The 109,832-nt window shown below is 47.1% G+C and overlaps 2 protein-coding genes, 1 non-coding gene and 1 pseudogene across 7 annotated transcripts; 1 reads left to right on the forward strand and 3 right to left on the reverse strand.

Moving 5' to 3' along the window:
* Positions 1-1,637: 1,637 nt before the first annotated feature.
* On the reverse strand, positions 1,638-40,899 carry TUFT1 (tuftelin 1). Of its 5 annotated transcripts, XM_033195802.1 has the most exons (13): positions 40,782-40,899; positions 23,562-23,636; positions 23,049-23,150; positions 21,441-21,527; positions 20,809-20,898; positions 18,871-18,936; positions 15,849-15,962; positions 11,119-11,247; positions 10,512-10,606; positions 6,386-6,491; positions 5,471-5,554; positions 4,172-4,272; positions 1,638-3,562 (listed from the first exon to the last, which is right to left on the reverse strand). In XM_033195802.1, the coding sequence occupies exons 1-13, from the start codon at positions 40,839-40,841 to the stop codon at positions 3,499-3,501; spliced, it is 1,173 nt and encodes a 390-aa protein (XP_033051693.1). In that variant the 5' UTR covers positions 40,842-40,899; the 3' UTR covers positions 1,638-3,498. The 5 variants fall into 5 exon arrangements, with proteins under 5 accessions (XP_033051693.1, XP_033051694.1, XP_033051695.1 ...); XM_033195803.1 differs by lacking the exon at positions 23,562-23,636; XM_033195804.1 differs by lacking the exon at positions 5,471-5,554.
* Positions 28,044-40,892, reverse strand: LOC117074403 (annotated as a pseudogene).
* Positions 40,900-42,522: 1,623 nt separating the features above from the next.
* CGN (cingulin) lies at positions 42,523-71,320 on the reverse strand. Its single transcript, XM_033195801.1, has 21 exons — positions 71,165-71,320; positions 62,309-63,195; positions 61,454-61,554; positions 61,235-61,304; positions 61,026-61,121; positions 57,818-57,945; positions 57,012-57,144; positions 56,484-56,696; positions 55,580-55,728; positions 54,279-54,411; positions 51,546-51,755; positions 51,012-51,218; positions 50,386-50,643; positions 48,642-48,812; positions 47,088-47,249; positions 46,096-46,185; positions 45,542-45,625; positions 45,327-45,445; positions 44,876-44,984; positions 44,328-44,491; positions 42,523-44,011 (listed from the first exon to the last, which is right to left on the reverse strand). Exons 2-21 carry the CDS (start codon positions 63,179-63,181, stop codon positions 43,870-43,872), a joined length of 3,612 nt encoding a protein of 1,203 aa, XP_033051692.1. The 5' UTR covers positions 63,182-63,195; positions 71,165-71,320; the 3' UTR covers positions 42,523-43,869.
* LOC117077050 lies at positions 53,461-53,566 on the forward strand. Its single transcript, XR_004434640.1, has one exon. It is a non-coding gene; the product is annotated as a small nucleolar RNA SNORA44 (small nucleolar RNA).
* Positions 71,321-109,832: the final 38,512 nt, after the last annotated feature.

Here is a 109,832-nt window from a genome sequence, read left to right on the forward strand (position 1 = left end):
AATCAATTCTTGGCCTTAGAAACAGTTTGAAAAAAGTTCCAGTGCACCATTTGCTTGAAACAAGAGTCACTGCCAGGCTTTTTTCTGTGCAGGGGAAGGAACAGACGACGATGGGGAAGACAGGGGCAGTTGTTCGGCAGACAGGGTGCTGCTGCTGCTTTTCCCATGCTGGGCTGATGCTCCAGGTTTATAGGACGCTGTTGATGACGGCTGCATGTCTGAGCAGCTCTCAACATCCAGCTCAAAGAAACAGGCTTTCATGGCAGAGGTCCCAGGGAATCAGACTATCCTCCCTCCACAAAATATTAAGGCAGCACAGAGGAGCTGGCTTACAAATGACAAAACATAGGCAATAAACAGGCCACTGAAGCCAGGAGCACCTTACTCGCCACACCCTTTCTTCAGGCCCTGAACACTATCTCATTCTCCTTCAGTCCCCCATTCTCCATCTCTAATTGACAAGATAGCCAAGATACAAACTGTATTTCCCAGACTACATTTCCTTTCCAAACCCCCACCCCCGCTCCCCTGCGGCATGCCCCTGTTCTCTTTGGCTGTAGTGTAACTAAACTCTAGGAAATATACACCAGTGGCATGTTTTTGTCCAAGGACTCTCTTAGACCCCTGGTTCGAGTCTCTGGAATGCCTCCAGACCTCTCCATTATCTGCAACACAAATCTCAGTTCCTCCCACTGAGCCCAGGATGCCCGGCGGGAGCCTCCGTTTCGTGTAGGGCAGCAAGCTTACTCCAGTATTCCTCCAGCTCTGAGTCTTCTTGGCACCTTGGTCAACCCCGCCCTGCTTCCATCCTGTTAATATTCTGAGAGCAAGTACAGTCTAGATCTATCCATGCCAAACAAGACTGCCAGAGAAAGAAGAGAGCCACGGGTGTCAGAAGACAAATCCAGGTTTGGAAAGGAAAGAGGTTTCCAATGCGTTTGAAGCCTGCGGTGTGAATTGGCTGAGAAGCAGGAGAAGGGGGAAGAAAAGAAATCAGAGAAAAATATACACTCTTTCAATTGAAGAAGAGAAATGGGAGCTAGAAAGGAAATAAGCCAGGGATGAGGGGGTGTTGTGTTTCTGGTTTCTTTGGCCCAGAGAAGATTCGCGTAAATTCAGCTATGTCCCCATTTGGCCCTGCAGTCAACTGCCTCCTTGGCAGAAAGAAAAAAAAAAATCATGAGACTAATTGAATGGTGCCCAGAGACAGCCAGAAACGAACCCCCTTGAACAGCTGCAGTCAGCATTTCCAGGGTGCTTTTCATTTCTGCAAAGGGCATGCAGTTACTCATCTACCTCCAGTGCTGCTGGGTCTATCTCTATGTAATCACAGGACTCTACCTCTGTCTCTTCCAAATGAGACACAATGCGGCCAAGCTTAGGGATCCTACAAGGTCACTGCTCCAGAGAGGGTCAAAGCTAAAGTTAGGGGCTGCCTCCTAAAATCACGACTCAGACCACAGAGCTGAGCTGCTTCTAATACCTCTATAAATGCCACGAAGTCCTCCTATCATGGCATTTGGGATGTTTGGACCACACCTCCCACATGTGGATAACAGGGTGCCCATCTTCCAAGAAGCACTACAATTTTGTTCTTTCATCCCCCCTAAAAAGTGAAAGGAAACCAGACCAGGAGGTCAAAAGAGACACATTAACATAATTTATTAAATTCGCCATACAAAGAATATGCCACAGACAACAATATCAGAATGGGAAGCAGCATGGAGTTTACTTGCTCTGACCCCCTCATTTTACAAATGAGGGAACTCCCTGAAGTCCCAGGGCATTGTTATGGACAAAGCCAGAATGTGAGCCCAGTCTTGAGACACAGAAACACACAGACTTAAGGCTTCTGGTTGTGAGCCACATAAAGCCTAAACACTTAATCCACATTTGTTTTGAATTTTTCTGATTCCTATAGTACCACACTCTGATGCCTATCTACTTCTCAAGGCTGTAGGAAGAGCCCTAAAGAAAAACACCATGGGCTGGGCGCAGTGGCTCAAGCCTGTAATCTCAGCACTTTGGGAGGCCGAGGCGGGTGGATCACCTGAGGTCAGGAGTTCAAGACCAGCCTGGCCAACATGGTGAAACCCCGTCTCTACCAAAAATACAAAAATCAGCCAGGCGTGGTGGCATGCCTATAGTCCCAGCTACTCGGGAGGCTAAGGCAGGAGAATCGCTTAAATCTGGGAGGCAGAGGTTGCAGTGAGCCGAGATCGTGCCACTGCATTTCAGCCTGGGTGACAGAGTGAGACTCTGTCTCAAAAAAAAAAAAAGACAAGAAAAAAAGAAAAACAATAAAAAAAGAAAACCATGATGACCTGCAGGGTCATTCAGAGCCAGAATAAAAGACCAATTATGGAGTAAGGAGTTCGGAAGGGCTAGTGAAGAACTCATCTGGGCTCCAGAAGAGTCCTGATTGCCCTTTTTCTCCAAACAACATATACTCTGACCCCAAAGCCTCAGGGAAAGTATACTCACCTTCCTGAGCTGCAGATCAAGTTTGAAAGAGAAAGGGAGAAGAAACGGGCAGACGAAAGAGAAAGATTTATAATAGTGTCACTCTGACAGCTTTCCCAGTTTCAAGCAAATCCAAACATTGCAAGAGAAGGCTATAGAACTCTGGTATTGTATCAGTCATGAGATGTAAGCAAAACCACCAATAACTTAGCAAAATAAATACAAAGAGGATTTTGCTGGGACTGGTGGAATCCAGTGAAAACAGTTTTTAGGCTCTGGGTCAAGAAGACTGAGGTGTGCCTGGTGGTGCACCTTAGGGAAAATCCCTAAAGAGACTCTGGGAGTTTTCACAGTAGAGAGAAGTCACACATAACTGTCTGTAGCCCTAGAGATTTTTTCTGCAAAAGGCTACTCCCTGAATGTACATTCCCTACTCCCCAGAAAGACACCACCACCCAAAGCTTAGGTTCACTGGCTCTCACCAGGCCTCGCCAGGTAACCCCACTATCTGTCTGCAGGAGGCCAGGTCAGCGTAGGCTGCAGGTGGAGCAAGTAGAAAAACAAACAGTTTGTTGCTAAGAACTGAGCTGTGTTTGTGGAAGGAACTTCATTCCCCCAGGACACTCTCCAATCACTCTGGACATCTGTGTCTCCAGCTTTTAGGGCTGAGGCAAATCTTGTCAACTCTCCAATCTGATGAAGGCCTGGCTTATGGGGCAGCCAGAGTCCAGTCTACAACAGAAGGGAGGCTCTCTACAGAGAAAAATAGTCGCTGTAGGAATATAGATACTGCCCTGTCCTGCTCGCAGGACAATGTCTTCCAAAGGGCTGCAGTTGCCTTGAATAGGTGCTCATGCTCTGTCTGCCCAGCATAGAGTGGCCAGGAGCTTGGGAATGGTGAGACACAGGAGCCCTAAGTCCTGGGTGCAGCCAGGGGACAGCCAGAAAGTCAAAGTCAGCGCTAACAGCCAACAGGGGCGGTGGGCTTCTCCGAGGCAGAGGCAGCAGCAATGGCAGCATCCATCTCCAGGCAGCTCAGGTTTCCACCACTCGGATGACAGGCATGGGCTTCGGGCTGGGGGGCTTGGATATCCTAATACTGAAAAGAAGGTTGGAAACACTGAGTTGTGCTGGGAACAGCTGTGTTGTGGCCCACCCTTCACAGAGCCTGTGGAATCTTCACATTTGCCTCTGGAATCTTACACTGCAGTGCCGGCTGATCACTTGGGTTCCAAGTGCTTTAAAATGGTAATCATTCAGTGACATCTAAGAGAAGATTTGGGGCATGATACATGTGTCTTGTAGCAAGGGTGAAGAAAAGAGAGGGGCAGTTAAACAACTGAGAAGTGGATATAGCTGTGATTCTCGATTTTGTCAAGATCACGGGTCCTTTTCTGAATCTCTTAGAGGCAAAATACCCTCTCCCTAGAAATATGCAAACATTATAAATAAATTTTGCATACCATTTCAGGTGGTTCATACACCTCTAGAAGCCATTCATGGACCTCCTTGGGCTTGTGGTAACAGGTTCTACCCTAATTGGGTTAGAAAATGGTTCTGGCAAACAATGGGTCAGATTAGAGACTGAGGGAGGAAAGCTGGATCTAAAGGGGCCTTTTTCTTGCCTGAGCACTAAATGTTCCACATAGCTCTGTCCCTCCTTCCCTCCTCCTCCCTGGCCCCATTCTATCTACACGCGCTCACTCACCTGCCCTGGTTCTCTGTCTTGGCCCGGGCCTGGGTGCTGAAGTTGCCGTGACTGATTTGTTTTTCTATCAGGTGTTCCATCCGGTCGTGCATCTCTAAATTCTGTAACACAAGCTTAGGGGTTAGAGTTGGCCTTTTTCTGGTTTCCCAGGTGTCACATTCACCTAGTGCATTCTGGTCTCTCTGCCTGTGTTTGTGCTGCTGTTGCCTCTACCCCCACGTGAGCCACCACCTGGATACAGTCTTGTCTCGTCTTCGTTACTATAGATTGCACTTGTCCTCCAATACCTGCTCCTCTGTAACTCTGTACAACACTGACAGACTGATGGTTTCCTATATATCCTCTACATACAGTTCTTTTTTTTTTTTTTTTTTTGAGATAGGGTCCCACGCTGTTGCCCAGGCTGGAGTGCAGTGGCGTGATTATAGCTCACTGCAGCCTCGGCCTCCTGGGTTCAAGTGATCCTCTCCCTTAAATCTCCCAAGTAACTGGGCTACAGATGCATGCCACCGCATTTGGCTAATTAAAACAAATTTTCTTTTTCAGAGACAACGTCTCACTATGTTGCCTAGGTCTTGAACTCCTGGCCTCGAGCTATCCTCCCGCCTCAACCTCCCTAAGTGCTGGCATTACAGGCATGAGCCACTGCACCTGGCCCCTATATATAATTTTTTGTTCTCAGTTGAGATACTCACTTGCCTTTGTTGATATGCTATTCTATAAAGCATTCTTTGGTCTTTTTAAAAATATACATTTTATCTCTGACTATAGACTGCAAACTCCCTAAAGATAACCCTTTCTCCCATTTATCTCCCTCACTACAAGGGTCTTCACAGAGTGTTTGCAAAGTGATCTTCGGGTAGTCAACAGATAGGTAGGGCCCTGTGGCAAAGTGGAAATTAGACTAGGAGGGCAACTCGTTAGGTAATCTAGCCCTGGAAAAGACTCCATCTATATGAATGCCTCCTCCTCCTTCACAGCCCAGCACCACTGCCAGCTCCTTTGCAAAGCCTGGAGGGTCAGAATTAGCCAGCGTACAGCCATGGCATGTGGCTTGCACCCGGATGACATGTCAATTGAAGGTGGGGTGGAGGGGGTCATCTCATCATTGTTAGCAGCTTCCTGAAGGTTCTCAGAAAATGTTTACTCAACTGAACTGAAAGTCAACCAACCACCCTAGGTATTCACTTCAGAGCAGCAGCGAGACATGACAAAGACCCCTCCATAACCTCTGTCTCCCTTATGACCACCTTCTCTTCAAGAGCCCCGTTCCCCTGCTGGGCTGCCCAGCACACACACCTCCGCCTCCAGATAGGCAATTTTCTCCTTGAGCTCCTGGATGGTGGCGTCCTTTGACTGGATCACAGCTTTTGAATTCTGTAGCTGCAAAGGTGTGGGAGACACTGGAGCTCATTTTGCAATGACTCATTACACACTCACCAGACTTTTCACCCCAGCTGCTGGGGAAGCCAGCAGAGCCCTGCAACTCCATATGACTTCATTAGCTTTTCTACAAAGGCTTCCTTTCAGTCAATATTAAACTCTTGATTATCCCAGGGGCGGGAGTGAGGAGTGTGTGAGGGGAATACCACCCTGAGAATCCAAAATAATGAATGACTCAAAACCCATTCCATTTGGTTTTGGAAAATACAAATTATTTTTTCATTCGAAACATATTTATTGAGTACTTACTACATGACAGACTCTGTTCTAGATAATGGAAAATAGCAGTAAATAAAACAGACACTAATGGAGCTGACATGAAGCACATAGGACCTCCCAACCTCCCAGTTACGGAGCTTTAGGCTCCCAAAACAATTCTGCAAATCGACAAATCCTTAGTATGCTACCCTCAAGCTCAGGTGGGGTAAGGCAGGAAAGCAGCCATGAGGCTCAAAGACTGATAATCTGTACAGATAACAGAGTTTATTATGACTCAACTACTCATTTACCCACACTCTTCACAAAGTATATGAGAAATTAACCTTTTCCTTCCTTTCCTATTGGAAAGCAGAGGCCAAATGGCAAACAAACAAAATAGTAGGGGAAAGATGGGAGAAAAGCAAATCCTAATAACCGAACCCTGGTAATTGGTAGCTATAAATGTTTGACATGGGAAATGCATGAATATAAGTCAAGCTCCCTAGGAAACAAATAAGAGCATAGACTTGGGGTGACCTCCCCGAGGGCAGGTTATAAACCAACCCAGCTTACCTGCTCTATCATTTGCCGGACTTTCCGCTGCTGGCTCTTGAGCATGTCATCCAAGTGGTGGATCTTCTCCCGCAACCCAGCCACTTCCTTTTCCAGGGTAGCAGCCCTGGGGATAAAGACCAGAAGGCTGAAGCAAGGGAACAAGATGACTTCTTTACCCAGTCACAGGAAGAGCCTTGAGCTTGGGAGGTTCCCATTAATATGATTCCCTTTGCCTGATTCGCCAGTAGGCTGCCCTGAAACGTAGGTGGTGGGTACCTTAGAACATCACATTGGAAGCACTGAGGTCAGGAGTTCAAGATCAGCCTGGCCAACATGGTGAAACTCCATCTCCACTAAAAATATTAAAATTAGCCAAGTGTGGTGGCGTGTGCCTGTAGTCTCAGCTACTCAGGAGGCTGAGGCACGAGAATTGCTTGAACCCAGGAGGCAGAGGTTGCAGTGAGCCAAGATGGTACCACTGCACTCCAGCCTGGCCACAGAACAAGACTTTGTCCCGCAAAAAAAAAGAACATCACATTGGAAGCATCATCAGGGATCACCTAGTCCAAGTGAGGAAACTGAGGCTCAGAAGGTTAGAAGGGATAAGTCATTCTGGAAAACTCTGGAGGGTAAATCTAGAAGCAACAGGTAGATGGTTCCAGGGAAGCCATTTTTATATTAACACAGGAAAGACTTTCTCAGTATTAAAGCTGTCAGAAAGTGGGCAGTCTCATGTGTAATAAACTCTTCATTACTGGAAAGATTCAAGTAGAAGCTAATATCTTCCCCACCCCACCTTTCTTTTTTTTTTTGGAGACAGGGTCTCACTCTGTAGCCCAGGCTGGAGTGCAGTAATGCAAACATGGCTCACTGCCAGGTTGACCTCCTGGGCTCAAGCAATCCTCCTACCTCAGTCTCCCATGTAGCTGGGACTACAGGCACATGCCACCACACCTGGCTAATTAAAATTTTTTTTGGTAGCGACAGAGCCTCACCATGTTGGCCAGGCTGATCTCGAACATTTTTTTTTTCTTTTTTTTGAGACGGAGTCTCACTCTGTCACCCAGGCTGGAGTGCAGTAGCGTGATCTAGGCTCACTGCAACCTCCACCTACCGGGTTCACGCCATTATCCTGCCTCAGCCTCCTGAGTAGCTGGGACGACAGGCGCCAGCCACCACACCTGGCTAATTTTTTTTTTTTTTTTTGGATTTTTAGTAGAGACGGGGTTTCACTATGTTAGCCAGGATGGTCTTGATCTCCTGACCTTGTGATCCACCCACCTTGGCCTCCCAAAGTGCTGGGATTACAGGTGTGAGCCACCGCGCCCAGCCTCGAACTCTTAAACTCAAGCAATCCTCCTGTCTCTGCCTCCCAATGTGCTAGGATTACAGGTGTGAGCCACCATGCCCAGCTGGAGCTGGGATTATTACACTCAACACCATCAAGCTGTTGGCAGGGATTTGGAGGAGGGAGACAGGATTGCTCCTTAAAGCCTCTTCACACAATTTTGTTTCTAGGTCTCCTGATTCCCAAACCACTGTTGCTTCCTTTGCATCTTCTAAGCAGACTGAGCCAAGATCCCCCAAAGGGCAGTGTAAAATAATAAGAAATATATAATGGGTCTCTGTCCCGGTTCCTGACATACAGCTCCTATGTTTTGTTATAATATTTGGTCACATTCCCTGATTCTTGAGCCTTGGAATCTCCAAGACTGATGAGTGTCTTTCTGTATGCAAATAATGACTGGTGGCTGGGGTCCCTGGATAGCTTCAGGACGGGTCTAGTCAAAAGACCAAGGCAGGATTAAAGGGTTGAAACTTTCAGCCCCATAACTCCCACTAACGCCTGGGAAAGGGACAGGGATAGGAGCTAGAGACTAAACTAATCACCAGTGGCCAATAATTTAATCAATCATGCCTATGTGATGAACCTCTGTAAGAACCCAAAACAAAGGGGTTCAGAGCTTCCAGCTTGGTTAATGCATCCACATGCTGACCTTGCCCTATGTACCTCATCTGTCTGTTCATTTGAATCCTTTATCATAACCCAGTAATAATAAGTGAAATGTTGGCCAGGTGCAGTGGCTCACGAATATAATCCCAGCTCTCTGGAAAGGTGAGGTGGGAAGACTGCTTCAGCCCAGGAGTTCGAGACCAGCCTGGGCAACATGGCAAGACCCTGTCTCAATGAAAAAAAATTTAAATTAAAAAATAAGTAGGCCCGGCATGGTGGCTCACACTTGTAATCCCATGACTTTGGGAGGCCAAGGCAGACAGACTGCCTGAGGTCAGGAGTTCAAGACCAGCCTGGCCAACATGGTGAAACTCCATCTCTACTAAAAATACAAAAAATTAGCCAGGCGTGGTGGCACACACCTGTAGTCCTAGCTACTCAGGAGGCTGAGGCAGGAGAATCACCTGAATCTGGGAGGCGGAGGTTGCAGTGAGCCGAGATTGCACCACTGCACTCCAGCCTGGGCAACAGAGTGAGACTCAGTCTCGAAAAAATAAATAAATAAATAAGGAAAATGTTTCCCTGAGTTCTATGACAGCAAACCCATTACAGCAAGTTATCAAACCCGAAAAGAGGATATGGGAACCTCCAATTTATAGCCAAGTTGGACAGAAGTGTAGGTACCCTAGACCCCACTACTTGTGACTGGCATCTGAAGTAGGGGCAGTCTTGCAGGACTGGCCCTTAACCTGTGGCTGTGCACTAACTCTGGGTTATCTCAGAATTGAATTAAAGTGTAGGGTACCCAGCTGGTATCAACTGAGAATTGGAGAAGTGCTTGATATGGAAAACCCATATATTTGGTGTAAGAAGCATTATGAGTAGAGGAACAGTCTTCTTTTAGTCAGGTTACTTGGGAGAGTATCCTGGGGTTTGGGCCCCTGAAGAATCCATCACTCCCCAGTTCTGCCTGAGGAAGCTGACAAGTGCATGCTGCTTGGGGTACCACGCAACCTGAGCTACCCCTTATCCTTCCTAAACTCCAAGCATTCTAAATTTCCACTTTCAGCTCTCCAATGCCCTACTTCTCAGACTCCTTTTATGTAGAAATCAGCACGTACTTGACACAGCTGTCACTGCCATTCCCAAGCCCTGGCTTCCGATTATCTAGCCCTTTGGTCTCTCTTGCTCTGCCCATGCGCACCTACCCACCGAGGAAGGAGTGCTGATTAATTCTGATATTAATTCTGACACAAAGTCCAGTCAGAAAGGAGGCTACAATATGACATGTGTATGACATGCCAGGAAGGTCAAATCTAGGTTATCCTAAAGGAGAGAAAATGCCTCCAGAAGACTGAGGGGCCCTAAAGGGCAAGAATTGTGTCTGTTCTTCTTGGAACTCCTTAAAAGGCCCTTTAGAAAATGTCTTGTTGAACTAAAAAAGGTCCACCTTATACAATGAAGATCAAACCAAATATGCTGATGTTAAATGTGATTTACCATTTGAGGTCTTATTTATTAATTGCCAACAGCATAATTTCCAAATTCCTGAAGATCTAGAAGGCACACTCTTTGCTCTGTAGGTTTCATTGGTTGTCCAGGGCCTCTGATTTCCTGTGATCAGAGGGAATTTGCAAAACCCTCTCACCTTGGAAGTAGAAAGGATCTAGTGATCACCTATGGGACTCTGCTGACACGTGGTTCTCAGTTTCTATCTGCATTGCTTCAAGTAACAGGAAGTTCAGTATCTCCTCATGAAGCTGCTCATTCCATTTTTCATCAGCATGACTGTTAATCAATTCTACCCTCAAACAGTTTACAGTCAGTTTTTGTTTCAGCGGGGAGGAAACAAAGGCATAACATATCCACTGCACTAATCTGGGGAATGACACACAGCAACAGTAGATGCTCCACCAGCTCTTGCTTGCCCTTGGCTCTAAAACTGTGAAAGCCTTTTCTTTAGGTTATTACCCCATGGAAAATGAACTCCCTGGAGATGGCGGCCTCCCAAATGGTATCTGTTGGGTGGGGCTCCACCCTGAGCAAGCTCATGGTGAGTCAGAGCTGGAAGATCTGACATCAGCACCAGCTTCCTCCCCAGACCAGGCCACCACAGGAGCGACAGGCTGCATGGCCCACCCTCCCCTCCCTGCAACCCAACTTCACCGTGAACAAGAGCCAAGCCCTTACTTTTCTCGTTCTGCTTGGCAGTCAGCATTGTTGCTCCGAAGTTCCTCTAGGGCCACCTCCCCTTCCCTGACTTTCGCCAGTAAGGCCTGATGCTCCTGGGTGGGCCACAAAAGAAAATCTAGGATGAGAAGATGGCAACAGTTTCTGTGTTTGGGGTGAGATGGGTGCCAGGCTGGGACTTAGACCCTGCTGGGCCTGGACAGCTGCCAAAGAGCAGCAAGATGAGCTGGTTTGATGGGGCACCCTCCCTTGACGAGGAGAACCCTTCCCACTCTCACTCAGCCTCACCCAGCTGCCCTGAGGCAGAACCCAGCTCTGCATCATGCAGGCCCACTCGCCAGCTATGGCTGCCAGTCCCTGAGAAACCAGGACTTCAAAAGGGGCATCTGTACAGGAAACTAATGTGGAAATAGGATCAACGCTAGTTACGGGGAGGTTAATTCCTTGAAGGCTAAAATATATTTGAAGGGATCTGCCAAAGGAAGCTGTGAAGTGTGCTTTTCTGGAGACGCTTGGAAAAGAAGGGTCTCGGCAACCGTTTCAATCCACCCACAGGCCCCTTCCAGCCCAGGAGTCCAGGCAATGACAAGCAAGATCCCCCAATTACCGTCTCCATCCCTAGTAAGCGCCTCTGCAGCTCTCCAACTTCTGCCTCTTTCTGCTCCACTCTGTCCTCCTCTCTCTGAAGGGCTGCATTATTCTGTTCTGCTTCTCTCTGGTACCGGCTGAGTGTGACCTAAAACACGGAACAGGAATATGTTAAATGGTGTGGAAAAAAGAGCAAACATGAAAAAAACCTTAGAAAAGAACCCAGGAAGCTGGGTGGCTCTGGAGCCATGACAGGAGAAAGCTGGTGACACTAATGGGCACACCACCACCTCCCCTTCGCTGTGCAGGACCACCTCAGCACTCCAGCAGTGTAAGTCTATTTCCAGGGTTAACTGGCTCACAGTTGACTGAGGTCCACTTTAAAGTGACACCTGGAACCCACAAGCACCACTTTTCAGATAGGTGACTCCTTCAACATCCCCATGAACCCTCCACCACCACCCAAGCTTAACCCAATGTTGTGGCTTTCCTACAAATTCAAAAGCAAATAATCCCAGGGAGGGTACCTCCAGCTCCTTCCTTCTGTCTCCTCAACACTCCCACCCTCACTTCCAGCAATAGAGCCCACACACAACAGCCAAAATGGCACCTGGAAGGGCTACTAAGCATCAGGAAGAATTTGTCTTATTTATTTATTTATTTATTTTTTGAGACAGAGTTTCACTCTTGTTGCCCAGGCTGGGGTACAATGGCGTGATCTCGGCTCACTACAAACTCTGCCTCCCGGGTTCAAGTGATTCTCCTGCCTCAGCCTCCCAAGTAGCTGGGATTATAGGCATGTGCCACCACGCCCAGCTAATTTTGTATTTTTAGTAGAGACGAGGTTTCTCCATGTTGGTCAGGCTGGTCTCGAATTCCTGACCTCAGGTGATCCACCCGTTTTGGCCTCCCAAAGTGATGGGATTACAGGCATGAGCCACCGTGACCAGACGAATTTGTCTTTTATCAGAGATGAGAAACCAATTTAGAGAGGACAGAAGCAGAATATTAGAATGAGAAAGCAAAGAACTTGCCTCCTTTCTTCCACCTTACGTCTTTCCAACTCCTACTCATCCTCCAGGTCTCACTTAGATGACCCTTCTTCCAGAGAGCCTGGGGGAGGAGCCCTTCCTTCGTGTGCCCAGGGAGAGGACACACAAGGAACACATGGCCTTCCCTCTCATAGCATTGAACAGATTTTGCCCAGTCACTGTGTGCACCCTGAAGTAGACTGTCAGTGTCCTGATGGCACAGACTGAGCACCATTACACTTCTAGAGCTCCCACAGTACCTCATATGCAGTAACTACTCAATAAAATCATGAGTGGAACTGATGTTCATCTAATCCAACCCTCTCCTTTAACAAGTAAAGGTCAACTGACCTATTCAAGGTTACCCAGCTAGTGAATGACAGCCAGTGCTAGGACCCAGATACTTCACCATCCATTTCAGTGCTTCCCAGGTACCTCACACTGACTGCTCATCATTTATTTAAAAAGAATCCAGGTAACTTCTGGAAAGCCTAGCAGCCAGCCCTGGGAAAACAGAACATCAGCAGCCAGTTTATCCGGCCCTTCCCAAGGTCAGAACTGGGAAGGCGAAAGTACAGCACAGAGTGATGTGTGATGGGATGTGTCTATGCTACACACCAGCCCTGTCCAGAGCAAACTCACTCTTACTGCAAATCCTTCTTGACAGCAAGCAGTCAGTAGAACAGGAAACCCGTGCTTAATGGCAAGTTATTTTCATGGTAATTGATCATCTTGCCCTTCCTACCCCGAGGTTCAGAAAACTAGACCAGGGAGTCCAATTCACTAGGAGAGACTGAGACAAGCCTTCAAATGACCCATATTAACCTGAAACAGGCCATCCCCATAGGCAGGAACTTAAAAGTAAGGCCTTTCATTTCTGTATATAAATAAACACTGCACTGAGGCTGATGTGAGCTCAAGCACAGTGTTAACAAGGCCATGATCTGATTCTTGCACCCCACTGTCGGAGCAAAAGGTTAAAAAAAAATATGGACTCCCCTTCCACATTTGACTCCGTAGCTCCAGCCAACCCTGCCCCCGAGGGAACCTCTTAATTATAAAAAGGTTGCCAACCTAGCCCAACAGTGGGAATGACCCAAGGAGCACCTCCTTTTTCAAAAAAAAAATTACTCATATATTATATTATTTTTTAGACAAGGTCTCAATCTGTTGCCCACCGAGACTGCAGTGGCGCAATCATAGCTCACCGCAGCCTTCACCTCCTGGGCTCCAAAGATCCTCCCAAATCAGCCTTCCAAGTAGCTGGAGCCACAGGCTTGCTCCACCACACCGGGCTAATTTTTTTATTTTTGTAGAGATGAGATCTATGTTGGCCAGACTGGTCTCAAACTCCTGGGCTCAAGGATCCTCCTGCCTCAGCCTCCTGAGGGATTACAGGTGTGAGCCACAGCACCCAGCAAGAAGCATCTCCTACTGCAGGTGGTGCTGCATACTATGGGGTTAAGAAAAATAAACCCTTCTACATTCTGGACAGTGGGTTACAGCTGTCAGGGTACTTTTGCTCAGGCTCTGAAATCCAGAGCAGCAGACTCCTCCATGTGTGATTAAAACCAACAAGTATTTCTGTTAATTTCCACAACTTCATAATGCCTCTCAATGCAGAATTTTTTTTTCCCAAAATTCACAACCTGGTCAGTGCTAGAGCCTCAACCTTACTTTCCTCCTGTTTTGTTTGGAAAAGGTAGGAAACAGCTGGTCACCAACTGATACATCACCAACTAAATTATACAAATTGTGGAATCTGAAATAGATGCAACATACCCCTTCACCACACAGCTCCTTTGTTCTGAGATGACAAACTAATTTTAATATTACCCTAAGTCCAAGCTATTTACAATAGGAAAATCTCCTTGTTAAACTGATTGCTAAGAAAAATATAGACAATTTTATATTTCTAAAACCCTTCAGAATAATCAAGTGCCCTCACATATATCACCTCACTCCACCTACACAGCAAACTCGTAAAGTGTATTTCAGTAACCCTTTTCCCAAAAGTTGAAACAGATGCTCAGAGAGGTTAAACTACTTATTCTAATAAGACTTCGGCTAACACAGTTTATCATCCTTGGTGCCCTTCCTCCTCACCCCCAAGCCTCCTCTCAAAAATTCTCCTTCTCAGTTCCATGAAAATGAAGAGTTCAGGCTGGCGTTTCTCTTTTTACCAGCCCCCAGCATGCCTAGGCAGGATATAACCCTATCATAACATATTTATGACACAAAGAATATGTTACTTGTGGAAGAACAAAAGCAAGTAACAAATGGTTAACCTCACACAGAGCAGTTGGAAAACCGCCCACAGGCCAGGTGTGGTGGCTCATGTCGGTAATCCCCACACTTTGGGAGGCCGAGGCATGCAGACTGCTTGAGCCTAGGAGTTTGAGACCAGCCTGGACAACATGACAAGACCCTGTCTCTACAAAAAACACAAAAATTAGACAAGCATGGTGGTGTGCACCTGTTGTCCCAGCTACTCAGGAGGCTGAGGTGGGACATGGCTTGAGTCCGGGAGGTGGAGGTTGCATTGAGCCGAGATTGTGCCACTGCACTCAAGCCTGGCAACAGAGTGGGACCCTGCCAAGAAAGGAAAGAGGGGAGGGGAGGGGAGGGGAGGGGAGGGGAGGGAAGGGAAGGGAAGAAGGGAAGGGAAGAAGGGAAGGGAAGAAGAGAAGGGAAGAAGGGAAGGGAAGAAGAGAAGGGAAGAAGGGAAGGGGGGAAGGGAAGGGAAGGAGGGAGGAAGGAAGGAAGGAAGGAAGGAAGGAAGGAAACTGCACATGTACCTTGTTTTATACTCAAAGGATTTTCTAGAAAACATGGAAGACCTCACATATAGTAGGGGGCTTTACTCTCCATTTATAGACTTCTGTACTATAACAGTAATTAATATACTCATTCCAGGCCGGGCGTGGTGGCTCATACCTGTAATCCCAGCACTTTGGGAGGCTGAGGCAGGCGGATCACAAGGTTAGGAGATCGAGACCAGCCTGGCTAACATGGTGAAACCCAGTCTCTAATAAAAGCACAAAAATTAGCTGGGCATGGCGGCGCGTGCCTATAATCCCAGCTACTCGGGAGGCTGAGGCAGGAGAATCGCTTGAACCTGGGAGGCGAAAGTTGCAGTGAGCCAAGATTGCACCACTGCACTCCAGCTTGGTGGCAGAGTGAAAAAAAGATACTCATCCTAGACCACAAAGCTCTGCAAAGCTGAGTCTAGAGCCCAAATCCTCCAACTTGATGGGTGCAGTTCTTTCTACAACAACACAGATTTAGTCACTCATCCAGTCCACGTTTATGAAGCACCTATCTAATACCAGGTATTGCGCCAGACACTAGGGATGCGGGGGTGACATGCCAACAGCAGTCCTTGCCTGCACAGAGTCTCAAGCGCCCAGGGATTCTTACCACGACACAGACAGAAATGACTTCTGAATCACTGGCTGCCCCAGATGGGCACCACCCTCAAATTCATCAGAGCAGAGAATCCCAAGCTGACCTTTGAACTATGGGCCGGCCTTGGACAGTAAACAGTATAAACGTCCAAGAGAGGGAGAAGCAGACAAGTGTTCCAGGCCTCACAGTCTTGCTTTCCAGTTTGTGGCACTCAGCCAGAGAGACAGGAAGTCCAAGCTGAGACATCACTGGCACCTGTGTTCACTAGTCCATCCCTTAGGGCACCTTCTCCCCAAATCCCAAATCTCACCTCAAAAGCGACACGGTCTGACTGGTGTTGCCGCTCGGCCTCCTGAAGCTTAGCCAGTAAGTTCTGCACAGTCTTCCTCAAGCTGTCAACATCCTCATTTATACAGGTGTCCACCTACAGCCAGAGCAAGGAAGGGAAGAGGAAGCCATCAAGTTTCTGACTCAGTAAGAAAAGGTCCCCTCCCAGGCACACACTGGTTTGGACCATCTCATCCAGACCACCCTCACAAAAGAACTGTCATCACACAAGGAGAGAGTCACCTTAGGCAGCCAGGAATTCTGAGTTATTCAATGAAACATTGTCCTTTCATACCGTAAAGAACTCTGCTAGCCTCAAAACACCCAACTATTTTAGGACATGCTCAGTAGTATTTCACTTATGTATCCACTGATTGATTTCTTGGCGAATATGTGGATGCTGTCTCTAGGTGTGTGTCCTGTTTCCCTCTATCCGCCTACAACTCTCTGAGAGCAGAGACCATGTTCCCCTTGGACCACAGTTCCCATCGGACAGGGACTATGTCACACCCATCACAAAGGGAGTGGTCCAAAAGCACATCCTTTACCATTCTCAGCTTTTGGCACTGAGAGCAGCATATAAAGGGTTACTGATGGAGGGCCAGGTTTATGGCAAAAGCATGCAATGAGTCCAGGAATCTGATTCCATGTGGAAAACGGTGTCTCATCGAGGTAACTGCTCAGTCTCTCCCAGACACACCCAACCGTGGGCTGGTGGTTAGGGATGAGCTAACACGTAGGGTCTCGCCCCCGTCTCTGCTGCACAGGCACCAGACACTTCGATTACAAACTCCCTGTGAGTCTGACAGAAAAATCTCTCCCAATCTTGCACAGTGGGAAGCAGCAACGCCTTCAAACCAGAGCTCAGAGCTCTCGGCTGGGAGGAGGAAGACAGGGTCCCAGTCTGTGCATTATCATCCTGTGGGTGACAATGAAGAAATGAAGTCCTGTGGGCCTTCATTTCTTTATCTGTGAGGCAGTAAGTACACTCCCTACCACACCCTGCCTTACAGGTTGCCTCAAAACTAGGTAAGATAACATCCGGTACAGCTTTGAGCTTGTGAGAAGAGGCCAAACAGATATTACCAGGTATTATTGTAATTTGTTGCCAACAATGTATTTGCCAAATATGGTGATTCAAAAGAAGGAGAAAATCCAAGCTGCACATCTAAAGCAAGTGGTTAGAATCACAGCATTCCAAATCTAGATGTCGTAAGTTATCCAGTCAGTTTCCCTAAATCCTCACCTGAGCCAATGGGCAGGTGAAAATGTTTTAAAAGGCTCCTGGAACACAACTATTATGCACTTATTTCAAAGAGTGTTCTCATAAGGCTGTTTAATAACATGGAAAACTTTCATGAAAATATTATTTCATCATGTGATATGAAGCAAAAAAGTAAGTTATAAAACTACATGTAGAGGCAGAAGCAATGAACTAGATTTTAATACAGCAATTTAGATAGATCCTAAAAAACATGGTACCAGGGAAAACAAGAACAAGCTACTGGGTAGGCTGAGGTGGGAGGACTGCTTGAAGAAGATATAGCACAAGTTCATCACGTATATTGAAACATTTTACAGGCATATTTAAAGCCATATATTGAATTCATTAGAGTGAGTGCCTCTTGCAGGAAGTGGAGAGGCAAAAAAACCAAAAAACAAGAACTAAAACCAGTGAGAGGTCTTGACAGGACCCACGAGGATGATGTGCCATGAACTAATGGGTGGGTCTGATTCAACCTATACCTGAGGGCCAAAAACACCGAATGCCAAAACATACCCAACTAAAGAAACAAAAAAAAAACAATTATAAAGACATGCTACATACTGTACAATGTGAATATTATAAATATATATTTGCATTCAGGGAAAGATGAAATTTCACTGTGGTTTTTCCCTGAGTAGATTACAAGTGACATTTTTTTCTTCTTTCACTTTCCTGTGTTTCTGAATTTTCCAAATTTTCTAAAGTATGAAAGTTTTGTATTATATAATCACAAAAAAACACAATAACACACTTTTTAAAAATACAGTCATGGTGGCCGGGTGCAGTGGCCCATGCCTGTAATCCTAACACTTTGGGAGGCTGAGGTGGGTGGATCACCTGAGGTCAGGAGTTCGAGACCAGCTTGGCCAACATGGTGAAACTCCATCTATACTAAAAATACAAACATTAGCCAGGCGTGGTGGCTCATGCCTGTAGTTCTAGCTACTCAGGAGGCTAAGGCACGAGAATTGCTAGAACCCAGGAGGCGGAGGTTGCAGTGAGCCGAGATCACACCACTGCACTGCATCCTGGGTGACAGAGTGAGACTCTGTCAGTCAATCAGTCAATCGATCAAGTACAGCCATGGAAGGAAATACTACGTAGTTATTCAAAAGAATGAGGTAGATCTATTATGTACTGACATGGAAAGAAGGTTATAATATACTCTTTAGTTAAAAAAAAAAGCAAGCAAAGAAAAATGTATTTACCATCCTATAGTTGAGAAAAGCACATATATATTATATACATATATTATGTATATATGGTATGTATATAACATATACATGATATTTAAATATGGTTGTCTATGCATATAAAAATATTCTAGAAGACTGGCACTCAACTTTAGCTAAACATTAGTATGACCTGAAGAGCTCTTAAAAGTCCTGATGCCCAGGCCACTTATTGGAACAATGAAATGACAAGCTCTAGGAATGGGACCCAGGCATCATATCCTTTAAAGCTTGCAAAGTCATTCCAGTGAGCAGCTGAGGCTGGGAAGCACTGCCCTAGAAAGATCCACCCACTTCAATCTGTTAACAGTGGATACTTGTAAGGAATGAGATTGGGGAAGGAGAATTTCCACTCTTTATATTTCTCTGTTGTTTGAATTTTTATGTCAACTACTACTCTTGTATTTAATGAGAGAGAGAGAGAGAAAGCAATAAACAATAGGATGGGGAGGAGGCAATCCTGCCCCTGGCTAAGCAGAGCCACCGTTGTGTCCTCTGTTACCCACCTCAGGTGGGCTGCTGTACAGGGCCGTGGGACTCTGACTAAAGCCATTTGGCTTTTCTAGCACCACCTGTTCAAAGAAAAATAAAATTGGTAGTTAAAACAGATGAAAGCAACCAACTTTGAACATTATTCTCCTAACACTCAAATCTTAGAGAAGGACAGGGAGAGAGAGAGGAAGGTGAAAGGGAGGCAGGGAGAGAGAAAAAGACAGGGAGGGAGAAAAAGGAAGGAATTAAGAAAGGAAAAGAGGAAGAGGGAAGGAAGGGAAAGAAAAAAAGATTCCTAGTGTTCCCTGAGAAAATAGAAACAAGAGGGGGTGGAGAAATGTGTGTGGCCTTGAAAGGGAACACCCTAGCCTTGTAGGGAGGATGAAAAAAAACCTCAGGCTAAAACCTTTCAGCAGATAGAAAAGTATGTGTAGTTCATTCTTCTTAGCCAGGGAATAAGTGCAGCTGCCTGCCACAAACAAAGAGTTTCCCTTGCCCCCAGGGATCCTGGCAAAGTTTGACCAAGCAAAAATTACAAAGGGAAGCCCTTTTAAAATTATTTCTGACCCAAAGCCTGATTATTCATCATATGACAGCTGGTTTGTGCAAACAAGGGGGCTGGACTTTGGGCCAGTCTCTGTGCACATTAGGTTCTTCTGCCACCTGACAAAGGAGCTCCCACCAGCCAGATGTGAGCTCAGGCACTGAAAGGCCTACCTTCAGCCAAAGCAAAAATTAGGAAATGTTCCACCACACAAGTGCATGTGCAAGACAAAGAACTTTCCTTGCACCAGCTGCTGGGCTGCTGTTCCCCTCAAGGGAACGCAGGCAGGGGCTGCTGCTGGAGCAAGACACCCTGCCCGAACCAAAATGCAAATTAAAGATACAACTCAGAATCTAAAGGATGAGGGCAAAGTCACAAAGAGACAGCTCTGTTCTCCTGAGGGCATTTCTATCCTCGAGTTTTGGAAAAACTGAAAAGCAGGATCCCAGGATTATCCATCCCAGGAAAGACTTATCCAATCTGTTCAGTCTAACAAACATTTACTGATGCCTTCTACATCCCAGACCTGGGGAGAGAGGGAGGGTGAGGATACAGACACGGGATGGGGGTGGGGTGAACTCCTAACCTTGAGGAGCTTCCCATCCCAGGTGAGACATAACTATATACAAGATTAATAACAGGCTAGGGCACGGACTTCAATTCACACTACAGGTGCCACCCAAACTAAGCAAGATCAGCTTATGAGAAGTGTGGATTTACAGGTGACTGTCTGCTTTATAAAATTCCATTATTGGCCGGGCGCGGTGGCTCAAGCCTGTAATCCCAGCACTCTGGGAGGCCGAGACGGGCGGATCACGAGGTCAGGAGATCGAGACCATCCTGGCTAACAGTGAAACCCCGTCTCTACTAAAAAAATACAAAAAACTAGCCGGGCGTAGTGGCGGGCGCCTGTAGTCCCAGCTACTCGGGAGGCTGAGGCAGGAGAATGGCGTAAACTCGGGAGGCGGAGCTTGCAGTGAGCTGAGATCTGGCCACTGCACTCCAGCCTGGGCGACAGAGCGAGACTCCGTCTCAAAAAAAAAATAAAAAATAAAAAATAAAATAAAATAAAATTCCATTATTATAGGAAGCTTGATCACAGAATCCTTATAGATAAGAGGCTTTGCTAACAACTGATGATATTTAATTTGTATAAGTTCGATTTCTGTACAGTGTTTCAGGAGCAGGTGTACTTATGCTTAAGCTGACATGTGTAAATGTAAGTGCTCATCGGCTGGAGAGTCCTAACCAGATTGTGAGTGCTCCAGGGAAGCCAGCATCACCTCTATTTTCTCCATTCCTGGCAGAGATGCTAGATTCAGCACACACTGGGTAACTGGTAAATGAGACTGCCTGGCACAACCCCACCTCCTCGGTGGGGACCCAACCATGGACCATTTCCTATTACCTGTATCTCCTGTCGATGGAGAGAATCTCCTAGGTCCCTGTCAAGCTTGCTACTTATATCCTCCCGGAGCTTCTGTAGGCAGTTTCTGGCCTGGGAGGGGAGGGGAAGAAACTTGAGCTTTAGGGTAGAGAAAGAGAGCACGCCAACTCACCCAACTCTGTGCACCATCCCCGGCCTGTACTACGAGTCAGGCACTGTCCTAACTACTGGCCGTAGGATGGAGAGAGATGCCCTGGTCAAGTGGGGCTACAGCTGACATTCTTGTTGGGGAGACACACACAACACAAAAGACAAATAAGTAAAATGTGTAATATGTTATATGGGCATAAGTGCCAATGAGAAACATGAGCCAGGAAGGGAGTGAAGAAATTATGTGAAAAGTTGGCTGGTAATTTTCGATAGGTGGCTGGGGACAGTGCTAGGCACATAGTACTTAAGTATCCGTGGATTAATGGATCAGGTATGAAGGGTCAAAAGTTATATATTTGACACACAGGAGGGCATGGCAGCATTTCAGAGGCATAAAGGAAAAAGAAGCGGAAAAACCAGAATCCACAAAAGAAGACAGCCAAAAAAAATGTGAGATTTAGAGAAATGACCTAGGCACTGCGTGAGAGGGAAGGGGTGCCCACCTCCTGGATGTACTGGACCTCACTCTTCAGCTGGTTAATATTCTTCTCATGAATCATCTTGTCTCCAGACCTCCCCTTCAAGTACACCTGAAATAAGAACACTATTTAGTTAAGAAACCTCAAATTAAATTAACGATACAAAAATAGGCAGCTTCATATAGTGCTGGTGGGAGGATAAATTGTTACCGCCAATTTACTGGTGGAATGTGGTGATTCGGATTAGAAGACCTAAAAATATATTTACCTTTTGGTCTATCAATTCTACTTCTGGAAATTTACCCTAATGCAGTAAATTTAGCTAAATGCTCTATAGCTATATTGGCATAAACACTCACATATACAAAGTCATGCATCACTTAATCATAGCAACGCATTCTGAGGGATGCATCATTAGGCGATTTCATCCTTGTACAAACATCACAGAGTGTACACACACAAACATAGATGGCATGGCCTCCTACAGCCCTAGGTTGTACGGTGTACCCTATTGCTCCCAGGCTACAGACAAACCTGCACAGCATGTTAGTGTAGTGAATACTGTAGGTGATTATCACACAATGGTAATGTATCTAAACCTAGAAAAAATACAGTGAAAATGGAGTATAATAATCTCATGGGACCACTGTTGTCTATGCAGTCCATCACTGACCGAAATGTTGTTATGCAGCACATAACTGTACTGTAACTGAGTCAATCATATGGTATGGAATTTATATCTCAAAAAGCTGTTTTATTTAAAAAAAAAGAGAGAAATAACAAAAATCATTTTAGTTTTAAAAAAATAAGTTCCATCAGCCAGGTGGGGTGGTGCACACCTATAATACCAGCATTTTGGGAGGTTGAGGCAGGACGATTGCTTGAGCCCAGGAGTTGGAGACCAGCTCAGGCAACAAGGTGAGATTGTCTCTACAAAACTAAAAACATATAAATAAATAAATAAATAAGTTCCATCAGGATGGGCCAGGCGCGGTGGCTCAAACCTGTAATCCCAGCACTTTGGGAGGCTGAGACGGGCGGATCACGAGGTCAGGAGATCGAGACCATCCTGGCTAACACGGTGAAACCCCGTCTCTACTAAAAAATACAAAAAACTAGCTGGGCGAGGTGGCGGGCGCCTGTAGTCCCAGCTACTCGGAGGCTGAGGCAGGAGAATGGCATAAACCCGGGAGGCGGAGCTTGCAGTGAGCTGAGAACCGGCCACTGCACTCCAGCCCGGGCGACAGAGCGAGACTCCGTCTCAAAAAAAAAAAAAAAAAGTTCCATCAGGATGAACCCATCATAGGAAAATAGTAAGTTCCATAAACATACCTCCTACCTGTCTCCACAACCTCCAGCAGCAAAACATGGTCAGTGGATAGGCCCCTAGTAAGGTCATCCAGTACAGCCCCTTGCCTGGGGCCAGGCCGCACCAAAGTTGCTAACAGGCAGACTGTAGTCTCCTGGTATTAATTAAGATGTTTCTAGGAGATTGCCAGGAACTAGCAGCTCAGGTCTGGTTCCTTCCATCAAACCACAAGCTCCCTTTGGCAACAACATCAACTGCTCCCTCTCACATACGTGCAGGGAGGAAGAGGACAAGGAGAAAAGTTGGAGGTGAACTAAGCTTACCTTAATGATCTCCTCATGTCCATCATGGGACTCCACCAGTTCTGAAGCCAGAGAATGACCAGTGGAGTGGCCGGACACCATAGCATAGGTCTTCCTTCCCGCCTGGTCGAAGAGAGACAAGACAGAGAAAGAGATGGCTCAGAAATCACATGGCAAGCCCAGAACTCCTGCCCCTCAACTAATGCAGAAAACCTGTTTCTCAAAAGACTTGAAGGGTTAGTCTGACTTTCCTCTCCAAAAACTCATTTCAGAACCTCTAACACAAGCCACACAGCAGCAAGAACACCGGCCAGGGAAAACTGGCAGAAATAGCAGCTTAGTTTTAATTTTAGTGGGGGACTCCTCCTGCCCCAAAGCAGTGCACAAGGCTGAGGCAAGCTGGATGTTGCTGAAAGGAGGGGCTCCCACGCTCGCGTCACCAGAGTCGGCTCCAGGCAGTACTAGGGTAAGAGGCCAGCAGCAAGGAAGCACTGGTGTGGGGAGGGGGCCTTGCCCACCAGAATTCCGCAGTACCTTCTGGGCTATGTGTTCAAGTTCATCTCCTGTCAGTTCACCCTGAAGAGTCAGCCTGAGAATGTCCACGCTGCCCTAATAATGACAATGACAGCAACAATAACCCCTCACCTTTACAGTCTACAGGTACAAAGTGCTACCAGTACAGGGTGCTTCTGCCAGCCCTGTGGAGCCGGCCTTGTCATCACCACTTCACAGACTAGGAAAAGAAGTCCAGGGAGGCAGCATTACCTTGCCCAAAATCAGGTGTTTGGGGCGGTGACTCTGGGACCATCTGACAGTCCTTTCTTTCACAACAAGGACTACATGGCACACTGCTCTGTACGGCCTCAGCAGGGCTACCCTGGTTCTTGGACAACAGGGAACACATTGCATGCACTCTTCTTTCTCTAGTTGTGGAGAGGTCATTCCTGGACTGCTCATCCTTAATCCAGAATTTCTGCTCCTGACAAGCCAGCCAGCAAGTTATTGATGCACTTTACAAGACTAGCACATTCTTCCTGAACTAAACTATAAGAAAATACCTGAATTCAAACTCCCATTTCTATAAGCCACATGGAAATTATCCAAGTGAAAGCAGACAAGATAACAGGTATTCATCTAGAGATCAGCCTAATTCAAAGAATGAAGCAGGTTTTCTTTCATAAGTCAAATAAGTGTGTGTGTGTGTGTGTGTGTGTGTGTGTGTGTGTGTCTGCAGCCTCGACCTCCCAGGCTTAAGTGATCCACCCTCCCAAGTAGCTGGGACTATAGGTGCACCAATATGCCCATCTAATTTTTGTATTTTTTGTAGAGATGAGGTTTTGCCATGTTGCCCGGGCTTCAAAGAAGGTTTTTTAAAAAAAAGGCTGGGCACGGTGGCTCAAGCCTATAATCCCAGCACTTTGGGCAGGTGGATCACGAGGTCAGGTGGATCACGAGGTCAGGAGATCGAGACTATCCTGGCTAACACAGAGAAATCCCGTCTCTTCTAAAAAATACAAAAACAAAATTAGCCGGGCTTGGTGGCAGGCACCTGTAGTCCCAGCTACTCAGGAGGCTGAGGCAGGAGAGTGGCGTGAACCCGGGAGGCAGAGCTTGCAGTGAGCTGAGATCGCGCCACTGCATTCCAGCCCGGGCGACACAGTAAGACTCCGTCTCAAAAACAAAACAAAACAAAAACAAACAAACAAACAAACACACACAACACTTTGTGGGGAAAATTAAAAACCTGAAAGGAAAAAACGTGGTAGGAGGGAAAACTAGGGGCCTGTAGATTGGGAAGATTATAACGTTGAAAGAAGACTAACAAGGCAGAGTAGATCACCTGTACTATGCATGGAGGTGAATGAGGGGCTTAGCCACTATGGATCTCTGGTTCACACTGGAAAAATAAGGAGTTGGACCAAGTATATCTCAGGCTCCTTCTGGATTCCATTCTGTGACAGCATGAGGATGAAGCATATGCCTCTCCCAGACAATGAAGAGAAATAGGTGCTGGGCTACCCAAGAATGAAAGTGATCTTGCCGGGCGCGGTGGCTCAAGCCTGTAATCCCAGCACTTTGGGAGGCCGAGACGGGCGGATCACGAGGTCAGCAGATCGAGACCATCCTGGCTAACACGGTGAAACCCCGTCTCTACTAAAAAATACAAAAAAACTAGCCGGGCGAGGTGGTAGGCGCCTGTAGTCCCAGCTACTCGGGAGGCTGAGGCAGGAGAATGGCGGAAACCCAGGAGGCAGAGTTTGCAGTGAGCTGAGATCCGGCCACTGCAGTCCAGCCTGGGAGACAGAGCTAGACTCTGTCTCAAAAAAAAAAAAAAAGAAAGTGATCTTGAGGTCATTTGGTCATCAAAACATCTTACTAGTAACAGACAGGTTTTAAAGAACCCTCTTAACCTTCCAAATGTCTGGAGAAGATAATCTTCCAACTTGGCGGAGAAGAAATCAGTCTTTGGTGAGATACTTAACTCTTGGTGTATTTATCTGTAAAATGGGTATATTACCATCCAACTGAGGATTGTTTGTTTGTTTGAGATGGAGTCTTGCTCTTGTCTCCCAGGCTGAGGTGCAGTGACACGATCTCGGCTCACTGCAGCCTCCGCCTCCTGGGCTCAAGCAATTCTCCTGCCTCAGCCTCCCAAGTAGCTGGGATTACAGGCACCTGCCACCACACCTGGCTAATTTTTGTATTTTTAGTAGACATGGGGTTTCACCACGTTGGCCAGGCTGGTCTTGACCTCCTGACTTTGTGATCCTCCTGCCTCGGCCTCCCAAAGTGCTGGGATTACAGGCATGAGCCACTGTGCCCAGCCCCCAGCTGAGGGTTTTTTCCTTGACTATTACTTGAAAATGTTGCCAGGTGTGGTGGCTCATGCCTGTAATCCCAGCATTTTGGGAGGCCGAGGTGGAAGGATCACCTGAGGTCAGGAGTTCGAGACCAGCCTGGCCAACATGGTGAAACCCCATCTCTACTAAAAATACAAAAAAATTAGCTAGGCATGGTGGTGGGCACCTGTAATCCCAGCTGCTCAGGAGGCTGAAGCAGGAGAATCGCTTGAACCAGGGAGGTGGAGGCTGCAGTGAACTGAGATCGCACTACTGCACTCCAGCCTGGACAACAGAGCAAGATGCCGTCAAAGAAAGAAAAGAAAAGAAAAGAGAAGAGAAGAGAAGAGAAAAGAAAGAAAGAAAGAAAGAAAATGAGAAAATGTGTTACTCTCTGCCAAACAGGAGGTTACTCTCTGCCAAACAGGAGGGTAGCACTGAAACATCAGCATCCTCCTACTTCTTGGAGTGAATCCAAATGTACGAAAGACAGAAGACATTGTCACAATGGCCCTTAAACCTTCCCAACCCTAACAAAGTAGCTGGTTTTATGAAAACACTTAATTCCTATGAGATAAAAGCCACATCCTTGGAGTGGCATGTAAGGCCTCCACAGTCTGGGTAAACTCCCGCCTCTTGCTACCATCTCTCAGTGCCCTATCCAATACATTCGATGGTTTCCAACTTCAGTGTCTTTGCTCCCATCATTTCCTGTGCCTTAAATATCCATTCTTCCCATTTTCACCTAGGGCATCTGCAAGTTCCTCAAGTTCATGTTCAAATGCCTCAGCTTGCAAGATGCTACCCTGCATCCTGTGGGAAACACGTCTTCCCCTCCCGGAGCTCCCACAGTGTCACAAGGCCTCCCATGGCATCTGCCTCTCAGTTATTTGTGTTCTGTGAAGAATTACCCCTTCTGTTAACTCCTCGAGAGCTGTTGTATGCCACAGCAATTCGCAAAGGTATTTTCTGAACGCACAGAGAATGCTCCACGACATCTAGGTCAAGAAAATATTACAAAAGAAAGAAGAGAAAAATGATTTCAAAATAGCCAGAATGGCTGCCAATTCTTTCTTCCCAGGATACACTCACACTTTTATTAAAACGCTCTTTCAGCTGGGTGCGGTGGCTCATGCCTGTAAACCTAGCACTTTGGGAGGCCAAGGTGGGTGGATCACTTGAGGTCAGGAGTTTGAGACTAGCCTGACCAACATGGTGAAACCCCACCTCTACTAAAAATATAAAACTCAGCCGGGTGTGGTGGCAGGCACCTGTAATCCCAGCTACTAGGGAGGCTGATGCAGGAGAATCACTTGAACCTGGGAGGTGGAGGTTCCAGGGAGCCAAGATCACACCATTGCACTCCAGCGTGGGCAACAGAGCGAGACTCCATCTCAAAGAAGAAGACAAAAAAAAAAAAGAACGCTATCTCCCCATACCTGGAGCCAGGCTGGGAAAAGGCAGGGCATCCTTCAGTCAGAACAAAGGGGTTATTAGCTAACAAAGGTCAAGTCTGGTTTGTTTCGTAAACCCAGGCAATTCCAATTGGAAGAGCATAGACAACTAGGCTGGGTTGGGGCACTGAGAGATGATTCCATCCAGCCATCAGAATTCCAGGTAAAAGAAAGAGGGTGAGTTTAAAATGTTCTCAAAGAAATAATGACCAAAAACTTCCAAAATTTGGCAAAAGACACAAACCTGTAGATTCAAGAAGCCAAGCAAACTTCAAACAGAGCAAACATGAAATTCATGCCATGACAGATCATAATTAAATTTCTGATAACTAAAGACAAAGAAAAAATCTTGAAACCAGAGAAAAATAACCTTTGAGGGGAAAACAATGTGAATAACGGCAGATTTCTCATCGGAAATGTCAGAGGGTAGAAGGAAGTGGCATACTATTTTTCAAATGCCGAAAGAAAAGAATTTTCAATTCAGAATCCTATAACAAAGAAAAATATCCTTCAGCAATGAAGGAGAAATCAAGACATTCTCAGATGAAGGAAAACTAGGAGAATTTCTCACCAGCAGACCAACACTAGAAGAATGGCTGAAAAAGTTCTCTAAACAGAAAGAAAACGACTAAAAAAAAAAAAAAAGGAAACTTGAAATATTGAGAAGAAAGAAACATGAGTAGAAAAAAGATGGGTAAATACAACAAGATTTCCTTCCCCTCTTAGGTTTTCTTTTTCTTTTCCTTTTATTTTTTTAAATTTTTTTGGCTATAAGTTTATTCAATGCAAAATAATCCTCTCCAATTTTACTGAGGTGGCTGACCATGTCCACAACCAAATCCACCTTTAAACTGGAATTCCGTTGCTGACCCAGCCTCAGCCTTCTTGTCAGCACCAGGGGGCACAGCACTCCGTCTGTGGGTACCTCCGTCGGCTTCCCCTCTTGTGAGTTTTGCAGGTCGCTCACCCTCCAGACCTTTAGGCTGAGGACTTCCAGTCTCTGGATGGCTGCGGCGTAGGGTGGCAGGCACAATCTCTGGGGCAGATGAAGGTAATCACAGAGATACTGGATGCCCTCATTGGTAAGGTACTAGTAGAAATGTCTCCAGGCAAATTGTTCCTTCACGCAGCCTTGGGACTTGGGAGACTGCGTGGCCTTCAGGACATGAAGGTTGGGCACATCCTTGTCTGCCAGCTCCAGGTGTTTAGGCATGTGGACATCCTTTTTGGCCACCATGACTCCCTCCTTAAAAAGGAGTTCATAAATGGGAATCCAATTCTTCTCAGGCATCAACATCTCGGTGGCTGTAGGGGCTGGGGCTGGGGCTGGAAAGCCCCTCTTGGGTTTTCTAAGTTATATTTGATGATTAAAGCAAAAAGTATGACAATGACTGATGTGGTTCTAAATGTATGCAGAGAAAATATTTAAATATTATAATATTATATTATTAAATATCTAATATCATAAATGGGAGGTAGGTGGTAATTAGAAGGGGACAGGAGGGGGCTTCTGTAGTGCCCGTAATGATTTGTTTCTTGATCTGGGTGCTGCTTACAGGAATGTGTCTAGTTTGTGAAAATTACTTGACTGTACATTTGTGATGTATGTATGTTTCTGTATATATGTTACTATTAAATGTTTTTAAAAGCAAAAAATCAAAAACTCCTTATTATGGTATTAGAGTCCCCTTACGATCAGGACTATCACAGTGTATACTACATAAAATGTTTTGACTCCCTCCAGTACCCCAATGTACCCTGCACTCTAACTGTCCCCAACTTTTTCCTGATCCAATCGTAGAAGGCATCCAAATCCAAGTCTGTTTCTGCTAACGGGTCTTCCAGTGCAATACATGCTCCCACCTCCCCAGAGGTGTACATGTTGCTTTCTCCGACCAGGGTATCCCCTCCTCCCTTGCCTCCTTGGAGAATTCCTGCTCGGCCTTCAAGGCATCTCCTCTTTGAGGGTCCTATCCCAGCACTTCTCTCTCAGTCAGAGCACCTACTGCAACCTACATATCCTGCACTTTAACAAGGAGCCCATTCTTTTGTAACTATTCATTCATCTCCCCCAATAAAATCAAGCTCCTTGAAGACATGGATAGCTTATTTAGCACAACGCCTGGTCTAGAATAGGTTCTCAAAAAAATATGTGTTGCATGAGTTCCAGGTGATATGTTCAGGGATTTTCCCAATTCCCTTTGAGAAACTCCAGCTCTTCAGTTTAGAGAAGCAGTATGGAAAACTGAAAAAAGCAGAAACAGAAAAGTAGCAGAGGAAAGTCAAGGAAAAATTGAGCAAAACTAAGAAGGCAACTCTAAAAAGAAATACAAGTGGCTAATGGAATAGTAAAGATGCTCAACCTCACCAGTATAAGGAAAATGCAAATTAAAATGCTAATGAGCTATTTTGGGGAGATTTCATTACACTTATAGAAATACAAAGATAAGGCCGGGCGCGGTGGCTCAAGCCTGTAATCCCAGCACTTTGGGAGGCCGAGACGGGCAGATCACGAGGTCGGGAGATCGATACCATCCTGGCTAACACGGTGAAACCCCGTCTCTACTAAAAAATACAAAAAACTAGCTGGGCGAGGTGGCGGGCGCCTGTAGTCCCAGCTACTCAGGAGGCTGAGGCAGGAGAATGGCATAAACCCAGGAGGCGGAGCTTGCAGTGAGCTGAGATCCGGCCACTGCACTCCAGCCTGGGCAACAGAACGAGATTCCGTCTCAAAAAAGAGAAAAAGAGAGAAAAAAAAAAGAAATATAAAGATAAGACATGTAGAAGTATGTTCACAGCAGCATTGCATGCAATGGCAAAATACCAGAAACCACCCAGATGGCCCACTGACAAGAAAACGAATTTTTAAACTATATATCCTCATTATTTTTGAGACAGGGTCTCATTGTGTCACCCAGGCTGGAGTGCAGTGACATGATCATGCCTCACTGTAGCCTTGACCTCTCAGGCTCAATTGATCCTCTCACCTCAGCTTCCTAAGCAGCTGGACTACAGGCATGCACCACCATGCCTGCCTAATTAGAAAATGAATGAATAAACCCTGACATATTAGTACCACGAACTACTATTCAGCTGTGAAAACAAATGAACTATGCAACATGCATTGACATGAATAAATCTCAAAATAAATTGTTAAGTAAAAAAGCAAGCTGGGGCCGGGTGCGGTGGCTCACGCCTGTAATCCCAGCACTTTGGAAGGCCGAGGCGGGCAGATCACTTGAGGTCTGGAGTTTGAGACCAACCTGGTCAACATGGTGAAACCCTATCTCCACTGAAAATATAAAAATTAGCTGGGCCTGGTGGTGCATGCTTGTAACCCCAGCTACTCGGGAAGCCAAGGCGGGTGAATCGCTTGAACCCAAGGGGCGGAGGCAGTGAGCAAAGATCACACCATTGCACTCCAGCCTGGGCGACAGTGAGACTCCATCTCAAAAACAAAACAAACAAACAAACAAAAAACACTATTTGGGCCAGGCACAGTGGCTCACGCCTATAATCCTAGCACTTTGGGAGGCCAAGGCAGGTGGATCACCTGAGGTAAGGAGTTCAAGGCCAGCCTGGCCAACATGGTGAAACCCTGTCTCTACTAAAAATACAAAACACTGGTCAGGTGTGGTGGTGAGAGTCTGTAATCCCAGTTGCCTGGGAGGCTGAGGCAGGAGAATCGCTTGAACCTGGGAGGCGTAGGCCCCAGGGAGATAAGGAGAGAGGTGCAGTGAGCCCTGTGACACTTCTGTAATAAAACATATAAAGAGAAGGAAAGAAAAAGTACTAAACTTGGCTAGGCATGTTGGCTCATGCCTGTAATCCCAGCACTTTGGGAGGCCCACACAGGCAGATCGCCTGAGTCCAGGAGTTTGAGACCAGCCTGGGCAACATAATGAGACCCTGTCTCTACAAAAAGTACAAAAATTAGCCTGACGTGGTGGTGCACACCTGTAGTCCCAGCTACTAGGGAAGCTGAGGTGAGAGGATCAATTGAGCCCGTAAGGTCAAGGCAGCAGAGAGCCAAGACCGTGCCACTGCACTCCAACCCAAGTGACACAGCGAGACTGTCTCAAAACAAAGTACTAAACTTGAAGTCAGAGGCAGGATGATGACCATTAATCCTTGAGCAAATCACTCAATCTCTCTGGGTCTCAGTTTTCTGTCTGTAAAATGAGGGTGATAACACCACCACCGACATTTTAGGAAGGGTAGGTAGATGTGTGAGAATGAGGTAAAAGTGATTTGCAAACCATAAATCTCTTCACAAGGATGAAGCGGCATTACTTTCCCAAGTAGCTCTGTAAAGTCTGCAAAGGAAGAGGGTGGATGAAGTAAATTGTCTAATGGAGCTGATGAAAAACCTAGTGCTCTCTCTCTCTGGCACCTCATCCTCCAGAACCGGAGAATGCATCTTAGTCAACAGGGCCACAGACCTCGGCCTGCACCCCCAACCCAGAGTCAAGGAGCAAATCCTGGGGCTCCTCTCTGCTTGGTGCACTTCGTTGTTTTCTGGAGCAGGCTCGCATTTCCTCGGGACTGTGAGCAGGCTCCAGGGAGCTTTAGGAACACCCCAAAAATATCTGGCGGGGGGGTCTCCACTGGGGACTCTGAAAGGCAAGATGAGAAGTGAGGCCTTCTTCTCTAGGGAAAAAGAAGCAGTGCTAATCATAAGGTAAGCAACCTCTAACCTCATAAACATTTTTGGGAGAAGCCCAGCTACCTCCAAATTATAGGCAGCCTCACCACTCTGTTCAAACAAATCTCCGGCTGTGACTCACTCCTGAAAGCAGGGAGGGGGTAAACACATAGCTGAGGGGTTAGAGATCAAGACGCCATAGCAGAGATAAGGAGATAAACAGGGAGGCCCCAGAGAGATAAGGAGAGAGGCGCAGAGTTCTCACACCACAGGCTCATGTGAATAGGGAAAAGCCTGCATTGCCCCAGCTCTCACTCCCCAGGTTTTACAGGGGTCACTAGGACTGGGTAGGAGTCAAGTGTTCTTTCTAAGAGGAAGCAAAGGAAGTAGAGATTGTCCCTGAGCTGGAAACCAGCAACCTTAATTCATCTTCACCCTGTATCCCACTCTTTCCTCACTTTGTCCCTCAATCCCATCCACTTTCCCACCCCAAGTGTACATGGCCTCTCAAGTTGCTGGAGGAGCAGTCACCTCAGTTTCCCCACGTTGAAAAATGGGAGGCCAGGCACGGTGGCTCACGCCTGTAATCCCAGCACTTTGGGAGGCAGGCGGATCACGAGGTTAAGAGATTGAGACCATCCCAGCCAACAGGATGAAATCCCGTCTCTACTAAAAATACGAAAAGTAGCTGGGCGAGGTGGCACATGCCTGTAGCTCCAGCTACTCGGGAGGCTGAGGCAGGAGAATCGCTTGAACCTGGGAGCTGGAAGTTGCAGTGAGCTGAGATCGGGCCATGCACTCCAGCCTGGTGACAGAGTGAGACTCCGTCTCAAAAAGAAAAAAACCCAAGAAAAATATGAATAGCCAGCCCCTTGTAACAATGGCACCCAAGTGATCAGGATGAAGGATGCCCCACAAAGTCAAAGAAGAGAGTCGGATGGGATAGGTGGGTGCCTACCCTCTCCTTGAGTGAGGCTCGCACCCGACACAGCTCATCAGTCTCAGGTACACGGTCCTGCCTTCTGCAGTGCTGCCTAAGCCAGAGATGGCCCTTTGTGGAGCAGGACACAAAGACTCATTCCCTTTCTTCCTCCCCATATTAGCCAATAAAACAGGTGTTTGCTTTTTATGTGGCTGCCTACCCAGAGGCATGGGCTGGACAGGCACGATGTAGAGGGCTGACCAGGGTTACTGTGAGGTGAAACGAGAAAAAGGATTTGAGGTGGCACCCTACATGAGGCAGCCCTTCTCATTACTTGGAGCCTTAACAAAGGCAAACAATGGGGCCGAGCAGTGACTGTGTGTCTGTAGAGGGAAGTGAGCTCCCGAACCAGCTCTGAAGGAGACACCCACTTGCTGAGCCAGTCTCTCTCTAGGACACCTACCTAGCGACCAGCAAACCTGGAATGAAAGGGCAAGTTCCTCAGGGCCCCCTCTGCATCAAAGGGAGTGGCTCTGCCCTCTCTAGGCTCTGACAACCTGTTTAGTGATTTTTGCTTCTGTGCCCCCAGACCCAAGAAAACTATGTCCCTTTTCTTCCTTCTTTCCTCATCCCCTTCCTTCCCTATATTCTCTCCTCTGCTTCCTGCCTCTGCTGGCCAGGCTTAAATCTGGGCCACAAGCCTTCCTGGCACATACCTATTTCCGCAACTGAACCTTCTCAACCCCTGGAAAACAAAGGTATTTCACAAGACTCTGCACCTTGACCCAAAGAGGCATGCGCCATAATTACTAGCAGGCAAGGAAGCTCATCCCACCTCTCTGAGCACACGTGTCTGGAACCAAAACCATCTGGGTGCACGCCCCCCTCCACCCTGGAGAACTATGGGCAAATGTTAGCGCCAAATGCCTGATGATGAGGTAACTCTCCTCGCTCAGAGGAGATCCTTCCTTCTCTGGCAAACCCCAGCATTCCCCAAATTCCTGGCAGGCTTGTTGACATCAGCTGCAACGCTCCTGAAAGTAAGAACCTGGCAATAAATGGGAGAGATGGGATGGTGTGAGGAGAAATTTATGGGCTGAGTGTAGGGCAAGTTTCATGAGTAGAAGGAACAGGCAGCCACCAAACTTGAAAGGCTCCTCTGCCCAGCAGTTTCCCCTACACTCAGATGTCACAGAACCAGGACTTCCATGTTTTAGAATACATTCATTCCTCTGGAGTAAGCACCAATGGCTCCAGATGAATCCTCTTTTAAAATGCAAATATTCTGACCCAGCAATTCTACTCCTAGGTATTCCTCTCCAAGAGAAATGAAAATACATTTCCACACAAAAACTTGTACACCAAAGTTCATAGCAGCATTATACAGAATAACCAAAAAGCAGAAAGCACCCAAATGTCCACCAACATTTATCCATGATGAACACTGTTGTAATACATCTAAATAATGGAATATTGTTCAGCCATAAAAGGGAATGAAGTACTGATTCACATTACAACATTGATGAACCTTGAAAACATCATTCTAATAAAAGAAGCCAGTCACAAAGGATCATATACCGATGATTACATTTATATGAAATATCCAGAACAGGTAAATCCACAGAGAAAAAAAGTAGACTGGTGGTTGCCTAGGGCTGAGGGAGGTTGTGGGGAAATGGGGAGTGACTGCTAATGGATCAGGATTTCTTTCTTTTTTTTTTTTTTTTTTTTTTTTTTTTTTTTTTGAGACGGAGTCTTGCTCTGCCGCCCAGGCTGGAGTGCAGTGGCCGGCTCTCAGCTCACTGCAAGCTCCGCCTCCCGGGTTCACGCCATTCTCCTGTCTCAGCCTCCCGAGTAGCTGGGACTACAGGCGCCCGCCTCGTCGCCCGGCTAGTTTTTGTATTTTTTAGTAGAGACGGGGTTTCGCCCTATTAGCCAGGATGGTCTCGATCTCCTGACCTCGTGATCCGCCCGTCTCGGCCTCCCAAAGTGCTGGGATTACAGGCTTGAGCCACCGCGCCCGGCCAAGATCAGGATTTCTTTATAAGGTAAGGAAAATGTTCTAAAATTGATTTATTGATGATTGCACAACTCTGTGAATATACTAAAAACCAATGACTTATATACTTTAAATGGGGTATATGAATTATATCTCAATAAAGTTATTCATAAAAAATTATATGAAGCTCATGGTAAGGCTTCAATAAATCACAGTTCTAGTTTAAAAAATAAGAGAGTGAGGCTCTGGAAAGACTTGGTATTAAACTACTTGAGCTTCTGAGGTCCTAAAGGAATGTCACCTATTCCGTGGTAAAGACAAGTCTTCAGATTGCAGCTGATAAAAACAATTCTGAGTCCACCCAGGTGTTGAGAGAACCTCTCTGGACAAGACAAATCCAAAAAAAGAAAAAGAAAAAGAGAGAGAGGATGAAAAAAATGCAAATATTCTAAGGAAAGATAAAACTGATATATTACTTAAAGAAACCAGAGCAGCAGGGGACACCAGCTGCCTTGGTCGTGAGGTCTAAAAAAGAAGAGGAAAGATTCCCAGAGAGAGATGCCAAAATATGAACCCTGACCCATCGCCAGTGTAAGACCAGTACTGCCTGAGTCAGGACTAGCAAAGGTTACTCAGGTCTTCACCCTGGCTCTATCTGTAGGCCCTCCTCTCACCCCTGGGACCCTCCACTGGTTGAGGAACCTGGATCATCAAGAAAACGAGAAAGAAACAGATAGGAAAAAACAAAAGTCAGCATAATGAGGAGGAGCAAACCTTGCCCAGAGAGTTCCCAGACTCTTCCTCCATCCCTTGGCTGGTTGCTTAAAGGAGGTTAAAATAGTCTAGTCCAAGCCAGTAGAAATAGAAAATAATAGCTAACATCTGAGTACTTACCACATGCCAGGCACTGTGCTTCATATTTTATATATATTATCTAATTTAATCCTCACAACTACCTTATGAGAAGGGTGCAATTATTATTCCAGTTTTACAAGTGAGAAAACTGAAAATGAAAAAATTAAGTAATTTGCCTAAGTGAGCTCGGGCAAAACAGACATCAAAGCCTGATAAGAGCTCACCTTAGTCAGATTCCCACAGCCATGCACTTTTGTGTTTGTTTGTTTGAGTCGGAGTTTCACTCTTACTGCCCAGGCTGGAGTGCAATGGCATGATCTCGGCTTACTGCAACCTCCACCTCCTGGGTTCAAGCGATTCTCCTGCCTCAGCCTCCCAAGTAGCTGGGATTATAGGCACGCACCACCACACCCCACTAATTTTGTATTTTTAGTAGAGATGGGGTTTTGCCATGTTGGTCAGGCTGGTCTCGAACTCCTGATCTCAGGTGATCCACCTGTCTAAGCCTCCCAAAGTGCTGGGATTACAGATGTGAGCCACCGCGCTCAGCCCAGAGCCATGATCTTGACCACAATGCTATTAACAGAAACTATAGTTTATTACATTAACAAAAATTGTAATACAATTACACTGGGAGGATGGGAAGGAAGCACGTGAGGGGCGGGAGTATAGATTTTCCTATAATTCCATCAATAGATGTCTAAAACTGATAAATCAAGAAAAATCACGGTAAGCATATTATTGAGAAACATGGAGGTAAACACAAAACAGCTAAAAGAGTAGAAAGTGGTTACTTCCATGGAGCAGAATTTGGAGTAGGGGACTGCTATTTTCTTTTAAAAGCCTTTTGATATTATTAGATCTTTTTAAAATCACACACATATATTCCTTTGATAAAAAGTGATTTAAGAGACAGGGCATGGTGGCTCATGCCTGTAATCCCAGCACTTTGGGAGGCCAAGGCAGACAGATCATTTGAGGTCAGGAGTTTGAGACCAGCCTGGCCAACATGATGAAACCCCATCTCTAGTAAAAATACAAAAATTAGCTGGGCATGGTGTCCCATGCCTGTAATCCCAGCTACTCGGGAGGCTGAGGCAGAAGAACTGCTTGAACCCGGGAGATGGAGGTTGCACTGAGCCAAGATTGTGCCACTGCACCCCAGCCTGAGTGACAGAGGGAGACTCCATCCCCGCCCCCAAAAAGAAGGTGATTTAAGGCCAGGCACAGTGGTGCACACCTGTAATCCCAGCACTTAGGGAGGCCGAGGCAGGAAGATTACTTGAAACCAGGAGTTCAAGACTAGCCTGGGCAACATAGTGAGAACCCATATCACGAAAAATGAAAAATTAGCTAGACATGTTGGGTATGCCTGTGGTCCCAGCTACTTGGGAGGCTGAGGCGGAAGGATCCCTTGAGTCCAGGAGTTCAAGGCTGCAGTGAGCAGTGATCACGCCACTGCACTCTAGTCTGGGCAACAGAGTGAGACCCTGTCTCAAAAAAAAAAAAAAAAGGTGATTTAAAGACGGATGGAAAGAAGGAAGGAAAAGAGAGAAGGAGGGAAATGAAATCAGAGATCATCCATGGTAAAGTCTAATGTCATAGACATCCGTTCTCTGGCCACACAGCTTTCATTCCCCTCCGCTGATAACAACATTTGGGTCTTTGGAGAATCTCCTTCCATCACTATAATCTGGGGGGCCTATCAATCAAGGAACCCTAACCTGCTCTGGACAACTGGGGGCCAAGGGACAATGGCACTTTCTCCCTGGAATCTTGAGCATAATGGCGCAAAGACCTAAAACAGCTGGAACCAATTCACCAATAGTAGTAAGCCTCCGTCGTTCCACTTACCCAGGCCCCAGAACATCCTTGGTTAGGGCTTTTTAAGCTTTCCCTTAAATTCTGTGAACTGCTTCATTTCCTTCTAATAATTTCCTCATCTGCTTAGTTTAGCTGGAGTCATTCTCTGTTGTTTATAACCAAAGGAAGTTAATGGAAATACTTAGCAAAAAGGAGTTTGGTGTTTATTTGTTCTTTTATTTGCCAATAAAACTTACTACAGTGGCTTGCAAAACTTTTCAATCTCAAAAACATATTTCACATCAAGACCCAGTAAACAAACATCCACATACATAATACACACACACACACACACACACACACACATATATATATAACTGAAATAAAAGTTCTACCAAAAATGTCTATCCTCACTAACACTCTAAGAGTGTTAATTCTATTTCTTTTTTAATGCTGGTCTGACCTACTAAGTCGATGTCAGACCCACTAGTGGTTATGGTCTGCAGTTCTGAAAAACACTGGCTCCTTGTACCTGCTGCATCTGCCTCCAACAATAAAAACATCCCAGAGAGTGTACTGGCCCTGTGTCCATGTCCACATGTGATACACTAAGGCACACAGCCTGGCTAGTGGGGAAGTACCAACAGAGTCCAGGGCCCTCACTCACACTAGGATCTCTAATCAGGTCAACTGTCTACACTCTGACTCCGGAAGAAACATCTGTTCATTTATTTATTTACTCACTTTGCACATGCATTGAGCACCCATTCAGTGGTGTGAACATATGACAGATTCCTGGGGGTTGTCCAGAGCCATAAATTCTGTCTGCAAGTTGGATCAGAGAAGAGGAATGCAGGACAAGGCCTGTGTCCTGACTGTTCACCATCTCCTCCCCTCCCTTAAGGGCCCAGGAATGTCTCCAAGATCAGATCTGGACAATGATTACTTCATTCCCAGCTTTGGAATAAAATAAGTCTCAAGTTCAGCCCAGAAAAAAGGAATAAAAGGGAATTTCTTTTTCTCCCTTGCTCTAGAGGTCTCTGGTTAGCTTCAACCTAACGCATGACTGGAGACCATCTGAATTCCTTGTCCACTATTTTCTCTTAATAATTTTTTCTGCCCCACCAAACAGCAAAAACATCAAGAAAGAGTAGAAGGGGCCAGATGTAGTGGTTCACGCCTGTAATCCCAAACCTTTGGGAGGCCAAGGTAGGCAGACTGCTTGAGCCCAGGAGTTCAAGACTAGCCTGGGCAACATGGTGAAATCCCATCTCCACCAAAAAAAAAAAAAAAATGTAGGTGTGGTGGCATGCGCCTATAGTCTCAGCTACTTGGGGAGGCTGAGGAAGAAGGATCTATTGAACCCAGGAGGTGGAGGTTGCAGTGAGCTGAGATTGTGCCATAGCACTCCAGCCTGGGCAACAGAGCAAGGCCCTGTCTCAAAAAAAAAAAAAAAAGAAAGAAAGAAAGAAAAGAGGAAAGAAATGAAAGGAAGAAAAAAAATAGTAGAAGTTAATGATTCATTAACACTGCTAGTGCCAACTTGGTCTTAGACTTCTTTCTGGATCTCTTTTCTATATAGCAAGGAAGGAAAAAGCAGCCCAAACATCCTTCTCCTTTATTTATCTCATATCCTTTTTCCTCAACTATTCCAAAAGAGAGAGCAAGAGCATGGAAGAGAAGCTACAGGTGGTGTGCACCTGAAGTCCCACCTACTCAGGAGGCTGAGGCAGAAGGATTGCTTGAAGCCAGGAGTTCAAGGCTGTGGTGTGCTATGATTGCACCAGTGAAGAGCCACTGTACTGCAACTCCTGCAACATAGCAGGACCCTCGTTGCTTAAAAACAAAGAGCATGGAGTAGGACTTGTGGCTGACACATAATGGATGGATTTCTTATATCTCTTCAGAGTCTCATAGCTGGGGATGTGGCAGGCTACAGACGAATGGGGTTTGGGCAACTGGGGTTGGCCAATAGCAACATCTGTATTTTACTGTGGCAAAAACACTCACAGCCTGGGCAGAAATGGAGAGGAGACTGGGAACAGAACTAAATGATCATCTGTATTCTAAACCTGAAATGAGTTTGAAGAAGAGCCATAATCTAGCTGCAGTTGGGTTAGCTCTACCTCAAGAGCAGGATGAGGCAGGCAGAGGGTAAGAGAATCAGATGTGGGAGGGGGGAATGATACCCAAGTTCCCCATCACTTTAGTTTTCATTTCACTCCCACTCACAATAGCTTGGAAACTGATGAAATAGTACACACCTAATCTAGCTTAAGTTCCCCAACAGAGCCTAGAAACACTCAGCCACAAATTACCCTCCTCAGCCTCTGAAGAGGAAAAACCATATGGTCAGCTAGGGTGGGAAGAACAGGGACTGGGAGCCAGAGAAAGAGGAGAGCGGGGTAGACTAGCCTGCACTGGAGAAAGCCCCCTTTCTCAGCAACCCTCTCTCTGTCCAAAAGCCCTCGCTTGAGTCACTTCCCTCCCCTTCCTCCACTATCCCTGGGCCTGGAGGCTGGAGACGGAAGTAAAACTAACACACCGTCCCAGGAAGTTATCGGGAGGCAGAGAGAGGGAGGAAAACAGGAGAACTACAAGGGGGAAGAAGGAGAAATCCAAGACGAGAGGTGACCGCCAGGCTGAAAGCCCTATCCCTCTTAGCGAAAGGTAGAGTCCCTAGCCAATCTCGGAATAGTTTGAGGCCTACTGTCCTCCACTTGCCCCCCACCCTCCAGTCCAAGCCCTGTAATTTACCCTTTTTCTTGTTACTGATCATCCAAAGCACCATGATGAAATTCTTTGGAGGGCCTCTGAGGTCACCAGGACCCTCGACCCAAGGGAAAGCCTAAGCCTCCTCGGCAGGACACAATGTCCAAAGGCGCTCAGGGACCCAGTCCCTTGAGCTCATTCTCTTATGACCCAATCTGGCTGCCCACAAGACGCCTCAGACCCGCGGCCCAAGCACGGGCTCGCCGGCGCCGAGTCCCAGGCAGGAGCCGCAGGGTCCTAGCAAAGGGCAGGGACGCCCCGAGCCCTCCAGCCTCAAACGAGTCTTCACCCCGCGACTCCCACTGCCCGTCGCAGGCAAAAGAATAAAAAGAAGCGCCGCGCAGGGCTGACCGCGCAAGCCGGGAACCAGGTGATGTCAGCGAAGCCGGCGTGAGGCAAGGAAGAGGCGGACTTAGAAACCAGGAATACAAAACGGAGAAGACGGCGAGGGTGCTTTTTCTTACCGCCGCCTGGTCCTCTGGGTGCATGTCCACCAGGGTACACCAGTTCCGCGTCCCGTTCATCTTCCCTCGGGGTCGCAGCACACACACACCACCTCTCCCCGCCGCTGTCCAGCTCCGACTGCGCGGGCGCGCGGGGAACCGCCCCCTTGTATAGGCTCATCAGGGGCGGGGCTGAAGATAGGCCACGCCCCCAGTTCGCGGTTCCGCCGAGAACGAGCGATAGGTGAGGAGGTGAGGTGGGCGGGGCCAAGGGGTCTGGGACATGCCCCATCGGTGCTCGCTCGGATTTACACAAAGGTGGGGCTTGGGAGAGACATGGGGCTGCTTTAACTGAATAGCTTTATCTAGAGTATGTGGTTGCACTTCAACATTCTTCATTAATCTTGTCGCCTTCCATCTCCAAGATCAGTGTTGATCAGAGGGAATCACCCTGCCTGCTCCTAGAGGATGAGGAGTTGAAACCTGCGAAAGCTTCCTCCATACATGCTCCTCTCCCTATACGTAAACCAGCCTGTAGGCTTTGTAGAGCTGAGTAAACCTTTCCTCCACCGCAGAAAGGCAGGCACCAAGGGCCAACTCACTCAGACTGGCCTAAGCCAGTCTGGCAGGTGCACTTCCTTGGCAAGAGGCCCAGGAGGCCCAGTCAGCTAGGCTCTGGGTGGGGCTTGTTTGCTTGTTTTGCAGAAGCTCTTTTACTGACGCTGCCCTTATATGGTTGGGAGAGGCGGGACACATTGCCTTAAAAGGAATTTGCGTTCGTGAGAAAGGATGAGCCTTGACATCTCCAGTTGCATTTTCTCCCCAAGTCTAGACTGGGATCTTGGGGGCCTAGAAGAGGGGGTTGGCCAAGCAGGACCCTGGAGCATCCTCCCCGCCCAGCTGCTCTTGGCAGATGGCTGCTTCACTTGGCTATGGTCCACACAGCAGACAGAATACTTCAGGAGGAGGTCTGACCCACTCCTGAGTGGATAGTACCCCTATACGTGGCAATAGGCTCTAGAGAAGGGCCAGCTCCCTCTTCAAGGCAACACTAGGGCAGGAACAGCAGAAATGTCCCTACCTCCCAGTTAGGTACTGGGTTCTATGCCAGTTAGGAATGAATGAGGATTTTTCTACCTGGGAAGTGAATGCTGGGGTTATCACTATGACCCAAGGGAATAAAACCCAGTTCTGGTCTGTTCTACTCTAACCCTCAAAAAGGCATTTACTGCTGGCCGGGCACAGTGGTTTATGCCTGTAATCCCAGCACTTTGGGAGGCCGAGGTGGGCAGATCACAAGGTCAGGAGTTTGAGACCAGCCTTACCAACACGGAGAAACTCCATCTCTACTAAAAATACAAAAATTAGCTGGGTGTGGAGGCAGGTGCCTGTAATCCCAGCTACTCAGGAGGCCGAGGCAGGAGAATTGCTTGAACCCGGGAGACAGCGGTTGCAGTGAGCCAAGATCACACCATTACACTCTAGTCTGGGCGATAGAGTGAGACTCAGTCTCAAAAAAAAAAAAAAAAAAAAAAAGGCATTTACTGTCCTTGCTCTTCCCAGAATGTTGTTCAGGAGAGAATGGGGCTGCCATAAACATCTCCAAGTTTCCTAGGTCCCACCTGCTGTGTTGTAAAGGGCCTCTGAAAAGTAAGGTGAAGAAAACTCTAGCTTTGGCCCCTAAGCTGTACAGTTAATATGACTTCATAAAACCTGGACCTCCAAATAAGCCAAGAAAAAGAATGAGAAGACAAATCAAGGATTTCAATATAAATGTATAGTTTTAATATTTAATTTAAGATAAAACCAAGGCTGGATTGGATTGGAAAAGAATGTCCAATTTGCAGAAGAATATAGGAATTTTTTTTAATCATGACATTACAAGTCATTCGTGAAAACAGCCTTCCTCCTCCCACCGGCTCCCTATACAACCTGCTTAGGAAATATGAGACGTGAATCATCTCCCTTACCTATTCCCTACCAGGACTTGGTTCTCCCCAAAATCCAAAGGAGAAATAAATGTCTTCCGTTCTCTCTTCCTATTTTTACAGTCAGCTTCTAAGCCCTTGCAAAGCCCTGAATCAGGGCCAAGCACCTCAGAAAATGAGGGTCCCTTGGTTCTTTTATCGAAGTTGGGTACATCTGGTCAGAGAAGCCCCAAGGAAGGCCACAGGGACTGACACCTTTACTTTTGGAACTTCTGCAGACAGTTGTCAGGGCTCCCAGGTGCAACCACCTTATAACCATATCCACAGTCACAGAGGAGGGAGAGGAGGAAGGATGGAAACCCTGAGCAGGACCAGACCCCCGCCACTTTATCATGACCCTACCAAAGTCCCTCTCCCAGCGGCTCATTGGCAGAGAAACCCCCAATAGCTCTCTCAATCAATCACTGGGGCAGCAGGGAAGGCTGAGGGCCCTGGCTGGGCAAAAGCTGGTCTTTGGAGAGGTATGAATGTGCAGATATAAAAGGCAAGAAGAGCATCCTTATCTCCTTACCTTGGCTAAGGCACTGAGAGGAAAAATGCAAGGTAGGAATGGCGAAGAGGGGAAAGGAAGAAGACAAAAATATAGGAACTGGAAGGATATGGGGACTACCACATGGGCCCCATACTTGTGCAAAGAAATGGGTAGAGCCATGCCTGCATGTCCGTTACCCATAACATTCCCCTCACCCTGCTCTAGAGTGGAAGGACAATGAGTTGCAGGAATCCAGGGAGCACATTAACATATGGTATTTCCCTGAGCCTTAGGGGTAAGGGCTAAAAAATAAAGCTTTGTACACATGGCAATTTCTATCCCTTCCTATCCTGCTCAGTCTCTATCAGCCTAATGCTGACCATCCTTCCACTATGAGAGAGATGAGGGAGGTGTCGGCACTTGAGGAAAGGGCTCAGTTGGCTTGAAATATCCACTCCTACAGTGGAAAGTCCATCTATCAGCTTATTGCTGAGGTGTTTTTTTTATCACCATCATTCAGACCCCTCCCTTTCTTAGGTCTGAATAATTGGGTCACCCATAGGAATGTGGAATCCAGGGTGGGCAGAGCAGAGCAGCACTTGCTGGGATAGGCCTTGAGCCTGGTTGCTGGGCCCTTGAGGACCACGAGCTAACAGGAGCTGGTCTGTAGGTTGCTCTCCGTAAGCAGTGATGCAATGGATGAGGGATCGTAGACACTGTCGAATTCCTCATCTGAGCTCAGTCCTTCGTGTTTGAGAGCTGACTCAGCGGCTGAGCGGGAAGCTTTGCGCCTGACTCAGAGAGAAGAATAATGGTTAGGGAGGGGAAAAAAGAAATATTGAGACAGCCACCCTTTTTGTACAAAAGAAACCCCAATTCTTCTAAGGCTTAAAGTTTACTCACAAAATCCCCAACTAATCAGATTTGGGGAGATGAGGTACAGGTTGGTGGCTGAGATACTAAGAAATAAATATACTGGCTTCCGACCAGAAACAAGTGACTACACAGTCCCATCTTAGAGATTCTCCTCCTTATCCAGCACAGGAGGGACCATTCCCTCCCTGCTCTAGTGTCCCTGTGGAGCAAGGGCAAAAGGGCAGCCCATACCAGGAGTCCTTCTCCAGAGACTTGATCCGGGCCTGGAGCTGTTCATTGACCTCATGCTGCTCCTCCAGCTCACGCTGGGCCTTCTTCCTCAGGCCATCCAGTCGCTCAATTTCCTCTTCTGCTTCATCCACCTGACGCTTCAAAGCCTTCACCCTCAGGCTTAGCTGGGCAGGATACCAAGTCCACACATTGGAATAGCATCTACTACCATGGCCCGGGACCCTCCCCCTTAACAATCTTGTCAAGGGATAATTGTCGCTGGAAAAATGTGGCCTTGGGCAAGTTCCTTAACCTCACAGGGTTGTCTTAGGGATTAAATGTATTAACACATGTGTAATACTTACAGAACCTAGCACATCATAAGGACTCAATATATATGCTTACTACGACTTCTCTAGTCTAGTCCTTTCAATCTAATCTCTGTCCTTATACAAGGAAAGTCTAAGGTTGGAAGACCTATGGGGGATAAGGGCCTCCCTTGGTTTTCAGGAAAACATATAATATATACCTGCCCTGGGTTGCTTGGCCCCAGGGTGCCATGTCCTCACCTGGTCTTTCTGGTCATTGACATGCTGCCGCTCATCTTCAATCTGGATGGATAGCTCTTTAACTTTCCGCTCCAGTTTTCGATTGGTAGACTGCAGAACTGTCTTCTCCCTAAGATGAGATAGAAGAATGTCTATGAGTGACCCCTTTTTTAAGGGAATCCTAACTTGGCCCCCTACTGTCCCCAAGGACTTCTCTCAGTCATGAGCCCCACCGTTAGACTGGGCAGGATCCAGGGCAGATTCAAAGAACAAGGGAGAGTGAGGTCATTCACATTTCAGAATTTCTGCAACTCTCTTTGCTCTCTATCAGGAGAAAAGGTTCCCTAAAGATCAGGCCAGGTTGGCCACATCTGAGGGGGAAGATGGAGGGAGCTATAGAAGAGAAAAGCCAAGAAGGAGGGAGGAAGAAAAGGAGGGAGGAAGGGAGGGAGGAAGGATAGGCTTATGTCACCTCTCTTCAGCCTGTAGCCGCTCCTGCAACAACTGATTCTGGGACTCAAGCTGAGAGAGGCTGGCACTGGGCTTCTGGAAGCCTTCTGAGCTGGCCAACCGGGTCTTCAGGTCTTTGTTCTGAGAGAGATAGGAAGCCTCCACAGTTAGCACTCCACTGGCCATTTTACCCACCTCCTGGGGTCTATCCCTAAGAACCCTCCCCTCCCCACTCACCTGTCTCTCCAAGGAGATTTTGTCACACTCCAGGTCCTGCCGAGCAGACCTCTCCTGCAGGAGCTCTGTCCTCAGCTGATCTACCTAGTGGGGATGAGTGAGAGGACGAGACTTGGGGAGGGCTAAGGATGAACCAGCAAGCTGAACCAAGTGAGGCCGAGTCATGGGAGGATGGTCTCTGAACCCTGAATCCAAAAATTCCCAGGCAACTAAAAAATCACAGCATATTCAAATGGGAGGAGCCAGAGGATGTAAACAGGGCCTCCTTCGTCCCACCAGGAACTAGTATCCCTTGTAAACTAAAGAAGCCCCAATTCAGGTCAGAGAGTAGCCCAGGCCACCAGGATCCCTTCCTCCACACAAATTGTTGGCTTCTTTCCACCCAAGGAAACTGATCAACCCTTCCCAAAGCAGATGAGACCCTGAAATAGACCCAGCCATGCACAGATTCGGCAGCCAGATGATGAAAGATGGGAGGGTAGAGTTGTTTTTGAGAGAACCAAGAGGTGATGTAGTCAGGGGTAAACAGAGATGAGGGATAAAGAGGGGGTTACCTGGTCCCGGCCACGATTCACCCGGTCTGTTAGCAGCTCCACAGTGTTCTTCTCCTCATCTAACTCTGCTTCCAGCCGTGAGACTTTTTCCTATGACAGAAGAACAAGTTAATTTTGTCCCAAATGCTGGACACCAGAATGCCAAACTCAGACCAAGAGCCTCTCAAACGCCAGCATTAACAGACTTTTCTCTCTTGCACATATCCCTGTAACCTTTTGGTACTTGCCGGGGCCCAGAGCCACCATGGAGCCAGCGCCCTCTGCTGACCAGATGTGGCATCATGGGCAGGTCGGGGCAGGTCACTGCCCTTTGACAGACAGGAAAACTCCAGAATCTACTCTTCATTGGAAAACCCTATTTCTCTAATGGGAAAACAGAGAGAAACCCAAGTACCTGGGCCAAGGCTGAGATGAAGAGACTCGGAAACTGAGGCACTGGAGGCAGTACCATGTAGAGGCTAAAAGTAAATACATGGGACCAGACTGTCCAGTCTGAAAATCAGATTTACTGCTTCCTGGCAGTAGACCATGGACAAGTTCATCTCTCTGTGCCTCAGTTTCCCTCATCTGTAAAATGGAGAAAACAAGACTACCTACCCCACAGAGTTATTCTGAGGATTCTCTTAAGTGCCTATCACACAGCACAATATGTTTGCTGCTGCTGTTATTATTATTATCAAATATAGCAAACTGAAGAATACTGTTCACTCTAAAGGGGAAACCCACTGCTCAGCTCCAGCCAACTGTTGCCATGCAGACTCAGGACAAGACACTCAGTATTACCATATCTGCCAAATACAAAAGAAACTAGAAATCCAAATTTTTAGGTGACATCTATAAATTTCTAAACATTGGCAATTGATTCAAAGTTGTTTAAAATACTGCAGCCAAACAAAACTCATCAACTGTGGGCTGTCAGTTTTGACTGCTAGTACAGAAAGAGGCTTGGAAGTCCCACCCCTTTTCCACAGGTCACACCCCAGTGCCCTCACTTCGAGGCCCTTCAGCTGCCGGGCCCTGTCGTCCTGGGAGCGCTTCTTGTTCTCTGCCTCTTGCTCCAGCCCCTGCAGTCGCTGGGCCAGTAGCTCTTTGTCCAGCCGGGCTGTGTCCCGCTCAGCCTGGGATGCCTGCAGGGCCTGCCGCAGCCTCTGGATCTAAGCAGGGGTAAAAATGCCACAGCTCAGTGTAGTAAGAAGGTGAAGGTTGAAGGGCAGGAGCAGTCCAGCCCAGTGGGCAGAAACATTTAATCACTGTCACTCTTTAGAATTACCAGTGGTATGGTGACAATAAAAAGCAGACTGACTTTTCATCCATTTTCTTTTTTTTCTTCATTTTTTAGATGGAGTCTCATTCTGTCACCCAGGCTAGAGTACAGTGGCGCGATCTCGGCTTACTGCAATCTCCACCTCCCAGGTTCAAGCGATTCTCCTGCCTCAGCCTCCCGAGTAGCTGGGACTACAGGCATGTGCCACCACGCTTGGCTAATGTTTTGTATTTTTAGTAGAGACGGGGTTTTACCGTGTTAGCCAAGATGGTCTTGATCTCCTGACCTTCTGATCCGCCTGCCTCAGCCTCCCAAAGTGCCGGGATTACAGGCGTGAGCCACTGCACCTGCCCTCATTCATTTTCTTTGTTTCTGGTTTTTTTTTTTTTTTTTTTTTTGAGACACGGAATCTCACTCTGTCGCCCAGGCTGGAGTGCAATGGCACGATCTCGGCTCACTGCAACCTCCACCTCCCAGGTTCAAGCAATTCTCCTGCCTCAGCCTCTTGAGTAGCTGGGATTACAGGAGCCCACCACGTTCGGCTAATTTTTGTATTTTTAGTAGAGATGGGGTTTCACCATGTTGGCCAGGTTGGTCTCGAACACCTGACCTCATGATCTGCCCATCTCAGCCTCCCAAAGTGCTGGGATTGCAGGTGTGAGCCACCGTCCCCAGCTTCTTTATTGTTTTTAAAGTCTCTACACAACTTGGAATCACCTGAGGAGTTTTTTAAAATACTGATCCTGGATCCCATCCCCAGAGATGATGACTAAAGTGGTATGGAATACAGCTTGGGTGTGGAGATTTTTTAAAATCTCCCCAGGTGGCTCTAAGCCACAGAATTTGAAAATCACTGCTCTACAGACAATATATTCCTCCACGCTGCAAGTCATTAGACCTAAACCTGGGCCCCAGGGACCCTTGGTCACAGGTTCAGTTAAGAGGTAAGGATGGGGCCGGGCACAGTGGCTCACGCCTGTAATCCCAGCCCTTTGGGAGGCTAAGGCAGGCAGATCACGAGGTCAGGAGATCGAAACCATCCTGGCTAACACAGTGAAACCCTGTCTCTACTAAAAATACAAAAAAGTAGCCAGGTGTGGTGGTGGGCACCTGTAGTCCCTGCTACTCGGGAAGCTGAGGCAGGAGAATGGCATGAACCCAGGAGTCAGAGCTTGCAGTGAGCCGAGATCGCGCCACTGCATCCCAGCCTGGGCGACAGAATGAGACTCCGTCTCAAAAAAAAAAAAAAAGCAGCAAGGACCTTCAAACCCAAGGCTTCTACCTCATCCTGAAGCCGGTTCAGTCCCCCAGAGGTCTTCTCAGCCTCACTCGCCCAATCCTTGGCCTGGCGCTGGGCATCTGCCACCTCTCGCCGGGCCTTTTCCTTATAATCTTCCAGCTGGGCCTGGAGCTGCTGCAGGGCTTGCTGAGAGTCCTCCCCGATCTTCTCCAACTAAAACACAGAGAAAAGGGTCTTCAGCACTGTATATAAATGTCCCTGTCCAGGCCCAGACTCCCAAGACTCTCCCCCAAGGGTCTCCTTCCTGACAAGGCAGCCTTCTCTTGCTCTTTCCTGGGCCTAGGTTCCTAGTATAGCTAATAGTTATATATAGATGTCTGGGTTCAAATCCTGGCTCTACCACTTACTAGTGACCATATGCAAGTTACTTATCTCTCTGGGTCTCCGTTCCCCATCTGTAAAATGGGATAAGACTAGTAGCTATATCACAAGGTGCTGTGAGAATTACGTTAGTTAATTATGTGAAGTTCTGTACTTACAACAGTGCCTGATACAAAGTAAGTCTTAAATGACCATTTCAGCAAACCCAAGGTGCCAATGATTATAAGATGTACAACTAAGAAAAATCTGCCAATTGAACTATAACATACCACAAGTTGTAAGACACAACTCTATTTCAGAAATGATAAAATGTGCATTTTTCATTGACAAATGATAAAATGCGCACTTTAGAATTGATGTAATATATTACGTGTTTGCTCCCGTTTTACAAAAAGATTGGGAGGAGAACCTTAGCAGCAAAAGCAATTTATTTCCTTTTCTTTTTTCTTTCTTCTTCCCCTCACCGAAACTTAAAATTCTACCAATGAAGATTTTTTTTTGTTTGACAGGCTCTTGCTGTATTGCAGTGGGGCAGTCACAGCTCACTGCAGCCTCAGCCTCCTGAGCTGAAGCAATCCTTCTACCTCAGCCTCCCGAGTAGCTGGGAATACAGATGTCTGGGTTCAAATCCTGGCTCTACCACTCATTAGCAACCATAGGCAAGTTACTTATCTTCTCTGGGTCTCAGTTCCTCATCTACAGAGAAACTGAGGCACAAGCCATCACACCTGGCTAATTTTTTTTTTTTTTAAAGTAGAGACAGAGTCTTACTATGTTGCCCAAGCTGGCCAATGACGATTCTTGTATATAGGTTTTGTAGACTCCTAAGGGAGAATCCCAGGAGATGCTCTCCAAGAATGAAGACCATAAAGGAATGGGAGGTGAGGGAAAGAGCAAAAACATGGAGGGGAGGTAGGAAGGATGCCCCTTCCAGAAGATTTGGTCTTGGTCTTCCTAACAATGTACTTGAGGAAAGCAAACATCACACATTCTTTTTTTTTTTTGTTCTTAAGACAGAGTCTTGCTCTGTCACCCAGGCTGGAGTGCAGTGGCATGATCTCGGCTCACTGCAACCTCCGCCTTCCAGGCTCAAGTGATTCTCCTGCATCAGCCTCCTGAGTAGTTGGGACTACAGGCACGAGCCACCACGCCTGGCTAATTTTTTTATATTTTTAGTAGAGTCAGAGTTTTGCTGTGTTGGCCAGGCTGGTCTCAAACTCCTGACCTCAGGTATCTGCCTACCTCAGCCGCTCAAAGTGCTGGAATTACAGGCGTGAGTCACCGCACCTAGCCATAAACATCACACATTCTGACTAACCCCTCTCCCCCAACCCCCTGTTCCCTCAGGCCAGCTTCTGGATGAGCTAGGCCTCTTCCTAAAGGCCCAGAATACCCCATGCCCCACCTCCTTGTTCAGTCGGTCCACAGTCCTGTCCAGCAAACGCTTCTGCTCCTCCAGCTCAGCCTTGCCTCGCCGGAGCACCTCCCGCTGCTTCCCTTCCTCCTCCAGGGCCCGGTTCAGTGTCTGCTGCTCTTGCCCCAGGCGGGCCAGCCCCCGCTGAGCCTCCTCTAGGCGTGCCTCCAGTGCCCGCTTGGCTGCTGCCAGACTCCCTTCCTCTTCCTGGGATGCATTCAAGGCCTCCTCCAGTTGCTGTTTCTCTGCCTGGGAGGTAGGGAAGCAGGGTTGGACTGAGAAAAGGCAAAACTTGGGTTCAAGTTATTTGGAGGTGGGTAGCTGGACGGGAGAAATGAGGTATTTATGAAAATGGTGCGCAATGAAAACAGGCTCCTAGCAAAGAAATCAGGATGGATAGAGCAAGCAAAGGGTGAGAGATAAGAGACAAAAATACCAGTGCGAAGACTGGAACACTGGCGCCAAAGTATACTCCAGGAAATAGACCCAAGGTTAACAGAGGGTTTGGGGAGGCGAAACAGATGCACACTAAGAACAAAGTGAAACTGATGACTGTTTAGCATAGGAGTATTTCACCAGGGCTGAGCAGAGAGGGCTGGGAGGGCAGAAGCACTGACCTCCAGCCGCTGCAGCTTGTCCCGCAGTCGTGCCTCCACCGCTTCCCCACCATCCACCAGACCTCGAGTCTCTTTCAGCTGCTGCTCCAAACCCAGGATGCGCCGGCGGAATTCGTCATTTTCCTCCTGGGTCTCCCGAAGCGTTGTCTCCACTGCGGCCCGCCGCTGCCCCAGCACTGCTGCCTCTGCCTCGGCCACCATCTTAGCCTAAGGACGGTTCAGGGGGTGGCAGCTCAGACCCCAGTGCTTGGGGCCATTGACCAAACCCAGGAAAGCCGTCCCAAAGACCGCCCATAAGAATGAGGCTTAAAGAGAGGAGCTGCCACCAGCCAGACACTTCCCTGAAAATCCCACCCCTACAGAGATACAGGTGTCCTCCCCCTGCCAAATCCTGGCTTCTTTGAACCACACGCCTAGGACCCAGGAACTGGTCAGTACATACCCATGACAGGTAACTTTCCACACCCTCTGGCTCCTCAGCCCTCCAGACACCCTCAGCCTCCACCTCCTAAGCCCTGTGCCCACTCCCCTTGCCTTGGAAGCCTCTTCACAGTCCTGTCGCAGTTGCTGGAGGGTCTTTTGTAGCTGGAGGTTCTGTTCTTCCAGCTCTCGACCTCGATCAGCCTCAACCCTCAGGACTGCCAGCTGCTTCTCCAACTCCCGGTCCCGGTGTCGCCCAGCCACCTCCTGGCTCTGCCGTTCTGCCTGCAGTTCCTTAAGCTCCTCCTGTGTCTGGAGCAGCTCCTGGAAGGAAATGGGAGGTGATGGGGCACCTAGAGCCAGACTAAGATACCTGAATGTGGAGAAGCTGAAACTCACACTGCCAGGGGGAATGAAAAATGATGTGGCCACTTCGGAAAGCAGTTCAGCAGTTTCTCAAAAAGTTAAACACAGATTTACCATTTATATCACCAGCAATTCCACTCTTAGGTAACCCAAGAAAACTGAAAATGCGTGTTCACACAAAAACTTATACATATGTGAATGTTCATAGTAGCATTATTCATTATAGCCCAAATGTATAAACAACCCAGATGTCCATGAATTGATGACTGGACTAAACATGGTACACCCACAGAGTGGAATATTATTCAGCCATAAAAAGGAATGAAGTACTTGGCCAGGCGCGGTGGCTCACGCCTGTAATCCCAACACTTTGGAAGGCCGAGGCGGGTGGATCACGAGGTCAGGAGATTGAGACCATCCTGGCGAACATGGTGAAACCCCGTCTCTACTGAAAATACAAAAAATTTAGCCAGGCGTGTTGGCCGGCGCCTGTAGTCCCAGCTTCTAGGGAGGCTGAGGCAGGAGAATGGCGTGAACCTGGGAGGCGGCAGAGCTTGCAGTGAGCCAAGATCGCACCACTGCACTCCAGCCTGGGTGACAGCGCGAGACTCCGTTTCAAAAAAAAAAACAAAACAAAAAGGAATGAAGTATTCATACTTGCTACCACATGGACAAACCTTGAAAACACTATGCTAGGTGAAAGAAGCCAGACACTTAAGGCCATATAGTATAGGATTCAATTATATGAAATATCCAGAAGAGGTAAATCTAGAGTCAAAAAGTAGATTAGTGGTTGCCATTGGGTGGGGGGAATTATTGCTAACGGGTTTGGCGCCTTTTGGGGGTAATGAAAATGTTCTGTAATTAAATAGCGGTGATGGTTGTACAACTTTGTTAATATAATAAAAACCACTGGGTGCCAGGCGCCAGTGGCTCACGCCTGTAACCCCAGCAGTTTGGGAGGCCGAGGCAGGTGGATCACCTGAGGTCAGGAGTTCAAAACCAGCCTGGCCAACTTGGCAAAACCCTGTCTCTACTAAAAATACAAAAATTAGCCAGGCGTGGTGGTGTGTGCCTGTAATCCCAGCTGCTTGGGAAGCTGAGGCAGGAGAATGGCTTGAACCCAGAAGGCGGAGGTTGCAGTGAGCCAGACTACACCACTGTACTCCAGCCTGGGTGGCACGGTGAGACTCCGTCTCAAAAAAAAAAAAGAGAAACCATTGGATTGTACACAAAGATGACTTTTACAGCATGTAAAATATAACTCCATAAAAAAAAAAAAAAGTGAAGGGAGAGTACATGAAGGTATGACTAGTGCAACTGGTTACTTAAAAAAATACAGTGTGAGGCCGGGTGCAGTGGCTCACGCCTGGAATCCCAGCACTTTGGGAGGCCGAGGTGGGCAAATCATGAGGTCGGGAGATCGAGACCAACCTGGCTAGCACAGTGAAACCCCGTCTCTACTAAAAATACAAAACAAAATTAGCCAGGTGTGGTGGTGGGTGCCTGTAGTCCCAGCTACTAGGGAGGCTGAGGCAGGAGAATGAACCTGGGAGGCGGAGCTTGCAGTGAGCCGAGATCGCACTACTGCACTCCAGCCTGGGTGACACAGTGAGACTCAATCTCAAAAAAAAAAAAAAAAAAATATATATATATATATATATAGTGTGGTCATGGGATCTCCAACTGCATGCAAGAGCAACCTGGAGAGACTTTGACAGAACAGGTCAGCATAATACCTGCAGCTGCCACTCGTCTTTCCTATTGTGTGTGTGTGTATGTAAAACCAAAATATGTGACACAATAAATACTGGCACAGCTCTGATTTCTTTTAAAAAGAAAATTAAAATATGAGTTCTGGTTCTAATTATTTGTTATTAGCTACTTCTGGAATTCAGAAAGTACCATAATTAGGCTAAAGGGTTATATAATATGTAGTGAATCTTCAATACAAGACCATATACTCTGCTATTTTTCTTTTACTAATTAGTTTTGTTACATTAGTAACCAGGCCGTGCCAACACAAGCATTCCAGTCAACGTGATGATATTTCTCAATGTAAATTAATAAACTGAAAATCTAATGGTAAACATTTTTTCATAAATGTACTTAGAGACCCCTCTGAAAGACAAAGCAGCTTTTGCCATGCTGACCAAATTAGATTTCTGAGCCTGCAAAAGTGACCCTGGAGTTTCACAAATCCACCTAAATGCTGCTACCCATGACGTCTCTTGGGAGGCAGCCAGCAGCTTCTGGCTATACCCCAACCTGGGTTCTGAGAGCACTTTCCATTAGAAACCTCTATGCTCAATGAGGAGACTGGTGCTGCTGTGTTGGAAAGAGATCAAGCTGAGCAGGCAGGATAAGGCCTGGAAACCAAGCACATAGGAGACAGCCCCACTAGCGTGGAGGCCCTCATGGAGAGGTAAGGCAGGTGTTCATCACCCCCACCTGCCATTCTGCCCCCCAATTCCCAAATACCTTCTTGAGCACCTCAACCTGGCGAGTATCTCCAGCACTAGCTCGGGCCTGTTCTAATTCCCTCTGCAAGACCTCTATCTTCTCTCCAAGCTCCTCTTCCATCTCCTCCTTCTCCATTCGCAGCTGCAAGAGTCTGAGCCGGACAAGGTGAAATAAAGGGGAAAGGGAACAGAGTAAGGCCACATGCCTGGGGGAGGTTAGCATGACAATAAAAGCCACCTCTCCGGAGGCCAACACACTGGGCACCCACTCTCAAGAGGAAGGAAGGTGAACATGGAAAGGAGCAGTTTGAGAAATGGGAGAGTAAGAGCATACCATGGATAGAAAGGAAGTGGGCCAGGCATAGTGGCTCATGCCTGTAATCCCAGCACTTTGGAAGGCCAAGGCAGATGGATCACTTGAGCCCAGGAGTTCAAGACCAGCCTAGGCAACATAATGAAACCCCGTCTCTACAAAAAACACAAAAATTAGCTGGGTGTGGTGGTGCATGCCTATGGTCCCACCTATTCAGGAGGCTGAGGTGGGAGGATGGCTTGAGCCCGGGAGGTGGAGGTCGCAGTGAGCCCAGACTGTGCCACTGCACTCCAGCCTGGGCAACAGAGCAAGACCCTGTCTCAAAAAAAAGAAGGGACTGGGTGCAGTGGCTCATACCTGTAATTCCAGAGTTTAGGGAGGCCGAGGTGGGCGGATCACGAAGTCAGGAGTTCAAGACCAGCCTGGCCAACATGGTGAAACCCTGTCTCTACTAAAAATACAAAAAATTCAGGCCTAGTGGCAGGCGCCTATAATCCCAGCAACTCGGGAGGCTGAGGCAGGAGAATCGCTTGAACCCAGGAGGCAGAGGTTGCAGTGAGCCAAGACCACACCACTGCACTCCAGCCTGGGCAACAGAGTGTGACTCCATCTCAAAAAAAAAAAAAAGGGGTCCAGGCGCAGTGGCTCACACCTGTAATTCCAGCACTTTGGGAGGCCAAGGTGGACAGATCCCCTGAGGTCAGGAGTTCAAGACTGCCCTGGCCATGGTAAAACCCCATCTCTACTAAAAATACAAAAATTAGCCAGGCATAGTGGCATGAGCCTGTAATCCCAGCTACTTGGGAGGCTGAGGCAGGAGAATTACTTGAACCCAGGAGGCAGAGGTTGCAGTGAGCCAAGATCGTGCCATTGCACTCCAGCCTGGGCAACAAGAGCAAAACTCTGTCTCCCCCAAAAAATTAATTAAAATTAAAATTAAAAATTAAAAAAGAGAAAGGAAGTGGCATATGAATCATGGGTATTTCTGAGAGGGCCAACGTCCTTACTCCTGCTTGGTGGCTCTAAGATCCTCCTTATTCTTCTGGAACATACTCTGCCAATGCCCTGTCTCCTCTGAAGTCTCCTCCAGCTCCCTCTGCAGCCCTCGCACAAGGGCTGACATCTTCTGCCTCTCGGCCTCCAGCACTGCATGGTCCTAGAGAAGGGGAGAGTTGGACACCAGAAGGCTCAGAGGGAAGAGGTCACTTCAAATCAAAGTGTGAGTGTGTACAAGGAAAGGCTTAGACCCAGAGGGCACCATGCCAGCTGCACCCCCTGACACTCTTGTGGTACCTGGTACAATGCTAGCAGAGGTTCTCTCCTCAAGTCACAGTCCACCCCTCTGTCATCTACAGGAAACCTCCCCAGTTATTTCCCCTTGGGATTTTTTATTTTTAGGTGGACAAAGTCTCACTCTGTCGCCCAGGCTGAAGTGCAATGGCATGATCTCGGCTCACTGCAACCTCCGCCTCCTGGGTTCAAGTGATTCTCCTGCCTTAGCCTCCCAAGTAGCTAGGACTACAAGTACGCATCACTACACCCAGCTAAGTTTTTGTATTTTTGGTAGAGATGGGCTTTCTCCATGTTGCCCAAGCTGGTCTCTAACTTCCTGAGCTCAAGCAATCCACCCGCCTCGGCCTCCCAAAGTGCTGGGATTACAGGCATGAGCTACCGCGCCCAGTCCCCCTTGGGACTTTGCCACCCAACCTCATGGTACTTCTGGCCTATACTCCCTCCCTCTGCCCTTATAGTTTTCCTGGCCAAGGTTTTCAGCAGATCTCACATGTGTCCTTTAGAGGGAGAGGGGGAGTTCCCAGTTGCAACCATGAAAAGTCCAAAAGTCCAAGATCCCAAGGCAGCCTTGTCCCCCAGCAGTGCCTTCCTCTCTCAGACCCTGCTCTTGTCACATGCCTGGGTTGCATCTTGCATGCTCCTGCGGAGCTGCTCCGTGTCTCGCTGGTACTGCTGCCGGACATGCTCCACCTCCTGGTCACGGGAGGCTACCTCCTCTTTCAGGGCCCCCTTCAGGGCTGTCAATTCCCGCTCCCGCAGCCTCAGCTGCTCCTCTACCCGCTGTTTCCCCTCCAAGACCTCTTCCAGAAGTTCCCGGGTCTCTAACAGGTCCTGGAGAAAGTAAAGGAAGAGGTACAGGTGTGACCATATTAGAATCCATCTACTTATCAATTCACTGAGTCAAAACATATTTATTGTGTTAGGCACAGTACCAGGTGCCCTAGTACTGGTACTAGAGCCCAGAATGATAGGTTTCCTTTATCCTAACTCTAGTCCCAACCCACCACTGAATCTGCCTGAAAGCACACTGAGTACACGTAATCAGCCAACCACTCCTCATACTTTGGGGAAACCATGGATGAGCAGACTTGAGGATGCTCCAGCTGAGAAAAAGCAGAGGCTGGGGCATATGACCCCAGACCCTACCTTCAGTAACACCTCCTTAGCAGGCTCAGGACCCTGGACCTGTTTCAGCTTGTTCTGCAGCTCCATCACCTGGGCCTCCAGCCCATGTCGTAAACCTTCACCCTGGTCCAAGAGGCGCTTCATGTTCTGGAGCCTAATAATAGATAACATTATTGTACACTATGTGTCAGGCAGTTTTCGAAACACATCATATATTTTAATTCATATTTATTAATGCATTTAAACTTCCTGCCTTCAAATCTCAATGAGGCCTCCCCTGATGTTTGCAACCTGCCCCCCTACAACCTGACCCTCCTGATCTGCCTTACCCTGTTGTATCTACTGCCTGCTCATGTGTTACAAATTTACTTGCATAATGTTTGTTTACTGTCTGTTCCCTCTCAGCAGAAACTAAGCTTCTGGAGAGCGAGGCCTTCATCTATAGGGTTCACTGATGTGCCTTGGGAACCTAGATTAATGCCTGTCACAGCATTCTTGATGAAACATCTGCTGAATGGATGACTGAATCCTTACAGTGATCCTGTGAGGGAGGTACTATTATTAACTCTACTTTATAGTTTAAGAATCTGAGACAGAGGCAAACCCAGGTAGCTTAACTCAAAATCATGCACTACCACCATTATTGATAAAGAAGGTAGAGAGAAAGGCCCTATCCTGTCCTTAAACCAACACTGCCCCTTTCAGCTTCTGGAGATTTTCTTCTGTCTCCTTCAACCCTAGGGGCAAAGAGGGAGTGGCCTCTATATGTGGCCTACGACCCCAAGCAGCCCCCCAGCAGCCCAAGGTGCGCCATCAGCTGCACTCACTCCTTGTTGCTCTGCTGGGCCTCCTCCTTCCTTCTCTCCAGCAGCTCCTGCAGTCGACTGCACTCTTCTGTTTTCTCCTCCAGCTGCCGCTCCAGCCCAACTCGGGATGGCTCTAGCTTCTGCCGCCTCTGAAAAAGGGAATGAGAGTACAGCAGATGGAGGGTAGGGAAAGCCTCTCAGACTCAGAATAATGGGAATGTATGTCTAACACTCATTGGACACTTGCTGTACGATAGACACTGTACTTAGGACCTTATGTGTATTATCCACATTTAATCCTCATAACTAGCCTTGGTACTTAAGATGATGTAAAATATGTCCACAAATTATCTGACATTTCTTTCAAAAGATAAAGCCAGCTGGGTGCGGTGGCTCACGACTGTAATCCCAACACTTTGGGAGGCCTAGGCTGGCGAATCACCTGAGGTTGGGAGTTTGAGATCAGCCTGACCAACATGGAGAAACCCTGTGTCTACTAAAAATACAAAATTAGCCAGGCGAGGTGGCACAGCCTGTAATGCCAGCTACTCTGGAGGCTGAGGCAGGAGAATTGCTTGAACCTAGGAGGTCGAAGTTGCAGTGAGCCGCGATCACACCATTGCACTCCAGCCTGGGCAACAAGAGCAAAACTCCATTTCAAAAAAAACAAAACAAACAAAACAAAACAAAAAAAGATAAAGCCTAATTCTGTTTGCCTCAAGCACGGGCTTGACTTAGGGGCTTCCTTCTAACAAATGGTAAAAGGAGGACGTGATGAGTAAATTCTGAGGTTAGGTCATAAAAAGGCATTGCAGCTTTTCTCTTGGATCCCTTACTCTGGGAAAAAGTAGCTATTACATTATGAGGATACTCAAAAGCAGCTCTAGGAAGAAGGCCAAACAGCCAGGAACTGAGGTCAACAACCAACAGCCATTTGATTAAGCCAGGTTTTTCTGTTTTGTTTTGTTTTGTTTTTGGTGTTCTGTTTTGTTTTGTTTTGTTTTTGGTGTTCTGTTTTGCTTTGAGACGGAGTTTCGCTCTTATTGCCCAGATTGGAGTGCAATGGCGAGATCTTGGCTCACCGCAACCTCCACCTCCTGGGTTCAAGTGATTCTCGTGCCTCAGCCTCCTAAGTAGCTGGGATTACAGGCATGTGCCACCTTACCTGGCTAATTTTTATATTATTAGAGTAGAGACAGGATTTCTCCATGTTGGTCAGACTGGTCTCAAACTCCCGACCTCAGGTAACCCATCCACCTCGGCCTCCCAAAGTGCTGGGATTACAAGAATGAGTCACAGCGCCCGGCCTGTTTGTTTGTTTGTTTGTTTTGAGATGGAGTCTCACTCCGTTGCCCAAACTGGAGTGCAGCGGCACAATCTCAGCTCACTACAACCTCTGCCTCCCAGGTTCAAGCAATTCTCCCTGCCTCAGGCTCCCAAGTAGCAGGGATTACAGATGCCTGCCACCACGCCTGACTAATTTTTGTCTTTTCAGTAGAGACAGGGTTTCACCACGTTGGCCAGGTTGGTCTTGAACTCCTGACCTCAGGTGATCCACCCATCTCGGCCTCCCAAAGGGCTGGGATTACGGGCATGAGCCACTGCACCCAGCCAATTAAGCTGGTTTTGTTTGTTTGTTTCATTCATTTATTTATATTTTTTTGAGACAGGGACTTGCTCTGGCACCCAGGCTGGAGTGCAGCAGTGCAATCCTAGCTTAGTGCAGTGTTAACCTCCTGGGCTCGAGCAATCCTCCCACTTCAGCCTCCCAAGTAGCTGGAACTACAGGTACATGCCATCACATTTAGCTAATTTTTTTTATTTTTTGTATAGGCAGGGTCTCACTATGTTGCCCAGGCTGGTCTCAAACTCCTGGGCTCAAGTGGTCCTCCCACTTTGCCCCTCCAAAGTGCTGGGATTATAGGCGTGAGCCAACATGCCTGGCCCTGAGTAAGCCATTTTAGAAGCAGATCCTCCAATTTACTTCTTTTAGCCACAGCCAGAAGCTGGACTGGAACCTTATAACAGACTCAGAGCCACAATTACCCTGTTAAGCTGATCCCAGGTTCTTGGTCCTCAGACACTGGGAAAAGCTTTTTTTTTTTTGAGAAGGAGTTTCGCTCTTGTTGCCCAGGCTGGAGTGCAATGGCACCATCTCGACTCACCACAACCTCTGCCTCCCGGGTTCAAGCAATTCTCCTGCCTCAGCCTCCCAAGTAGCTGGGATTACAGGCATTAGCCACCACGCTGGGCTAATTTTGTATTTTTAGTAGAGACAGGGTTTCTCCATGCTGGTCAGGCTGGTCTCAAACTCCCAATCTCAGGTGACCTGCCTGCCTCAGCCTCCCAGAGGATTATATGTGTAAGCCACCGCGCCCAGCCAGAAAATGTTTGTTTTAAGCTGCTGAGTTTTGGGTAATTTGTTACACAGCAATAGTTAATTAATATAGTACTATCATAATCCCCACTTTACAATTTAGGAAACAGAGGCTTAGAACATTTAAAGAACTTGCCCAAGGTTAGTTATACAACCAAAAAGTAACAGAACCAGGATTTGAACCCAGTTAGTTTGGCTCCACAGCTAACCACCTAATCATTACACTACAGTGCTTTCCAAGAGACAAGGGAAGTTACAATCCAGCATTTATTGAGCATCAACTACACACAAACCAATATTTTGAAAGGCAGAAGACATGTTTTTAAAAAGGGTACACTGGCTTTAGAATAAGACTGAGCTGGATTTTTTCATTCCTCCCTGCAACTCACTACCATAGGCAACTTACTTAGCCTCTCTGATCTTCAGTTTTCTCATCAGAAAAGGGTCCAGAATAGGTATTCACAGGGTAACTATAATGATTACAGTACCCAGGACAGTACATACTACCAAAATTATACTCAATAAATGATAGCTACTACCACTGCCATTATGATGATGATGAAAAAAAAAAATTGAGGCACAGAGAATGTAAGTAATTTTCTTAAGTTTTATACAGCTAGTAAGGGGCAGAACCAGAATGGAAGGTAGGTAGATTCCTAATGTGCTCTGCCTCCCTAACCCCCAGAGAACCCAGAAGTCCTTGCTGGAATTAGTACACACTCTTGTCTCTTGTCTCATAGGGCACAAACATGCTTGTTCCATTGCTTGGAAGAGTCAGCTCAGCCCATCCCCAGGCCAAGGCTTTTTCCCTGTTTTCCCTTCATGCCTCAAGCACCTCTAACCTTTCCTCACCTTCACTTCTTCATCCAGCTTTCGCTGTAGCTCCTCCACTTTTCGGGTAAGCTCGCCCTGCCCTGCCACAGCCTTAGTAGAACCAGAAGAAATCATCTGCCAGAGATATGGAGCGTTGGGGGGAAAGGGAGTGAGTCCAAGTCTGGATCCCCTGAGGCCCTCAAAGCCCTAACCTTGACCCTTGGTCCCATCCAGAGAAGGCCACTCACCACTAGAGGCTGCATCTTCTCCAGCACCAAACTAACCTTTCTCCTCACAGAGGTTTCACTTTCTGAGCTTCTAGAGGATAAAAGGATAGAAGCAAAGGTTAGGGGAGGAAAGAGGTAGCAGAGATCAGGAAAGGGTAAAATCAGGGAAGATGGGGAACAAAGCTAGAAGAAAAAGAAGGAGGGGTATGCCTCTGTTGTTGGGGAGGGGCCCCCACTCACCCCTCCCTCAGGATGCCATAGATGGTGGCCTTCATATGGTCCACACTGCCTGGTGGGGCTGCCTCCTGCTGGTCTCGAAGGAGGTCTGGAGTTGACTTGAACTGTTAAAAAAAAAAAGAAAGAAAGAAATAGGAAGATTAGGCCAGAAGCAAGCGTGGGGTTCAGATGGAGGAGAAGTGGCAGTCTCAGGTCAAGCCCCTTCAAGCGTGATGAACAACCCTGAAGTATGGCAAGGAAGACACGGTGCGGAGGCCTGAGCAACAGGCCAGGGAGAGGCCAACACAGGATGCACCTCTGCACTACTGCTGTAAACCAGATTTTCCTCAACAAACATCTCAACCAGCTGCAAACTGTGCCACAAGTGATTTGTCACTAATGGTAGTTAACACGCTAGAGTTTATAAATAATTTACTCTTAAAATGGACTTAAGTTTCTCTCAAAGTAAAGTCGCTCCCTCACTTACTTACATTCCTGAGTAGGAGAGAAAGTTGTGGAATTTTGGCAAGAGCACCAAGGAAACTGCTCTTATCCTCCAAGCCTGCCTTACGTATTCTGCAGACCTAGCAAATGCTGGTGACTGAGGCATAGTTAATGGTTGTGGCAATGACAACTAGGTACAAACTTGTGAATAGTGATTTTAGAGCTTGCTCCATTTTCTTTAGAATTTTACCCATGGAAATATCCTGTGCATGCGAATATCACCTATTTTGTGGACAGATACGGTGGAGAACAAAAGGCAGAGAGTTTCAGCCTAGGCTATTGGAATTAGCAAGGAGGCTCATGGCTGGTGGGTAAAAGCTGATGAGAAGGGAGAAGGGGCTGACATTTGGAAGCCAGGGAGGGGCTGGGTCTGACCTGCAGCATGGTGGGGTCCTGTGCTCTCCCCCGTGGCTCCTCAAAACTCTGAAGGACCCAGTCCTGAGTCTGACGGGAATGGCTAAAGCCACTGGGAGGACTTGGGCTCTGGCTCTGGGATGGCTGCTTCGAACTGCCCACATGGTTGTCATATTTTGTGCTAGGGGTCCAGTGGTTGGTGGACTGGCGCTCCCGTTCCTCAAGGGTGTCCCGTGGGAGGCGGCTGTCCAGGCTCTTGCTCCGTTTGCGCTGTTCAGGGGGTAACATTCGTGTTCGGCGGCCAGTCCGGCCCCGGGACTGGACTCCAAGTTGACTGTCAAACTTGTTGATGAGTGAGTCCACTGAAGACAGGGGAGCAGTGTCAATGGTGCTACCCGGGGAAGCCACTTTCGGGGCTAGCTCCAACATGCTGGTGCTTCTGTTACTAGGATCCATTGGGCCAGCGCCTGCCAGTGAGGCCTGGGACTGGGAACGGAGTAGCTTTCCATTCCAGTAGGCCCCAGGCTCCTCATCAGATGTGCTGCTCTGAGAGGGGGCAGGAAATCCCTTGACTTGAGAGTAGGGGTTCTCAGGGAGTTCAAAATCTGAGCTCAGAGTTCCTGAGGCTCCTTGGTCATTGGTCCCCTTGATTTGGACCCCAAAGGAGTCACCACCTTTCTCCCCACTGTTGAGCACCACAAATGGCTGCCCAGCGATGCCCTGCACACGCACAGCAACCCCATAGGTACTGGCTCTTGCATCCTTAGCTGGGCGTCGTCCACCACGACGTAGAGTGCCCATCTCTGCACCACTCACTGGCTCTGTGATGAAGCGAATCTGGACTCCATGGTCTACAGGGCCACGGGGTTCAGCCATGTTGGGTGCCTGCTCCATAAATAGGAGGAGTCCTAGAAGATGAAGAAATGAGTTTAGGCTGAGAGACTTAACTAGAAACTATGAAACTTCTACCTGGGGCCTGACTTCCTTGTCAGTTCCTATAGATAAACCACTGATTCTCAGACTAACAGAACGCCCCTGAAGAGCCTTTTAACATACAGGTTGCTAGACCTAACCTCCAGAGCTGCTAATTCAGTAGGTCTGGGTTAGGACTTGAGAATTTGCATTTCTAACAAAGTTCCCCAGGTGACACTGATGCTACTGGTCCAGATACCACACTTTGAGACTCACTAACCTAAAATAATCCATTTCCTCTGATACAGCCCTGGGGAGCCAGGCTTTGTTAAAAGTTTAAAGATTTTGCTTGATGGCCAGGAGCAGTGGCTCATGCCTATAATCCCGCCACTTTGGAAGGCCAAGGCAGGTGGACTGCTTGAGCTCAGGAGTTCAAGATCAGTCCAGGCAACATGGTGAAACCCCGTCTCTACAAAAAATACAAAAATAAGCTGAGCCTGGTGGCATACACCTATAATCCCAGCTACTTGGGAGGCTGAGGTGGGAGGATCACTTGAGCTTGGGAGAGGCTGCAGTGAGCAGTGATTATGCCACTGTTCTCCAGCCTGGACAGAGTGAGACCCTGTCTCAAAAAAAAAAAAAAAAAAGATTGCTTATCTTCATACATACACATAACACCACCATGTGGCCGGGAGCAGTGGCTCACGCCTGTAATCCCAGCACTTTAGGAGGCTGAGGCAGGTGGATCACCTGAGGTCAGGAGTTCAAGACCAGCCTGACCAACATGGTGAAACCCTGTCTCTACTAATAATACAAAAACTTAGCCAGGCATAGTGGCGCATGCCTGTAATCCCAGCTACTCGGGAGGCTGAAGCAGAAGAATCTCTTGGGCCGGGCGCGGTGGCTCAAGTCTGTAATCCCAGCACTCTGGGAGGCCGAGACAGGCAGATCACGAGGTCAGGAGATCGAGACCATCCTGGCTAACCCGGTGAAACCCCGTCTCTACTAAAAAATACAAAAAAACTAGCCGGGCAAGGTGGCGGGCACCTGTAGTTCCAGCTACTCGGGAGGCTGAGGCAGGAGAATGGCCTAAACCCAGGAGGCGGAGCTTGCAGTGGGCTGAGATCCAGCTACTGCACTCCAGCCTGGGCAACAGAGCGAGACTCCGTCTCAAAAACAAACAAACAAAAAAAAAAGAATCACTTGAACCCAGGAGGTGGAGGTTGCAGTGAGCCAAGATTGTGCCACTGCACTCCAGCTTAGGTGACAAAAGCAAAACTCTATCTCCAAAAAAAAAAAAAAAAAAAAAACACCGTGTGCCTTCCTCCCTGCCTCCCCCCAAGGGAAGGCAGAACCCACACCCTGCTCAACAGATACCTCCATCTCACTGGAGAAAAAGGGACCTTCTGTCCCAGAGCTCGTTTAAAATATAGAAAACCTCAAAGTATATCATCCCACTTCTGGAAAGAAACTTAGAAACACTGATAACAGTGATGCCTTTGAGGTAGAGGAACTGAGGACTAGGAACAGGGATGGGACAGTTTCTGTTCTCGGGAAGAGCAGAAAGGAGTGGACATTCTACTGTGTATCTCTTTGTCCCTTTTGAATTTGGAACCATGTAGATGTATTATCTATTCAAGAAAAGGTTGTTTTTTTTTTGAGACGGAGTTTTGCTCTTGTTGCCCAGGCTGAAGTGTAATAGCATGATCTTGGCTCACCGCAACCTCCACCTCCCGGGTTCAAGCGATTCTCCTGCCTCAGTCTCCCAAGTAGCTGGGATTACAGGCACACACCATCATGCCCGGCTAATTTTTGTATTTTTAGTACAGATGGGGTTTCACCATGTTGGCCAGGCTGGTCTCAAACTCCTGACCTCAGGTGATCTGCCCACCTCAGCCTCCCAAAGTGCTGGGATTACAGGCATGAGCCACTGCACCCGGCCAAAAAGATTTAAATGTGGTTTAAAAACTGTGCCACTCGCCGAGCGCGGTGGCTCAAGCCTGTAATCCCAGCACTTCGGGAGGCCGAGACGGGCAGATCACGAGGTCAGGAGATCGAGACCATCCTGGCTAACACGGTGAGACCCCGTCTCTACTAAAAATACAAAAACTAGCCGGGCGAGGTGGCGGGCGCCTGTAGTCCCAGCTACTCGGGAGGCTGAGGCAGGAGAATGGCGTAAACCCGGGAGGCGGAGCTTGCAGTGAGCTGAGATCTGGGCACTGCACTCCAGCCTGGGCGACAGAGCGAGACTCCGCCTCAAAAAAAAAAAAAAAACTGTGCCACTCAGCCAGGCATGGTGGCTCACGCCTGTAATCCCAGAACTTTTGGAGCCCAAGGTGGGTGGATCACCTGAGGTCAGGAGTTTGAGACCAGCCTGACCAACATGGTGAAATCCTGTCTCTACTAAAAATACAAAATCAGCCGGGCGTGGTGGCAGGTGCCTGTAATCCCAGCTGCTCGGGAGGCTGAGGCAGGAGAATCACTTGAACCCGGGAGACGGAGTTTACAGTGACCCAAGATCACGCCATTGCACTCCAGCCTGCGTGACAAGAGTGAAACTCTGTCTCAAAAAGGAAAGTGCCATTTCAAGGGGCCACAAGTCAGGTAAACTTGTCTCAGCTGAGGGCCAGAGCCAACACCATCCATAGGCCAGCTTCCCAGGCCCACATTGCTAAAGCTCAGAGTCAGCAAATGGAATGTATTCCAGGTATGCTCTGGCTCCAGGAACTTGGGGGAGAGATTGTCTTCCAAGCAAATAAAAAAATTCAGCTTCCCCACCCCTTCTGCTAGTCTCCACCAGAGCCTAGCACCAAACTGGAGGAGGAGCCTCTAACGTGCCAGACAGAAACACAAACATACCCAACTCAACCTCCCCATGGAGTTCTGGGCCAAGGAAACTTGGCAAGGCCCCTTTCAGGGACTCTAAAGTGCTAGCCAGCCAGGAAATGAGGGTGAGATGAGAAGGGAGGGGAAGGGATGGGAGAGGCAGAGCTACAGGTGACAAAGGGCTTGGTAGGGAAGGTCTCCTATCTGAAGAAGGGCATTCTTAGAATTCCCAGCAATTCTCAAGAGAAAGGAACAGGGAGAGAAGAGCCCTTTATTAGGAATGATTCTTCATCTTTTTGGCCCTGGGACTCCATGAGAAAATGATGAAAACAACGCACCCTCCCCGAGGAGACAGCACACACAAACTTTTACCACCCCATCTTAAAAGGCTTGTGAAGGCAGACAAGTAAAGTAGTTCTCCAAACCACTCATCCAGTAGAAAATGCACTGGACTAGAGTCAGGATCTGGTTTGGAATCCTGTCTCTGCTCTTCACCTGGTGTATGCAACTTCAGGCAAATCACAACTTTTCTGGTATGGTGGTTCACACCTGTAATCCCAGCATTTTGGGAGGCCAAGGTGGGTGGATCACTTGAACTCGGGAGTTTGAGACCAGCCTGAGCAACATGGCAAAACCCCATCTCTACAAAAAATACAAAAAAAACTAGCTGAGTATGGTGGTACACACCTGTAGTCCCAGCTACTTGGGAGGCTGAGGCAGGTGGATCACCTGAGCCCAGGAGTTTGAAGCTGCAGTGAGCTGTAATCCTACCACTGCACTCCAGCTTGGGTGACAGAGTGACACTCTGTCTCAAAAACAACATCGACAACAAAAAACCCACAACTTTTCTGTGCCTCAGTTTCCTCATCTGTAAAATGGGTATAATGATAATGCCCCACAAGGTTATTATCTGTAAGAATGATATTTATGCAGCCATATGCATAAATAAATAATTATATGGGCATATACAGCGATAAAAAATTAGCAAATTACACACTTAAGATCTTTGTACTTTATTTAGGCCAGGCGCAGTGGCTCGCATCTGTAATCCCAACACTTTGGGAGGCCAAGGCAGGCAGATCGCCTGAGGTCAGGAGTTCAACAACAGCCTGGCCAACAAGGTGAAACCCCATGTCTACTAAAAATACAAAAACTAGCCTGGCATGGTGGCGTACACCTGGAATCCCTGCTACTGGGGAGGCCAAGGCAGGAGAATTGCTTAAACCTGAGAGGCAGAGGCTGCAGTGAGCCAAGATCTACCAGCCTGGGTGACACAGCAAGACTCCATCTCAAACAAAAAAAAAAAAAAAAAGATTTTTGTACTTTATTGAACTTGGGTTCTAATTTAATAAAAAGGAGAGAAAAGACAAGATATTAAACATGAAAACATTTAGCATTGTGACCATCACAAAGCTGACAACCAATATCATCCTTCACACATGCTACTTCGATCAACAGGCACTTTTGGCTTCACCTGGTTCATAGAAAGATGTCACTTCTTCAGAGAAGCCTTCCCTGACCACGACTCCCACAAACAAGGTCAGTTCTCACAAATCAGCCTCCCACAAACCAGATCAGATCCACGTTATATGCTCTATAGTTGTCCTTCAGCAGGTTTATTCCAGTTTATATTTATACATTTATTGGAGTAATTATTTCTTGTCTGTCTCCTCCCCTACTAGATAATAAGCTCCTGGAGGGCAAAGACCATGGCTATCAGCTAACCACTGTATCCCCAGGTGTTTGGGCATGTGGTAGATGTCAACAAATATTTGTTAAAGGCTGTATCCTGAACTAAAGCCCACTTGCACAGCAGTGGGGAGATTTGCCCAAGACAAATCTACTTGCCTCAGTAACAGGACCTCTTAGCAACAGGACCTCCTCCTGGTTCAGCCTTGCTGCCCTATGTAGTCATGATCTTAGAACCAGATGTGCCTAGATTGCCGGCTTTCAGGAAGCCACATGATTTATTCTTTTTTTTTTTTTTTTTGAGACGGAGTCTCACTCTGTCGCCCAGGCTGGAGTGCAGTGGCCGGATCTCAGCTCACTGCAAGCTCCGCCTCCCGGGTTTACGCCATTCTCCTGCCTCAGCCTCCTGAGTAGCTGGGACTACAGGTGCCCGCCACCGCGCCCGGCTAGTTTTTTTTTGTATTTTTTAGTAGAGACGGGGTTTCACCATGTAAGCCAGGATGGTCTCGATCTCCTGACCTCGTGTTCCGCCCGTCTCGGCCTCCCAAAGTGCTGGGATTATAGGCGTGAGCCACCGCGCCCAGCCCACATGATTTATTCATGATGTTGTCTACCCTGTCAGTACATCTACTGATCTTCCAGATCCAGGTCAATGAGTTCCCAGCCTAGGCCAAGCAGAGGGCATAGCCCCTTGGACAACAGCACTAAATTATTCAGAGGCAGTGCTGAGCACTCCCCCAGGTCCCAGATTAGGTTAACTCCCTAACCTCAATCACCTTCAGTCCAAGGACATGTGGATCAGGGGCCAGGAAGGTTGAAGGGATCTTTGGGGTGGGTCAGAAAGCAGGGCTCTAAATGATTCAACATGGAAAATCCGAAACCTACCCGCCTTCTGTTACAGAGGACAGTGGGGCGGGACCAAGGCAGCAGGGCAGCTCTGAGGCCTTGCGTAAGCCCCAGAGGCAGGCAGGTAAACAGTGATCAAGGGCCAGGCAACATGGAATCCAGGGCCTGTGCCTTCACCAATGCCTGACCCTGCTTTTCTCTCCCTTGTCACATGCCCAGGGCTCTCCTCACCAACTGTACTCCAGGAAGAGACCAGACCACAATTTAATTCAGCTGCATCTGTCTGCCTCTGCCTTTCCTGCCTGCAAGCAGTGGGAGAACACTCTACACCTGTACCAGACAGCCACTTCTCCCTGAGTTACTCATTAGCCTGCCCTGCCCCAATTCCATCACCTCTGGCCCAGCCATATGCATCTGGTTTCCAACTAGGAGTGACAGGGTCTCTGGACTTCTGGCAGGAAGTGGGGGTGGGGTGGTTTCGGGTGTGTGGAGGAAGGACTGATTCACACAGGGCCAGGCAATATGTTAGATGCTAAATAATCGGCAGATTTAGAAAATGGGAGAACTTGAGGTATAGAGATTAGAACCCCCTCAGAGGTAACAAGGAAAGCAAATGGTCGAAATAGAAAAGGACAGCTCAGTGACCTTGATGATTCAGCACCCTTTTTCTCATAGTTAAGAGATAAGAAGGTTCCCCGTGGATCCAAAAAGAATCCCCCAAGTGGACTCCTGCCTAGGTCCACTGAAAAAGCAGAAACCTGAGAGCCAGGCTAGAGCTGCTTGGCCAGTAGGGAAAAAAACACAATGAGGAACTGGGCCCCTGCAAACTGGCTGGACTGGTTTGAGAGGCAAGGGGAAGGAGGGGGCCAGGGAGAATACACTGGCAGCTTGTAAAGCAGACCAGAGAAATTCCACACCACGGAGGAGGAAGAGGGGCAAGACCACAGGCAGGGGCTCTCTGGCCTTCATGGCAAAGCCAAAGCTCTAAAGGAGAGGACAGAGGGCAGGGAAGGAACAGGCAGGAGGAGCAGATGAACAAGAACCTGGTGACAGGCCAGTATGTGACAGGGAGACTTTGTCTCCCCCCACCCCTCCCTTTCAGGTTCCCAAAGTTGCATTCCTGATCCCACACTTGCCTTGGCCACCTCCCTGGCCCTCAGTTCGCCCCTCCCTGGCACAGAGAGAAAAGCCCTACACCCTCCTCACCTCCCACAAGGGGAATGGCATGCAGGACAGCCTGGGAAACACAGGAAGGGTTCTAGGAAGCCAGAATCCTCTTAAAGTCCGGCAAATCTCTGGATTAGCAGTCCCCCAGAGCCAGCCCCCAGACTCCCAAACATCCAGGATGAAAGAAAAGACGCATAGGCATGTGTAGGCAGCCCATCTACAAACATAGCGGTTGCTAATTATTTCCCAATTACAACAACCTTCCTCAGGCAGGGCTTCAAAGGGGCCAAGCTAAGGTTGACTCTAGTTCCCTTACCTGCCTAAGGCAAAGAAATTTGCCTCCAGTCTTGTCTGGGCCCCAAGGTGCACCTTTCATCTGTCCTGGGGATTTGGAGTTGTAAATTCCCTAGTCTCCTGGTCTCCTGATGAGTCCTGCCTATTTCCTGCACCAATAGTGCCTGCTGCCATTCTGACAGCCACCAAGGTTTAGGAGTCAGGGATGCCTGGGGGGCGTTCAGGGAGTAATGGGGATTCCTCCAGCCATCAAGGAAATTGGTTGGGCTCCCAAACCTCATCCAATGGTCCCCATCTAGAACCACAGAAAAAATACATGTGTACTTGGAGAAAGGGTTTGACATCCGCCCCCAGAAAGGGGCCTCCTGAGAAATAAGTATTAATATTTATCAATATTTTGCAGGCCCAGGCAGGGCTCTATGCTTCCTCATATCCCCCTCTTCGGGAGTACTCTCTCTCTCTCTCTCATGAAGAAGAAGGAACGATTCTCCCTGGCACGAAAGCAAAGGACAGAAAGTGAAAGCCTAATGGTTGTACACCTGGCGAAGAGCCGAGAGTGCCCTCTCATCTGCCCCTCAGTGTCTCTGATTCGCAACTGCCTTAGGCCGGAGGTGAAGGGCTGGGGAAAAGATCCCACACCTCAGAGTCATCTCAAAGCCATCAGGGAGGTGACAGGGGCCAGCTGAGACCGGAGGACGCGGGAAAGAACCTCAGGCAAGCAGCACCTGCAGATGCCCTCCCCTGGCGAGTCTGCACCTCAGGCAGCAGCAGTTCCCGACTCAGCTGGGACTAACTCCTTCCCCCTGCCACCGCCGTCTCCAAGAGAAATTCTGCCCCTAGGGCTGGCGTCTGACCTCCAGAGAGATCTGGCGCTGAAACGCTTTCATGCCCTGGGAACAGCATTCGCCCCAGGTGCCCCTTGCCTGGCACCTTCCCAGCCATCTGCATCTGGCACCTCAGGGTAGGGGTCGGCTCTTAATCAGTACCCCACCCCGCCCCAACCTCCCCTCCTCCCGTCTCCCACTCGGCACCTGTGCCCTAGAGAGGGGCATCTCACTCCGCCTAGATGCCCGCCCCTCAAAGGTACCCCTGAGGGCTCGCTTTCCTCTCGGGTGCCCTGGCCCCCACTCCGGGTCCACTTACCCTGACCCGGCTCGGCGCTCCCAGGCGTGCGTGCGATCCGGCTCCGGCTCAGGCTCGGGCTCCGGCTAGGTCAGAGCAGCACGCGCAGCTCCGGCCCTCCCCCTCGTCTTCGGCGCTCCCTCCTTTCTCCACCTCCCACCAACCTGTTACTCCGCTGCAGAGCTCCACCCCCGCGGGCCGTCAGTGCCCGCCCCGCCTTTCCCAGCTCCGGTTGGTCCGCTTCCCGTAGGGGGCGGGGCCTCCGCCGCGGGGACCGGGACCCGGGGTCTCCAGCCGCGAGGGGCGGGCCGGGTCACGTGGACCGGCGGGCTGCGGAGCGCCGGGGCGGGGCGGCGAGGGGCGCGGAGGCCATTTTGGGGGCGTCGCGGATGGCTGTGAGTGACCGCCGGCCAAGACCCCGGGAGCCGTCGGCCAGAGCATCTTCTGGGCTCTGCTAGAAAACAGCCTCCTGCCTCCGGTTTACTCCAAGGGAATCGCCGGCCAGGGCCCTTTCTGTTCTTCACCTACCGCTGCAGGAACCAGAGTGCTCTTTCGTCGCTTTCTGCAGAAGATATCTCCATTGTCCCCCGACTTCAGAGCCTCCTGCACCTCAGTTCGTCTCCCTTTTCCCTGACCCGAACCAGAACCCTAATCTTGGATTCTCTTTTATCTCGTGGCCTCCGCAATCATTTTCCAGCCTGACATCTTTTTCTATGTAATATTTATCACCTTCTAGTTAATAACATGATTTTCAAAATCATTTTCATCATTTTGCCTCCCGTCCTACGATAAGCCTCACCAGAGCAAGGATCTCTTGTTCTGTGCCCTGCTGCACACCAAACGCTTACAACAGGGACTGGTACATACTGCATGCTTAATAAATATTTGTTGACTGAATGAATGGAAACCGGGGACGCAAATTTACCAGAATAGGAATGACCTTCGTTCTAAACTGAAAGGGACTCAACCCCAAATTGTAAATCCACCTTAGAGTTAGCCTCTCAAGAATTAGGGATGCTGATCCCAGTTCCCAGAAAAGAGTAAAGACTAGGGGCTCTGCAAACTGCAGGAACCTCGCTCATACCAGCTGCAGTTAAAACATTGAAGCTGGCACCTAGCTGTTAACCGTTGAGATATTTAAAAAAGAGATTGACTTAGTTTACGTTGCTGGGCTCAGAATTTTGTTCTCATTTAGTTACAACAAATATTTACCCTGTACCTATTTGGAGTAGAAGAGGAATCTTCGATGCAGCCCAGATTCTTGTCTGTTCTCGGGAGCTCATTTCCGCCCCTCCCCCAGCCTTCAAAAGCTAGGTGTGGGTCCTATAGGGTAAAGTCCACTTACCAGCTCCTCAGCTGGGATGCAAAGTCTCTGCATTCCAGAGGAAGCTGTATATAAGGATTAGGGCGATCAAACCGGCCCGTTCCCTGGGGAGGAACAGCAAAAAAGATGTAGTGGGGGTGGGGACAGAAGAGGAAATGTCCTTCCAGGAGCGCACCTCCTGAACACTGGGTGGCTTTTAAAAGACCTTAAAAAAAATTTTTTTTTTCTTATTTTTCTTTTATTGGGCAGCCCCCTGAACCAGAATAGGTGCAGAGACACTCCCATGGGATGGTTTTTGGTTTGGGTTAAAAAAAAAAAAAAAAAAAGACGGAGTCTTGCTGTGTCGCCCAGGCTAAAGTCCAGTGGCGCGATCTCGGCTCACTGCAACCTCCGCCTCGCAGATTCAATTGATTTCCGGCTAATTTTTTGTATTTTTTAATAGAGACAGAGTTTCACCAGGCTGGTCTTGAACTCCTGTCCTTAAGTGATCCGCCTGCCTTGGCATCCCAAAGCGCTAGGATTACAGGCGTGAGCCACCACGCCCAGCCTGTTTTGGGGTTTTTTGTTTTTTGTTTTTTGTTTTTTTTTTTTTTTGAGACGGAGTCTTGCTCTGTCGCCGGGGCTGGAGTGCAGTGGCCGGATCTCAGCTCACTGCAAGCTCCGCCTCCCGGGTTCACGCCATTCTCCTGCCTCAGCCTCCCGAGTAGCTGGGACTACAGACGCCCGCCACCTCGCCCGGCTAGTTTTTTGTATTTTTTAGTAGAGACGGGGTTTCACAGTGTTCGCCAGGATGGTCTCGATCTCCTGACCTCGTGATCCGCCCGTCTCGGCCTCCCAAAGTGCTGGGATTACAGGCTTGAGCCACCGCGCCCGGCCTTGGTTTTTTGTTTTTGATTTTGCTTTAGTTTTGTTTTTTTCATTGAGACAGAGTTTCTGTTACCCAGGCTGGAGTGCAGTGGTACAATCTCGGCTCACTGCAGCCACAGTCTCCCAAGCTCAAGCAATTCTCCCACCTCAGCCTCCTGAGTGGCTGGAAATTCAGGCGCACACCACCACACCAGGCTAATTTTGGCATTTTTAGTAGAGACGGAGTTTCCATGTTGTCCAGGTTGGTCTTGAACTCCTGAACTCAAGTGATCCGCCTGCCTCCACCTCTCAAAGTACTGGGACTACAGACTTGAGCCACTGCGCCCACTCAAGTTTTTGTAAGGAGATTTTTTTTTTTTTTTAAATGTGGGATACTGACCCAGATATTGGAAAGGCGGAAGCGCCTAAACTCTCCTAGATAACACCTTAGCTATTAGGATACTTAGTATATTTGTAATAAATACCAACTTGGGTGGTTACCCAGCACCATGAACACAGATTACAAGGTTAAGTGGGAGCCTCTGAGTCACCGCCTTCGTCATCCGTTCTTCAAGGAAGCACTCAGTCTGAGAGGGACATCCAGGCACAAGTGACAAAGGCGACACCCTGGTCTTTTTCCAGAGTTCAGAAGACAGGTGATCCCTCTCCTTAAGAAATGCTGCAGAGCCAGGCGTGATGACTCATGCCTCTAATCCCAGCACTTTGGGAGGCCTAAACAGGAGGATAGCTTGAGCCCTGGAGTTGGATCGCTTGAACCCAGGAATTCAAGACCCACCTGGGCAACAAAACACAGTGAGACCCCATCTATATAAAAAATAAGAAGAAGAAAAGTTTTTCAAAAAAGAAATGACAAAATTGGCCAGTTTATAAATACTGCAAAAGCAGAATATTACAGCAAATGTAATATCCAGAAAGAAGAAATAAATAACACTGATAGATGTTCAAGAGAGTAGTTTTATTTTGTGAAATGGGATAATAGAGAAAATTTTAGGTAAATCGGAGGTTCCATCAAAGAAGGGAATTTGGAATCAAATTCCTGTCCTGCAATTCTTTCCTGAGTTCTCCAAGATTCACTGATACCACTAGCAACTCTACTGAATTATTCTCTCAAAGATCACCTGTTAAGGCCGGGCACAGTGGCTCGCGCCTGTAATCCCAGCATTTTGGGAGGCCAAGACAAGCAGATCACATGAGGTCGGGAGTTCGAGATCAGCCTGGCCAACATGGTGAACCCTGTCTCTACTAAAAATACAAAAATTAGCCGGTGTAGTGGTACATGCTTGTAATCCCAGCTACTCGGGAGGCTGAGGCAGGAGAATCCCTTGAACCCAGGAGGTGGAGGTTGCAATGAGCTGAGATTGTGCCATTTGCACTCCAGTCTGGGCAACAAGAGTGAAACTCTGCTTCAAAATAATAACAATAATAATAATAATAATAATAGAAATGAGGTGATGCCATTAGCTGTAATGGGAAGGACAAGAGACAGGAAGGTTTTGGGGAGGACCTAGAAGAAGAAGAATATGATAAATTAACTCTGGCACCCGCTATCTTAAAGAAGCATGTGGTGCATACACACACACACAAATGTCTAGCAAACAACTGGAAATGAAGCCTAGATAAGAAGTCAGGGCTAGAGACAGAGCTAAGAATCATCCTCATAGATTCAAGTTTGCTAAGAGGACTGGAGAACAAACTGTGAGAAATAAACGACAGATGAGGAGTAAAAACGGGATCAGTGTTGGGGTGGGTATTCAGAAAGGTGAGTAAAGAAGTCCATGGAGGCTGGGCGAGGTGGCTCAAGCCTGCAATCCCAGCACTTTGGGAGGCGGATCACGAGGTCAGGAGACCAAGGCCATCCTGGCTAACACGGTGAAACCCCGTCTCTACTAAAAATACAAAAAACTAGCTGGGCGTGGTGGCGGGCGCCTGTAGTCCCAGCTACTCAGGAGGCTGAGGCAGGAGAATGGCATAAACTCGGGAGGCGGAGCTTGCAGTGAGCTGAGATCCGGCCATTGCACTCCAGCCTGGGCGACAGAGCGAGACTCCATCTCAAAAAAAAAAAGAAGTCCATGGAAGAGGGGTGTTCAGTTAGGAGAAGAGACTGGAATCTGGCATTTTGAAGTTATGGTTGATCTTCCAGATGTCAGTTTCAGCAGTGTGGTAGGCTCTCAAATCAGAATGCAATATGAGAAGTGTATCAATAACAAGGAAGGAGAGAGGGTACCTTGACTTAAAGGAAAACAGGGTAAAAGAAAGGGCAACTTCTGTGTTTGGTTTTGGGGTTTTGTGGGGGGACTGTTGGGGATGGTGTTTGTTTTATTGAGACAGGGTCTCACTGTCACCCAGGCTGGATAACAATCGCAGCTCACTGTAGCCTCAACCCCTTGGGCTCAAGTGGTCCTCCCACCTCAGCCTCCTGAGTAGTTGGGACTACAGGTGCACATCACCACACCCAACTAATTTTTTGTATTTTTTGTAGAGACACGGTTTTGCCATGTTGTCCAGGCTGGTCTCGAACTCCTGAGCTCAAGTGATCCACCCACCTCGGCCTCCAAAGTGTTGGGATTACAGGCGTATGCCACTGTGCCCAGCTGGTTTTGTTTTTAAGAAGGAGAAACTGGCCGGGCGTGGTGGCTGATGCCTGTAATCCCAGCATTTTGGAAGGCCAAGATGGGCAGATCACATGAGGTCAGGAGTTCAAGACAGGTCTGGCCAACATGGTAAAATCCTGCCTCTACTAAAAAATTAGCTGGGTGTGGTGGAACATACCTGTAATCCCAGCTACTTGGGAGGCTGAGGTAGGAGAATTGCTTGAATCCGGGAGGTGGAGGTTTCAGTGAACCGAGATTGTGCCATTGCACTCCAGCCTGGGCAACAAGAGCGAAACTCCATCTCAAAAAACAAAACAAAACAAAAAAAAAAAAAAAGAAGGAGAGATTTGGTTATGTTTTAATGAGAAGCTAGAAAAGGAGACAAGATTCAAGAACTAAGATGAGACGGGAGAAAGAGGAAAAGAGAAAAAGAGAACAGCCAAATAGTCAAAGCCTGGAACTTAGAGGAGAAAGTGAAGTCTCTGTTCTGGAACTTAAATTGGACGAACAGATGCGAAAGAGTGAGGAGTTGAGAAAGTTGAAGCAGGTAACTAGTTCACCAGATTACTGGACCTGCCAAAGAGAAGTGATTCTCAGGGCTGGAGAATTTGTTAAAAGGTTTTGGAACTGTTGGTATTATCTACAAGCCTAAGGAAGAATATGATAAATGCCAAATCAGTGGCACAAATAAAGTGTTTCTTTCAACTAGAATAGAGTGATTTATAATCTGGGCCTTGAAAAAACAGGCAGGGGAAAGGGAGGAGGAAAGAGAACAAGAAAATGTGCAAGGGCCCTAGGGGCAGAAAAGCATCATGTCAGTTTAGTGAACTGGAAGGTTAGCCTATAGAGCAAAGGGACAAAGAGAATAGTGGTAAATTAGATGATAGGTAAATTCTGGGGTAGATTTTATAAGGCCTTGAATATCAGAATAAGAAATGTGGGCTTTCAGCCGGGCTCAGTGGCTCACACCTGTAATTCCAGCACTTTGGGAGGCCGAGGCAGGTAGATCACCTGAAGTCAGGAGTTCAAGACCAGTCTGGCCAACATAGTGAAACTCTGTCTCTACGAAAATACAAAAAAAATTAGCCGAGCATTATGGCGGGTGCCTGTAATCCCAGCTACTCAGGAGACTGAAGCAGGAGAAGTGCCTCAACCCGGGAGGCAGAGGTTGCAGTGGGTGGAGGTTGCAGTGAGCCGACATTGCTCCATTGCACCATTGCACCCCCACCTGGGTGACAAAGAGAAACTCAATGAAGGAAGGAAGGAAGGAAGGAAGGGAGGGAGGGAGGGAGACAGGGAGGGAGGGAGGAAAGGAAAGGAGGGGGGGAGGGGAGGGAAAGAGAGAGAGAGAGAAAGAAGGAAGAAAGGAAGGAAGGAAAGAAAGAAGGAAAGAGGCCGGGCGCGGTGGCTCAAGCCTGTAATCCCAGCACTTTGGGAGGCCGAGACGGGTGGATCACGAGGTCAGGAGATCGAGACCATCCTGGCTAACACAGTGAAACCCCGTCTCTACTAAAAATACAAAAACTAGCGGGCGAGGTGGCGGGCGCCTGTAGTCCCAGCTACTCGGGAGGCTGAGGCAGGAGAATGGCGTAAACCCGGGAGGCGGAGCTTGCAGTGAGCTGAGATGCGGCCACTGCACTCCAGTCCGGGCGACAGAGCGAGACTCCGCTTCAAAAAAAAAAAAAAAAAAGAAAGAAGGAAAGAGAGAAACGAAGGGAGAAAGAAAGAAAGAGAAACGTGGGCTTTCACAGTATTCTAGCCTGAGCAGCAAGAGCTAGACCATGTTTCTTTAAAAAAAAAAGAAAGAAGTAAAAAGAAATGTGGGCTTTATTAGTAGGTAATGGAGAGCTATTAAAGGTTCTTAAGCAGGAAAGAGGCAGTACTTCAGAAGGTCTCTATGATAAATGCAATGGTAAAGCTTGATTGAAGTAAACCCTAAAAACCACAGTGGTGGCTGGGTGCAGTGGCTCACATCAGTAACCCCAGCCCTTTGGGAGGCTGAGGCAGGCAGATCACCTGAGGTCAGGAGTTCAACAACAGCCTGGCCAACATGGTGAAACCCTGTCTCTACTAAAAATACAAAAAATAGCTGGGCATGCTGGTGAGCACCTGTAATCCCAGCTACTCGGGAGGCTGAGGCAGGAGAATCGTTTGAATCCAGGAGGCGGAGGTTGCAGTGAGCCAAGATCGCATCATTGCACTCCAGCCCGGACAACAGGGGAAGACTCCATCTCAAAAAAAAAAAAAAAAAAAAAAACAGAACAAAAACAAAACAAAACAAAAAACAAAAAACACAGTGGTGGCAAAAGGAGGGAAAAGCAAGGACCACTCACCCTGATGCTCTTTTAGCGTATTACTCATCATTTCTCTCTTGAGCTTTGTTTACAAACACTTCGCTCTTCAAAAGCAATAATAATATGTAATTATACTAACATTTGGGGCTTTTCCTGGCTGAATACAATTTCTATTCTGGTTATGGTCAGGGAAGATAATAAGAAATGGTCACTGTATATACTCACTTTATATACATGTACAATCTTTGAGTACAGGCAAGAGTCACCAAAAGATATTTCATTCTTTGTGACCCATGTCGTCCAGTTTTTTCTCAGTTTGACTAGGGAGGCAGAGCTGCAGAGATTTCATGAACGGACATCACTGAGGCAGCATACCAAGTCAGGAGTCAAGAGATCTGTATTCTAATTTTACTTCTGGGAAAGCTGTACTCCTAGCCAAGTCTTCTAAAATATTTGGGACTCTGTTTTCTCTGAGAATTATGAAGATGATCCCAGATTTCATAATTGTATTGTTTCCTTTGGGTTTCTTGAAGACGAGTTCTGCCTCCCATCTCTTCCTTTTATTATCAGCTAGTGACGTTAAGTGTAACCAAATCTAGTACATAAAGGATAATTGTTTGGGACAAAGCGTTCCAAGCAACTTTTTTTCAGTGTAATCAGAGTCACTCGCAGACAAGGGAAAGACTCATTTCCAAGTTCCTTGGATCTCCTCACACGCTGGACAATAGCCCCTGTTGTCCTAGTTGCCCACCTCTAACGCTCTGAGCAGCTAAATTCCAGTAAGTTCAAAGTCTCCAGTATATATTCATCTTTTTTGTTTGTTTCTTAAATAGTAGAAATGGGGTTTCCCTATGTTGGCCAGGCTGCTCCTGAACTCCTGGGATCAAGCAATCCACCCACCTCGGCCTCCCAAAATGCTGGAATTACAGGCGTGAACCATAGCACCTGGCCTTCACTATACATTCAAAATAAGAATGTCATTTAAAAGGAAAAAAAAAAAAGAGCAAGACAGACCACATATTTCCGATTCCCATGCTGGGCGTGGTGGCTCACGCCTGTAATCCCAGCATTTTGGGAGGCCGAGGCGGGTGGATCACCTGAAGTCAGGAGTTCGAGACCAGCCTGGCCAGCATGGTAAAACCTCATCTCTACTAAAAACACAGAAAAAAAATTAGCTGGATGTGGTGTCATGTGCCTGTAATCCCAGCTACTCGGGAGGCTGAGGCAGGAGAATCGCTTGAACCCGGGAGGCAGAGGTTGCTGTGAGCCAAGATTGCACCACTGCACTCCAGCTTGGGTGACAGAGCAAGATGCCGTCTGAAAAAAAACAAAAAAGAAATTAAAAAGAACGGATTCCTTCTGCATAATTCTTCTTCTGGGTTGTTAAAACGCCATTCTGAGGAGAGAGCCAATTTTCCTCCACACACCCAAACAACAGCTGATTCCACCTCCCATCTCACTTTCCTCCTCTCATCAATGAAGGGGACAGAAGCTTGGTAGCTCAAACCTATACACACATCCCGCAAGCCCTGAGACTCCTCCAGTTCTCTCACAGTCCACTGTGGCAAAGAGTTTTAGCAGAATCCCATTAATTGCCTGATTTGCTCAGGTTTTTTATCTGAATCTTTTTCTAAGTATAAGTCTCATAATACAGAGGGAAAATGGCATGTGGAAATAGCACTGAACTCCAAGACAAAATACCTGACGTGGCAGCCATGACATCCCTTAGAAAGAATCTGCCATTCAACTGCCAGAAAGCAATTCGCTGTCAGCCCACAGCTGCATCACCTTTGGGATCCATTACCATGTCAGAACTAAGGCCACACTCTTCCTGAACAGCCCCAAGCCAATTGACTGACAGTGTAGTTACTGGGACCTGGCGGTTTCTGCCCACTGTTAATTTATCTATGTGATAACCTTTACCCTGGCACTTTCCACTGGGTAAACTGCAACTTGGAAGAATCTGCACCATGGCTTGAGGTTTTTCTTGCCCGATTTTGCTTCTGTCTTCCTTTACTTTATCAGGATAGGGAAGCCTATCCAAAGGCTTTCTCTGCCCATTCCTGCTTCTTTCTTTATCTTTCACAGGTGTTACCAGCCAGTAAGCCTCTTGCACTCCTAACTTTGTCTCAGCATCTGCTCCCCAGACCACCTGAACTGACTCAGCTGACCACTCCAGAAGTGGTCTGAAAAAGCCAGCAGTAAGATAGGTTTAGGGAACTGCAGTACTACTGCCTGGCTGGCAACAAGAACCCCTCCTGGATGTTGTAGGGTACAGGTAGTCTCTGGAACAAGATGATATCCAAGTTGCTAAAATTTTCACTGATATGAAATGGGAGAATGTTCCTGCGGTGGAACAGTTCAGGCATATGGGGTAGGCGGAGGGACAGCAGTGAGTACAGGGACTGTGGAATTCGCTGGCTGTTATTAAGTTGCATTGGGCTCTGCCAAGAGATAGTGAAAAGCTGAGAGTAGTTAACAAACATTGAAAATTAACTGTGAAGGTCAGAGGGCCTTTTTGATGGCTTACAAAGAGGCCCTTATCTATAGCAGTGAGAGAGCAAAAAAATCTGAAGACCAAACTCGAGGACTTCAATAGAGCTCCCAGAGGCAGATCTGCAATCAAGGTCAGAACTCTGGGAAAACCTGGGATCCTAATACATGGAATGGAAATATCAGGGGGGGTGCCCCCAAAGATTCTGACTTTCTGCACTCCTCTGAACCCTCAGATCCTTAAGAGGGAGCCCACCACTCCCTATTAAGAACTGGAACCCCCTGTGTGTGAGAAGACACTGCAGAGGTCTCCCCCCTCCCAGAATCTCCTGACTGTGAAGATCTTAATCTTAAACTCTCATGGGTTAAGTTACAGCATAGTCTAGTAGCCAAGAACATACTAGGCCTGATAAGGAAAGAAAGGGACTACAACCCAAAGTATCCCGCAAGAACTGGCCAACATTTAGTGGTAAGAGTAGGGAAGTACCCATGGGACTGGATTTTGATAGTGCTTAATCAAAGGGATGAAATATAAAAGTGGGTTAAGGGCTAGTTTTTTCACTTGGGGACCACTTTCTTGGGATAGAATATAACCTGCTGGCTGGGCACTGTGGCTCACGCCTGTAATCCTAGCACTTTGGGAGGCCAAGGTGGGCGGACCACCTGAAGTCGGGAGTTCGAGACCAGCCTGACTAACATGGAGAAACCCCGTCTCTTACTAAAAATACAAAATTAGCCAGATGTGGTGGCGCACGCCTGTAATCCCAGCTACTCAGGAGGCTGAGGCAGGAGAATTGCTTGAACCCGGGAAGCGGAGGTTGCGGTAAGCCAAGATAGTGCCATTGCAGTCCAACCTGAGCAACAAGAGCGAAACTCCATCTCAAGAAAAAAAAAAAAGAATTTAACTTCCTGGTAAGGACCTGCCCCTAGAGGCTCCTAGGAGCATGGAGGAAATGATAATACTTGCTGAGTGAAGGTCAAATGTCTGTATTGCCATAGCAACTGGGGGAAGAAAAGATTAAATGGCTCAGCAAAGCCAGCATGATAGAGTGAATTCTAAGGATGCTCCATAGAAGACCCGGAGGAATCCCCCCTTTTTTTTTTTTGAGATGGAGTCTCGCTCTGTCACCCAGGTTGGAGTGCAGTGGTGCAATCTCAGCTCACTGCAACCTCCGCCTCCTGGTTCAAGCAATTCTCCTGCTTCACCCTCCCCAGTAGCTGGGATTACATATGGCACCACGCCCGGCTAATTTTTGTATTATTATTATTATTATTATTATTTTTGAGACAGAGTCTCACTCTGTCACCCAGGCTGTAGTGCAGTGGCGCTATCTTGGCTCACTGCAACCTCTGCCTCCCAGGTTCAAGCCATTCTCCTGTCTCAGCCTCCCGAGTAGCTGGGACTACAGGAGCGTGCCACCATGCCTGGCTAATTTTTTTTTATTTTCATTTTTTTTTAATTTTTAGTAGAGATGGGGTTTCTGTGTTAGCCACTGTGTTAACCAGGATGGTCTCGATATCCTAACCTCATGATTCACCCACCTCGGCCTCCCAAACTGCTGGGATTACAGGAGTGAGCCACCACGCCCAACCTAATTTTGTATTTTTAGTACAGACAGGGTTTCACCATGCTGGCCAGACTGGACTCAAACTCCTGACCTCAGGTGATCTGCTTTCCTTGGCCTTCAAAGTGCTGGGATTACAGGCATGAGCCACCGCACCAGCAAAGAATCCCATTTACCAAGGCCATCAAAAATGTGCTGGTGAAAGTGCCAGCATCACACAGAACCTTAGTGGTGGCTTTCTTCTACAAGCCAGTGCTCCAGTGCTAACAGGAGGAGACACTGTCACAAGCTTGGCTCTTTTATAGTAACAAGGATGATGGGGGTACTGAAGTAGTAGAGGCTGGTGGCAGCACTTAATTGCCAGAAGCCGTGGGATGGGGGTTACAAGTATCAGAGAGATTGGCAAGGGGCTTGACATGAAGAGTTGTATCGATGGTTAACAGAACATGGTATCCTTAGGGGGTAAAATGGATGTGCAGTCAAAACAAGGATATTACTGAAGATGTGTAATCAACAGAGAACAAGAATGGATGAGCAGGAACCTGAGGATGGAGCTCTCAGTTAAAAAGCATGCTCCTGGCAGGGCGCAGTGGCTCAAGCCTGTAATCTCAGCACTTTGGGAGGCCGAGACGGGCAGATCACGAGGTCAGGAGATCGAGACCATCCTGGCTAACATGGTGAAACCTCGTCTCTACTAAAAGAATACAAAAAACTAGCCGGGCGAGGTAGCGGGCGCCTGTAGTCCCAGCTACTCAGGAGGCTGAGGCAGGAGAATGGCGTAAACCCGGGAGACGGAGCTTGCAGTGAGCTGAGATCCGGCCACTGCACTCCAGCCTGGGTGGCAGAGCGAGACTCCGTCTCAAAATAAGTAAATAAATAAAAAGCATGCTCCTTTGTCTGGTTCCAGAACCTAAGTCGGTTTTCAGACCCAAAACTCATTGACTATAGAGGTATACAGGTCCCCAAAGACTAGCAACACCATGGTAATTATATACTATAATGATTCCCCAGTCCTTCCAAAAGGGGACTTGTAAGTATTTATTCAGGTGACTGTGCACAGAGGACTGTTGGGCACAGGATCTGAACTGACATTGAAACATAGTCCCTATTGGAGTGGGAGCTTATAAGGGCTGGATAAAAGAGTACTAGCCAAAGTCCAGCTTACAGTGGATCCACCCCATCTAGTCAGAAGCAATCTAGACTGTTCAGACATCCTGCAGAATATCACTTTGATCCATTACATCAATGACATCATGCCCATCAGTCAGGATGAGCAAGAGTAGCTAGCATACTAGAGGCCTTGGTAAAACACATGTCCTCCAGATCATGGAAGATAGCCCTAAGATTCAGAGGACTACCACCTCAGTCAATGTTTTAGGAGTCTGGTGTTTAAGGGACATGCCAGGACATCCTTTCTAAAGTAAAAGACAAATTGCTGCATATTGCATCCCCTACCACAAAGACGGGATCGAAGTACCTGGCAGGTCTCTTCAGGTTCTGAAGGCAACACTTTCCACACTACAAACACTGCTCAGGCCGGGCGCAGTGGCTCAAGCCTGTAATCCTAGCACTTTGGGAGGCCGAGACAGGCGGATCACGAGGTCAGGAGATCGAGACCATCCTGGCTAACACGGTGAAACCCCGTCTCTACTAAAAATACAAAAACTAGCCAGACAAGGTGGCGGGCGCCGGTAGTCCGAGCTACTTGGGAGGCTGAGGCAGGAGAATGGCATAAACCCGGGAGGCGGAGCTTGCAGTGAGCTGAGATCCGGCCACTGCACTCCAGCCCGGGCGACAGAGCGAGACTCCATCTCAAAAAAAAAAAAAAAACACTGCTCAGACTCATATACTAGGTGGCACAAAAGACTGCCTGCTCTGAATGACATCTGGAGCAGAAAAAGTATAGCCCCACTTATCATTGCTCTCAGTGACCCACTGAGGGACTTTATGATTCCTATTCCTGCAGTTCTGGGCTCTGCGTGGTGAGACATTCTGATTCCCAAAGGGCCATACTCTTCCAGCAAGCATCACATTAAGTTACATGGTATGGCTACCACTTGGGCACGTTGAACTCTTTGTATTCAGGAATCACCAAGTAAAAAGAGAAATTATCATTATCATATTGCCAGTGTAATTGACCCTGATCAGGGAAGAGGTGGGGCTGCTGTTTTACAATTGGGGCAGGGAAGAATATGTGTGGTGACTCACTTGGGCATTTCTTTCTTCTTCTTCTTTTTTTTTTTAAGATGGAGTTTTGCTTTTGTTGCCCAGGCTGGAGTGCAATGGTGCCATCTTGGCTCACTGCAACCTCCGCCTCCCAGATTCAAATGATTCTCCTGCCTTAGCCTCCCAAGTAGCTGGGATTACAGGCATGAGCCACTACACCCGGCTAATTTTTTGTATTTATTAGAGATGGGGTTTCACCATGTTGGTCAGGCTGGTCTTGAACTCCTGACCTCAGGTCATCTGTCCGCCTCAGCCTCCCAAAGGGCTGAGATTACAGGCGTGTGCCACTGCACCTTGGGCATTTCTTGGTATTCCTTTGCTTAGTTGTGATTGTGAATGAATAATTGCAACAACCCTGGCCTGAGAAGGGGGCCTCAGACCCCTGAGGAATTAGGGTTTGGGCCACAGCATCAGTAAGCCACTGAAACTAGTAGAAGTGATAGCAAGAGGGATTTAGAGTAGAGGAAGGAAACAATGAGTACCTGTTGCACCTCCAAGAACAACTGCGGCAATGGGGGCTGTATATTATTCCACTGATCACGCTCGTCTAAGTTTTTCAAAGGAAGAGAAGCCCTTCCCAATTGTGTTTGGAGAAGTGAATCCACGTGATACAAAGGGTGGACTGGAGCAGCCATGGAGGTAGCCCATTTGGATTCCTTTCATGAAAGAACTTTCTGTTCAGCTGTAGGAGTGCAGTTATCTCATGGCTTCCAGCTACAGCAACTTCAGGATTCATGATCATGTTCATGTTAAGACCACACTCTTCCCAGGCAGCCTACAGACAATGATTGAGCATGGTGTGCATACTAAAGCCTGGCCATTTTGGCCCAGCTTTGCCCCTAGTCTCCCACAGAGTTGACTGAGACTTTGTCAGATCCGCATCATGACTTGAGGCGCTCCCTACCTATCCTGCTTCCTCTCCCTATATCTTTCACAGGCATTACCCCCAATAAACTTCTTCTGCTCCTAACTTTGAGCATCTCCTTTCCAGAGAATCCAAACCAATGCACTGAGTGATAAAATAATATTGAACAGAGAAAATGAAAACTGTATATATATGCACATATAAGGTTTATGTAATTTATATATAGTTATATATATGCATATATTTACACATACACAATATAGTTATAAATTTTTTTTTTTTGAGACAGTCTCACCCTGTCATCCAGGCTAGAGTGCAATGGCACTGTCTCAGCTCACTGCAACCTCTGCCTCCCAGGTTCAAGCGATTCTCCCACCTTAGCCTTCCGAGTAGCTGGGACTACAAGTGCGTGCCACCACGCCTGGCTAATTTTTTAACTTTTAGTAGAGTCGGGGTTTCACTATGTTGGTCAGGCTGGTCTCGAACTCCTGACCTCATGATCCACCACATCGGCCTCCCAAAGTGCTGGGATTACAGGCATGAACCACCATACCTAGTTATAAATTTTTTTTTTTTGAGACAGTCTCACCCTGTCATCCAGGCTAGAGTGCAATGGCACTGTCTCAGCTCACTGCAACCTCTGCCTCCCAGGTTCAAGCGATTCTCCCACCTTAGCCTTCCGAGTAGCTGGGACTACAAGTGCGTGCCACCACGCCTGGCTAATTTTTTAACTTTTAGTAGAGTCGGGGTTTCACTATGTTGGTCAGGCTGGTCTCGAACTCCTGACCTCATGATCCACCCACATCGGCCTCCCAAAGTGCTGGGATTACAGGCATGAACCACCATACCTGGCTATAAATTTTTTTTTTTTTGAGACGGAGTCTTGCTCTGTCACCCAGGCTGGAGTGCAGTGGCACAATCTCAGCTCACTGCAACCTCTGCCTCCCAGGTTCAAGCGATTCTCCTGCCTCAGCCTCCCGAGTAGCTGGGACTACAGGCACCTCACCACCACACTTGGCTAATTTTTGTGTTTTTAGTAGAGACAGGGTTTCACCATGTTCTTGAACTCCTGACCTCAGGTAATCCACCCTTCTTGGCCTCCCAAAGTGCTGGGATTACGGGCATGAGTCACTATGCCAGGAATAAATTATTTTGAGATATAGTCTCACTCTGTCACCTAGGCTGGAGTGCAATGGCATCATCTTGGCTCACTGCAACCTCTGCCTCCTGGGTTCAAGTGATTCTCCTGCCTCAGCCTCCCGAGTAGCTGGGACTATAGGCACCCACCACCACACTCGGCATATTTTTGTATTTTTAGTAGAGATGGGGTTTCACCGTGTGGCCAGGCTGGTCTTGAACTCCTGACCTCAGGTGATCCGCCCGCCTCGGCCTCCCAAAGTGCTGGGATTACAGGCATGAGCCACTGCACCTGGCATAAATATTTTTAACGTGTGTTTGTATAGATGAGACCTCGAAGACATGGAAAAATAAAACTGGTTGATCTATTAAATAGAGTAAAAGGATTGTGAATGATTTTTTTTACATGTCATTTATTGTTGACACAATGTCATTAAAAGAGAAAACAAGGATATAGATTCTAAATCTACTTTTTGCTTCTTAAAATATGTGGGATTTGAGCTGGGAGTAGTGGCTCATGCCTGTAATCCCAGCACTTTGGGAGGCCAAGGTGGGTGGATCACCTGAGGTCAGAAGTTCAGGGTCAGCCTGGCCAACATGGCGAAACCCCATCCCTACTGAAAATAACAAAAATTAGCTGGGCATGGTGGCTGGCACCTGTAATCCCAGCTACTTGGGAGGCTGAGGCAGAAGAATCACTTGAACCCAGGAGGCAGAGGTTGCAGTGAGCCAAGATCGCGCCACTGTACTCCAGTCTGGGTGACAAAGCGAGACTCTGTCCACTCCCTCCCCCAAAAATATATATATTTATATATGCATTATATAAATATATGGGACTTTAAGCAATTGATTTTCCATTTTCTTATCCATAAAGTAAGGGTAATAAGTGTAACAACAAAATGAGATTAAGAATGTGAACACATTTTACTATTGTGAAGTTTTTTTTTTTTAATTATTTGAGACGGGGTCTCACTCTGTCACCCAGGCTGGAGTGCAGTGGCATGATCTCGGCTCACTGCAACCTCCTCCTCCTGGGTTCAAGCAATTCTCCTGCCTCAGCCTCCCTAGTAGCTGGGACTACAGGTGCCCGCCACCATGCCCAGCTAATTTTTTGTAATTATAGTAGATACGGAGTTTCGCCATGTTAGCCAGTATGGTCTCCATCTCCTGACCTCATGATCCGCCCGCCTTGGCCTCCCAAAGTGCTGGGATTACAGGCACGAACCACTGTGCCCGGCGTGAAGTATTATTTTTATTATTGGTTGAAGTACCAGATATAAGTTGGTCAAGTAACAAATGCTTATTGATTATCTACTGTGTGTCAGGTATCATTTGGATTAGTTTCTATGGCTGCTATAACAAAGTACCACAAATTTAGTGGCTTAAAAAACACAAATTTGGCCGGGCACGGTGGCTCAAGCCTGTAATCCCAGCACTTTGGGAGGCCGAGACGGGCGGATCACGAGGTCAGAAGATCGAGACCATCTTGGCTAACCCGGTGAAACCCCGTCTCTACTAAAAAATACAAAAAACTAGCCGGGCGAGGTGGCGGGCGCCTGTAGTCCTACCTACTTGGGAGGCTGAGGCAGGAGAATGGCGTAAACCCGGGAGGCAGAGCTTGCAGTGAGCTGAGATCCGGCCACTGCACTCCAGCCTGGGCCACAGAGCGAGACTCAGTCTCAAAAAAAAACAAAACACAAATTTATGCCTGAGTGCGGTGGCTCACGCCTGTAATCCCAGCACTTTGGGAGATCAAGGTGCGGGGATTGCTTGAGGTCAGGAGTTTAAGACCAGCTTGGGCAACACAGTGAGACCTCACCTCTACAAAAAGTACAAAAAGTAGCCAGGCAGGTGGTGTGTGCCTGTATCCTTTTAGAATAAGTGGGTTGAAAGACTTGATAGACTTGTGTCTCTCAAGTTTTGTAGCACATCAGGGGGACTAAGAAATAGAACCCTGGAGCCAGCAGAGTGGAAGAACAACTGGCTTCCCTAGGAGAAATTTGTCTTTTTCTCTACAGGAGAGGAGGATTTCCTGTAGATTGAAGGGGACAGGGAAAGGCTGGTCTTAAGGAGAAAGTCAACCAGATAAACAAAGAATTACAAAAAGCTTACAAAAGAATGCAACATTCTCACTCCAACTAAGCAAAGACCTTTTCCTCATTTCTCCCCTCAGGAGTAGGAGAGGCTAGTTTATCCTGGTCTGTGGCTAGAAATTCTACAATGACACTCTTTGTATCTAGTCTCCCTGGCCTGTCCTTTGCTTTCCCCAAAATGATTATTCAGTTTTTTTTTTTCTAGAAATGACTTTCTCTTTGACTGCAAAGATGAATTAGATAAATTTATGTATGCAAGTTAATAAATTAAATATCCAAACTGTGATGATAAAAAGTTTACATTTAAGATTCTTCCTTTTCATAAACAGCCCTACTGAGGTATAATTAACAAACAGTAAACTGCACAAATGTAAAGTGTGCAATTTGATAGTTTTGACATAAGTATACTTCCATGAAATTTTTTACCACAATCAAGATAATGAGCACATCCATCCACCAGAAACTGGGTGTTGGGGAGTAGGGGTGCATATGTTCTCCCTCCCAAAAATAAAGGTTTTGACCTCTTATTACCAGCTCACAAATTTGTACTGAGTAATGAGACAAGATGAGTCATTCATAAAAAATTTTTTCTACAAAAGTGGGCAGAAAAAAAAAACTTCCTACCCACTTGGCAGGTGATGAGTAGCTCATTAACCTAAATCATGTCACCACACTGTCACTCTTTCTTCATTGTATACAGGCTGGAATGCAAAGGGCTGGGAAAAGCACCCAGCTGGTGTCCCAGGCCAGCTCTTGGCTGCCTATATGGAAGCAGGCGGGATTTCTGTCCTCAGTCCCCTAACAGGCCTGCCCTCCAAAGTCTGTCCTCACTGGGTACCATAGCATTCAGCCCAGGGCTAGCAGGCCTGAGTCTCTTCCTTATCTCTAGCTCATAAATCTTCCCTATGGTCTAAGAGAAGAGATATTTATCCCTAATTCTATTTTTTAAAAATGTATTTGCCAGGTGTGGTGGCTCATGCCTGTAATCCCAGCACTTTGGGAGGCTGAGGGAGGTGGATCACTTGAGGTCAGGAGTTCGAGACCAGCCTGGCCAAGATGGCAAAACCCTATCTACTAAAAATACAAAAATTAGCTGGACATGGTGGTGCACACCTGTAATCCCAGCTACTTAGGAAGCTGAGGTGGGAGAATCACTTGAACCTGGAGGCAGAGGTTGCAATGAGCCAAGATCATGCCACTGCACTCCAGCCTGGGCAACAGAGTGAGACTCCATTAAAAAAAAATTATATAGATAAAAAATGTTTTTAGTTTTTGTTTGTTCGTTTGTACAGATGGGGGCTCCTTATGTTGCCCAGGCTGATCCTGAACTCCTGGCCTCATGTGATCTTCCCACCTCGGCCTCCCAAAGTGCTAGGATTACAGGTGTGAGCCACCACACCCAGTGTATCGTTCGTTCTACAGCCAGCCTCTCTTCCTAGTGTCTAGACTTAATTCCTGAGCTCTATTATTCAGCAATATCAAACACCTACCAGGTACCAGGCACTGTTCTAGGCTCTTGGAATATAGCAGAAGTCAACAATAGGCAGCAATTCCTGCCTTCATGAGCTTACTTTCTAGTGAGTAAGGAAACTAAAGGCCAACATCTTAATTCCACCTTCTGAGAGTAATATCTGAGTTACCTTCTGCCTTCAAAAAGGTGTACAGAAGAACCTTATCCTTATCCTAATCCTTTTGCAACTTGTAACTTGTAGCTGCTCTATTTTTTTTTTTTTTTGAGACAGAGTCTTGCTCTGTTGCCCAGGTTGGAGTGCAATGGTGCAGTCTTGGTCTACCTCCCGGGTTCAAGAGATTCTCCTACCTCAGCCTCCCAAGTAGCTGGGACTACAGGTGTGCACCACCACACCCAGCTAACTTTTGTATTTTTAGTAGAGTTGATGTTTCACCATGTTGGCCAGGCTGGTCTTGAACTCCTGACCTCAGGAGATCAGCTCACCTCAGCCTCCCAAAGTGCCGGAATTACAGGCGTGAGCCACCGCACCCAGCCATATTTCTTTCCTTTCTATTCACCATCTCCAAGCAGTTTTTTTTGTTGTTGTTTGTTGTTGTTGTTGTTGTTTCAGACGGAGTCTTGCTCCTTCACCCAGGCTGGAGTACAGTGGCGCTATCTTGGCTCACTGCAAGCCCTGCCTCCCGGGTTCACGCCATTCTCCTGCCTCAGCCTCCCGAGTAGCTGGGACTACAGGCACCCGCCACAGTGCCCGGCTAATTTTTTGTGTTTTTAGTAGAGACGAAGGCTCACCATGTTAGCCAGGATGGTCTCCATCTCCTGACCTCGTGATCCACCCACCTCGGCCTCCCAAAGTGCTGTCATTACAGGCGTGAGCCACCGCGCCCGGCCTAACCATCTCCAAGCATTTTATATGCAGTAATTCCAAGTTCCCTTGTCCCTCATCTGCAGATGAGCTTGGAAACTGAAGGCTTTTCTGAGTCTTCCTTCTACTGGATGTCTCTTGTGCTTCTGCTTCCTACTTTTTCCACACTCTTTTCTCTTTGGATTTCTATACCACTGCTCTATTATTTTCTACAGCTCTAGCCCTCACCTGTCCCTGTGGGTACTTTTTCCCTCTCTCAGCTATTCCCCATAGCTGTGAAAAAGCTTTCCTTTCCTCTGCCCTCCACTCTTCCCCTTCAGTGGCTCATTCACTCTCATGCTTTCTCCTGCCACCTCCAAAAGCAGACAACTTTCAAATCTCCACTTTATACACCGACCTCTCATCCATGTACCGAATCAGTATTTAACTTTCTCCAGAACTTCTGCACTTGTGCATCTCATCTTTACTTAGGACACAGACAGACCAAGCAAATTAACTTCCCCGGTATACCAGTACTCCTTCTCAACTTCCCTGTCTTTACTTTTTGCAGCCCCCAATATTAGAAGGAGCAACTTCTTGCTTAGAGTTGTACTGGAAACCCGGTACTAATAAAACCTGCCAGCTACCCTAAATAGGAAAGACATTTAAATAAATTAATAAATACAAAGCAAGTTTATGGCCATAGGTGGGGGTAATCGCAACCTTTGGCAAGGAAGACTAGAAAGTAGCATCAGGCCGGGCGCGGTGGCTCAAGCCTGTAATCCCAGCACTTTGGGAGGCCGAGACGGGCGGATCACGAGGTCAGGAGATCGAGACCATCCTGGTTAACATGGTGAAACCCCGTCTCTACTAAAAAATTAAAAAAAAACTAGCCGGGCAAGGTGGCGGGCGCCTGTAGTCCCAGCTACTCGGGAGGCTGAGGCAGGAGAATGGCGTAAACCTGGGAGGCAGAGCTTGCAGTGAGCTGAGATCCGGCCACTGCACTCCAGCCTGGGCGACAGAGCAAGACTCCATCTCAAAAAAAAAAAAAAAAAAAAAAAGAAAGTAGCATCAGACTTCAAAGAAGACTTACCATTGTTAGATTCAGGTCAGAGGGCAAAGAAGGAAAGTGCAGGACACTGGAGGGGATATGGGAGAGGGGAGGGTGTCTGAGAACCTCAGAGAAGGAAGACTGAAGCAGGAGGGAGAATGGAGATAGGGATCTTGTGTGTGGGAAAACACACAAACTCCCAGTGTTTGTTCCTGTTATCTCACTCAACAGTAACAATCAAGCAGAGAGAAGACTCCTGTGACCAAACATGGAGGATTTCTCCCCACCAGCAAACAAGCAATCAGTTCTGCAGCAGACAGCAGCTGGGTGTCCTCTAATTCGATTCTGACACCATCTAACCAGAGGCCACAGGTTGAGGGCTCAAGCCCCAAAACTGCCCCTGCCCACCCCATTCAGACACCAGTCAAAACCCAAGACTCCAGCATTTCTGACCCAGCAGCTTCAAGTTGGGGCTCCTCCAGCCCCCTCTTTGGATTCGATTCATTTGCTAAAGCAGCTCACAGAACTCAGGGAGACACTTCGTTTGCCAGTTTATTAGAAAGAATATGACAAAGGATATGAATGAAGAGATGCATACGGCAAGGTATGGGGGGAGGGGTGCAGAGCTTCCATGTCCTCTCAGGGCAAGCCACCCGCCAGAAGCCTCCACACGTTCAGCTATCTGGAAGCTCCCCAACCCTGTCTTCTTGGGCCTTTTATGAAGACTTCACTGCAAAGATGTGATTGAAGCATGGACAACCATGTCATATCGTGATTGAACAAAAAATATATATATATAAATACTAACAGACTGATTGAGGAACTACAGCAAGGCATGTCTGTTTAGATTTTTCTTGGTCTCTCTATGCAGGCTTCCTTCCTCCAGGCTGTGGGGTAGGACCCTCCCTGGAATCAGGGTCTTATGACTCACAATCAGATTAGAGTCCTGCATCTGGCAGGTGCAATGAGAACAGGAAGGCCCGGTGTGGTGGCTCATGCCTATAATTCCCACATTTTGGAAGGCCGAAGCAGGTGGATTGCTTGAGTTCATGAGTTTAAGACCAGCCTGGGAAACATAGGGAGACTGTCTCTACAAAAAATAAAAAATTAGCCGGACATGGTGGTGCACACCCGTAGTCCCAGCTACTCAGGAGCCTGAGGCGGGAGGATTGATTGAGTACAGGAGAACAAGGCTACAGTGAGCCGTGATTATACCACTGCACTTCAACCTGGGCAACAGAGTAAGACCTTGTCTCAAAACATAAATAAATAAATAAATAAATAAGAGCAGGAGAAAATCAGATAGGGAGAAAGTCTGTTTCCTGAGGCCTGCCTCTGAATCCTAAAGTGCCCTAACATTATAACAGAAGACTGTAGGCCAGGCACTGTGGCTCACGCCTGTAATCCCAGCACTTTGGGAGGCCGAGGCAGGCAGATCACCTAAGGTCGGGAGTTCAAGACCAGCCTGACCAACATGGAGAAACCCCATTTCTACTAAAAATACAAAATTAGCCTGGCATGGTGATGCATGTCTGTAGTCCTAGCTACTTGGGAGGCTCAGGCAGGAGAATCATTTGAACCCAGGAGGCAGAGGTTTCAGTGAGCCAAGATTGCACCATTGCACTCCAGCCTGGACAACAAGAGTGAAACTCCATCTCAAAAAAAAAAAAAAAAAAAGATAAAAGAAAAAAAGACTGTAACAGGGGCACTGAGAGATATGAGCCAGGAGCTGTGGCCACATAGACTTCACATATCTACACTTAACTATTAATATTTGCTGATTCTGTATCCTGTGCATGGTTAGCTCAGATAGAGTTTTGCTCCCATTAGTCAGTGAATTGACATGGGATGACAATGATAAAAAGCAGAAACAACTGTTACAGCCAAGAAGAGCCTAAGAAGACACTGTGAATAAATATAATGTAGTGTATCCTGGATGGGATCCTGGAATAGAAAAAGGATGTGAAATTTAAAACTAAGGAAATCTGATAAAGTATGGTCTTCAGTTAATAATAATGTGTCATTATTGGTTCATTAACTGTGACAAATGTACCACACTAATGTAAGATGTTAATAATAGGAGAAACTAGTCGGGCAGAGTGGCTTACACCTGTAACCCCAGCACTTTGGGAGGCTGAGGTGGGTGGATCACCTGAGGTCAGGAGTTCAAGACCAGCCTGCTCAACATGGTGAAACCCCATCTCTACTAAAAATACAAAAATTAGCCTGGCATGGTGGTGGGTGCCTATAATCCCAGCTACTTGGGAAGCTGAGGCAGGAGAATTGCTTGAACCTGGGAGGCGGAGGTTGCATTTAGCCGAGATCATACCATTGCACTCCAGCCTGGGCAACAAGAGCAAAACCACGTCTCAAAACAAAAACAAAGTAATAGGAGAAACTGGGTGCTGGGTATATGAGAACCCTCTGGACTATCTGTGCAACTTTTCTGTAAATCTGAAACTATTCTTTTTTTTTTTTTGAGACAGAGTCTCTGTCGCCCAGGCTGAAGTTCAGTGGCGTGATCTTGGCTCACTGCAACCTCCGCCTCCTGGGTTCAAGTAATTCTCCTGCCTCAGTCTCCTGAGTAGCTGGATTTACAGACCTGCGACACCATACCTAGCTAATTTTTGCATTTTTAGTAGAGATGGGGTTTCACCATGTTGACCAGGCTGGTCTCAGACTCCCGACCTCAGGTGATCCACTTGCCTCGGCCTCCCAAAGTGCTGGGATTACAGGCATGAGCCGCCTAAAACTATTTTTGTTTTTTTGTTTTTTTTGAGACAGAGTTTCGCTCTTGTTGCCCAGGCTGGAGTGCAATGGCGCAATCTCGGCTCACTGCAACCTCCGCCTCCTGGATTCGAGCGATTCTCCTGCCTCAGCCTCCTGAGTAGCTGGGATTCCAGGCGTGCACCACCACGGCTGGCTAATTTTTTGTATTTTTATTAGAGACGGGGTTTCACCATGGCCAAGCTGGTCTTGAACTCCTGATCTCAGGTGATCCTCCCACCTTGGCCTCCCAGAATGCTGGGATTACAGGTGTGAGCCACCGCGCCTGGCCCTGAAACTGTTCTTAAAGCATTCATTAAAGCCTGCAGGCACGATGGGGCACTCCTGTAGTCCTAGCTACTTAGGAAGCTGAGGCAGGGCCATCCTTCGAACACCAGTGTTCCAGGCTGTCACCTCTAATCCCTATGCTCCAGGAGGTCAAGGAGCTCAACACCAGCGTGGGCAACAAAGTGAGACCCCATCTCTACAAAAAATGTTTTTTAATAAGTTAGTGTGGTAGTGACCACCTGTAGTTCTAGCTACTTGGAAGACTGAACTGGGAGGACCACTTGAACCCAGAACTTGAGGTTACAGTGAGCTATGATTGCATCACTATACTCCAGCCTAAGCAACAGAGCAAGACCCTGTCTCCAAAAACAAAAATGAAAAAAGAAATACTAAAGACAACCTAATAAGGAAATGAACAAAGGATAGAAACAGGTAGTTCACAAAAAAAGAACAAGAAAGTGACCAAATATAGAAGGGAAAATGTTCACACATACTAAACAGATGCAAATTAAATAGATGTAAATTATAGGCCAGGGGCAGTGGCTCACACCTGTAACCCCAGCACTTTGGGAGGCTGAGGCAGGAGGATCACTTGAGCCCAGGAGTTTAAGACCAGACTGGGCAACATAGCAAGACTCTACAAAAATTTTTTAAAATTAGCCGAGTATGGTGGTGCGTACCTGTAGTCCCAGCTACTTGGGAGGCTGAGGTGTGAGGCTCGCTTGAGCCTGGGAGGTCGAGGCTGCAGTGAAACATGATTGTGCCACTGCACTCTAGCCTGAGAGACAAAAAAAGACCCTATCTCAAAACTGAAAACAAAAAATTAAAACGACAAGATATCATTTTTTGCCTATCAGATTGGCAAATTTTTTAAGGTTTGGAAATTCCTGGAGTTGACAACCTATGAGAAAATAGGCATTCTCAAATATTCCTTATAGGGGCAAAAATCAGTACAAACTTTTTGGAGAGCAACTATGCAGTAACTATTATTTGAAATACAAATATCAGCCAGGCGCGGTGGCTCACGCCTGTAATCCCAGCACTTTGGGATGCTGAAGTGGGCAGATCACGAGGTCAAGAGATCGAGACCATCATAGCCAACTTGATGAAACCCCGTCTCTACTAAAAATACAAAAATTAGGCCGGGCGCGGTGGCTCAAGCCTGTAATCCCAGCACTTTGGGAGGCCGAGACGGGCGGATCATGAAGTCAGGAGATCGAGACCATCCTGGCTAACACGGTGAAACCCCGTCTCTACTAAAAATACAAAAAATTAGCCGGGCGTGGTGGCAGGCGCCTGTAATCCCAGCTACTCAGGAGGCTGAGGCAAGAGAATAGCTTGAACCCAGGATGCGGAGGTTGCAGTGAGCCAAGATCCTGCCACTGCACTCCAGCCTGGGCAACAGAGCAAGACTCTATCTCAAAAAAAATTTTTTTTTAAATTAAAAAAAAAAAAAGAACTCAAAAATTAGTTGGGTGTGGTGGCGGGCACCTGTAATCCCAGCTACTCAGGAGTCTGAGGCAAGAGAATCACTTAAACCTGGGAGGTGGAGGTTGCAGTGAGCTGAGATCATGCCACTGCACTCCAGCCTGGACAACAGAGTGAGACTCTATCTCAAAAACAAACATACAAAACAAAACAAGAAAACAGATATCCTGGTCAGGCTCAGTGGCTCACGCCTGTAATCCTAGGACTTTGGGAGGCCAAAGCAGGTGGATTGCTTGAGCTCAGGAGTTCGAGACCAGCCTGGGCAATGTGGCAAAACGCTGCCTCTACAAAAAATATAAAAGTTAGCCAAGTGTGGTGGCCTGCACTTGTAGTCCCAACTACTCAGGAGGCTGATGTAGGAGGATCACTTGAGCCTGGAAGGCTGAGGCTGCAGTGAGCAAAGATCACGCCACTATACTCCATCCTGGGTGACAAAGCGAGACCCTGCCAAAAAAAGAAAGAAAGAAAGAAGGAAGGAAGGAAGGAAGGGAGGGAGGGAGGAAGGTAGGGAAGGAAGGAGGGAAAGAGAGAGAGAGGAAGGAAGGAAGGAAGGAAGGAAAAAAATAAAAGAATACTCAATGTACCTTCATGGTCATCCACCGACATGCACAGAGCAGCAAAAGAAATTTTGCTGGGACTACAGGCACGTGCCACAACACCTGGCTAATTTTTTTTTTTTTTTTTTGAGACGGAGTTTCGCTCTGTCGCCCAGGCTGGAGTGCAGTGGCCGGATCTCAGCTCACTGCAAGCTCCGCCTCCCGGGTTTATGCCATTCTCCTGCCTCAGCCTCCCAAGTAGCTGGGACTACAGGCGCCCGCCACCTCGCCCGGCTAGTTTCTGTATTTTTTAGTAGAGACAGGGTTTCACCGTGTTAGCCAGGATGGTCTCGATCTCCTGACCTCGTGATCCGCCCATCTCGGCCTCCCAGAGTGCTGGGATTACAGGCTTGAGCCACCGTGCCCGGCCTACCTGGCTAATTTTTGTATTTCTTGTAGAGATGGGATTTTGCCATGCATATAGCCCAGGCTGGTTTTGAACTCCTGGACTCAAGCAATCCATTTGCTTCAGCCTTCCAAAGTACTGGGGTTACAAGCGTGAGCCACTGTGACCAGCCAAAACTTCCCTTTCATCATGTCATTTCCCTCTGAAAAATCTCAACAATTCTCCTTTGCCTATTACAGCAAATCTAGCCTTCAAAGTCTTAGATAATCAGGTCTCCACCTATGTTTCCCTACTCTCCAATTCCAGTCCTACTGTCTAGCATTCCTTCTCACTCTCCACCTTATCTGTCCCCAGCCATGCCAGTTGCTGCCTCCATACTTTTGCCTGTTGATCCCCAGATCTAGGTCACACCTCTGTGGCTACTCAAATCCTACCAATTGTTCAGTTTCACTACTTCAGTGAAACCCTTCTTGATTTCTTTTTTTCTATAATTTTTTCCAATTATAAATTCTATGGTGCTAAACCCCACGATGAGTGTTTCACTTATACGTTATTTATAAATTATAACTGTAAATTTATAATTGTTTGGCATATATTTATTTATTTAAAAGCACTTAAGCACTTACTATTACTATTTTAATTACTTTACAAATATTAACTCATTTGATTTTCATAATGACCTTATGAAGTATTATCATTTCCATTTTAAGTGAGGAAATCAAAGTGCAGAGACGTTAAGTAACTTGCCCAAGGTCCTACTGTAAGTAGCAGGATTCACACCCTGACAGTCTGACTCTAGAATCATGCTCATAATCATGCATGTAATAAGAATATACAATTCTGCCTTTTGATTGCTCAAATGGATTAATTATATGATGAGGTCCTTGGGAGGGGACTCCCATTTCTTCTCTTGAGAGCCTCATATCATGTATTTAAAAGTCTTATCAACTGCCTGGAGTTTTCTAGGTTTCATTTTCATGGGAGGCTGATACTTCTAGCTCTGGGAATGGACTTGCGATTAGGATGCCGGACATCAAATCAAGCATGGTTCCCTTGAACTTGCTAGCTGTCTCCTTTCTATTTGAATCCCCCAGCTTTCTTCCATAGATGGGCCACACCAATCCCTTTGCTGACTTTAGTCCTCCCCTCTGGCTTCCCTCACTGATTTTCAGGAGCTCACAGTGAGTCCTATGGCCACGAGAGGGCGAGATGGACCTCAGCGCCTCCATTGGGAAGATTCGCCAAATTACACAAGAGCAAAAGGCAGTATTTCATTTACCCATCCCAGCTCTAGTCCCTCCACCCTGCATTTGATCCACATTGAGTCCTTCCCAAGTACAATGGGGAAATGCACAGTTTTAAAAGTCAGATGGCTCTGGGTTCGAACCTTGACACTACCACTTACTATGTCACCACTTAAATAAATTACTAAAGCTTTCTGAGCTAATGGCTAACACTGAGCACTTACCATATGGCAAACACAATTCTAAATACTTTACCTACACGAACTTGTCCAATCTTCACAGCTGTAGAGGAGATGCTATATTGTCTTCATTTTACAGATGGGGAAATTGAGGCACAGAAAGGTGAAGTAACTTACCTAATGACACACAGCTAGCAAGCTGTAATCTAGCCAACTTTTGTAGCACTGTCATGAAGATAAAAAGAATACCTGTAAAACACCTAACATATGGAGGTACTCTGTTAATATTCCCCTTGTATTAATTAGGATTCAGTTTGGCTTCATAAAACAGAAAATTTGGCCAGGCACGGGGGCTCATGCTTGTAATCCCAGCACTTTGGGAGGCCAAGGCAGGTGAATCACTTGAGGTCAGGAGTTCAAGACCAGCCTGACCAACATGGTGAAACCCCATCTCTACCAAAAAAAAAAAAAAAAGTAAAAAAAAAAAAAAAAATAGCCGGGCATGGTGATGGACATCTGTTGTCCCAGCCACAGGGGAGACCAAAGCAGAAGGATCCCTTGAGCCAGGGGGTCAAAGCTGTTTGCACCATTCTATTCCAGCTTATATTTCTCGCTGTTAGACTATGAGTAAATGAGGCCTGAGAACACTTTCCTTTTCTTTCTTTCTTTCTTTCTCTTTCTTTCTTTCTTTCTTTCTTTCTTTCTTTCTTTCTTTCTTTTTCTTTTTTTTGAGACAGAGTCTCACCCTGCTGCCCAGGCTGGAGTGCAATGGTGTGATCTCAGCTCACTGCAATCTCCACCTTCCGGGTTCAAGCAGTTCTCATGCCTCAGCCTCCCAAATAGCTGGGATTACAGGCGCACACCACCACGCTCAGCTGATTTTTTGTATTTTTAGTAGAGAAGGAATTTTGCCATGTTGCCCAGGCTGGCCTTGAACTCCTGAGCTCAGACAATCTGCCTGCCTTGGCCTCCCAAAGTGCTAGGATTACAGGTGTAAGCCACTGTGCCCAGCCTGAGGACATGTTTTTTTATTGGTGTGTTTCAAGTGTGTTATGTGGTTTCTGGCCAATAATTGATACTCAGTGAATAGTTGTCAGGTAATAACTGAATTGTTTTCAACTTTTGGACTATCAGGAGAGTAGAGACTCTCTTTCTTGTCTATCCCCTAACAATAAAAGTTTGAGAAAGACCGGATGTGGTGGCTCACGCCTGTAATCTCAGCACTTTGGGAGGCTGAGACGGGCCCAGACTCCTGGGCTCAAGTGATCCTCCCGCTTCAGCCTCCCAAAGTATTGGGATTACAGGCATGAGCCACTGTGTCCAGACTAGAGATAGCTATTCTTTACCCAACAATTATGATGCTCATGGAGGAAGGGGTGCTTCACCAAACAAAGGGAAATCAAGAAAGCTTTCACAAATGAAGAAACATTACATGGAGAGCTAAAAGACTCCATGGGTTTATTCCCATGGAGAGGGAATAAACCCAGTGAGGACTCACAAGTCCAAGGCAAGGAAGCGTGGCAGTGCATGGGGTGCTAAGGGGGTGGTGAGGAGGTCTGCAAGACTGGGGCACGGGATGCCCATGGCACATTGGGGAGGCGAGGCCTAGGAGATGGGAAGGGACTAGATTGTGAATGGCCTTACAGGCTTTCTATGACAAAAGTTTAAACTCAATCCTGTAAGTGATAAGGAACTATTGAAGAGTAACGTGGTGAGAGTCACAGGCTAGATGGAGGTGGAGGCTGTGAGGTTAGTGGTAGGGACCCCTGTTATGCGGCTACTTTGATGCTTAAGTAGGAAATGGTAAACTAAGGCATGGTGGGGAGGATAAAAAGAAAAGCCAGAATCTGAGAGAAATGAGCACAGTAAATACAGGCAACATTTGTCCTCCTGGCTTTTGCAGCCAAAGCCTTTTGGACTGTAACTAATGCCAGCAGTTGGCAATCTTCTCCAGACTTGATGAAAGTAGCATGGTTATACCTCCTGCAGCTCAACCTCCCCTTGGGCACTTAGTCCTCTCTCTTCCATTTCACACATTATCCTGTGCTTGTGAGTGTGCAAGCTAAGCATGCCAGAGACTTCTAGTGTTCACCAACGTCTGTGTTCTCCTCTTCTCCCATTTCCTATAGCTAGATCACATTTCCAGTTTCTGCTATAGTTAGATGTGACCATGAGATTGAGTTCTAGCGGAACGAACATGAAGGAATGTAACATATAATAGTGCTTCTCAAACTGTATGTGGTGAAGAACAAGATTTTTTTCCTTGTAATGCGTTATGAGCCAAAATTTTTGTAAAATACGCTAAAAATGAGCTAATGGAACTACAAAATAAAACAAAATCCAATAAAGACATTAGAAAATAAAGCCCAAATTGCTTTTTCAAATTTTTTTTGTTTGTTTCAGACAGGGTTTCGCTTTGTCACCCAGGCTGGAGTGCAGTGGCATGATCTCAACCTACTGCAACCTCTGCCTCCCAGGCTCAAGCCTCCAGAGTAGCTGGGACTGTAGGCATGTGCCACCATGCCTGGCTCATTTTTTTTTTTTTTTTTTTTAGACTGTCTCACTTTGTCACTCAGGTTGGATTGCAATGGTGTGATCTCAGCTCACTGTAACCTCTGCCTCCCAGGTTCAAGCCATTCTCCTGCCTCACCCTCCCAAGTAGCTGGGATTACAGGTGCTTGCCACCATGCCTAGCTAATTTTTGTATTTTTAGTAGACTGGGTTTCACCATGTTGGTCAGGCTGGTCTCTTAACTTCCTGAACTCAAGCAATCCACCTGCCTCAGCCTCCCAAAGTGCTGGGATTACAGACATGAGCCACTGCACCTGGTCAGAGCCACCACACCTGGCCAAAATGTTTATATTTTTTGTAGAGATGGGGTTTTGCTGTGTTGTCCAGGCTGGTCTTGAACTCCTGAGCTCAGGTGATCTGTCCTCCTTGGTCTCCCAACATGCTAGGATTACAAGCATGAGCCACTGCACCCAGCCAATAATTTTTAGTGAAGAATTTCTGAAGGTGAGACTTTGGTACAAGATAAATTAAGGTAGCAGGGCCCTGTCCCATGGCCAGATGGCTTTGGTGACCAAGAAGACCTAAACTCCTGATAGTCGTCTCCTATCCAGTAGTAACAGGATACTTAGCAGGGTTGAGGTTAAACCTTCTTTGCCTTCAAATTTATTCTCTCCAACATTAGCAGGCCCAACTTAGTCTTCAGTGATTTGAAATAGCATCTCTGACATCCTTTTTCAGAAACAGTAATGGGGGAAATATTTTGGACCAAGCTGAGGTACTGTCCATAGGAAAGTAAGAAATTTTTTCAGGCTAAGGCAGGCCTGAATCAACTGCTTTTTGTGTGTGTGTGTGTGCACCCCGTCCCCCCCGCCTTTTTTTTTAAGTCAGGGTCTCACCATGTTTCTCAGGCTGGCCTTAAATTCCTGGGCTCAAGCAATCCTCTTGCCTCAGCCTCCCAAAGTGTTGAGATTTCAGGTGTGAGCCACCATGCCCATCCAATCAAACTGCTTTTAAATAAAATTGTAAAATGATGCTGAATTAGATAGAAACAATGTTGCAAATCCTATAATTTAGAAGAGTAAAAAGTGTCTTTTTATTATCTAACTTTTTTTTTTTTGAGAAAGAGTCTCGTTCTGTCGCCTAGCCTGGAGTGCAGTGGTGCGATCTTGGCTCACTGCACCCTCTGCCTCCTGGATTCAAAAGATTCTCCTGCTTTAGTCTCCCGAGTAGCTGGGATTACAGGTGCTTGCCACCATGCCCAGCTAATTTTTGTATTTTTAATAGAGACGGGGTTTTCACCATGTTGGCCAGGTTGATCTCAAACTCCTGACCTTAGGTGATCTGCCCGCCTCAGCCTCCCGAAGTGCTGGGATTACAAGCGTCAGCCACCATACCCGGCCAATATTACCTGACTTTTTAAGCTGAATGATGAAGAATCATAAACAGAGAAAAAGAAAGGAAATTTAATTGACTTTTTACATTACCATAGAAAAAAAATTACCCTATGTTTACAGATTTGGTCCTGTGGCCAGACCATATTTAAGGGAAGAGTTATTTATTTATTTGTTTGTTTATTTGAGTCAGAGTCTTGCTCTGTCACCCAGGCTGGAGCACAATGACGCAATCTCGGCTCACTGCAACCTCTGCCTCCCAGGTTCAAGCAATTCTCCTGCCTCAGCCTCCTGAGTAGCTGAGATTACAGGCACCCACCACCACGGCCGGCTAATTTTTGTATTTTTAGTAGAGATGGGGTTTCACCATATTGGCCAGGCTGGTCTCTTGGTCAGGCTGGTCTCAAACTCCTGACCTCGTGATCTGCTCACCTTAGCTTCCCAAAGTGCTGGGATTACAGGCATGAGCCACCATGCCCAGCGGGAAGAGTTATTTAATATAATGTTCTTTTAGTCCCTGTTTTTCAAGTTGTACTTAATTTCCAGGCCGCTTCCAAGAAAAAGGTGATGAATTTTGGGTAGGGTGGTTTCCCTCATTTCTTAAAATTGGCAATGCTGTTCTCTGTGCTGCTCCTGTCCTTTCCTCTGATTGCACTATTTGTTAACACAGGTTGAAACATTTCATCTATTATCTTTGCCTCATTTCTGGGGGTTCAGAATCAGAGTTTTTTAGTGATGGTTCCTGAAAACTAAAGGTCTTTTAAATTCTTGTTGTCTCTTTAATATCAGGGCATCTATTTCCTTTGTCATAGAAACTTTATGATCCTTTACCAATGGTGAGTTCAATTTTTTTTCTTATATTCCTACAGTCTGAAGGCAGTGAGTTCAGTTTTTTTTAATACTTTTTAAAAATACAAAACGTTCATTGTGAAAAAAAAAGTTAAGCCTTTTTAAAATATATATATGGAGTCTCACTCTGTCACCCAGGCTGGAGTGCAGTGGCGTGATCTCAGCTCACTGCAACCTCTACCTCCCGGGTTCACTGTCTCAGCCTCCTGAGTAGCTGGGATTACAGGTGGCTGCCACCATGCCCAGCTAATTTTTGTAATTTTAGTAGAGATGAGGTTTCACCATGTTGGCCAAGCTGGTCTCGAACTTCTGGCCTCAAGTGATCTGCCTGCCTCGGCTTCCTAAAGTGCTGGGATTATAGGCATGAGCCACCGCACCCAGCTCCAATTTTTAAATTTTAGATTCAACAGACAATTACTCCATCAAAATTGCCATAAAACTTTTTTTTTGAGACGAAGTTTTGATCTTGTTGCCCAGGCTGGAGAGCAGTGGTGTGATCTGGGCTCACTGCAACCTGCGTCTCCTGGGCTCAAAGTGATTCTCCTGCCTCGGCCTCCTGAGTACCTGGTACTACAGGCGTACACCACCACACCCAGCTAATTTTTGTATTTTTGGTAGAGATGGGGTTTCATCATGTTGGCCAGGCTGGTCTTTAACTCCTGACCTCAAGTGATCCGCCCACCTCAGCCTCCCAAAGTGCTGGGATTACAGGTGTCAGCCACTGCGCCTGGCCCCAGATTGCTATAAAGCTTTCTAAAGGTTTACTTTCCATTTCTATTCTTACATTGTCAAGTACCAGTAACAAACTATTTGCAAACCAACACCAATCTGTGGAGCCCACTTCGAGGGATGTACCCTACTTCTAGGCCCATAAAAATTTCCCGCATATGCTCTTCCATGCCTTTTGCATGACAGGCCTTCATATCCTGAATTCCTGAAATAGCTGCATGGAGGAGAAGTACCCTGCCACCCAAAGGGCAAGAAATAAATGTCTATTATATCTGAATCATTATTCTTTTTTCTTTTTTCTCTTTTTTCTTTTTTTTGGAAACAGAGTCTCGCTCTGTCACCTAGACTGGAGTGTAGTGACGTGATCTCAGCTCACTGTAACCCCAACCTCCTGGGTTCAAGTGATTCTCCTGCCTCAGCCTCCTGAGTAGCTGAGATTACAGATGCTGGCCACCACACCCAGCTAATTTTGTTTTGATTTTTAGTAGACACAGGGGTTTCGCCACGCTGGCCAGGCAGGTCTCAAACTCCTGACCTCAAGTGATCCTCCCACCTTGGCTTCCCAAAGTGCTGGGATTACAGGTGTGAGCCACCACACCCGGGCAAGCCATTATTCTTATTTGGGTCTATTTGTTATAGCAATTAGTCTATCCTAACTAACATGCTGCTACTGTTTCTTTCACAACAGTAATTATATTCAGAAAGAGCTCAGTAAATCTCTGAAGTGAGAGATTAAGAACAAGCTGTTGGAATGGAATGTGGTAAACACGCTCTGGATATTCACAGACCAATGGTCAAAGCTAGGGAAAATGTTTCAGCGTGGGTGACACCTTAATACTAAGGTGTTTCTGTAGTTGGTTTAAGTCTGCAGAGTCTCATTTCAAGATAAGATTCCATTTGGGAAAACGTCGGAAGGCTTTTCTTAGATTAAAATAGTATACAAGAAAATGTATATGGAGCTGTTTGTATGCAGTATCTGCTCAACAAATGTTAGTTGATTCTGAATCTGAATGCCCAAGCCTTACCGGAGGGAGGTCCTCCCTTGGGCCAGACCTGAGATGGGGGGTCTTTTCTCCACAGAGACATGTTTTCTAGGCTAAAACCCTCCCTCATTTGTTTTGTATTGGTGTCTATCATGCCTTGGCAGCAAGAAGTCCTTCTTGAATTGTAACTTCCTTTCTTCCTTCTGTAATTTCAGGATGTCTCCTTGCTTTCAGCGGAGGTAGAAGGAGTGCTGGCACCTGGCAGAGTTGTCTATGTCAGAGACAGAAACAGAAAAATGAATACACAGAGGGTCACAAATCCACCTTCTCAGAACTAAAAGAAAACAGCCCATATGGCTAGATTGGCTGTTCTTTCAAGGAAGATAACTGGTCCTCCAAAGAACTGTGTTGAGTTAAGGAAACTGCCTGCTTTCAGCACTCCAAAAGTTTATTTAATTAGGTATTTCATTTATTTATTGACCTCCACAGACACTGAATAATTAACTTGCCTCACTGCTCTACTGCCAGCAGGCAGAAATTTGCCTAAGAGAGGAAGGGCTGTGGTGAGAACCTGGGTTCTTCTGACTTGTTTCAAATCACCACATGACCCTTTCTAAGTGACTACACCATTTTCTCCCTATAAAATGTGAAGGGGATTGTTTTCTTCCTTCTAGGACACTATATGCATTTTTCTAAAGAAGCTCTGCAACCTACAAAAAAAGTTAACTGAAGACCATGCTGAAGTAAAAAGCATCTTAATTTAATCCTGATAAAAGGTCAAGCTTTTTTTTTTTTTGAGACAGAGTCTCACTCTGTCACTCAGGCTGCAGTGCAGGCTAGAGTCTCACTCTGTCACTCAGGCTGGCATGATCTTGGCTCACTGCAACCTCCACCTCCCAGGTTCAAGCAATTCTCCTGCCTCAGCCTCCTCAGTAGCTGGGACTACAGGCATGCACCACCACACCTGGCTAATTTTTGTATTTTTAGTGGAGATGGGTTTTTACCATGTTGGCCAGTCTGGTCTTGAACTCCCGACCTCAAGTGATCCACCCACCTTGGCCTCGCAAAGTGCTGGAATTATAGGTGTGAGCCACTACGCCTGGCCAAGTTCTTTTTATTATTTTTATTTTTATTTATGTATTTATTTATTTTGAGACAGAGTCTCGCTCTTGTCCCCCAGGCTGGAGTGCAATGGCGTGATCTCGGCTTACTGCAACTGCTGCCTCCTGGGTTCAAGCGATTCTCCTGCCTCAGCCTACTGAGTAGTTGGGACTACAGGCGCCTGCCACCACGCCCAGCTAATTTTTGTATTTTAAGTAGAGATGGGTTTTCACCATGTTGGCCAGACTGGTCTCGAACTCCTGACCTCAGGTGATCTGCCTGCCTCAGCCTCCCAAAATGCTGGCATTACAGGAGTGAGCCACCATGACCGGTGCTCTTTTGATTTTTAAATGAAGAACTTGGAATTCAGAAGTAAATAAAGAATGAATTTCTAAATCTATTTAAATTCTATATTAAAATAAACTAACGCTGGGAGGAGAGAAAGTAAAGATGGAAGAAAAGAAAATGGAAAGCAAGTACAAGGGAAGAAAGAAAAAAGAAATTCAGATGATAAGAGACTGATAGGTGATAAGAGGAAGGAGCTGGGGAGGAAAGTAAGAGGCAGAAAAAAGAGAGTGAAAGGGACAAGCGAGCAGAACTAAACTCAGTGAGCAGAACCTTTGGGTTGGGTGCTTTATGTACATCATCTCACACTTGTCCAATGTGTTCATCATATATTTAAGGTTTTAAACAGAGGGATGACATGATCTGAAGGGGGTTTTTAAAAGCTCACTTTATCTGCAAATAGGGGCAGGGACAGATGCAGGCAGACAATTTCGGAAGCTGTTGTGCAAGTCTAGGAGACAGATAATCTGGCTTAGATTAGAGTCATGGCAGTTAGGATGCAGAGAAGCAGAGAGAATTGTGAGATTTTAGGAGGAAAAACTAGAGGAACTAAGCCCCTTTTATATGCTGAGTGTACTTTTCTCATCATAGCCTTTATCACATTTAATTAAAATTATCTAGTCTGGGCCACATGGTGAAAACCCATCTCTGTAAGAATTAGTTGGACATGGTGGTGCCCGCCTGTAGTCCCAGCTACTGGGGTGGGGAGTTGGGGAGGTTAGGTGGGAGGATCGCTTGAGCCCAGGAGGTGGAGGCTGCACTGAGCCTGAACTCCAGCCAGGGAGAGTGAGAACTTGTCTAAAAAAAAAAGAAAAGAAAAGAAAAGAAATTATCTGTTTACCTGTTTACAAATTACACTTCTATATTTCTCTCTAGACATGTACTGCCCAGTATGGTAACCATTAATCACATGTAGTTTTTGAGTACCTGAAATGTGGCTAGTGCAATGTGAGATTTGCTGTAACTAAATTTGAGAAACTTAATTCAAAACAAAGAATGTAAAATAATTTGTTAATAATTTCTAGTGGCTCACGCTTGTAATCCCTGCACTTCAGGAGGCCAAGGCAGGTGGATCGCGTGAGCCCAGGAGTTGGAGACCAGTCTGGGCAACATGGGAAATCCTGTCTCTACAAAAAAAAATACAAAAAATTAGCTGGTAGCACATGCCTGTGGTCTCAGTTACTTAGGAGGCTGAGGTGGGAGGAGCAGCTGAGCCCAGAAGGTTGAGGCTGCAGTGAACCATGATTGTGTCACTGCACTCCAGCCTGGGTGACAGAGTGAGACCCTGTCTCAAAAAAAAAAAACAAAAATAAAAAACAACAATAAAACTATATTGATTGTGTATTAGGATAATATTTTAGATATATTTGGTGAAATAAAATATATTAATATTATTAACATTAATTTTATCAGTTTTTAAAATTTTAATGTGGCTACTAGAAAATTTTAAATTATATGTGTGGCTCTCATTACATTCCTATGGAATGGCATCGTTACAGACTGTTACCTGAGGAATCTCTAAGGCCTTGTACTCAATAAATATGCATTCAATGAATAAATTAATTATAATCAGCCAGGGCACATTCAATTTCTGACTACAGATATACATTAATGTTATCTTTTCACGTCAATGTTGCTATTTTCATAAAACAGAATGTACTTTCTGTACCAACTAGACTCAAACATTCCCCAAAATCTAGCCAAAAATTTTAGAATTCTTCCACAATTTATCTACAAATGTCTCTACAGGGATATTTGTCTTCTTATAGATGTGGTTCACTTTAGGCTATTTGCTCTAGGAATGAAATAGCATGATAACTGAGAACCATCTTTTTTTTTTTTTTTTTTTGAGACGCAGTCTCACTCAGCACCCAGGCTGGAGTGTAGTGGCGCGATCTCCGCTCACTGCAAGCTCTGCCTCCCAGGTTCACACCATTCTCCTGCCTCAGCCTCCCAAGTAGCTGGGACTACAGGCGCCTGCCACTATGCCCAGCTAATTTTTTGCATTTTTAGTAGAGAGGGGGTTTCACCGTGTTAGCCAGGATGGTCTCGATCTCCTGATCTCGTGATCCGCCCACCTCCGCCTCCCAAAGTGCTGGGATTACAGGCGTGAGCCACTGTGCCCGGCGAGAACCATCTTAAGGCGTGCATTTTAAAAGCAACAACTAAAGCGTGAAACAGTACCTACACATCAAAATCAGTGGAGCTCTTCCAAAATTGTGACTTCATTTTCACCAAATAGTTCAGCACCTTGTCAACGTCTGTGCTTCTATTGAGCTCAGGGTGGGTAAGCAAAAGGAAATGAGTCCAGTGCCTGGCTGACTCAGTTGTCACAGCCAGTTCTCATCTCAACACCTGCATGTCTTAGAATGCATCAGCACTGCTCTTGTATTACTCCCCTGCAGCTTTACATATACTGTGCTCAGCTATCACATCATATCAGTAAGCAAGTACACTCTTATGAGTCAGTAGGGGTCTGGCATGTTGTATCTCTCAGAACCCTGTTGATTAATTCTCTGAAGTCTTCAATCTAAGGAAACAGCTCAGTAAATCTCTTCAACAAGTTTCCACCATTTAGCCGTCTGACGGCATTAAAATAAACTAGATCTCCATGTTCTGCTTCAGCCTTTTCCAAGCATACTAAAAACTGAATATGGCCCAGGGCAGACACACAAGAAACCCAGTCTCAATGCCTCCATCAAATCATGTGATTTGCAGAGCTTCCAGCACACATTTTCCTAATGAATGATGTAATGGAAGCTGGGGCCCCCTAATCGCTTTTGACGTGAATAACTTGAATAACATGTAGAAATCTTTCTTCCCGTGATCTGTGTCAAATGAGCTTAGCTTTTCCATACTTAGACAAACTTTTCAAGTTCCATCTTGACAAGAGGTTAGGTCCTACTAGCTAATTAGGCACACTTTTTCCCCTGAAAATTTTAAGTGAACCACAATCCAAGGTCAAGGGAGCCTGCATCTGGTAAAAGGGCTGCAGGAGGGACACTTCCAAACACAAAGCTTCACTGATGAAATCACTGCGCTAGAGTCCCCATCC

The sequence above is a fragment of the Trachypithecus francoisi genome, unplaced genomic scaffold (assembly GCF_009764315.1).
Source record: "Trachypithecus francoisi isolate TF-2019V2 unplaced genomic scaffold, Tfra_2.0 Lachesis_group5, whole genome shotgun sequence".
Taxonomy (NCBI): domain Eukaryota; kingdom Metazoa; phylum Chordata; class Mammalia; order Primates; family Cercopithecidae; genus Trachypithecus; species Trachypithecus francoisi.

Coding starts and splice junctions, on each gene's coding strand:
- TUFT1 (XM_033195802.1), bottom strand. CDS start 40,841: ATGAACGGGACGCGGAACTGGTGTACCCTGGTGGACATGCACCCAGAG. Junction 15,963..18,870: donor TGTACAGCAGCCCACCTGAG/GTGGGTAACAGA, acceptor CTCTGGCTGTAG/GTGGACACCTGTATAAATGA. Junction 5,555..6,385: donor TCCGGCAAATGATAGAGCAG/GTAAGCTGGGTT, acceptor ACACCTTTGCAG/CTACAGAATTCAAAAGCTGT.
- CGN (XM_033195801.1), bottom strand. CDS start 63,181: ATGGAGCAGGCACCCAACATGGCTGAACCCCGTGGCCCTGTAGACCAT. Junction 56,697..57,011: donor CTAAGGAGGTGTTACTGAAG/GTAGGGTCTGGG, acceptor TACTTTCTCCAG/GACCTGTTAGAGACCCGGGA. Junction 45,626..46,095: donor TGAATCGTGGCCGGGACCAG/GTAACCCCCTCT, acceptor CATCCCCACTAG/GTAGATCAGCTGAGGACAGA.